The sequence below is a fragment of the Myotis yumanensis genome, unplaced genomic scaffold (genome assembly GCF_028538775.1).
Source record: "Myotis yumanensis isolate MYYU_CA2020_CCGP unplaced genomic scaffold, mMyoYum1.0.hap1 SCAF_10, whole genome shotgun sequence".
Lineage (NCBI taxonomy): Eukaryota > Metazoa > Chordata > Mammalia > Chiroptera > Vespertilionidae > Myotis > Myotis yumanensis.
In genome coordinates this window covers 68,453,085-68,597,263 of record NW_027223761.1, presented here as the reverse complement: position 1 = coordinate 68,597,263, position 144,179 = coordinate 68,453,085, and the positions used below count along the sequence as shown (strand labels likewise).

Below are 144,179 nucleotides of genomic sequence, written 5' to 3'. Positions count from 1 at the left end.
CCAGTTGTGGCAAGCAAGCCTTCGCCTCCAGCCCCTCCCACTCTGCAGACATCACCAGAGGATCCCTTCTCTACTGAACCCACAATGCTCTAAGCTAAATCCTGCAGGGTGGAGGCTAAACAGCATAAAGGCATCGATTTGTTTTCCACCTCCATCTCCACTGAGACCAAGAGTCAAATGACAACAAAGCAGAGGTAGTCAAACTCAACCCCAGGGATGAGGGTGTCCAGACATTACTGGAGGCTGCTGGGTCACGCCTGCTGCTGGGAGTGTGCTGTCCCATCTGCTCTGCACACCAGTCACAGGGTGGTCCCAGACACAGGGCAGTCCCAGACACAGGGCAGTCTGAAAATGCCCTTCTCTGACTGTGAATCTTCTGATGTTGTATAAGTTGCTTTTGCCTTGTCCATGCACAAGGAGCAGGCAAAGTAGGAGGTGGTGGAGACAGGGGTAAGAAGACACCAAAAGGGAGTTTAGAACCCTCTGTGGCCACATCTTTCCTCTCAAAGGTCCCTGCAAACTTTTTCTGTAAATAGTCAGAGAGCAAATATTTTTGGCTTTGTGAGCTATACAGTTGCTATCACAACTATTCCTCTCTGCTCTTGAGGCCTGAATGCAGCCAGAGACAAGATGTCAATGACGGTGAGGCCAAGTTCCAATAAAACTTTATTGACCAAAACAGGCAGTGGGTCAAATTTGGCTGACAGGAGTTTGCTAATTTCTGATTTAGGCTCCTCTCCTAGACAGATTTCATACCTCTCACAGATGGAAAGCATAAGCAAAAGATGGTTTGTGGTTAACCCTGTGTGGCTCCAGCCCAGGAGAAAAGTTACCCAAGGATGGGGTTTCCATTTCCACGGAGGCTGATTGTGACCTTGAGGACGAAGGGAGAAAATCCAGAATGCCCTCTTCTCACCAAATAATCTGCTTGGTGTGGTGGTAAGAGGCACATTCTCTGGAGCCAGTCTATCTGGGTTCCAACCTCAACCATGCCAAGGATCAGCTGTGCAAACTTGGACCCATTTCTTAACCTTCCTGGGCCTCAGTTTCCTCCTCTGAACAATGGGGATGGTGATGGCACTGGCACCAGTCTAGGATAGCTGTGGTGAGGATTAAACTAATTAGCACAGAGAGAGCATAGGAGTGGGCGTGACACACCAAGGCACTCAATACACGATACCTACTATTGGGCATGGAGCACTTGTCACATTCGATGGTTAGTGTATCTTCACATGAGTCCTCAGAGCATGATCCTGGGTGGGGTGCTGTTAACCCCATACTACCGACAAGGAAGTGAGCCTGGAGAGAACAGGTTGCTTGGCCCCATGGCGGCGGCAGAGCTGAATGCAGTGATGTGAGCTTTTCTCTGAACCGGTGGTTCTCAGCCTTGGACAGTTGTGCCTCCAGAGGACGTTTGGTGACATCTAGAGACATTGCTGGTTGCCACAATTTGGCGGATTTTCTGCCTGGACTCTAGTAGGTGGAGACCAGGGATGCTGCTCAGTATCTTACAATGGACAGGACAGCCCCCGTCACAATGAGCTGTTGCATCTGAGAAGCCCTGTAATAAAGAAACAGGCTTAGCTGGGGTTTTCTCAGAGGCAGACAAGGATTCCACGGCATGGAGGCCATCTGGGAGGTGTTCCCAAGGAGCACAGGGAGGGGAGAGCTGAAGTGAGACTCGAAGGGGAGGCCAAGTAACGGCTTAGTTATCACTCCTGTTACCACTATGGGCACCAGGGCCTGGATCTCCTGGGGGACCTCTGGGAGACGAGCAGATCTACATTTCAGAGATTTCTCAACTGAGGGTGAGGAGCTTGGTGCCTGTTCCCCACCTCCTGCCAGTCACCGGTGAGGCCTGCTCCAGGGAGCACTGATTCCCTGACGTTTCTCTTGTGCCCCACCCCTGGGCAGAGAGATCCTAGAGGCCAGATAAATCCCTCAGGAAAGAGACCCTGAATCTGGGAGCTGGCACTGGGGTGTTGTGCACAGAGAGGGGAAGGTAGGCACAGTCAGCAAGTGTTCCACTGGTACATGCTGGACCCCCAGAGGCTAATGTTGACATCCCACAAATAAGGGATGTCAGCACCCAGCCTGGCTTCCAGCAAGAGCCCACAGTAAAGTGTTGGGGGATGAGCCGTTGTGGAGAGAGCTGTCAGGGAAGGTGGCACAGGGCATCTGCTCCTCGCTAATGAATCAGCTCTCTGGCGGGGCTGTATGCCATGGACAGGCTGGGTGGCCCAGACCCTGATCCAGGGCAGGAATGGGCATGGCCATGAACACCTCAGGACAGTCTGAAGCTCTTAATGACACAGGAACATGAGACTTGTCTCCCAACTGGCCATGAAGGACTGTATGGGAGAAAACACACTAACCCCAGCCATGTCAGTCCTTACCACATAGCCTTCCCCACACAATGGTCCAACTCAGCGATGGACGAGAGATGGAGCACTATGTGGCCGGGCATGGTTAGCTCAACCTCACCAGGAAGGACATCTACTTCCAAAAGGGCCTCTCTCTGCCCAGCCGAGGTCCTTTAGCAGAGGGAGGCTCAGAGCAATTATCCCTCTCATGGTATCAATGGGGCCACTGAGGGTGAAAGAAAAGGCGGTTAACAGAATGAACCTGTAACTTAATACCGATCTGTTTCACAGACATTCATACTGTGCCTAAAAAATTCCAGGCATCCTTCTAAGAACTTTTGAAATATTAATCCACTTAATCCTAACAATAGACCAGGGGAATGATGATCTTAACAGCAACAGCCTCCATTCTCTAGCATCTGTCTCAGGGCAATCAGCAAGCAAATTACTGAACATATTATCACATCCTGTGTTAATGCCAAGTGCTTCCTTCCTCTCTACTGCTTTGCTGACCACTGATTGAGTGTCGACCTGGTGCAAGGCCATATTCTATGGGCTTTATATTGAACACGTCATTATCCCATTGAATCCTTATAACAATATCTTGAAGTCTAATAACAGCATAATACCAGCTAACAGTCGAGTGTTCTCTCTGTGCCAAGTACCTTATCTCATTTAATCCTCACAAAAGCTCTATTAAATGAGTGCTGTCAACATCCCCACTTTACAGATAATGAAACCAGGTCACCGAGGTGAAAAGGGCCAAGTTCAATCAAGATTCCAGAGCCCATGTCACTGCCACTTCCCCATGCCAGCTGCAGGCCAGCCAAGAAGAGAGGGGGTACTTATTAGCTCAGAAAAGAGTGGTTGTTTCTCATTGGAGGGAAACTGAGGCCACTAAGATACAAACTTCCTGATTCCAGGTCCCCCTGCTGACCCCAGAATCCAGACCTCTTGTCCTCTAGTTCCAAATGGCTGGGTCATTTTGGGGATCAGGTGCACCAACAGGGCAGCTTACCAAATTCGGACTGCAGCCTGGGGGAGAGGAACCTGAACAGGTCATCCACAGCCTGGTCCTCTTCCTCATCTGAAGATGTGGACTCGGTGTGCAATTTGGGACCTACTTTGACCTGAAAGAATGTGGCTCAATGCAGGCCCCCTGAGACCCACCTGTTCCCCATCCTGCACAGCCTGAGGTTCTCGATGGGGTGTGCTTGAGCTCACAGAGCCACACAAGGGCCTGTTGGCAACAATGACCCCTCCCCATGGCTGACACCATTCTTAGCCTCCTGCACCCCCTCAATCACTCACCTTCTCTAGAGGAGCAGCCTGTCCTGCAGAGAGGAGAGGAACTGCAGGAGGTGCCCTCCCCTGGCCAAGTGGAAGGGTGGCCTCTGGATCCAATCCTGCTGACCAGCACCACTGTCCCACTGCTGTCCATTGCACTGTGACCCGGCCACAAAACACCCAACAAGAAGTCATTATAAAGCATAGTAATAGGCACCCCTCCGCCACCCCCCCCCCCCCCCCCCCCCGGCACAGCACATCCCCCAGGCATGCCGAGCCAGACCCGTGGGCCTTCTCTGAAAGTTTGGGAAAGGCCTGGGCAGAAGGTCAGGGGCAGGTTTTACCTCTCCTGGTCCCTCTCATCCCACCTGCCATGGTTGTTGACTGGAAACTGTAGGACAGGGGCAAAAGGAATGTGATTGGTCTCCCAACAAAGGAAATTAATGCTCTCAAACACCCCATGCCCCTCAACCACTGAAGCAGGGGGTCCCGCGGGGGTGAGGCCGACGGAGTACTAATGAAGCATACCCGACTCAGGAGACCGGTTCAGTGACACAGATCCAAGTTTATTGTGTGAGTGCAGCAACATATATAACATTCCAGACCAATCAGAAGTTTACAACATCCATAGGGCAACCAATAGTAGGAAAGATCAGGGTACTATGTAGGGGCTCTAGGGGGTCTGCTCAGGGGGGCGATGCCACTTCCTGGTGTGCCGAGGAAGCCTGTATAGGTGGAGTGTGCTCACGCCATTGCATCTGCCACAGCACTGAGATAAATCTCCTGAGCTCCTCCTACATCTCCCCCTTCTTTTCTTATTAGCGCCTGCTGGACGTGTATGATCATGGCCTGCTGAGCACTTAGCTTATTGAACATGTTGTATAAACAGCGAAATAATACTATTCCTATGACGAATCCTACTATCATGACTCCCCAAATGAGGAGGTTGGCTGGGTTTAACCAGGAGGTTAGACGGCTGAGGGCATCACTTAAGAAACTAAACTCAATGGGTTTCACTCGGGTATTATTGCATAAGGTGCTAGGTATATCCACCCTTTTCCCGGGGCAGTCCCATTATCTAGAGTCCACTTAAGGAAGTTAGGGCTACTGCTATGAGCCCATACCTTCCCATTCTATGGCAATGAGACAGGTTCTGCTCCATCACAGGGTAAGCCCACAGAGCAGTTAGACACTTGGACAGAGGGGAATTATAGGCTGTCGGCGCTGACAGGCATGAGCACCCCTGGATGAGGTATGGCCGCCCATACATGTTGTGCTCACGCCTGAGAGTTCACTGTTATGATGGCACACATTAATAGGAATAATGTCCCTTCTGACGGATTGCCTTCTGGTGCCATGTGTGCAGCTTGGTCCTGTAGGTTCAGTGCCTTTGTTGCCTCCGCCGTCGGGGCTGGTTGTCCTCTATGGTCAGGTCTTCCATTTCCTCTACCGGGGGTGATGGTGGTGGTGGTCTACGGCTCATCGCTGGTGGTGCAGGGTTTGATGTTACGGGCAGGAATCCACGCGGGATTTTTCTCACCTTCTGGAAAAACACAAGCAAACCCTCTCCCTTGGGTTAAGAGTGGGTCAGGGCCCTTCCAAGCCCCAGTTAGTGGATCTCTCCACCGGACCAGAGGGGAGAGGTGTTGGTACGTCCCTGAGACCTTCCAAATGATTGAAAATGGGAGGAAGACCGTCGGGGGCAAAATGAAAATAATTGAGAATTAATAAGGCCTGTTGTAATAGTTGTTGGTGCTTGCCTGTATTTCCCCTTCTTTTTCTTTTTGAATCTGGGTTTTTAATTCTTTGTTCTGTCCATAAGGCATTGGGTTGGAGCCTCCAGGAGTTGACCCCTTCTGGCTGGAGGCGGCCTAAAGGAAATAGGGGGCCACAGGTTGTGCATGCCCATATGAGATGCTTACAGCTAGAGAGGGTTAAATGAGGAAATAGCTTGTGCAAGCCAGCTGCCTCTATCTCTGGATTGTTTTTCTTCTTGTCTTCATGGCTGGAGCGTTCCTGATAATTCCTCTCTGTTTTAGGAATCCACATGGTCTTGGAGTTGTTTTCTGAAAATATACAAATGTATTCTCGACCAAAGGTTAATAAAGGAAACTTTACTTGGGGTTCTATTTATTTTTGCTTAAATGAATTTCCTTTGACTTATTTGGACACCATGTAGGTTTTTCATGGGTGTCTTGCTGTTAGCATTACAAATGAAAAATTTTTCTAGATGTAAATTAGTTACAGGATATTTTTCCTTAAATGCTATTTTTCCACTATCCTTCCTTTTTTGATTTAATTATTAGAAGAATTTTTGGAAAATTTATAATGCAGTCTAGATAACTTTAAATTTTAATTTTTTGCATAAAAATATGACTGCTTTAGGTTTATTGTATGTTAAGCAATTTTTTCATGAAATAAAAATTTTGGTTAATACCTTTTGAGTAATTACTTATTTCAAATTAGCCAAATTCAATTTGAAAACTTGACAATTATTTTACTGTCAAATTTAATACTCTAACAATAATCTTAGTTTACACTGTAAATATTAATGGAAAGGATTATTTTACGTCCTTGAGGAAGCTTAAGCATTCCTCTTAGGCTAGATTTAAATTTAGGGTCTGTTAACTAAGTGTTCATTTTTCTGGGTACCATTTTCAGCTGGACCAAGTCTCTTCTGTTATTTGGTTCCTGATCTGGGCTGGGCATGGGAAGCAAGAAGCAGCCATGGGGACAGGAGACTTTCCTCAGAAGGGGCGAGTGTTCAAGCCCCTGCACCATTGGGGGGTGAGGATCTGTGCCCCACCTCTGTTGAACCCCAAGTTTTCTCCTACTGGCTCCCTGACTGTGCCTGTCTTAGGTCACCCCACCCTGTGGAGTCTTACCCGTCTTTGACTACCAGCCATCTCTGGGCCAAGTAGGGTGATGTGAGGTTCAGTTCTGTCTCCTTGGTAGTCTATGTCCCTTTGGCCTCCATGCCCAGCAACTGCCTTTGGATCCCCTCGCCTGCTGGCGGGGCCCTGGCATTGATCATAGGGAACCCAGGTTTCTTAGGGCCCAGCTTACGCCATTGGGCAAGAGACAGATCCATGGTACCAGCTTTTCATGATCTCAGTTTGAATGAAGAGCTCAGATAACAGCTGTGGGCAATTGGAAGAGGGACCCCCTTGGCAAAAAGGGCAAGAGAGGTCAATATAGAATGCTTAAGTGCCTTCCCAGGGGATCTTCCACACAGTGGAAGGGATTAAATCCTTTCATGTTCTTAAATTATATCGCTGCCAAACATTTCAAGAATTAGTTTGTAAGCTTGTTTGGAATAAATGTATATATAATATGCTGTTATAAAATATTAAAAATTATTAATGAGCTTCTGTTATTTTAAATTATATCTTAAAATTCTATTGCTGTATTTTAAGAAATATTATATAAAATAACTTGCTTTGCCCTTTCTTAGAGGCAAAAACTCAAGATATATATTTATTAATTTTTATTTGATAAAGATTTTCATGTGATTTCAAGCACATTAAATTGGCTTTATTAAAAAATCCTTTAAGAAGAGAGAATAAACTTTTGAAAACATTTCAGGGCCCATGAACTATCTTAAAGTCATTCCTTGGTTATAGTATTTTTTATAATTATTAAGAGATATCAATTAAATTAAAACTGACAAGATTTTCTTTTTATACTTTAGGCATTGAGTTACCACAATTATAATTTTTCCCAATTTAATTTAACTAGAACTTTAAACTTTTAGTTGGCAAGTTAAACATTCAGCATTTCTTTAGATTAATAAAAGTAGGTGCTTCCTGCCGAAACCGGTTTGGCTCAGTGGATAGAGCATTGGCCTGCGGACCGAAGGGTCCCAGGTTCGATTCTGGTCAAGGGCATGTACCTTGGTTGCGGGCACATCCCCAGTGGGGGGTGTGCAGGAGGCAGCTGATTGATGTTTCACTCTCATCGATGTTTCTAACTCTCTATCTCTCTCCCTTCCTCTCCGTAAAAAATCAATAAAATATATTAAAAAAAAAAAGTAGGTGCTTCCTTTCTTGTGTAATCTTAAGTATATTGTATTAGTCTAATTTAGTGTTGGAAGGGTTAAAGAGAAGAAAACTGGACAGAGATAAGTTTGTCTCCTAGCAGCTAAGGTCCTCGCATACCTTAGATAAGCAAAAATCAGCAAAGAACTCTCTCTCCCAGCTCTCCATGGCAATGGCCCCCCCCCCCCCTTTTTTTGTTTGTTTTCTTTGCATTAACCATTTGGATATCAGGAATATTGTTGCAGATTTGGTGGCATTTGCTGCAGCTGTGGGGTTAACATTCACAGGAAAGAGTCCAGGGGTCTCTAGCCCTAAGGACTTCTTTGTTCTATCTCTCTGGCTACACAAGGATTGATATATCCCCGTCCATGGATTATCATTGGTGTCTCCCAGGAAAGGGTTACTTGGGGCCACTGGGCAGTTAAACTTTTTGTTTGCTCTGCTAGGGGAGCAGGGGGGTGACTCCCGCAGGAAGCCTCCTGGTGAGACTTCCCTGCTTTCTCCTTGCTAGGGGTTTTTTCTCTCTCAGTTTCAGCCTTTCTTGAGCTTTGAAAAACTACTTTTGGCTTGTTGAAAACAGCCCAGGAATCTGCATGGGCGGAAGGCTCTGGAGGGGAATAGGGAGTTAAAGGGTCTTCTGTTACCCGGTCCGCACCACAGGTGGCGGAGAGCCAGGGGTTAAATGCTATTAGGATAGCCCAGAGCTTTTGTAGCTCCCTTTCTGTTACCTTTACCTGCCTGCTCTGTAACTATGCATGGAGCACAGGAGCCTGAGGGGCTCGGGCTGAGGGGGGAAGGTTTCCCAGAGTTTCAGAGGGGCACTCACCCGACCTGAGGCTTGCCTGCCGACTTTCTTGCCTTTTTTTCCTCCGGGGTCCCTGTCCCTGTTCCTGGTGCCAGAATGAAGAAGGGGGTCCTGCGGGGGTCCCGACAGAGTCCTAAGGAAGCATGCCGGACTCCGGAGACCGGTTCAGTGACACAGATCCAAGTTTATTGTGTGAGTGCAGCAACATATATAACATTCCAGACCAATCAGAAGTTTACAACATCCATAGGGCAACCAATAGTAGGAAAGATCAGGGTACTATGTAGGGGCTCTAGGGGGTCTGCTCAGGCAGGCGATGCCACTTCCTGGTGTACCGAGGAAGCCTGTATAGGCAGAGTGTGCTCACGCCATTGCATCTGCCACAGCACTGAGATAAATCTCCTGAGCTCTTCCTACAACCACCTTCTAGAAATCAACCTCACCTATTTCTGCATGGAGGCTGTTAGACCTGCCCTTTCTCAAGGCCATAATTGATTCTCACTAGCACATGTTGAGCACTTGCTGTATACTAGCATGGCACATTAAAGGCACCATCTAATTGTAGTACTCAAAAATAGTACAGGTCTGTTTTACAAATGATAAAACTGAGGCTCAGAGATGTTATGTACCTTATCACGGTTCACACAACTGATTAGTTGCAGGGCCTAGTCCTGAACGCTGGTCTGTCTCATTAAATAAGCTCAATGTGTTGTGCCTTAGTGGGCCACGGGTCCCTTACTTTTCACAGCAGGATGGCTCTCTGCTTGTGAATAGACCGTCTTGGAGCTTTAAAGGAGAACTCTAATCATTAATCCCAGATCTGCAGAGCACTGACTTGGGAATGACAAAGACCTGGGTTCATGTCCATGCTCCGGAGATCACAGGGTATGTGTCTTTGTGCCAAGCTGCTTCCTCACTTCTAAACTGAGATTGACAGTGCCCGTACCACTGGGTCATTGTGATGATTAAATAAAAGACAAGTAGCCCCTGGCTGGGTAGCTCAGTTTGTTAGAACATTTCCCTGATATGACCAGGTTGCAGGTACAATTCCCCTGGTCAGGACACATACAAGAATCAGCCAATGAATCAATCTCTCTCTCTTTCTCTCTCCTCTCTCTCTCTCTCCCCACCACCCATTCCTCTCTCTCTATCTAAAATTAACTTTAAAAAGATGTAAATATTTAGAACCATGCTTGGCACATCATGAACACTCAGTAAGCAGTGGCACCTAACACCATGTATTTGATGTTGAGCCATTAACATAGGTCATTTGATCCTCACAATAACCTGATGAATAATAGGTGCTATGATGGTCCCCATTGTGCAGATGGCAAAACTGAGGCACAAAGAGATGAAGTAACTTGTATGAGTTTGCACAGGTAAAAAGGTAAGGTAGACAGGCAAGGAATCACGGAGGAACACACCAGCCCGGTGCTACCCCACAATCCTTACATTGCTCATGGCAGTGCAGGTAAGCAATCTCATCCGGGCAGATGGACATGGCATTGACGCAGTAGATGCTGGAAGGGAGGGAAGATTAGATCTGCAGGATGTCTGCCCACCTCATTGTGGGAAGGGACCCAGCAGGCCAGAGGAGCACACACCCATGGGCTCCTACAAACTTCTCACCAGGCCCCACCTACTTCAACATTTGTATCACAGTCTTTCCGGACTGTATCTCCCTTTCTTTGGTACCAGCACCCAATGTTATAATCCCTTGTTGTCCCCACTCCATGTGTCTGAGGCTGACCACACCACCCTGTACCCCAGTATTCCAGGAATGGCCACCTGACTCAGGCCTGGCAAATAAGCATCTTCCACGGTTCCAGCCAGAGAGACTGGTTCAGGGACGGCCCTATACAGTGGGATGGCCCTATAAACCAATAGAATTCCATTATTGCATTGATGTTAGAAATACTTGGAAAGATGCTAGGAGAGTAGTGGTAAGGACGCTAGAAGTCTGGAAATCAGGGGGGCTTGGCTAGAAAATGCCTGCCTGAGAACAGGGTCAACAGTCACGGAAGCAGAGCCAGGCAATGATAGCAAGTGTTCAGGGCTTCCTCATGTGATCCAGTCCTGCCTGAAACCACTGCCACAGCATGTTTCCAGTTCATGTGCACAAATGCTTAGGTCAGCTTGTGTTTGGTTTTCTGTCACTGGTATCTGAGTCTTAACAAACTCTGACCCAAATTTCAGGCCACCATGTATCCAGGAACACGAGTTCGAATAAATACTCAAGGGCCTGACTTGACAAGTCCCCGCAGTGAGACTTGAAAGCTTCTATGAGCCCCCATTTCCTCCTCTGAAATTGGGGATGATAATAATACCCACTGAGTATGCTTGCTGTGAAGATGAAAAGGAATCACATATTTCAAAGGCTGAACACAACCTGACACATTTAAAAATACCTGGTTAATGGTCTCTGTGACTATTTACTTAAGACTTGCCATTTTCAGCTCAAAGCCTACCACTCTCTTGAAATAGATTGCTTTTGCTCTCAGAACACAAAGAGAACGTGAGCCAACAGGAACTGGGGCTTGGTGGCACCACAGGAATACAATGATTAGGTCTCCTTCATCGGGCCTAGCTGTGGGAGAAGAGTTGAACATCAGCCCCTGAGGCCACCCCCTGTATGCACCACCATGTTTGTGCCGGGAAGCGCACAGGGGTGCTAGTGCCAGCCTCTTCCTGTGGGACAGGAGACTCCTGGAAAGGTCACCTTTAGCCTGGGGACTTGCAATTGATCTGGACAAACACTCTTAAACCTGCACTGTCTGAGACCCTCCTGCCCAGCCTCGCTGGTCTCGGGGCTCTCACTGCCTCCTCCTGGTCCTCACCTTCCTCCCGCACATCAAATCCTGACTTCTTGTCTGCTTCTTGGAAGACCCAAACTAACACAGGCTTCGAAGTCAGAAAGGGTTCAAATTCTACTTCTGACACCTACACTGAACCAGTTCCTCCTCCTCTTGAGCCTCAGTTTCTCCAGCTGGGAAATGAGTAAGTTGGAACACAAGCTCTCTCCAGGTCTCCTGTACTGGTCTCATCAGAGTAAATGGAGTGACTGTCCTTGGAGGACAATCAAGTCCACAAGCATTTTTAGAATCATAGCCTCTGCTGAGACCTTCCCATGCCGAGTCGTGGCCAAGCCCTCCCCTTTGCTCCAACTCCGTGCCCATCACACAGGGTTGCAATTGCCTGTTTTCTCTTCTGCCATCCAGGGGTGCTGAATGCCAGGAGAGGGACTGGGTTTGTTCACTTTTGCAAGATGCTCAGGCAATATTCATGTTCAGTGTGAGTGATGAATGCTAGGCCCTGGGAAATTTGTAAACAAAGCAACTTAATAACTACCACAAGCACCAGCAAGAAAGAGCGCTGCAGCCACAGTCCCTATGGATCCATGTAAATCAACACCAATAGTCCCCATGTCAGACAGGCATTTCCAGGTGCCAGGCTTCCTGCTAAGGGCTTTGCAGGCATGTTCCCACTGACTCCTCCCACGTGTCTTTCCAAAGGTTCCATTGCCACATCCACTTAATAGATGAACAACCTGAAGCTCAAGTTCATTTTCCAAAATCACTCAACACAGGTTAAGGAGGAAGGGCAAAGTTTCCTCCTTTTTGTTTTATAATTTTTAACAGCTTTGTAGAGAGGAACTGCTGTGTTATATGTCAGTGGTATGTAATAAGAAAGCAGTTTCCCATCAGCAGTGTATGAGGGTTGCATCTGCTCCACATGACGGGGCTCAGATTTGAGTCTGACCCAGGAACCCAAATAGCCACCTCTTAGGTGATTATGTTCTTTCAAACATTAGGAAACCCAGAAGGGAAGTTACCCTCCTGGTTGTGCAAGAGGGAGTGTTGGGAAAAGAGAGAAGAGGTCCTGAACTGCTTCATGCAAGGACCATACCTCTTACTTTCATTCTCCCCAAGGAGATGCTGGAAAGTCTGGGCACCTCTTTTCCACATGCTAACACCCACATTGCTGACCCCTGGCTGTTTCTCTTCTCTGAGCCCCAAGTGCAAGTAACAGGTAACAAGGAGAGATGGGGGCTCAGAACCCAGGACTGGGGGTGTCCCAGCATTGACAGTGACTTTCAAAGTGCAGATTCTGTTGGAAGTGAATATGGAGGTGCCCACAATGTGTTTGTTCACAGAGAAAACGGTGATGCAGACACATGAAGTCCCTGTTGATTTGAGCTGGGAAGGGGGAGGTTGCTTGGAAATCATTAGTTCCAAAGTCTCTCCCAAAACATGACCATCAACATTTCCATCTCACACACCCCTGGGCTTAAGTTCAACCAACAAACAGGGGCCTCAGGCTTTAATGAATTGATAGATGGCTGGCTTAATAGGTAGATGGTCAGATGGACTAGAAAATAAAAGGAGAGATGGATGGAAGGATGGATGAATGGATATAAATACAGAAATGTGGATGAAGGAATGGTGGGAAATGCAGGAACAGGTGGATATAGAAACAGGAAGAGAAGTGACTGGCTGGCTGACTGCAGATATAGACAGATGATTTCCATAGGAGGAAACATGGACATGTGGATGAAGGAGTGGATGGAAGGAAATACTGGCATATGGATGAATGAATGGATTGTGGAAATACTGGCAGATGAATGAATAAGTGAGTGAGTAGGTGGATGGATGATTGAGCAGCATGGATTCAAAGACAATTTCTCTCTGAGATGGAGCCTGACCCCCAATGTAAGATCTGGGCCCAAGATGAACTCTCACCAGCTGAATGAGAATGTCATTCTTACCATACAGCAGGGACCATACGTTCTTACCATAAGTTCTGGTGCAGGGACTCCACATAGTTGTGGGCACAGAGGGACGGGTGGACACCCATGCTGCCACTGCAATGCCTCTTCTGGAACTGAGAGTATGAGGAGAGGTAGAGGATGAGGCCTGGGGTCACCTTCAAGGCCCCACTCCATTCCGTTCCCCAACTTCAAGGCAGGAACAAAGTCTAAGTCCCCTACAGGTCCCACTGCCAACCCCACTCACACAGAGCGCTGAATGCTTGGTGAGTGAGTCCTGGGGCAGGTGATGTGAATTCAGTGCCTCTGGATGAGCTCATCGGCAGAGAGATGAGTCCAGAAGGGGTCCTCTTTCTCCATCGTGGTGTATTCCAGTACACAGGGCTCACTGCAGAGCAGATGGGGGCTGGCAATCCTTAACCCTGGAGAGTCCACTCTCCCATCTACCACCAGATGGGCCACCCGTTTCACTGCCCTTCCCCTCCAGCCAGCAGGATGTCCAGGGCCCTGCCAAGGAGAGGCCCACACAAGACCCTGGGTGCAAGTGACAGGGAACAGCGACTTTTGGATGGTGAAGAATGGAGGGATGTGAGAGAGAATGTGCCCCATGAGCCAAGAACAAAAGAATTTCAGGTGAAGCTCAGAGCACAAGACCACTTACTTTACAAAGACACAAGCATGAGGCCATCCCCAGGATCTATCAGAAGAGCTTCCTTTCCCAGGATTCACTAGCAAGAGGAAACATGTGCAAGTTGGGGTGGTGACCAGCAGAGGGCACACAGTCCCCAGTGGCCTGGTGCTTAAAAACAGACAGACTGGTTTCAAGACCCTCTTGTCACCTGGCTACCTCTGTAAGCCTCAGCTGCCCCATCTGTAAACAGAGGATAATAATATATCTCAGAGAATTGCTGAAAGGACTTTTGAGGGAGACAACAGATGTAATGCTGGAGACCAATTCCTGCATGACAGCAGGGCTGCATCTGGGAATGGCTGAGGGCATTTCCCCAAACCTGAAAAGGGATTATTGCTTGGCTGCCAGACAGCTAAAAGGCATCTTAATCTACATGTTATTGCCTCCTACTGGCCAAATACCTAATCAGCCAAAGGCTAATATCCCGATTCTGACAATGGCCTCTGTACTGAAACCCTGGCCCTTTGAAGTGTATATCTCTGCCTGGCCTCAGGACAAACTGTGTTAATAAAAAGCATGAGGTCCTGGGACAAGCAGACCTGAGAATTTAGATCTTGGATCTTAGATCCTTTAGCTAAACTCCTCTGACCCCCAAATGCCTTTCAAAATTTTATTTTGTCTCTGGACTCTTATTTAAAATCTACACACAGCCTTCTCCAGGTTCCTGAACCCTTCTTGATGCTGCGACAGGAACCCCAGCACTGTAAGGTGCTTAATTTAGCAGGGTGAAAGTTATAGGATTTAGAACCAGACAGACTGAATGGGAGTCCACATTCTCTTGGAGGCCTGAATCTGGTTTTGCCTTTGAGAACAGTTAAGAAGGAGAAAAGATAGTCACAAAAAGGAAAATCCAATGGGACCAATATGCAAATAGGAAGAAGTTCAGCTTCCCTAGGAAAAAGAAGTAGCAACTAAAACAAACTTTATTGCTCCTGGAAAATGCATAAGAGTTAAAATAAAAGACACACAAAAATACCAGTGAGTGTGAAGATGTGGTAAAACACAATTATATATATATATTGTTGATGGGTAAGTCAAAATCTCATCTCATATTGATAGTATTCTATCACTCATTCTATCTATCTATCTATCTATCTATCTATCTATCTATCTATCTATCTCTATTGGGAAGAAGTGTTGTCCAAGAAGAATCTTGGTTTATAGACTTCTGACAAACTTTCAGAAGCGAGCTTAACAAGTCAGGCAAGGCGTTCATGACCTTTCTCCCAATCACCACTCCATCCATCCCCTTATCACTGACCTTTCTGAACCCATGGTCTAGTCACACAGAGAAATCTGCAGATCCCTATGGCTGCTTGTCTCTCATCTCAGGAGTCTCCCTGAGCTGCTGCTCATTCCTGCTTTTCCTCCCAACCCATTCCAAGTCTCACCCTGTTATGCCCAGATTTCAAGATTCCCAAGAAACCACATCAAGGAGCCATCCAATCCGATGCAAAAGCATAAGAATCTGTATTTCAAGCTAGCTTGAGCTCTCCATCCACCAGACTCACCCGACACATCGGCTAGCCAAGTGGCCAAGAGAGATCGAACCCCGCCTAGAGATGGGTTTTAAAGGGGGGGTTGGAGTAAGGGGAGGAGAAAGGACTATGCTCTGCCGATTGGCCAGGCGCAAGTCGATGTCTTGTTCCTGGGTGTGGCTAGGAGAGTCTTGGCCAAGGTCGTAGCCCTTACCCTGGGGCAAGGTGGAGGGTGTAGCCCTCGCCCTTTCACACCCCTTTTAACATATTAGGTCTGAGCAAGGACACCCCCTCCTAAGGAAGGCCTCTCAGACCAACCAGAGGAGGTGGAGGGGGCCCTCCTCTGTGCCCCCTCAGACTCTGCAGTATAACATCCTGCTCACTTTTCTGACTTCCCCTCCACACTGTAACCTTAGAGACATGCACTAAGCAATTAAATGATTGTTTAAAAATATAATATTCCCTGAGAGTCCACCACAGAGCAAGAATGGTTCCTCTTCATGTCCGTATCTCCAGGGCTTAGCACAGTTCCCGGCATAAAGGACGATGATAAATGAGGGGTTGCATGAATGAATGAATGGCTCTCATTTACAACTTGGCATGGGTATCTCTAAATTCTCCATTAACAAGGCACTCCCAGGATTATGGAAGGCCTATTAAAACCCATTCCTTTTAGAAGTTATCAGCAATGCCTGGAAATTGAGCAGAGGGGGTTGAAGATCAGGTGCCTGAGAATTCAGATACCAAATGCCAAATCCCTATCACTTCCCATCATGCAGTTCTGGCCAGCAGATCTAGGAAGGCAGGGCATGAAGGTCAAGGAAAGGCCATTTTTCCTCCAGGAAAGGGGAATCATCACCCATGGCAGAGATGGCAAACCCATGGCAGGCATGTCTCTCTCCCTTCCCTTGCCTGGTGCAGACATGGCTAATTAATCCATGCACTCTTTCCCAAGAAGCCCAATCACAGCTGCAGAATCCTTCCCAAAAAGGTCCTCTTGGCAGCAGCTGCACCAACTGGAGTTGCAACCTGTTTCCATCCCTGACCAGCCTTCGGGTTGGGGTTTTGGCTGTGCAGTCAGAACTCTAGGGGTGACGCTGGTGGGAGGCTCTTCTGTACAAACCCTCAGGCCATGAGCCTACCCCCCAACACACACACTCAGCCACCAAGAGCAGCTTGTGAAACCACTTCTCCCTGTTAGTGGTTGCCTGTATGTGAGTTGTAACTGGGTGCGCATATGGGGTCTATGAAATGTTGGTCTTGCTGCATTTAGAAGAGGTCTTGGCTCACAGAAGGCACTGACTCACTCAACACTTGTTTTGTGGGCATTTACCTGATGCTGGGCTCTTCCAGACCCTGGGTCCATAATGGGGAATAACCCAGATGTCCTTGCCTGTCCTCATGGAGTTCAGTCAAAAAGGGGAGACCGACAACAGTCAGTAAATGTTAAAGTAACAAATACATGAATAATTGCAGCTGGTGATAACAATTGTGAAGAAAATCAACAAGGTGATATGAAAGAGAATGTGGCCGAGGGTTGGAATTTACAATTAGAGAGGGGGAGACCTGAATATGACAAAGAACAAGACATGGAAGATGAGGGATAAAACCAAGAGTAGGATGTGCACAGGCCCTGGGGTAGAAAAGAGTCTGCAGGTCTGAGGAGCAGGAAGGAGAGCAGAGAGAGATTGCTGGGAGGCACGTGCTCTCACAGAGGACAGGGAGGAGCATGGACTGTCTGGGGGACTACCTCAGCCTGTACCCCGTGCTCTGAACTCAGGTGTTCTACTTCAGCTGCTCCAGGTCCTGGACCTTCAGGCGTGGACCCACAACAGGGGGGAAGCTCTTGCCCACCTTCAGGAAGAGCAACGATCTTGTTGCCAGGCAGGAAGCCAGCCAAATCTATGCAGAATGCAACCCTCTACAGCCACTGTAGGGACAGAAGGGTCAGCAGGCCCTGTCCTGCCCATGCTCCCCAGCACCCCATTCAGTTAGAGTTTCACTCACACTGGCATCTGGGAGTCCCAGGGGGGCCCAGAATCACACATTTGTGACAACATCATAGGAATAACAAAGGGAAGCACCCGGAGCCTCTTGTCTATCGTCTTGAGACTTTGGAACACAGGGATTGGACAACAGCCTCATCCCAAGCATCTTTGGGGGAAACTGCAGGTCAGGGCTAGGAATGGGCTGTTGTATCAATGGGCACCCAGTTTGCTTCCAGGTGGCAGAGGTCAGGGCTAGAGTTCTACTGTCTGTGTAGGAGGATGAAACAGGGTCCCAACTGGGAAGAAGGTTGTCACAGGCTGCTTCTGGTGGAGGCTGAGTTTTAGGCCAGCATTTGCCTGTTAGACTGAGGGGAGTTGAAGGCGAAAGGGAGGAAAAGGACCCAGTTGATGGGCGATGGTTTTCTGTCCAACCAAGTCCTGGACAGTCCATGAGGGGGCCCTAATGGCAAGGCTCTTCTCACTGTGCCCACCACAGAGGTGGAGTCGCTGGGGGTGGAGCCAGGACAAACACCCCACTAAAGGCAGCCCTTCCTGGCAGTGGTGCTGGGCCCTTGAATGGACATAAGGGAGCTCTGCTTGGGTGCAGCCTCAAAGGTGAGACTTGGGGGAGGGGGCAACAGTGCCTCCAAACACCTGGGCGCTCTTAGTGCAGGATCTCTACTCACCTTTGGGGTGTTCTGGTGTGGGGGATGCAGGCATGCAGACTTCAGCTTCTCTCATAGTGGCTGGTGCAGGGAAACCCACTTGTTTCCACTGTAGTGCTGAGGTCTCCAAATGTGCAGCAAACGTCTGGGGTAGGGGCTCAGCTCCAAAGCCCACAGGTGCTGCTCAAACCCCAAACTGCAGGGCCAGAGCCAGTGTTGTCTGACCTTGAGCAGTGATGCCGCCCGAGGGCTCAGTACTGGTCACAGCACTGTGTTTCTCAGCAGCTGCAAGGCACCCTGCACAGCAGAGCTGTTTGTCTCTTAGGCAGGAAGTAGCCTGTGGTGGGTGAGCCATAAAGACCAGCTTCAACCTGTTTCAGCCCAGATGGCAGGGAGCTGACCCCCAAAGGATCTCACCCCTCATTATAATCCAATCTCTGTGCTCCATGACACACCCAGCGGCTCCAGGACCATTGTCAGTCAGCATGACAACGACCAAAGGGATCCATGAATGCAAAGAAAAGATGTGGATCCCTGATTCAGGGGGGAAACTGCCACCCCCTCCCCAGAAAGACCAGGAAGTGACCTCTTTCTAATTTGCATGGACCAGGGCTTCATTTCTAGCCTCCTCTTGAATATACAACAGGATATCAGAGTTCCAACACCCTCTTCTCCACTCTCTGGCCAGTGAACGAAGCCTGTTCCCTGACCCTCTCAGGTTTCAGAATTGTCTCCAAGACACCTCTCAGCCCAAAGGCCCTACTGTGGGGCTCAAACAAAGGGCTTAGTGCTTCAGTAAGAACTCCCCTGATGGCCCAACCATTTTCTGGCCAAACCACAGTTGCCCCTAACAGCAAGGCTGTTCCTTGCTGTGCCCACAGCAGAGGAGGGTGCTGCTGGGGTGGAGGCTGACGGTCACCCCACTAGAGGCTGCCCAGCTGGCCCTGGTGCTGGGCCCTGGGCTGGAAGACAGATGGCCCTGCTTGGGTGTATCTCTGAGGACAAGACTTCATGGGTTTCTTAGTGCTGGGGCCCTCGGTGTGGGTCATCATGGCAGCATTCTGGGGATAGGGCTTTCAGGTATTCCTGCCCAAAGCCCCCCCAGAGCTGAGAGTGGCAGGGACAGAGGGAGTGCTGGGGCCCTTGGTGCTGGTCACTATGGCAGCATTCCTGTGAGAGCGCTTTCGCTTTCGGGTGTTCCTGCCCAAACTTCCCCCAGAGCTGACAGTGGCTGAGCCAGAGGGGCCTACACCTGGAGTGGAAGCAAAGGCTGGCCTGGTGCTGGCATGGGTACTCAAGGTGAAAGTTGTGGATACTGAGGCCCCAAAAGGGGCCTGCATGGTGCTGCCCAAGGCTGGCTGGCCTGTAGCAGAGTTTGGGGCCTGGGCTGGAGCTGGAGCTGCCTGATTTCCACCATTAGAGCCAGGGGGCACCCTGGACACCTGAGCACAGATAGGTGGGGTGGTGTCCATGGGGGTGAACTCTATGTCCGAGGCAGGCTGGGGAGCCAAGCCTGTGGATGTGCTGGTTGAGGGGCAGGCACTGCCTGCAGAAGGCACTGGCAGGCTGGGGGAGGGAGGGGGAATGGCAATGGTGACAGGAGCAGTGCTGGCAGCAGGGAGAAGGGAAGGACACCCAGGCTCTGGAGCACAGCAGCCTGAGATGGCCTCAGTCTCTCCCCAAAGAGCACAGTGGATGCTCTGGAGCGTGGCTTTCTCCTCCACATCCAGGTCCTGGGCTGTGACCCGGACGCTCAGGTGAGGAGGTGATGGCAGCCTCAGAGGCTCCCCCGCCTGTGTGGCAGCAGAGCCACCTTGCATCGGGGAGGCCTGGAACTGTCACTGGGCCGGTGAGCTGTTCCTCGGGGATCCTTTCTGCCCGCTGGTGCCATGTTGGTGCTTTCCCTGCTGCCTCTCCAGCTGGGGAAGCAGGGGAGCTGAGGAGGGAGCCTGTGGGCCCTGCTGGCTCCCTGCCTTTAAGGACGCCGGGGGCCTCCTGGCGGGGCAAGTGGGCTTGTGGAAAGCGGAACTGCGCTGTCTGCATGCGCAGGTGGACACCCTCCTGCTCTGCACCGGAGGGAAACCTCGGGTGGAGCTGTAGGAGCTGGTGATGGCATTTCTAGTGTTGCAGGAGCTCATCGCAAAAGCCTGGGGTTTTCTGTGGCTGGCGCCTGCTGGCACCTGAGAGAAGAAGATTCTCCGCAGAGGCCCAGGCCTGGGTACCAGGGAAGGGACGCCCTGCTGAGCCCCCAGGGGCCTAAAGGCAGACCTAGCCTCCCCAGAGCCATCAGGGCCCCAGAGCCAGGGAGGCACTTGCACAGCTGGCCTGGGCATAGCTAAGGGCACTGGGAGGGCAGGCCCAGGCGCCCTAAGCTCGGGGCAGCGCCAGAGCCTGGCCAGGAAACCGCCCATTGGGCACTTGGGACAGGTCTGGCCTCTAACTGAGAATCAGTGAGCAGCTTCAGCAGCCAAAACTGACTAAAGCCAAGAGCTAACAGTTAAGCCTGTTGCTGGGGAACACTTGGAATATGTGACAAGGGCTCGAGGAAGGAGCGCGCAAAACAATTCTGGGTGAGGGGCACCCGTAAGGGAGAGGGAGGACCCAGGGCCAGCAAAGGTGCAGGTCCTCCAGGTCTCTCCTGTGATTCTGATTGGCTGCGGGTGGGGGTGTGGGCTTGATGGCCATGAGCACAGTGACAGGCAGAGGCCCCTGCTTCCCTGGCGGCCCTGCAGGCCCAGGGGAAGCGCCTGTGCAGAGCTAAAGAGGGGAAGGGATCTGTCAGGGGAGCAGGACCCAGCTGTCCACACACAGGTGGCAGTTTTCCGGGGTCCGCCTGGGGCTGCTCTCTACAGCGCAGGTGCCAAAGGAAGCGCTTTGGTTTCTGAAATCTCTGCTAGCGCAGGGCAGCTGTCAGGAGAGCAGCGCATGCGCAGAGCCGAGCTCTGCTTTCCCAAAACACTTTGCGTTCCTGGGCAGGTGTCCCCCAGAGCATGGTGGACAAGCCAAGCATATCTTTCTGAGTGGCTGACTATTATGGATCAGTTCTGGAAAGTAGTTATATGTACAGCTGACCCTTGAAGAACATCCGGGAGGGGACAAAAATACAAGTATAACTTTGATTCCCCCAAAGCTTAACTAGGAGTACCTACTGTTGACCAGAAGCCTCAGTGACTACATAAATAGATGATTAAATTATTTTGTGCATTATGTACTGTATTCTTAAAATAAGGTAAGCTAGAGGAGATAAATATTATTGAGAAAATCGTAAAAGAAAATAAATACACTTAAAATACTGTACATATTTATTGAAAAAAATCCATGTATAACTGGGCCTACACAGTTCAAACCCATATTGTTCTACAATTAACAACACATCAACTACTAAGGAAAGGTCTCCAGATTACATCTCAAAAGATTATTCGTGGTCTTTGTGACATTTCGCCATAACCCCTCAAGGACAGACCATATAAGACTATGTCATATGAAGTGTTTTATTTTCTTGTGTGGTTATGTCACCAACCTCACTTACTGTTAGTTTCAAATATTTCTGTTTATTTTTGGTTTCTATGTTAAAAAATTGCTTTAAAGTATGTAAAATATACCTAATTCCACAGTCAAAACTAGCAAAAAAGTTACATTCAGGGAAAGGTAGCATCTTTCTTTTTCCCACCTCTGTACATATTAATATTTATTCTTTTAACACAAAAGGGACATGATATGCACACTTTTTGCACTTTGTGTTTTTACTATATTGGGTAAGACTGAGTTAACCTCCTTTTAACTGAATGAAATAGGAAAATAGGATGTTGTTGCACAATACATATTTCTGTAGGAATGTTAAGATTGGCTAACTTTGCAATGTATTTTCTGCATCCTGTCTTTATACTTCTGTGCATGTGAGGCATACAGAGGGGTCTGGATGGATACATGGCAAACTGATGATGGCAGTGCTATTTCTAGGGAGGAAAGTGGGGATAAAGGATGGCCAACGCCTAATTTAACTTTCTCTGCAATATTTTAATATTGTTTTACAGGGAAAGTTGGTTCATATATGATACCCACGTAACTAAAATCTCATTTTTTTATGCTGGTATAAAAGCTAAACCATAAGTGACCTGTAGATGGTGGACATCCAAGTTCACTGTTACTCCAGGTAGCAGGGAGGGGCAAAGGCCTCAGGCAGGTCACCTGTGAGCTGCTGCTGGAGTCCTTGTGCAGGAGGATGTTCTGGAGGCCAGAAGGCAGCTCTGGGAGGACTGAGAGACAAAGAGGCAGGAGGGAGCCGGGGGAGGCTGCATCATCCAGGCTCAGGGCCCTGCACTGAGCTCAGAAGGGCTCGAGGGATGGGAGTCAGGAAGGTCAGTTTTATCTCTGTTCCTGAAATCAGCAAGTCCCCTCTCAAGTCCTCTGGCTCCTATCTGTCAAATGACAGGGAGCAGGTGTCACTTTTTACTCCCTGGAGCCTCTTCAGAGGCTATCCTAGCTTCTGGGCCTCCACTTTCCACGCCTATAACCAGAAACCCCTTCTTTAACTGCTCTGTACTTGAAACTCTGACTGACATCTTAGTTAGACTCAGGGTCACTGACTGTATGAATGGCCCAATTTTTTACTCCCTTCTCCGCATATGAGCTTTTTGTCCTATAACTTCTAGTAGTTCCTGCTTACTCTGATGCTAGGTTTGGTCATGGTGCCTGCCTTATCCAATGGAATGTTATCAAAGTCCCCAGGGCAAAGACTTTAAAAGAGCTTGTGTATGTCTCTCTTAGGATCTGAGTTCACTATGATAACATACACAGGTTAGCCTGCAGGAGGATGAGACATGGAGCTGAGGCAAGTCACCCCAGGCATGTGAGAGAGCCCTATGAAGGTCAACAGATGTTTTAGCTGACCTTCAGAGCAGAACTCCCCTCTGACCAGGACTCAGGAGTAAAAGGAAAAGTGTAATGTTGGAAAGCACTGCCCTTTGGGAGTGGCTTGTTATGCAGGATTAGTGTGGCAATTGATGGCTGACACATCACCAGTGAAGACAACTGGAGATTTGTGAGAACAGATATGTCTGACTTGGTCACTGAACTATTCCTGACCTTCTAGGACATTGCTGACAGCATGGGGCACATGGTAAGCAGTCAATAAGCATTTGTTTAATAAATGAAAGTCGAACAATGTGCTAAGTGTTTTGTTTGTTTGTTTTGTATTGATTAAGGTATTACATATGTCCCCTTGTACTCCCATTGCCCCCCTCCCCAGCACATGCCTCACCCCGCTTGTGTCTGTGCCCATTGGTTATGCTATATGCATGCATACAAGCCCTTTGGTTGCTCTCAATCAATCCCCACCCCAACCCTCCCCTACCTTCCCTCTGAGGTTTGATGGCCTGGTCCATGCTTCTCTACCATTCTGAACAGCATGGATGCACCTGGAGAGCATTATGCTAAGCGAAATAAGCTAAGCGAGCATAATACTAAAAAAATAGTTGGAGAAAAGTAAGTATCACATGATCTCACTCATTTGTGGAATATAATGGACAACATAAACTGATGAACAAAAATAGATACAGAGACAGAGAAGTGCTAAGTGTTTTATACAGTCCATGCTGTTTAAGCAGCACACAAACCTCCCCTCTAAATGATTATTCCCATTTTATAGATGAAGAAACTGAAGCCCACAAGTATGGGTCCTTGCCTGAGGTCCCAGAGCTAGGATATGGTGGGGCTGGAGTTCAAACTCAGGTCTGTCCGACTACAGTAACGTTCCACCCAAAAACTAGGGATGAGACTCTGTCCCAAGGTCCCAGCCACCTAGTCATCACCATTCCTACCACAGTCTGATGGAGGGGATCCCAATCCCTGTGTAATTTGCTCATCACCTGGTGGCTCATGGTAGACTCCCAGTGCATCATCCAGTGCAAGTGACATCCAGGCAGGCCCCTGATGAGCATTTGGCCAGGACAGCCAAGTGGGTGTAGCGTGGAGGGGCCTCACGCTGGTACCAAGATGATTTAGACAGTTTATTGGCATGGAGTTCATTACATGGATCCACAGTGTGAGAAAGTTCCCATTTTTAACGCCCCTTCAACCTCTCATTAGCAGGACGCCAGTCTTGTGCCACCGTGTCTTTAATGTCTCCTTAACACTTTCTAACCTCCCATTTTAACATAGAGAGAGTAGGTCTTAGAATACCACACTTAGATAGAATGGAATTAATCATGTTTTCATTACTACTTACTTTTATAGTTTTGTCTTATTTATGGCAAGTCATATTGGTTTTCCATTGATGGCAAGAATATAAAATAACTTCTTAAGTAATTTATATGTGAGTTTTTAAGTGATTCAAATTTTAAAGACAAGTATGTAGTAAATAATAGTTTAGATAGTACACAGATCTGAAGTGCAAAATACCACCAGGTTTTGTAAACTTAGTACAAATAAAAGAATATAAAATATCTCATTAATAACTTTTATATTGATATATGCTGAAATGGTAACATATTTGGATATATAGGGTCAAATACTGTACATTACTAAAATAAATGTCACATTGATGACATAACACACACACATGTGCACACACGAATGAGCAGATGCAAAAACTAGTGAAATGCCCAATACAGTCTGTAATCTAAATAGTCCTGGTTTCATAATGCACTACAGTCCTACACTTCCACTGGGGAAGGTCAGGTTATGGAGACAAAGGTCCTCTCTATTGTTTTTGCAACTCCTTGTGAACTTAAAATTATTTCAAAATAATAAGTATAAAAATACTTTGAAAGAATGTCTGTTTCCATTTACTTTTATAAATTTAACGAATAAAACATTTAAAATTGCAAGGTGGCAGTAGCAGAACATTACTAATTACACTATAGTATATCTCAATGGAACAGAATAGAGAATCCAGAAATAGACCCACCCTCACAGGCCCCAGTGATTTTTGACAAGGATGCACAAGCGATTCACTGGAGGAAGGAGAGCCTTTTCAACAAATGGTGCTGGAGAAACAGGACAACAGTAGGCAAAAATGAACCTCAAACCTGGACCTAAACAACACATCGTATACAAAAAAGAACTCAAATGGATCACAGATTTGAATGGAGAAAGTAAATCTATGAACATTATAGGAAAAAAAAAAAAACAGGAGAAAATCTTCTGGATCTAGGGGAAAAAATTCTTAGATTTGATACCAAAGCACAATCCATAGATGAAAAGATGAGAAATGAACCTCATCAAAAATTTTTAAATTTGTTCCACAAAAGGCCCTGTTTATAAGATTAAAAGATAAAGTCCAGTCTTGGAGAAAAGATTTGCAAAACACAAATTCTACAAAGTATTAATATGTAGAATATATAAAGAACTCTTAAACTCAACAATTAAAAAATCTGTATGAGAAAATAGAGAGATTAGCTGACACGTTACTGAAGATACACAGATTACAAAAATGTACAAAGATGTTCAATGTCACTAGCCATTGGGGAAATTCACATTAAAACTACAATGAAATGCCATTTACACATGAGTCTGAGTGGATAAGTATAGTGACAACACCAAGCCCTGGCGAGGAGGCAGGTATGGATCACTGTACGTCGTGGTGGGAATATAAAATGGTACAGCAACTGCAATAGTTTGGCAGTTTCTTATAAATCTAAGCATTCATAAGTTTCTTATAAAACTAACCATAGGACCAAGCAAGTACACTCTTGAGCATTAATCCCAAAGAAATCACAATTTATGCTCACATAAATACCCGTACAGGAATGTTCATTGCACCTTTATTTGTAAGAGCCAAAAACCTGGAAACAAACCCCTATCCATCAACAGGAGGAGATATAAGCACTCTGCGGGGCACCCATACCATGGAACACCACTCAGCCATAAAAAGAATCCACTGCTAATGCCCACTACAATTTGGGTGGGTTGCCAGAGAATTATGCTGCGTGAAAAAAGTCATTCCCTAAAGGTTACATACTGCCTGATTCCATTGATACAATGCTCTTGAAATGACAAAATGATAGAAATGGGGAATACATTAGTGATTTCCAGGAGTTGGGGACAGGGGTGAGTGGGAAGCACGAAACCCTCATAGCACCATATGTTCACTATAATGACTGTGCTGGTGACACACCAACCTACATGTGTGATAAAATTGTAATCAACTAAACACACACACACACACACACACACACACACACACACACACACACCAGTTCAAAACAGGCTTCACTCTAGCCCAGGGATTTCCCTGTTTTATTTTTCTTCTTTCCTATTATTTCCTAGTTTCAGCAGCCATTCCTTGGTAATTCTCGATCTTGGAAAAATTGGAGGTGTGACATTAGACAAAACCGTGAAACAGGTATCTCCTGGGACCATCACTGTAACAGGACAAACCAAGATTCAAAATCTCCATTTCAATGCTTAGATACCCGAGCCTCTCTTCCCTATCAACAGCCACAGGTCTCTGTGCTATGCCTTGCTTTCTTGCAATTGCATCCATTGATGCTTCTCCCTATGCAAATACCTAATTAGCCCAATCATGAAGCCTAGAGAGTCTCATCAGGTAACCAAAGTGCACTTTGATAGTGGTTCTTGGAAAGCTGTCAAGTTTCTTTATTTAATCCAAAGAATTAAGGCTTTGTAGAAAAGAAGTAAGAGGCTGTGGGAAGAAACATTTTAGAGAAATAAAAGCTTTCAAATTTCAAATGTCACTGTATAGAATCAAACATCCATATAATACTATAATTCGTCTTAATGCTTACGAGCTAACAACAACAGTTGTAAGTCAACTTTGCCGTTTCAAGTCTAATGAGATAAAATGCACTTCATGATTTAGTACATAGAATACAGTCCTAGTATATTACCCCTTTAGCCATCTTGTACCTCCGTTGTTACTGTTCAGTTGGAACATTTTCAGCTTCTTCCCACCTCAAGATATTAAAAAGCTTTTTACTTTCACTGGTAAGGCTCTCCCCACATCTCATCCCCTGGCTTATTCCCATGGACTTATCAGCTCTCACCTTATATGTTACTTCCTTGGGAAAATATCTTACTCCCCACCGTCCAGACTAGATCAGGACCCCATGTTCTACAACCTCAAAGCACACTGTACTTTTCTTTTAGAACACTTACCATAATTATGATTAACTAATGAAATATATTGGGAAGAGAGGAAGGGTGTAATATACTAGCAAGCAGAAAACAAAGCTTTTTATTTCTTTTTGGAACAAACATCGATTGAATATATTTGAAAGCTTACCATGTTCCAGGCATTGTGGTCAGTAGCAATATATTAGGAGAAGAGGCCCAACACTCCTCTTCACCTTAACCATCCATTCTTGAGGACATGTCATCATCTAACACAATATCTAACTCAAATAGACCAGCATAGCCATGACTCCTTCTCACGATCTTTCATGCCCTTGCTCTCATCTCATCTATTCTCCAGACTCTTGAGCCCCATTTTCCCATGGGTCTCTAACCCCGTCGTATTTTTACCTCTTTCTCTATCCAGAGGACATGTACTTGTTTTCAGTAACTTTCTTGCCAAATCCTCAAATCCCTTGCCCCTTTGACATTCTGTAGGATCCATCCAGCAAACTCCAATCCTGTATCAGTGTGATATCTAGCCTAACAAGCATTATAGAAAAAAGTCCATGACCATGTCAAATGGGATTTCTACCAATTCATAGATTTCCTGTCTCAGTTGAACCTTCTCAGTTGGAGCTTCTTATTGTCCAGCAAGGTTTCTATGTGTCCTAACCAAGTTCCTATCCCAATCTCCCAGCCGATTTTCAAACCTTCACAACTCATTAAAGCCTCCTATTCCTCTACCCTCACATTCTTCAGACAACCTGTTCCCCACTTCGGAGTAAACTGATGCCTAAGGTGAGCTTCCGGTACTGCAGACTCCCTGCTTACCTGCAGCAAAAGCTGCCCTTGCTTCCTTCCCCCACCCAAAGCAGAGTAAAGGAGGCATCTCACCGCCTGACTATAGAGTCCCTTGTGGTCTAGATTCATTGCCTCTATAGATGTGCTTGTGTGTGTGTGTGTATGTGTGTGTGTATGTGTGTATGTGTGTGTGTGTATGTGTGTATGTGTGTGTGTGTGTGTGTGTATGTGTGTATGTGTGTGTGTGTGTCTAGGGAGACAGGAAGAGGAAAGTAGGGAGAAAGAGCAAAGGAAAGCAGGAGTTGGACAATATTGAGAATTGTTAAAATGTATTTAGCTAACATGTAATTAAAGCAAAAACATATAAGAGACATACAGGGTTGAAATTGGAGCGGGAGAAATAGATCTTTAGCATTTCATCATGAATTCCAAGGATGCAATGCTCTAACAGTCCACATATATTCCTTCAGAGTCACATTTACCACCTACTGTAATGCTCAGTAGCTCATCCACTGCATTTCCAAGTAGGCAAGGTTTGTTTATGGTACAGTAGTAGGGACTGTACCTCTCCCCAAACTGGCCTCTCAGGCATGTCAAACTCACAGCCAGCTGTCCTCGAGTTTGACATGCCTGTAAACTCTGACTAGGAACTCTGGCTTGCCAAAAGCATGTTGGTCTTCCCTGCCATTCCCTTCATTCCAGCCCCAAATCAAATCTTACTTCCAGCTTGTACAAGCCGGTAGTTGGCCTGGTTACCTGATAAAAATAATCAGATGAAAAGAAGTCGTAATTTCTGTTCAAAAGACATACTTTAAGGAAGGGTTGTTAGCTCTAGTGGCTCTCTAAGTGAATTTTCTGGTTCTTGAGTAAGTAAGTAGCTTTTTCAGAGTTTCAAAGGATCGCTCAGAGCAGTTAACACACATTATTGTAACAGGCAAAATGTATATGGGACCAATTTTTTAACTGGACTATATATGTGAGTTCTTCCTGGTCTAGTTAGATGAGCCCTCATAGGCTAACCCATCAAGCCAGAAATATCATCAGTCTTAATTAAAGACTCCCCCTCTTTCCTCCTCACTTTTGCAAACAAAATAACTCACAGTAGAATAACTTATTTCTTGGGGGAGTGAAGGGCAGAAGCACAGTGATCATGTAGGGCTCAAGAGCCATGGTTCTTACACAAAGAATATAAATAAAACAAAATAATAAAAATAAAGTAAAATGTTTACATATATATTACTTTGTTAATAAGTTAAAACTATAGAAAAGTTGCAAGAACAATAAATGAACAATCATATACCCTTTTCCTAGATTTTTCAACTTAACATTCTGCCACATTTGCTAAACCAATTGAAAGTAAGTTGCATACAGCAAAACTTTTATCCCTATTTCAGTCTGTATCTCTTAATAACTACAGCACAATTATGAAATTTAAAAAGCTTAACCTATAAATAACACTATTATCTATACTATATAACATCTGTATGTAAATTTCTACAATTCTCCTGAAAATAGTCATTTACTGCACCCCTTTTCCCAAGCCAGGATCACATATCATCTTTAGTGGCAAGACTGTTTAATTTCTTAAATCTAGAATAGTTCCTAGGCCTTTCTTTGTTTTTTTTTATGAGACTGACTTTTTAAAAAAAAATATATATATTTTTTCTTTATTTACTTTTTAATTTTATTGTTTAAGGTATTACAAATAGTAGTACATGTCTCCTTTTTTTATTCCCATTAACCTCCCCCAGCCTCCCCTAAGCCCTAGCACTTGCCCTCACCCGCCCCCCAGTGGTGTCTTGCATCTGTTGGTTGTGCTTTTATCATGCATTCAAGTCTTTCAGTTGATCTCTTACTCCCACAACCCTCCCCAACCTTCCCGCTGTAGTTTGACTGTCTATTTGATGCTTCTTTGCCTCTATTTTAGTCCAACAGTTTATAATGTTCTTTCTTTTTTTATTGTATTGCTTAAAGTATTGAAAGAGTGTTACATATGTCTCCTTTTTTTTCCCCCGCCCTTAACAATCCCCGGGCCTCCCCTACCCCCGAGTGTCTTGTGTCCATTGGCTATGCTTATATGCATGCATATAAGTCCTACTGTTGATCTCTTTCCCTGCCTCCCGACCCCCAACCCTCCCCGGCCTTTCTGCTGTAGTTTGACAGTCTGTTCGATGCTACTCTGCCTCTGTATCTATTTTTGTTCATCAGTTTATAATGCTCTTTATTATCCATAAATGAATGAGATCATGTGGTATTTTTCTTTCATTGACTGGCTTATTTCACTTAGCATAATGCTCTCCAGTTCCATCCATGCTGTTGCAAATGGCAAGAATTCCAACTTTTTTTTACAGCAGCATAGTATTCCATTGTGTAGATGTACCAGGGCTTTCTAATCCATTCATCTGCTGATGGCCACTTAGGCTGTTTCCAAATTTTAGCTATTATAAATTGTGTTGCTCTGAACATAGGAGGGCATATGTCCTTTCTGATTGGTGTTTCTGATTTCTTGAGATATATTCCTAGCAGTGGGATTACTGAGTCACATGGGAGTGCCATTTTTAATTTTTTGAGGAAACTATACAAATTTTCCACAGTGGCTGCACCAGTCTGCATTCCCACAGAAGTGCACCAGGGTTCCTTTTTCTCCACTTGTCGTTTGTTGATTTGTTGATGATAGCCATTCTGACATGTGTGAGATGGTACCTCATTGTCATTTTGATTTGCATCTCTCATATCATTAGTGACTTTGAGCATGTTTTCATATGTCTCTTGGCCTTCTGTATGTCCACTTTTAAAAAGTGTCTATTTAGGTCCTTTGCCCATTTTTTGATTGGGTTATCTTTCTTTTGTTAATTTATATGAGTTCCCTATAAATTTTAGAGACTTAACCCTTATCGGATATAACATTGGCAAATATGTTCTCCCATGCAGTGGGCTCTCTTGTTGTTTTGTTGATGGTTTCTTTTGCTGTGCAAAAGCTTTTTATTTTGATATAGTCCCATTTGTTTATTTTCTTTTTAGTTCCCATTGTCCTAGGAGCTATATCAGTAAAAGATATTGCTATGACATATGTCTGCTATTTTGCTGCTTATAGACTGACTCTTTTAAGATTTTTTTTATGGTGTCCTATCTTATGTTTAAGTCCTTTATCAATTTTGAGTTTATTTTTGTGTACGGTGTAAGTTGGTGGTCTAGTTTCATTTTGTGTGTGCATGTATCTGTCCAATTTTCCCAACACCATTTATTGAAGAGACTGTGTTGGTTCCATTGTATACTGTTGCCTCCTTTGTCAAATATTAATTGAGTATAATGGCTTGGGTCAATTTCTGGGTTCTCTGTTCTGTTCCATTGGTCTATAAGTCTGTTTTTGTGCCATTACCAGGCAGTTTTCAGAATAGAGGTTTGGTAATATAGCTTGATATCTGGTGTTGTGATCCCTCCAACTTCATTCTTCTTTTTCAGGATTGCTGCAGCTATTCAGGATCTTTGAACTAGAGAACCTTAACATAGATTAATAGTAATACTTTCATTCAGCCAGCAACTATTGAGAACAGGCAATGAGTAGAAGTCATAGAGCAAGGAAAAATATGAGACTAAAATACTGTTGGTTTAAGATATATACACCGCATATGATTCCCTGAAATCACATTAGAGATCATCTAAATTCATATCCACTAGAGAATTATATATATTTTTACAAAATATACTTTTATTGATTTCAGAGCAGAAGGGAGAGGGAGAGAGAGATAGATACATCAGTTATGGGGAGAGAATCCATGGATCAGCTATTTCCCACATGCCTTCCACTGGGGATCAAGCTGACAATCGGTGCATGTGCCCAGCATCAAACCGTGACTTCCTGGTTCATAGATCAAAACTCAACTACTGAGCCATGAAGGCAGGGAGAGAATGACAGTTTGATTTGAGATTATTGTCACTGTAATTTAAAACATATCATTTAATCTGTAAACATTATTCAATACTGTGAATGATACATTTGAAAGCATTCTTACATTACAGTGGAACTTTGTTTCTCAAACTTTATTCATTCTGGAAGGCTGTTTGAGAAGCAATTTGTTCAAAAACCGAATCGCTTTTTTCCCATTAGAAAGAATTTTTCCCAGTGAGCCAAAATTGAATTAATCTGTTCCAGACCCCAAATGATTCTGTTTTAACCTTTCTTACATGCAGTCCATGTCTAATGTACTGTGTACAAATAAGCAATTGTTTTCTTAAATTTATCAAAGCACCCTGGACCAGCCTTAAAGGAATTTTTCCTAAATCACTGCCTAGAAATGCTATCAGCAGCTAAGTGGTTTTTGTTTATCCAATCAACAATAGCTGTTATATCTATTTGGTTGCCTGTGATTGTTTGGTGAGCATTTTCACACCCTTAGCAACATTAACACTCTTTCCTTTTTTCTTTCTTTTTTTAAAAATATATTTTTATTTATTTCAGAGAGGGAGAGATGGAAACATCAATGATAAGAGAGAATCATTGATTAGCTGCCTCCTACATGCCCCTTCCAGAGATTTAGCCCCAAACCCTGGCATTTGGCCTTAACTGGTATGGAACCCAGACCCTTCAATCACAAGGCTGATGCTCTATCCACTGAGCCAAACCAGCCAGGGCAACATTAGTACTCTGGAGGGTCTCTTTATGTTTTAAGATTGTGCTAATTATAAATTTGGGCCAGCAACAAAAGCATTCTCTCCTTTGTGGCCTGAGAGACACTTTGTCATGCTGGGGTATCAGCATAAAGATTTGTCTGGTTGAAAACAGAAGTTTTGGTTCCACAACCAAGACATTTTTTCTATGAACAGTTTAGTTGAGAAACAAACTATGTGAGATGGGAGATGAGGTTTGACTGTATTTCATTGCTTGTTTATTTACAGCTTGTACTAGGTACCAAGGAGCAGCCATGATCCAGACAGACATCATTCCTATCCTCATGAAGGCTATAGTCAGGGAGCAAAGCATTGCATAAATAGCTTCAGGAATTTTAGTTACAATATGGGTTAATGCTATGAAGGAAAAAAGCGAAGGGGTATAGTGAAATGTAAACTTGGGCTAGGATAAGGAAGTGGCCTTTGAAGACAGCTTGGAAAAAAATTACGGTGTCTTTAGGTGTGGATCCTGAAGTGGGAAGAAGTGTAATAAGTTCAAGTGACTGAAAAAAGCCATTGAATCTGGAAGAAAGAAGAAACAAAAGTGGAATGTGATATACAGGTGCCAGAATACTCAGGATTTTGCAGCCTTCCAAAAGTCTTTTTTGTTTTAAACCCTCACCTGAAGACAATTTCTTCCATTGTTTTCTGAGAGAGTAGAAGGGAGAGCAGGAGAAAGGGGGAGAGAGAAATATTGATGTGAGAGGGACACATTGACTGGTTGTCTCATGCTTCCTGCTCAAGGATGGGGAGATAACCAAAACTCAGTTATTAGTCCTTGAGTGGGAATCAAACTTGAGACCCTTGGTGGGTGGGCTGATGCTCTAACCACTGAAAACACCAGGCAGGGCTTTCTAAAAAGCCTTTTAATCTTAAATACATTTTTAGATCTCTTTCCTGTTTTTTATCCAAAGATTTGTTGGTATATAGTTTTTTTTCTATAATATAGTCACCCTTTATGGATATTCTAAGATGAACAGTATGATATTTTTATTTCCAATCATTCATTTGTTTTCTTTTCTCATCCCCCTACCCATCATTTTTATAAATTGTGACAGCTAAGTCTATTGTGCAGAAGCAGTGGTAATGACTGTCCTTATTCTTATCTCTAAGTTTAAAGAGAATCCTAAGAATTCTCCATTTATAATGGCATTGGTTATATTTCTTTTAAGTTAAAGAAAGGTCCTTATGATTTCTTTTTGGCATATATGAATTGCCAGCATTGCTAGGTTTGGGCTTTAGGACTACTAAGAAAAATAAGGGTGACCTAGCTGGTTTGGCTCAGTGAATAGATGGTTAGCCTGATAAATGAAGGGTCTCAGGTTCAATTCCGGTCAAGGGCACATGCCCAGGTTACAAGATCAATCCTCAGTAGGGGCCATGCAGGAGGCAGCCAATCAATGATTCTCTCCCATCATTGATGTTTCTCTCTCTCTTTCTCTCTCTCTCTTTTCTCTCTCTCTCTCTTCCTCTAAGAAATCAATAAAAACATATTTAAAAAATAAAAGAAAACTAAGGGTTACTTCAACACAAACACTGTTATGCCAGGACAATTTATCTGATAACATAGCCCAGATATCTAAGTGACTAATGGGTGTGTAGGTTACACAGGTGAATTTTGGCCATTCTAATATATGTGTAGTCTATTTCAGGCTATTGTGGACAAAAATTAAACAATTGTTGTTTTAAAGTCCTTTCCATTTTAAGCATTTTTCTTTCATTTTAATATGTTTAACTCCCCCATCCTTTCTTTTATCTTATGCTTGTTGAATGAGTTGCTTCCAGCAAACAAAAGCCCAGGACCAGAGAATTTTTACCAAACATTCAAAGAAGAACTAAAACATATCCTCCTCAGGCTACTTCAAAAAATTCAAGAGGAAGGAACACTTCCAAGCTCATTCTTTTTTTTTTCTTTTTTTTTTTTTTTTAATATATTTTATTGATTTTTTACAGAGAGAAGGGAGAGAGATAGAGAGTTAGAAACATCAATGAGAGAGAAACATCGATCAGCTGCCTCCTGCACATCTCCTACCGGGGATGTGCCCGCAACCCAGGTACATGCCCTTGACCAGAATCGAACCTGGGACCCTTCAGTCCGCAGGCCGACGCTCTATCCATTGAGCCAAACCGGTTTCGGCACCAAGCTCATTCTTGAAGCCAGCATCACCCTAATACCAAAACCAGGTAAAGACAACACAATGAAAGAGAATTACAGGCCAATATTCCTCATGAACATACATGCCAAAATCCTCAACAAAATCTTAGCAAATTGGATCCAGCAGTACATCAGAAAGATCATACACCATGACCAAGTAGGATTTATCCCAGGGATGCAAGGATGGTACAATATCCACAAATCAATAAACGTGATACATCACATAAACAAATAGAAAGAAACAAACCACATGGTCATATCAATTGATGCAGAAAAAGCATTTGACAAAATCCAACACCCATTTTTGATAAAAACTCTCAGCAAGGTGGGAGTAGAAGGATCATAACTCAACATAATGAAAGCCATATATGACAAACCCACAGACAACATCATACTCAATGGACAAAAACTAACACCATTTCCCCTAAGAACAGGAACAAGACAGGGATGCCCACTCTCACCACTCCTGTTCAACATAGTACTGGAAGTATTAGCCATTGCAATCAGACAAGAAGAAAAAATAAATGGCATCCAAATGGGAAAATAGGAGGTAAAACTGTCCTTATTTGCAGACGACATGATATTATACATACAAAACCCTAGAGACTCCATCAAAAAACTACTAGACTTAATACATGAATTTGGCAATGTAGCAGGATACAAAATTAACCCCAAGAAATCTGAGGCATTTCTATACACCAATAGTGAACTTACAGAAAGTGAGACTAAAAAAACAATCCAATTTACCATCGCACCAACAAAATTAAGCTACCTAGGAATAAACTTAACTAAAGAGGTAAAAGACCTCTACTCAGAAAACTAAAGAACATTGAAAAAAGAGATAGAGGAAGACATAAACAGATGGAAGAACATACCGTGTTCATGGATTGGTAGAATCAACATCATTAAAATGTCCGTACTACCCAAAGCAATCTATAAATTCAACGCACTTCCCATTAAAATACCAACGGCATACTTCACAGATCTAGGACGAACTCTCCAAAAATTCATCTGGAATAAAAAAGACCCTGAATAGCTGCAGCAATCCTGGGAAAGAACAAAGTAGGTGGGATCACAATACCAGATATCAAGCTGTATTACAAAGCCACTGTTCTCAAAACTGCCTGGTACTGGCACAAGAGCAGACATATAGATCAATGGAATAGAATAGAGAGCCCAGAAATCGGCCCGAAACAATATGCTCAATTAATATTTGACAAAGGAGGCAAGAACATACAATGGAGCCAAGATAGTCTCTTCAATAAAAGGTGTTGGGAAAATTGGACAGATATATGCAAGAAAATGAAACTAGATCACCAACTTACACCATACACAAAAATAAACTCAAAATGGATAAAGGACTTAAATGTACAACAGGAAACCATAAAAATTCTAGAAGAATCCAAAGGCAACAAAATCTCAGACTATGCCCAAGCAATTTCTTCACTGATACAGCTCCTAGGGCACTTGAAACTAAAGAGAAAATGAACAAATGGAACTACATCAAAATAAAAAGCCTCTGCACAAAGAAACCATCAACAAAACAACAAGACAGCCCACTGTGTGGGAAAACATATTTGCCAATGTCATATCTGATAAGAGCCTAATCTCCAAAATTTATAGGGCACTCATACAACTTAACAAAAAGAAGATAAACAATCCAATCAAAAAATGGGCAAAGGATCTACATAGACACCTTTCAAAAGAGGACAATCAGAAAGCCAAGAGACATATGAAAACATGCTCAAAGTCACTAATCATCTGAGAGATGCAATTCAAAACAACAATGAGGTACCATCTCACACCTGTCAGAATGGCTATGATCAACAAATCCACAAATGACAAGTGCTGGAGAGGATGTGGAGAAAAAGGAACACTCGTGCACTGCTGGTGGGAATGCAGACTGATGCAGCCACTATGGAAGACAGTATGGAGTTTCCTCAAAAAACTAAAAATGGAACTCCCATTTGACCCTGTGATCCCACTTCTAGGAATTTATCCCAAGAAACCAGAAACACCAATCAGAAAGGATATATGCACCCCTATGTTCATAGCAGCACAATTCACCATAGCTAAGATCTGGAAACAGCCTAAGTGCCCATCAGTAGATGAATGGATTGGAAAACTGTGTTACATCTACAGGATGGAATACTACGCTGTTGTAAAAAAGAAGGAACTCTTACCATTTGCAATGGCATGGATGGAACTGGAGAGCATTATGCTAAGTGAAATAAGCCAGTCAATGAAGGAAAAATACCACATGATCTCACTCATTCATGGATAATAAAGACCATTATAAACTTATGAACAGTAACAGATACAGAGGCAGAGCTGCCTCAAACAGATTGTCAAACTGCAGCGGGAAGGCCGGGGAGGGTTGGGGGGCAAGAGGGAGGGGGGTAAGAGATCAACTGAAGGACTTGTATGCATGCATATAAGCGTAACCAATGGACATAAGACATTGGGGGGTAGAAGAGGCCAGCGGATTCTCAAGGGCGGAGAAAAAGAGAAGGACACATATGTAATACCCTTTGTAATTCTTTAAGCAATAAATAAAGAATAAAAATAAATTAAAATAAAATAAAAAATAAAGCCCATTTGCTCCTCCTTTAAAACGGGAGAGATTGGTTAATTCACTTCTATAATTCATCAGATACCTGATATTGTACTAGACTCTGAGAATAGCAGTCATAATGGTGTTGGGCAATTCACTGGGGTTTGTTCTGTGCCAGGCACTGTTCCAGACACTTTGTAGATCCACCAGTGCATTTAACCTGCGACAACCTCCCATCATTCTCTCTGATATTGGGGATAAGGAGAGGAGGGGTAGAAGAGGTAGAGTTTCCCAGGGGACAAAGCTATTGGATGTTAACCCACAACCCCTAGCACCTGAGTCTATGTATACTCTTAAAAAAAGGATGAATATTTAAAAAATTAATTTATAATCTGTCTCCCCCATTTCTGTGAGCTTACTAAGTCTAGAAACTAGATGCTATTTAATTGTGTATTTCCACAGTATAGCACAGAACCTGTTGGTTGACTACCTGAATTAAGTCATGGATGAATGAATGGGAGAAATTTGTGGCGTGTCCTGTCTGCCTCCTAGAGAACTTGTCCCAAGACTCCCCACAACTGTGTACTGTCCACGGAACACTGCACATGATGGTAAAAAATGGAAAAATGTCTTTCTCTTAAATCTCCTTAATCATCCCCTTCACCCCAGCAGCCCACTAACTTAAACACCATCTCACTGAAGTCTGTGGTCTTGCGTAGTTAGGACTCAGGCAGATGTGGGTTCGCACCTTTCTTCTGCTAAGGATCAGCTAAGTGAGTAGCTATGGCCAAGTTAGTTATTTCCTCATCTGGAAATGGGTATATATAAGAACTCAAACTTACAAGAGTTGTGATGAGGATTCAATGGGATACGTTATTTGGAGCCCTCGGCAAAGATCCTGGAACATAACTTGCTCAATGGAAGTTAGCAATGTTTATGCTAGGGAAGCGTGGTCCATGTGCCTCAGGAGCTCTGTGGGACTCCCTGACTGACCGTGTTTTCATGCTACAAAGGTCTCTCTTGGCCAAACCAATACGGACCATCTCTTGGTCAAACTACAGCAGAGGAACAAAACAACAAAACTACAGCATAGGATGTAGACAACAATTCTACTTTCATTGGAATAAATGCTTTAAAAAAATTAAAGTTATTGGGGTGACATTGGTTAATAAGACTATGTAGATTTCACACACGTGTACATTTCTACGATACACGATCTGTACATTGCATTGTGTTTCCACCACCCAAAGTCAAATTGAATAATTCTGAGAAGTAACGGGATGTAGGACCTGGCAGGCCCTTTTAAGCATCTTTAAGAACCTTGCAGAGAGTTGGAACAAGAGGTTGTTTGCCATTTATATTTGTAAATTGAACCTCCTGCCAGGATCCTTCCCTCTATCTCCTGCTGCTATCCTGTTCCAGTGTGTGTGTGTGTGTGTGTGTGTGTGTGTGTGTGTGTGTTGCTTCCTTAACAGCCTGAGCAGCTACCAGGTGTCCAGAGTAGAATAAAGCATCACTCTCAGGTGCTGGTCAAACACATTTAGCACATGTGTAGATCCACCTCCTGGGGCACGGAGCCAGAGAAACAGAGCTAACAGCACATGGATGCGCTTATCACCAAGCACAGGGCTTTGGATGTAGAGGAGAGGGGCTGCATCGCCATTCACATGATCTCAGCTTTAGGAGTCCTCTGGGGAAGAAACAGTAGCTGCTTCCTACCTCACAAAGTACTGTTGGCCAGTCCATTTACTTGGTGGGCAAACTGAGGTTCAATAAGGTCAAATTATGCACAAGCCTAGTTTAAACAGGCTCCCCTTGGAGGAAGCCTAGAGGAGGTTGTGGCCAATGTGTTGGGTTCATGTCAAATTGGAAAGAGAACGTTCTTTGGCACCAAAAAGAAAGATTTATGTTCAAATCCACTGGTGTGTGAACTTTGGCAAATTGTTTATTTTCCCCAAGCCTTGGCTTTCTCTTCTGTATGATGAGGATTGTGATACCTCTCAGGGTAATCCAAATATTCATGCCTTTTATTTACGCTTACTGAGGATGTATTATGCAGCAGGCTCTGATACTATAGGAATTATGTGATATTACAGATGTAAGTTTCTTTCTAAATGCTGGACATATGTTGGCTACTCAAAAAAAGTTCTCTCACCTCTTCTCTTTCTCCAGGGACGAATGCATCACCTACATCGGGAATGAGTCAGATCTGGAGTATTTGCAGACTGACTTCATCCCTGTCTCCTCCACAGCCCACAGAACCCAGAACTTTTCCCTCAGGCCTCTTGAGACTAGAATACCCTGCTAACTCTGACAGATGATCTTTGAGGGGAGAGAAATCTCTGACACTCCAGGCCTAAGTGACAGCACAAGGACTTTAAAAATGGTCCTGCTCATACTAGATAAAGGCGACATGTCACAAGAGGACAGGTTGTCTTAGCACCAGCTCATGGGAAGTAAGACAAGTGAATGGTTCTATCCATTCTAGGGCTAAGCTTGGGGCCCTCCTCAAGGGTGAGGAAGGTGCCAGGGTCACAGGGAGACAGAGGCCTTGGCAACAGGTCAAGTAACAGGCAGGATTGCCTCGGAGGGGTAATTACTTGGGCAGTGGAATCCAATATCTTGATCCTCTTGAGTGCTCTCTCCCACCTCATCTTTGCATTGACCTTGCACTTTGCTCTGTGTGCTTTCTCCACCAAGCCTTGGGCTACCCTTCTGCTCTCTCCTCCACCTCCACCACAGCAGCATCCACATGTGACTCTTGTTAGTGCCCTGTCTCTCTTTCTATTGTGGCCTCAGCCATGGTGATGAGTGCAGGGAAATAGAACAACATAATCCTCCTCACACCAGTCAGTCCCCAAAGGTCCTTACTCAGAATTCTCCATTGATCAGGTCATTAGGTCTAACTAAATCTCTCCATCTTAGAGCACTTAGTGGCACCACTTTCTCTCTCCAATTAGAAGACAGGAGATTAAAGAATGCCCTGGACACTTTTTCCTTGTGAGGGAGGTGGCGGCAGGAGGGAGGGAGGGCAGGAAAGCAGAGATTGTCCTGTATCTGAAGATGGTGTTGCTGTACTGTGGGTTCTGGCCCCCAAAATGCAGCCTTTGTTGGCTTCTCCAGCTGTTCCCATGAAAGTGCCTTTGGTAGCCTGTGTCCCTTATTGAAATTTCTACTTCTAAAGACGGGTTTGGGCAATTTAAACAAAGGACATTTATAATAAGCTCGTTAAATAGAAATCAAAAAGGGAAACCGGGATTGGGATTGAAGAAGAAGGGAGTAAACAAACACATTAATCCAAAAGGTTAATTAACATATTTATTGCAGTTAACACAAAATCTGATTGGAGCTTCCTGGTAGTTAAAGTGAAAATGAAACATAGCACATTGCCATAGTGAGCATCATTTAAGAGAGGGAAGTGTACTTTCCCACTATCCTCTATTCTTAGGGGATTAAAAATATCCTGGTTCTAAATTCCGAAAAAGTTCTAGTGCGGGCCAGCATTTAGGAGACTCTGGGAGAGAGAACGGCTTCATCAATACTTCGTACTCATTGTCTTGCATTTGACAGGCAAGGCTCTTAGTGCCCAGGGCTTGGGAATTGAGTTTTCTACTTTGAAGGGTTACGTTGGCCACAGAGAGCTCAAACACTGACCTCAGCTCTATGGGCACTGTGCTCAGGTCACCTCGGCTCCCAGGTCAGCAGGGAGAGGACGGCTACTGACCTTTACCATGTCTGACTCAACAAGGTCCTTCTGAAAAACTACCTTTACACTTGGGCCCCTACATAAACAGACCTGCCTCTGCTACCCTGCCTCAGGGATGTGTTTTCTCATTAAGGCAGCCATCACTCACAACGAGGGGTTTGACACTGTGGGGGGAGGGAGAAGTGGGGGAGCGGACACAGCCTCAGCCCTGCGATGACCTCTGCATAATCTTCTGTCTTCCTTCATCATGGCATTACGGAATCAGAGCTTGCTTCTCTCCCTCTTCTCCAGACACCCCAAGGTGCTATTTGGGAGGACACACACGGACACCTCTTCGGAGCCCTCCCTAATATTCAAAGCGGAATTGGTTCTGGGACGGTCAACCAGAAGCCAGACCAAGGATCAGAAGGCAGCGTAGCATGGAGGAGGAGGGACTGGTGTGGTCGTCTCAGGCTCAGGAATTCTGAGATATGATTCCTGCCAAGAAGTAATAGGGAAGTCAGGCTCCACTCACGCACAGACCCACCGGGAAGGGCATTGCTGCTAAAGAGATTCCTTATGCAAAAGTTCCCCCATTGTCACCCCAGAGTCCTTCCTTCAAAAGACACAGAACCTTGGGTTCCAGGTCAAGCTCCTGCCCTGCAGACCCCCGCCCCCCTCCGCCCCTCCTTGAATCTTTGTTAGTGAATTGGGGCTAGAGGCTTCTTTTCCGTGTGAGCGTTTAATGAGATTATGTGTGTCCAGTGTGTGGCACAGTGCTTGTCTGGGGAGCGTGTGCCCACGTGGTGCTCCCTCTACCAGGTTTGCCTGCCTACCTCTCCATTTCCCCTTTCCATCCCAGGCTCACCAGTGGGCAGGAAGCATGTGTAGCCAGGGCAGGAGGAGAGTCCTTTCCACAGGGGGCGCTCTAAGACCAGGTAACATGCCGTGGAAGACCTTGACAGTGTGCCTGAGAGGACTGGGCGCTGGTCCCTATGGCTGGACATTTAAAAAATGACTTTTTTGAAATCTTTGCCTTGATATGCTATTATTTTTCCAGATGTCTATTCCATACCTGTCTACAGATCTGTATGAAATCATAGGAGGTCCCGCAGCTGGGGGATGACGTTATGGCAGCTGGTGATAGACACCGCTGGCACCGAGGAACAAGGTAGCCACCTTCTCTTGGCAGCAGGTCCATGGAGGGACGGAGGGTTACCAGGCTGCAAGCCACCGGACGCAGAGGTTGGCCATCAGCTGGGCGCTGCCTGCAGCTGAAGCCCCTCTCCCTTCCCGGCCTTCCTTCCAGGCCTGTGCCTCCCGGGCGGACCCAGGTCCAGGCTCAGGGGCTCGGGCAGTGCAGGGGGCGAAGCTGGCTGGGTGGCCCTCCTTGGGTTAGACCCGGGCCTAGAAGACATGGAGAGGAGAAAACGAAGCTCTGAGCAGCTTTGTGCAGGCCCCCGGGGCTGGAGGAGGGACGGCGTGGGCAGAGGAGGCTGAGAGAACACCTTCCTGTGAGGCGGTGACCTGGACCCCTGGTGTTGGCGTGGAGGACAGACCAGCATTCTGTTTACTACCTGCCCAGGTGCGATGCGGGGCCCCAGGAAACTCCTGTGATGCTGAAGGCAGAACATGAGAACCTGTACTGAGTGCCACCGAGTCCTGAGAAAACATCTAAGAAAGGAGAAGTGCCTGCCCCGCTGGCCCCTGATGGGCACGTGGGGAGAGGCGTGCATCTGCATCTGCCCCAAAACGCCCCCTCCTACAGGTCCACTCCCTACAGAGACCCACCAGGCAACAAGCCCCCCTGATGGGCCTTTCTGTTCCCTGTCCCCCTCCCCCCACCTCCATACCCTCCAACCCACCCCCTTAAAGCAGGCTTAAAGCCCCACACCTACCCACCTCCCAAAGCTCCAGCAATAGGGAGGAGCCTGCCATCAGGGCCACCTTCAGGAGGAGATACTAGCCAATAGACTGCTCCTTGTAGAGAGAGTGGGCTGGAAAGACATTAAACATGGCACCTTCAAAATAACACAAAAAAGTAACAAAATAAAACAAACAATAAATAAAAAGAAAAGAGTAACTAATAAGATAAATAAAACAACAAGATAAATAAAAAGAAAAATGGAAAAAAATTAACAAAATGAAAGAAAAGAAAAGGCCAAAGCAAGTTGAGTCCAAGACCAACAGGTCTCCACAAATCATCTTCCTGGGCTATAACGGACAAAAACCTCAGCCTGGTCAGGGTCTTATATAGGAGTGGTTTGCAATTTCATCACAGTGGCGCCTTATGAGGTCAGATCAAGAAATGGACCAATTACAGCTGGGGTGTGGATTGCAATTCCCTCACAATGGCTCTTTATGAGGTCAGAGCAAGAAATGGACCAATCACAGCTGGGCTGTGGTTTGCAATTCCATCACAATGGCCCCTTATGAGGTCAGAGCAAGAAGTGGACCAATCATGGTTGTTGATAAACCACAGTGGTTTTCTAAGTTTTTGGTCTCATGACCCTTATACTTTGGGAAAAACAAAAAAGACAACCCCCAAAGAGCTTTCTGTTTACATGGGATTTAAATATTGATATGTACTTTATTAGAAATGAAAATCTGTAAGATGCAAGCATACAAACACATGCAAAAGAAAAGTCTGACTGATTGTTATGCTCCAGGCCTCAGCTCAGATATCACCTGCTTAGAGCCCCTGAGAGGACGCCCCTGACCCATCCATTCCTACCTTCCTCACCCAGCTGATCAGGTTTGTGGTCTTCATAGCACTGATGACAGTGCTTCCCATGAAGGGAGGAGCATGACTGTAGTGTTCCCTGTGTCTAGCACAGTGAGTGGCAACAAAACAAGTATTTCATAAATATTGTGTCACTGGGTTAACAGAGGAGTTGGGAGAACAAAAGAAAATATGGCCAACTAGTTATTTAATCAAAGTGACTCTGTGGACCAATGGGTGTGCCGCATGCAGGAGAGGCCCCGCCGGGAGCTGGTCCAGCCCCCTGCTTCTTCCCTTTCCCCGTCTACTCTCTACAAGTGGTCCAGGGGACTCCCCCAGTGTCCTGTCTGAGGTGGTCCTGTTTAAGGGGGGCTGTTCCTTTTCCCGCTGCCTATTAGTCTGACAATCCCAGAACCCATGCCAGAGGGCCCCAGGCTTCCTTGACTCAACGCATCTTCATCTCAGCAGCTCTTTGCAGTGCCCATAGGTCAAAAGAACGACAGTTCCATCTTTAATTAGCCAGTGTCAGCCAGCCTTCTAAGGAGTAACACCCTCATGATTTGATAGCTGATTGGAAAAAAAATAAGCTGAAAGGGAAAAATGTTTATTTCATTCTTAAATAATCATAAGAACTTACTAATGGCTGTGGTACCTGTTGGTGTTCACAAACCTTGCACACAACCACCTTCGCTTTTGGATCCACGTCGACTTTTGTGTTGGACTTGCCTCCATCACAGCAACCACAGAATATTCACCTTCATTACGAAATGACCCGTCGAAGGACAGCGAGAACTCTCCTGTCAAGTCTGTAAGCCTCCTGGAGTTCGTAGCGGTTTGCTCGGTGTCCGGCAGTAGTTGTATCTCCATCCCCCTCCCCAGACGAAATGGCCTGCAGGGCGGTGTGAGTGCTCTGTGTCCCAGGACTCGCTGGGGCATGGTTTGTGGCCCTACTCCATGCATTGATCGCATCTCCTCATGTTGAGGGAAGTGGGATGGGGTGAAGAATGGGGACAGAGAGATTGCCCAGACAAGCCCGCATCGTAACTTGCTCAGGACTCATTTGCAGATGATGCTCATTCCTTAAAGAGGCATTTCTCGGGACAATAGCGATGCGAGTGTCCTCCCTGGGCATGTTAAAGGCATGCCGTGCTGAGAAGGAATGGTACCTCCCTGAGTGGGCTGTGAGTCCATAGGGTTATGCCTGGTACAATATGGTCACTTCACTATTTGTAGGCCAATCATTTCTTTCTCTTTCTCTCCCTCCCTCCCTCCCTCCCTCCCTCCCCTCCTCCCATAAATGAACATTGTGCTCCTCCTGTGTGAAAGGTAATGAAAAGCACAGTGATGAAGAGCAAGATTCAGGAGCCATACTACCCACCATCTATTACTGGTGCTTGCCAGTGGAGTGGAGGCGGAGGGACAGGTGAGGTGGTCACCCTATTACCGTGTGACTTCGGGTCATACCCAATCTCTGTGCTTCATGCTCTACTCCTGTAAAATGGGTTTAATAAAATGGTGTTTCCTATGGCGTTTGTTATCTCAAAATAAGCTGATGGAGATTAGATCGATGTCTGCCCTGACAACGTGCAGGCAGCTCAGCAAACAGCCGTGACAAGACAGACTTGGTCTCTACTTCTACCCACTTACTGTCAAGAAAGGATAAATATCAAACCACTGTTGGAGCAAATATTTAACTGATTGCAATTTTGATGTTGTGTTACAAAGAAGTGTAATATTCTATGTGAGTTTCACTTAGATTTGGGGGTGAGTGCCACAGAATCCTTCCAAGAGTAAATAACCCTTGAGATGTATTGGGGTGAGTTAGGTTGAGGTCCCGTGGGTGGAGGAGTGTTCCAAGCAGAAGGAGCACCATGAGCTCTGGCGCGGGTGAGGAGCTCATGTGAGAGGGTTAGGCAGAGCAAGATCATGCAGTGCCTGCGTGAGGTCCTCGTGAGGAAGCTCTAGTTTTTTCTAAGAATGATGGGAAGCCGGCAAAGCGTGTTGAGCCGAGGAATGATGTGCCTTTATGTCTCATAAAAGAACACTGGCTGCTGGTTGGAGAATGGGCTCTCGTGGACAAGAGAAAAGAGAAAACACCAATTAGGAGCCTCCTTGAAAACTCATTTAGGGGAGATAGCAGGAGGCCCTGCCTGGGGTGGTGGTAGGAAGAGGACAGACTTGAGAGGGAACTAGGAGGCAGGATGGAGATGGTGGGTTGATTGTATAAAGAGAGGAGAGACCAGAGAAATGCCTGGGAGTCCTCCCAGAACACTTGGGGGCTGGGGCGGGGCGGTGAGTAAGGTGAGATGTGGTGACAAGGACAGGCAGCCCTGAGGAGGGACAGTGTCCATAACAGGCTGTGAGAGAATCTGGAGCCACGTGGCCCAGCTCTCCAAAACCACTCTCTGCAAATCCTTCTTAGAAATTGAATTAAAACCTGATTTCTGTGTTTCTCTCTGAAATATCCAGATAACGATCTCAGGCCTTTGCTTTACTTTGTACGAAAGGCAGAGTGCTGGGGGTGGAGGATGAAAACCTCCTCTGTGGCAAAGTACTCCCTGTGGCTTTAGAGTTCTTCACAGAACCTAAGGTGCACGCGGGGCCATTGAAAACACAGCTCCTCCTCCTGGTGTCTGTGCACAGCCTCCCAGCTTCTCCGGGAGTGCCTCTCTTCCTTTCTCCGCAGCCACCCTTCTTTCTGGTGAATAAGGAGGTGTTTTTGATATTAATTAAGTTAGATGGCAATTTCCTCCCCCTAATTAAAGTGGAATGTTGTCCCAGGACACTTTGAAGTGGGACTCTGTGGATATAAGGAAGTTTTCATCCTGCGCCAGCGCTCTGTAGTCTCTTCATATTGTTCACTTCAATCAGAATGAAACTCTTTCTGGTAATGGAGGGGAAAGCATTCAACGTTTCCCAGCCATCACACAGCGAAGGCGGCCTGGGTGTGATATGGGGGAGCCAGGCACAGGCGGTGTGGGCACTTGAGGTGCACCTTCCCGAGTGCACCTGGGAAGGGGTCCACGCTGTGGCCAGACTGGGAGGCAGGTGAGGGTGACAGAGGCTGGAATGCAAGGTGCTGAGCCGCTACTTGGGACTCTGGGCGACTGGCAGCACCTGCCTGGGATCACTCAACTCCAGGGAGGCTCTGGCCCGGAGCTTGGATTTGCTCCATGAAAGGGCGCTGGTGGGACCGTGGTCTTCTGTTCTGAGTTTCAGGGGACAGCTCCATGCCCTGTTTGGCCCAAACAAGCCCCTGCCCCAGAGATGCACAGTGAGCAGTGAGGGAAGGAGACCAGGGAGAGAAGACAGAGAGAGAACTGAGGGCAGGCAGCAGCAGAGAGAATCAGGAAGGGAAGGGAATCAGCCTCACCCTAAAAGCTCACTTGGCCCCAATGATGTTTTTTACTCTTTGAAAAATACCTGGTTCCTCTGACTTACCCTTTGCCTCCCTCCAAACTTTCCTCTTTCGAGCCCCTCTGAATGCCCCGAGCCAGGAAGGTAGGGAGGGAGTCTTGTCCCCTCCCTGCCCAGAAACAATTTCTCATGAAAACGCCCTGGGAGGAAACCGAGGCCACTGGGTTTATCTGTGAATCTTCCCGCTAGTGTTTCCCCTGTTGGTGTCCACAGCCGGTATCACACACTCCCAGAGCAAACCAGAAACAGCGTGCCCACCTCCTCTGCCCAGTGCCACCTGCCCCGAGCGTCAGGCGCTTTAACTGGGTTATTGCTGTTTCCCAGGCTGTCTCCAGGCATCTCCCAACAGTCCCACAGCCACAGACAAAGGCAAAAGGAAGAGGCAGTGGGAGGCGGAGAACGAGCGCAGGTTCCACCCCACGGTCCTCCTTCAGTGGCCGCCTGTCTCCGGGCTGAGGCCAAGGAGCAGTGTGAGTCCCCCCAGCCTCAGCTTCCTGAGCCGCCTACAGGCTCATGAGGGTGTGGGGTGCTGCCTGTGGGAACGGGTGCCAGACCCCTGAGCAGAGAGGGACAGGCAGGGTGGGGTAGGGAGCAGAGAGGGACAGGCAGGGTGGGGTAAGGAGCAGAGAGGGACAGGCAGGGTGGGGTAGGGAGCAGAGGGGGACAGGCAGGGTGGGGTAGGGAGCAGAGAGGGACAGGCAGGGTGGGGTAGGGAGCAGAGAGGGACAGGCAGGGTGGGGTAGGGAGCAGAGGGGGACAGGCAGGGTGGGGTAGGGAGCAGAGGGGGACAGGCAGGGTGGGGTAGGGAGCAGAGAGGGACAGGCAGGGTGGGGTAGGGAGCAGAGAGGGACAGGCAGGGTGGGGTAGGGAGCAGAGTTGGGAAGGCAGAGCGATGAGAGGAGACCCCAACTGGAGGGTCCGGAGCCTCACTGCCTCCCCTGAGGCTAACAAGGGCCGGAAGGGTGCTGCGACCAGGGTGAGAGGCACCCAGCGGCTGGTGGAGGTTGTACATGCATGTCGATTCTGCAAGGCAGTTGGGACCCAGAGCAGGGCTAACCTGTGCTTGCTACAGTGTTCTGGCAGTAAACCTGTGCTGGCCAGCGTGGAGCCAGGATTAGGTTCTCACTGTGCTCTGAGTACCTGGGAACTGCGCTCCTTGATCTGACTCTATGGGAAAACACTTTCTGGGTGTAGGCAGCAGATTCCACCTGGATGAATGACTAGGTAAGAAAGCGAGCTGAACAACTATTTTGTGTTTCACTATTTTTTTTTTAAAAAGCCATCCATGTACCATTTAACATTCACAGAACCCCTAGGTAGTAGATATTATACCCATTTTACAGAAAACTGAAGGGCAGAGAGGTTAGATCATTTTCCCCAAATCCCACAGCTTCTAATTGCAGAGAAAAGCGTCTATCCCTGGTCTTCTTCAAACAAATGTGTTTGTTTTTTGTTTGTTTGTTTTGTTTAGTTTTGTTTTGCCACAGACAGAGTTCTAATAAATACCAATTTCTCTCCATTAGGATAAGGGAGAGTGGTGAATACTAGGACCCAACCCCTGATTCTTATCGCCTGGCTGCCGAGGGCTGGGTCTTTAGCACTGATGAAAGCCAGCCTCCAGCAGCCAGCCATAGGAGACACCTGCAGGCGTCCAGCCAACCCAGAGACCTAGAAAGAAAACCCAAGCATTCCTAACCTTTAAAAAGATTTTAACCTGTGGACAGAGAAATTAACTCCGGGACTCTGGGGAGATTAAACCTTATTTTATGGTTTGCTTGTTAAAAACGCATAACTCCAAATCTCACCAGAGATTGCAATTAAGATAGCACAGGGCTAAAGCTATGAGAAGGATTATTTACTCTCGGATCCCTGCAAAGTCCAAAACGACAATAGGCTTTTCCATTTCCTGGCCTGCAGTTGATCTGAGGCCACCTGCCTTTGTACCTGAAATGCTCTAAGACACATGTTTCTCCTCTCCCAGCATAGCTGCCACCACAGTTCTGTGATCCTTTGTGGATGCCCAAAATAACCATAAAAACCCAAGTTAAAATGAAATTTCCAGGGCGTTCATGTTCAAGAGACACCAAAACCCCTTTTTACCATCTGCTTCTCCCCTGTTCCCACCTGAGGGGCCCTTTTCCCGTGTTCCTCTTTGAATGCCTGATTGGTACACACCCCAAATAGCTCCCTGATTCCTAGAGAAGTCCACGGAAAAGCCGGGGCATCCTGAAGCCGGCTCATCTCTCTGAAATGTGCCCAGGAGAGAACACGGAGCCTTCTCGGCAATCGCTGGAAGGGACCCCACTCACATACAAGGCACACAGATGCTTCCTCTTGAAGTTCTGCCAGAAGTTGCTTTGTTTATGCAAAGACATCACCAATAACTGTTTAGATTACTCTTTCTGGGGTCCTTCTTACCTCTTGAGATTAATATTTTCTGTTTTTCCCATCTTCTGTACATGGAGAATAGATACACAAGGAATGAGAGCCTTTCGCTGAGAAATTCCATCTTAGGTACTGAAGTGCAGTGTGGGGGGTCTTTCTTGAATTTGTCCTTTTCATCTTAAGACTCACCTGGCACATTTGATTAATGTTCAGAATTCAGAATCTGAATTACTCAAATTTGGACTCACTGATATAGAGGAAAGACCACTGAATAGGGAGTGAGGAGAACTGGATTTCAGATTAATCTTTACTGCCTAGTAGCTATTTGATCTTCATCTAGTCACCGTGTCCTGCTTGTTGTGAAGTTTCTCCTTGTAAAAGAAAGGGCCACTCCCTGGCTGGTGTTCTCGGTAGTTAGAGCATCAGCCTGTGCACTGAATGGTCACGAGTTCTATTCGCAGTCAAGGGCATGTACCTGGGTTGCAGGTTTGATCACTGGTCCTGGTTGGGGAGTGTGCAGGAGACAACCAATCAATGAGTCTCTCTTATCTCTCTCTCTCTCTCTCTCTCTCTCTCTCTCTCTCTCTCCTCCTCCTCCTCCTCCTCTTCCTCCTCCTCCTCCTCTCCCTGTCTTCCTCCCTCCCTCAGTCCCTCCCTTCCACTCTCTCTAAAAATCAATGGAAAAAATACCCTGAGGTGCGGATTTTAAAAAAAGAAAAAGAGGCCACTCTGATTAAATGTGTCAAACATATTCAGTTGCTTTGGGAGCATCAACCCCAGAAACTAGCTTCAAGGTCACAGAGCTACTCAGAGGCAGGGCCAAGACTCAAACTGAGGTGTGCTGGACTTAGAATCCCTGGCTTCTAACCATCGTGCATACCCCCTCTCCAGAGGGTACTCCCAGCTCTTCTCTCCTAGGAATTTCTTACAGGTAAAGAAAAGACCTCACACATTACATGAGAAGTCAACCTTACATCCCACCTTGCTCCCTCTGTCCATGGGGTGAATCCCCCAGCCCCCGAATTACAACAAAAGCTCTGAATCAGCCCTGCACGCCCCCACCCCTCACTCCTGGTGATTATCTGGGGTCTGATTTGGCCAAACTTCTAAGTCTGTTGCCTAGCAAGTCACAGCCCATCTGGAGTCCTGCTGCTGTCTCAATTGTACAGCTGTCTGCAGCAAAGATGCAGTCATCGGAAAGCTGCTGCCCAATGGAATCCAGAGCAATCTTTAGATGGATCAGCTCTTTATACCTTTGTGTGGCTTTCACGTCTCACTCACAAAGACAACAGGCGAGTTAGCAGAGTTCACCCTGAGATGTGAGTGGCTTTCTAACCAGCATGAGGAAGATTTCCACAGAAAAACCTCTTTTCTCCTGGTGACAACCCTGAATTTTTGCTAAAGGGTGGGGGGGTGGGGGAGGGGGGTGTGGGAGTTCTCTCTCCATGAGCATTTGTGTGGATCCAAGGGCTTTGAAATGGGAAAAAGCTAGAAGAGTCCTCTGAGGTACAGACACCACCAAATAGCACAGGCCCCAGATTTTGGTTCTGGAGACCCGCACTGTGGAGTTTCCAAAATCTTAAGGAGGCAGAGCCAATTTGAAGCTTTTTCTTTTTCTTTTTTTAATGCAACAGTGTAGAGAGATTGTTTGGGGGGCTGGGGAAGATTGAAACCCACAGTGAAGGTAAATGAAAACTGAAAATCTCTGCTGGGGGTGTGGATAAAAACCAGAAAATTTAAAAGGCAAGCAACACTGACCAGTCTCATTTAGCTCCCCAATGAGCGAAGCGCTGTAGAGAAGAAGAAAGTGACCACGGCAGCCCTGCTCGCTCCCATTCTATGAGTCAGGCCTCCACCAGCCGACACTCTCAAACAAAGGCCACTCACGTTCAAGATGGTGACACAGGCACGTAGGACCCAAGGGGCCACTGTACCAACAAAGACCAATGAAATTATACTCAAAGCTGGATGAGACCTTAGGAGCCTTCTAATCCAAGCCTCTCATTTTGCAGTTGAGGAAACTGAGCCCCAGAGGCCATGGGGCTGGTTAATGCAAAACTGAGGCCAAGACCCCAGACCTCCGCATTCCCATTGCTGTTTCCTGTTCCGCCCGTAGACAACCCACACTCTACTGTGTTACATCTGAACATGGGTGGCTCTGGATGATAATGCAATTACTCCATTTTAACCATATGATTCGATTAGGAGCTCATCGATGCCCTTTCAATGTATTAATTGCATTAGCAATTTCCTCCCTGCGTGTTTGGTGTGTGTGTTTAGTTACATGTGCTTCCGTGCTTCCAAAATGTCGTTCTCTTTATGCGAAGGCCAAGAAGGTGAGCCGGTGAGCTGGGATGCCGGTTCCCCTCTCCCTGGCTGTTGTCAATGGCCTAATTGATTAATTTAACCTCCCTCCCGGCTTATAAGCCTGGACACAGCTAGAGCTCCTCATATTAGCTGTCAGTGTTGTTATTCACAAGTGTATCAATAATCCTGAACTCCAACAGTTTTCTTTACTTTTAGCCCTAGACCTTATATTATAATACAAATATCACACTCAGGCAGGGCACCATAGAACAATTATTGCACTTCCCAAGTGAGGTGAATTTCTTGGCCTCGGCTCCTCAAGGCAGCACCTGAGATGTGTTCTAGTCACTCGGAGACACTGGCAGAAGCGTATTGCACTTTGTTAAAGACACAGGAAAAAGAGGACACCTGTTCTTTGGCAGCTCGCCAGGGCCTTCCCGCTGGAGAGAAACATGAAGGTGGGGTGGGTTGTAAGTTACAAATGTCTCCCATTTGCACTGTTGCACGGATCTCCATGACAGCACTTGGGATTTCTATCTGGAAGTTAGGATATTGGATGCTGTCCTTGGTAATGAATTTTCAGATCTCCCATCATACAGATGAGGAAACATGATTGGAGAGAAGAGGTAATTTGGGTAGAGCAGATATTCAAACTCAACTCTTTCTGAGTTTATTTGAGTCAAACTGACAATTGCCAGGAAGCAAAATCTCAATGGATTGAGAAAATGCTCTGGAGAATGGCAGCTTTGCAGCTAATTTTAGTCATTAGAGCAGCGGTTCTCAACCTGTGGGTCGAGACCCTTTGGCAGTCGAACGACCCTTTCACAAGGGTGGCCTAAGACCATCCTGCATATCAGATATTTACATTACGATTCATAACAGTAGCAACATTACAATTATGAAGTAGCAACGAAAATAATTTTATGGTTGGGTCACAATATGAGGAACTGTATTTAAAGGGCCAGAGGTTGAGAACCACTGCATTAGAGTCAAAGGAGAAGATGGAAGGAGAATTCAAAAATCTATTGGTGGTAGACCTAGTCTGTCAGAGAAAGCAAAGTGGGCAATCGCTGGGACTGGGTAAAAAGTAAAATGGGAGACAGGGCTTCTTTTACACTGGGGGGTACAAGTTAATAATTAACATTTACAGCAGAGGGTATAGGCTGAAGATAACAATGAGGGGTTCTGTGGCCTGTGCTCTGGTGCACAGAGTGTGCCCTGAGGGGTCTGGAAAGATTTCCCCTGACCTTTCAAAGGTATGTTATCTGAGATGTAAAAAGACAATAGACAGGCTCACTTAAGGTAAAGATTGACCTTTGTCAAGAAAACTACAGGCTGACTGCCATGGCCCACATTTAGAAATGTTTATGTTCAGGCCATCCAATGTGGTCACTTTCAGCCTCTGAGTGTGTAGGACCTGCCATGCTGGCTTCCTCTGAGCTTGTCAGGCTTAGTATGTGAGCCCTTTTGCATCCACACTCATTTAACCTGGGTCCCCTCATCCCCCAGCACATGAGGTCAGGCAAAAGTTCTGTTTGTTTTTTTTTTCATTGACTCAACATTTGTTTGATTAGTAGCAATAGAATGCCAGTGACATAAAGCATTGTGTCAGACTCAGGACTGCAGTGATTGCTGCTTCCTTACCCTCTATGTTCAAGGGAACATTTAGTGTAAATTTTCATGATTATGGATAATTACACATTCCAGGTAGATAGCTGAGATCTTTCAGGTGCTACTGGTAGGAGAGATCAGCAGCAACAGCAACCCCAAGTCATGGTTTGCATTTTGCTTTTCCAAGAAGGCTCTAATGCTCTTTGCTTTCCACCCTCCATCCCACCTTCACACCCAGCAATCCCCACATAGCCTCACATGGCCTGTCTCATGCATGCTCACACACATTACACACAGTGTCATACCTAGATGCACACACACACAGCCTCGCACACTCCTTGCTGGCACTGTCCATTCATGTCTCCCCTAGTTCCCATCCCATTCTGGTCCCTGAAGCTCTCCTTCCCTGCTTCCAGGTCCTGGTCTGCCAAGGTGCCTGATGGGGTGGTGCTATTGCCAGTGAGCCAGGAACACCCCAGAACAGCTGCCCGCCCCCAGGCTAATGTCCCAGTCCCTCTCACAACTCCCAGCCCCTTCTCCCTGGATACTCAGCAATCACTCCAACCTCCGTGTGTCATGCTTCCCCAGAGCTCCCTCTGACAAGTTTATCAAGTTGAGAAATGACACTGTCAACAGGCATATAAGAGAAAAAAGAAAGGAGAGAGGGGGGAAACCTGGAGCCTCCATTGGCTCTGCAAGGAGACATATCCACACTCCCAAGGTCATAGTGAGGCATCCTCCCACTTCACCATCAGTGAGCCTCCCCCAGTGGGTGCCCGGTGCGGCTCTCTCACATTGCCTTGGTGTGGGGTGGCAGTGTGTGTGTGTGTGTGTGTGTGTGTGTGTATGTGTGTGTGTGGGGGGGAGGGGGATTGTGCTTTAATAAGCGAGTGTTTGGAGAGATAATGGCTGGCCTAACATTGCCAGCAAAGTCATGTCACCAGGGACCTCTTACAGTCTTAAGATCCAATCAACTTGAAGCTATTACCATCTAAGGTGGATATGAATAGGGGCTATAGCAAACAATCAATCCTGGCATATCTACTGAGAGTAGGACACCTGTTAGATATTAATTTGGGATGGGGGTGGTAGGGAAGGGGAGGGACTGGGGAGCATCAGACTGCCTGAGCTTTTCCTAAAAATCTGTTGACAAAATAAGTTTAATTAGAAAATACAGGAGCTATTTTGTATACATGTAGTTATTCTATTCTTTACAAAAATTCCAAGAGTCAGCCACATAGGAGGAACTTATAGGAGACGGGCTTTCTTTCTTGGTGCTGAGTATTCTTCAGGAGCTTCCTGGGACCTGTCTCCCTGGGACTAGGCCCCTCCCACTTTCCACATCCCCCAACCAGGGCCTCTCAGTGCCTCCCCTGGGGCTTCTGCAACCTGAGGTGATGAAGACCTTGAAGGTGGAAGGTGCAACTCAGGGAGGACAGCAACCAGTACCAGGGGAGCGATTTATCCAGCACACATGTCTGACAGAGAGCCAGCCCCTGCCCAGTCCCTGGCAGCATCAATAACATCGATGGAGCTGCTACCCTCAGCATGGGCTTACAATGTGGCCATGAGGAGAAGGACAAAGAAACAACCTCTTTCTTGGCAGAGCAGAGTTTAGGGAGGGTGGCGGGGAGGCCAGCCCTGTGGAAGGCTGAGAAACCCACTCCCTGACTGGCTGGCCGTGGTCAGAGGAGAAGGGGGAACAGAGGCTGGTGGGCCGGGCTGCGGCTGCACAGACACTGCTGGAGGGAGGCAGGAGCGGGGCCAAGGCAGCCAGACACCCACTCCTTCTCAGGGGAAGGGCCTCAGGAGGAAATCCTGTTCATCTTCCTAGCAAACACAGGTACAGTACCCGTATCTCTGGTTTCCTTTTAAAGGTCTATCTGAGAGCACTCGCATTCAGGATTTCATATTTGTTTTTGGAGACTCGTCTCTGGCTCCGCTGCCCGGAATGCTGGTGTGCTAGGTCCAAACTCACCCCTTCCCTGTGGTCATTCTCAGCTCTGCCCAGACCAAGCTCCTTATTCCCCTCATTGCCTTCACATAGCATGTTGTTTGGACTTTAGTATTATAATTACTTTTATTTTTATTGATTTCAGAGAGGAAGGGAAAGGGGGATAGAAGCATTAATGATGAGAGAGAATCATTGATTGGCTGCCTCCTGCATGCCCCCTACTGGGGATGGAGCCCATAACCTGGGGATGGAGCCCATAACCCAGGCATATGCCCTGACCAGATTCCAACTGTGACCTCCTGGTTCATAGGTCCATGCTCAACCACTGGGCCACATAGGCTGGGCAGACTTTTGCTAACTAATCTGCATATTGAATTATAACTTTTCTTGCCTCTCTCTTTCTGGGGCTGCCAGCCCCTCAAGGGCAGGGGCCTCCTACATCTATACCCCCAGTTCCTTGTGTGGTGGCCCATGTAGCTGGTATTTGAAACCCGCAGGATATGCAGGACAAGGCTGCTCACCACCCGCAGCCATCGCCCGGAGAAGTCTTCTTCTAAGCTGAATCACCATCCTCTCACTGAGTGAAATACGGACCTGCACCACATGAAATGACTAACATGCAACCATCTGAGACCTGCCCAAAGGCCATTTCTTATGGTCCAACCTACTCTGACAGACACCGCCTCAGGGAGGGAAGGAGGAAAAGGAAGTAGCATTTGTCACATCAATCAACTGTGTGCCCAGCACTTCACAGAGTGTAACCCGAGTTTAATTCTGGTTCAGGAGAAGAAAGTAAACATAAAAGAAACAAAATGTTTGAGTGCTGAGAGGGCCAGTACTGTGGGACAGGATGGGAAAGAGACCAATTTGGCTGGTGAAGGCGCATGACAAAGGCAGGCTTCAGCACCCCAAGGTCAGGCTTCCCTGAGCAGCTGGGCTGTGTCACGGGGCCCTTTTCTTTCTGGTAACCCTTTCCTTTCTCATGGCTCACTCACTCTGCTTGTGCTCCTCACAGGGCTTCCTTGCTGTTCATTTAGTTCTCTGTTCACATCTCGCTTATCCCTGTCCCTCTGTCTAGGGCAGTGGTTCTCAACCTGTGGGTCGTGACCCCTTTGGCGGTCGAACGACCCTTTCATAGCAGTCGCCTAAGACCATCCTGCATATCAGATATTTACATTACGATTCATAACACTGGCAACATTGCAGATATGAAGTAGCAACGAAAATAATTTTATGGTTGGGTCACATGAGGAATTTTATTTAAAGGGCCAGGAGGTTGAGAACCACTTAAAGAAAGAGGAACGGAGGTGCTGGTGTGTGTCCATACACAGCACATGCAGAGAGAGAATGCGATGTGGCAAAATGTTGACAATTGGTGAGCCTCGGAGGAGGGCCTGTGGGTGGGCATTATTAGACTGGTTCCTGAACTTTTCCATAGGTTTGAAATTTTGAGAACACATGTTGGGAAAGCATACCTTTTTGAATCACTTAGGCATTCCTGCTATTATTTCATACCTTTTCTGTCCTTAAAACCCCAGTTCCTCCCTGCTGTCCCAATCTCAGGAGGCAGCTCTCTCCTTGTATTCATTTGGAAAGGGATGGATGATGCTGCAATAACAATCTGAAAATCTCAGTAGCTCAAACCATCAAAGCTTTCTTTCTCACTCATGCTACATGGCATTTCAGAGCAGCGGGAGAGTGAAGCCACCTTGGTGACCATCTCAGGTACCCTCATTTCACCACAGGAAGGCTCTGTCTCTGAAGTAGATGTTCCCTTCCTTCTCAAAGGAAGTGTTTCTTTCCTCTTATTTAGAGACCACTGCTTCCTGTGAACTCTGGACCCGTGTCTCTGCTGTGATTGTGCTTCCACAAGGGGCTTGTGGGTACTCCACTCTCACGGCTTCAGTCTCTGTCTCTCTGTTGCTGCAATGTCCAGCTCTAGAAAGCCCTGTGCTCGATGCTTCACACCGCTAATCCCCCCTCTTCTTTTTTCCTGGCAAATCCTAAAGCTGATGGTCTTTGCAGATGCCTTCACTTTCTGATACCCCACTCTTGGTTGAAATACAGGCTGGCATTCGCTCCCAGATGATATTGACATATCTGTCTTTTTGCAAAACAAACAGCCTTTTCTGCCCCCTGCTCCATTATTCCTGACCTTGGCAGTGTGGCACTATGGACAGTTCCCTTCTTTGTGATATTTTCTCCTACTTGGATCTTTGTACACCAGATTTTGGGGGTTCTGCTCCCATTTCTGGGGTTGTTCCTTGTCTGGATGCGATGTTTCATTTTTTATCCTGCCTTCCTCAATGTGAGGCTTCTGTGAGGACCCTTCTTTGGTCCTTTCATCTTTGTCCCTCCCGGGGCTTGTGGATGTCACTGCCAGTACATCCCTCCTGTGTGCTGTCCAGCCCTGATCTCGCCTCCACCATTTCAATCTCATCTCAGCTGCTCCTGGGATTTTCCCACTTCAGTGACTTGCCCATCACCTCAAACTGCACACATTCCCACTTGAAGTCACCACACTTCTTCTTTCCAAACACTTTACTTTTCCCCAGAGGAGTCACTTTCATCAAGTGTCTCAGTTGAGCAGAATCTTAGCAGGATTCTTTGACTTTTTCTTCGTCTTCATTCCTCAGTTTTATTTCTAGTATTCCAAGACCTGTTATGTCCCCTCCGATCTGCCTTTTCCTCATTGTTCTTGCAGATGCAGGCCCTCATGAATGTACTGTAGACTCCTCTGCTGAGAGTCTCTGATTTTGGGCGTTCTACTTTGTGCTCTTGATTCCCCCTCCAGCCACCCTTCAGAACGTCTTCACCTGATAGTGCTGGTCATGAATGGGGAAGAGTCCATCTGATGGGGCATCAAATCCGGGCTCCTCAGAATATAATTTGGCTCCCTTCAACCCACCTTGCTGTCACGGACTCGGCTTCTTCGGCCTCTGGCCAAGCCTTCCAGACTCTTTGAGAATGATCTCATCCTCCTATTCAGGCTTTTCTCTCTCTTTAACTTTCTCCTCCCTTTGTCCCCACATTTCATTATGTGTCTCCAATTTTCCTAGCCACCCCACGCACCCCTTCATTTATTCTCATCCTCTTTTACCACCTTTTTGCTTTTCCAACCTTTGACTTTCTTTAAGATATAATTCAGCTCCCACCTCTCCATGAAAGCGTCTTTCACTGCTTGGGCTTAAACTGAATTTTCCCTTTTCCCATTGTGACCAGAGGTAGTTGCAGTTTGGTAGTTAATTATTTAAAATATCTTATTCCTTTCTTTCTAACTACCTCATTAGTTCTTTGAAGTTTTACACAGAAATCACCACAGCACTGGGTACATGGCTGTGATCAATAAATACTTACGATTTGATGAATTGATTTCTCTGAGATCTAATGAAAAGTATTGGTTATATTTTTTATCCTACTGTAGGAAGAATTATACCTGCTAATTTCTGAACATAGCTTTTCTCCTCAATCCCACATGGAGAGTTGGCTCCCTGAAGGGTGGCTGGTTATTTTAAATTCCCAGAACAACCCATTTCCTTGGAGTATCAGCATCAATTTCATTGCACAGATTGATGCCTAATCCTGTATTATGGAAATATTTACATTGCTTTCATGCCTTTTCAAACTCAGCATTTTCCATCTTTGCCATTATTATGATGAATAATAATTTTTCATGTACACGAACTCATTTAATCATCTCCACAACCCTTTTAAGGTTACTAATATAATTAGTTTGGTACTTTTGTAATCCAGAAAAAAAATGACAGTGTATAGTTCAAAGGGTTTGAACTGGCTTAAGATCACACAAACAGGACTCAAATCCAGTTGTTTCTATAGTTTAAATTAATTCAAAGGCCTTTGTCTCCTTCCATCACTGTAAATTCATCTAATCTGGATACCCCTACCATGGGCTTGCATAGCTCCAAACCACCAAAGCATCCATTGACAGTATAAAACTTAATTTATAATCTGTCTCCCCCATTGCTGTGAGCTTACTAAGTGTAGAAACTAGATGCTATTTAATTGTGTATTTCCACAGAATGGCACAGAACCTGTTGGTTGACTACCTGAATTAAGTCATGGATGAATGAATGGGAGAAATTTGTGGCGTGTCCTGTCTGCCTCCTAGAGAACTTGCCCCAAGACTCCCCACAACTGTGTACTGTCCACAGCACACTGCACATGATGGTAAACAATGGAAAAATTTCTTTCTCTTAAATCTCCTTAATCATCCCCTTCACCCCAGCAGCCCACAATCCTTAAACACCATCTCACTGAAGTCTGTGGTCTTGTGTAGTTAGGACTCAGGCAGACGTGGGTTCCCACCTTTCTTCTGCTAAAGATCAGCTAAGTGAGTAGCTATGGCCAAGTTAGTTATTTCCTCATCTGGGAATGGGTATATATAAGAACTCAAACTTCCAAGAGTTGTTGTGAGGATTCAATGGGATACGTTATTTGGAGCCCTCGGCAAAGATCCTGGAACATAACTTGCTCAATGGAAGTTAGCAATGTTTATGCCAGGGAAGCGTGGTCCATGTGCCTCAGGAGCTCTGTGGGACTCACTGACTGATGGTGTCTTCATGCTACAAAGGTCTCTCTTGGCCAAACCTATACAGACCTTCTCTTGGTCAAACTACAGCAGAGGAAAAAAACAAAACAAAACTATAGCAGAGGATGTAGACAACAATTCGAATAAACTCTACTTTCATTGGAATAAAAACTTTTAACAAACTTAAAGTTATTGGGGTGACATTGGTTAATAAGACTATGTAGATTTCACGCACCTGTACATTTCTACGATACATGATCTGTCTATTGCATTGTGTTTCCACCACCCAAAGTCAAATTGAATAATTCTGAGATGTAAGGGGATGTAGGACCTGGAAGGCCCCCTTAAGCATCTTTAAGAACCTTGAAGAGAGTTGGAACAAGAGGTTGTTTGCCATTTATATTTGTAAATTGAACCTCCTGCCAGGATCCTTCCCTCTATCTCCTGCTCCTATCCTGTTCCAGTGGTGTGTGTGTGTGTGTGTGTGTGTGTGTGTGTGTGTTTCTTCCCTAACAGCCTTTGCAGCTACCAGGTGTCCAGAGTAGAATAAAGCATCACTCTCAGGTGCTGGTGAAACACATTTAGCACATGTGTAGATCCACCTCCTGGGGCACGGAGCCAGAGAAATAGAGCAAACAGCACGTGGATGTGCTTATCACCAAGCACTGAGCTTTGGATGTAGAGGAGAGGGGGCTGCATCACCATTCACATGATCTCAGCTTCAGGAGTCCTCTAGGGAAGAAAGAGTAGCTGCTTCCTACATCACAAAGTGCTGTGGGCCAATGTATGTACTTGGTGAGCAAACTGAGGTTCAATAAGGTCAAATTATGCACAAGCCTAGTTTAAACAGGCTCCCGTTGGAAGAAGCCTAGAGGGGGTTGTGGCCAATGTGTTGGGTTCATGTCAAATTGGAAAGAGAATGATCTTTGGCACCAAAAAGAAAGTTTTATGTTCAAATCCACTGGTGTGTTAACTTTGAAAAATTGTTTATTTTCCCCAAGTCTTGGCTTTCTCTTCTGTATGATGAGGATTGTGATACCTCTCAGGGTAATCCAAATATTCATGCATTTTATTTACGCTTACTGAGGATGTATTATGCAGCAGGCTCTGATACTATAGGAATTATGTGATATTACAGGTGTAAGTTTCTGTCTAAATGCTGGACATGTGTTGGCTACTCAAAAAAAGTTCTCTCTCCTCTTCTCTTTCTCCAGGGAGGAATGCATCACCTCCATTGGGAATGAGTCAGATCTGGAGTATTTGCAGACTGACTTTGTAATGGGTTGACTCAGCGAGATAGACCACCGACTCAGAATTTAAATTTAGGAACCTTTATTAAGCTGGCCAGCTGTCTGCAGTTCAGCCTTTGCTTCGAACTGCAGCACCTGACTGCAAGAGTTTTGGCTATTTATTTGCAAAAACTACAAAGTTACAAAGCCATGCTTACTCAATTTGTTCCCGACACAGTATAGCATTATCACCTTCCTATCTATGTTTTCCAGGAACAGAGAGCACAGTATATTGAGGAGGGACCATGAGACCATATCTCAAGGCCTGACCTGATGTTAGTACCTTCCTATCTGTCTGTTCCAGGAACAGACAGCACAGCGTGCCCCCATATGCAGCCCAGTACATTCCCTACTGGTCTTATTCCCGAATCAAATCTTTGATTCAGCGTCCTCCTCTACGATATGAAATTGAGGAGGCATTTGGCAATGCAGGGGCCAAATATGAGCCCTAGGAGGAGCAGAACGACTGGTCCTGCCAAGGAGGAGAGCAGGGTAGTTAGCCAGGGGGACCAGGAAGTTTTAGCTGGGGCTGGGTGCTGTGGCTGGCTCGGCCTCTCTGGCTTGTCTAGGGGATGCAAGGGGCCAATCGGGTTGAACCACCGGGGAAGAGTCCGGCGTTGAATGATGAAGAGCTGGCCAGGGTCTCGGCCGCTTACATAGAGTCTTAGTCCCCAGGTCTTTCCCCCTTCCCATTGGTCAGTCTACCAGGCAAGAGGCATGAGGAGGACGGGGTTACAATTTCCTATCGTGCAGTTCTTCTTCGGGGCCCCAGGCAGAACCTCTCTTCAACGGGTCTCCGGTCTTCTGGACCCGCCATCCCTCGACGCTGTCGTTCATTTTCTTAACCTGCGTACGATGGATCCAGTGCCTCTTTCCTGCGACTTTGATGGTTGTTGGAGTGCTCAGCACCACCTGGTAGGGTCCATCCCATCTAGGTTCCAGGCTGCCAGTCGTGAGGCTTCACCCAAACGAGATCTCCCGGAGAGAAGGCAGGCTGTGTTGGACTGGATCTCAGCATGTCCTCCTCCCGTAGGGCTCTCACCACCCGTCGTGCTGATGTGGCGCTGCTCTGCAAAGCCTGTAAGGACTTAAGCAAATTTTGGGTAGAGAGATGGGCGACTTCCTCCTCCCTCAACCTGGGCACCAATGGCAGCAGTTGCCCAAACATTATTTCAAAAAGGAGTTAGCCCTTGGATGCATGGGGTGCACCTGGCTCTGAAGAGAGCAAAAGGAAGGAGACTTACCCAGTTTTCGCCAGTCTCTAATTTTAACTTAGTTAATGTTTCCTTTAAGATCCAATTTATCCTCTCTACCTGTCCAGAGCTCTGTGGTCTATAAACACAATGCAATTTTCAAGTAACTCTTGGGGCCTTAACTATGGATTGTAACTTTGGCGATAAACGCCAGGCCATCGTCGGACCCATGTATAGTGGCAGGCTAAACCGGGGACAATTTCGGTGAGGAGTTTCCTAACTACTACCTGTGCTGTCTCTGCCTTGGTTGGGTATGCCTCAGGCCAGCCAGAGAAGGTATCAATGAAAACCAGCAAGTATTTATACCCTCCTTGTCCTCCTGGTATCTCGGTGAAGTCCACTTCCCAGTGTTCTCCGGGGTTCTGACCGGCGCGGTCACAACAGGGGGCCCTTGATTCACCCGGGCACACACTTGGCACCTTCTAGCCAACTCTTGAGATATTTTCTGGAGCCCTGGGATGTAAAATTCTCTTCCCAGTAGTTCTGATAGCTTCATTCCCCCAGGTGGGTGCTCTGGTGGGTCTGGGAAGCGATGGTCTGCCCCAGGGCTTCTGGCATTATAGGCCTCCCATCTGGCAGAATTAGCCATCCAGCCTCTCCTTCCCGGGCCCTTAGTTTCTCAGCTAGCTTCTGCTCCTCTGGCAGATGAGTAGGCTTCTCTGGGAGCCTCCGTGCTGGCAGGGCTACGAGAACTTCTAGGGGCCCTACTGGTCTTTTAGTCAATTCCTTGGCCCCTAGATGGCTGCCAGGTGGTTAAGTATCTCAGGAGCTTTTTCCTTTCCTCCTGAGGTCAGGAGACTTCTGTAAGGTGGCTCCCGTGTCCTCCTGTAAGGGCAGTGTGAGGAGATATATCCCTGTAGTCCCTGGGTAGGTCTGGCAGGGCCAGTGCCGGGGCGCTTACCAGGGCTTCTTAGATCTCCCCTGGCTCCTCCTCATGTGCCCCCCGCTACCGGGTACCTTCCTCTGCGAAGCTGCTCCCATCGTCCGTGTAGAGGGTCTCATCCGGATCCTGCAGGGCTGGTCCACAAGGTCCTCAGGGAGGGAAGTGAGGGTAGTCAGTGTCTCCTCGCAGTCAGGCAAAGGGGCCTCTGCCTTCTTGTCAGGGAGGAGTGTGGCAGGGTTCAAGGTAGCTGTTTTCAGGAAGCTGAAATGTTTACTCTTTTTCCCTTTCCCTACCAGAGGGCCTGAGTGAGTGCTATGAGTTCCACAAGGAAGTCCACCTTTTGGCCCCCCACTGTCAGGGTTATTCTGGGCTCCTGGGGACCAGCTGAGCTCCGACAACCCCAATCCACCTCCTTCACCAGCATGGGAGGGAGTCGGTTCCCCCGCACATTCAGGGCACTCCCTTTTCCAATGTCCTTCCTTTCTGCAAAATGCACATTGATTTTTCCCAAGCCTGGGTTGGACTCCTTTTCTTCCGCGAGGCTTTTCTTTGCCCTTGTTGTCTCTCCGGCCCCTTGGGCCTTTTTCCTCGTTTAGGGCCAGGAGGACCTTGGCCATCTGGGTGTTTAAACCTGCTGTCGGGTCCTCCCAATTGTCAGAAACCTTCTGGGCCACCTCAACCAACTCAGAGATTGATTTCCTCTCAAAGCCTTCTAACTTCTGTCATTTTTTCCTAATATTTGGGGCCGACTGGGAAACAAATGCAATAATGACAGCCCTCCGACTTTCCAGGGCATCAGGGTTAGGCCCCTGGACTGTCTCTGTCACCTTAGAGAGGTTTGTGGGTCTCCAAGCAGCAGCTCGGATGCCCCCTAATAGAGTCTGGCGATACCGATCGAGAGCCTCCTTTCCCCTGTCACTATAGGGGTTCCAGTTGGGTTGCCTGGAGGGAAACACAGCCTCTAATCTGTCTTTTATTTGTTCTTTCAGAATGGACTAAAGGAGCTTTATTTCCTTACAGGGTCTTATATGTCACAGGACCTCACAGGGTGTGTAATTCCTGTAACAGAGGGCTAGTATTCACCACTTTATTAACCCCTCTGTTCTAGACAGGCCTTTCCCAGTTTCCTACAGTTGAGGTTTTGTGCCACCCCTGACATGGGCATGGTCACACAGGCCTGTAAGACAGTATACAGGTTGCGAACTGTCAACTGTCTCTCAATAGGGACCAAAATTTAATGGGTATTCTTCTTTGCCCACCTGGGCACCTGCCCTCTCGGCAGCTAGACACCATTTACTTTTTGGGTTCATTCTACATAGCCTTTTTCCAGGACAGTTTACACATAGGCCAGTTCTTCTTTCTAGCCACAAATACAGTTTGTCCAATTTCCTTAAAATGTATTCTGGCACAGGAGGAAGTTGTTTTGCTGTATACAGGTAGCTTAACCCCTATACAACTGGGCTTGGACCTCTGCCTAGCAAATTGCAGTTTATAAGTTCAATATGCAGCCTCTGGTCCTCCTAACCCAATGAGGTTTCGGCTAGTCTCTGAGTCAGACTTCTCCTCTCTTGGAGAATTTCAAAGTCCTGATGGCTTCCAGGTCCAGGGAGAGTGCCCTTTTCTTAACTCTGTTTATAGTTACAGGGCCCTGCTTTCCTTGTCATCCCACCAGTCCCCTTTATGGCAGAGCAGCGACCAGGCCTCTTTGAAGGGAGTGCACTAGAAGGGGATATCAGCCCCTCCTCTTCCAGCAGCAACAGGTACTGAACCGTTTCAGTACATTTGCAAACAGGGAGCTTTTGCTGGCTCTATCCGCAGCTTTTATAGATCCCAGGCTTGCTACTCTATTCCTGGGGCTATAGGAAGGCTAGTACCAGTCACTGGCTTTGGTTTTAACTGCTGTAGCCAGTAAGCTAAAGGCCCAAGTCTTGTATTGCTTGTTGTAAGTACTCCTTACTCTCTGGGCAACAGAGGGGCAACTTTAGTGGTAGGTAAATTTCTGCTTTCCCCACTTCTCTCACTGCTGCTTCTTCCTTCAGAGCCGCATCGGGCAGCTCAGGCATCCAGCCCCCCCTCTTTCAGCCCAGGCCCGATTGATTCAGCACTGGAGGGGTTAAAAAGAATAAACCAGGGCAGAGAAAGACTGTGCTTAGTTACTTTTTGTGACCTTGAAGTTCATTGATAAGACCTGTTAGGTCTGCAGCCAGTAACTTAACTGCCAACACCCCCGCCCCCCTTCTCTCATTCACTCCCTAATCTGGTCTGGAGCTGGGAATAGCGCCTCGGTCTGCCTTGCTTCCCCAGAGGGATGCCTGTCTAGCCCCAGATCTAGAGGGCCGGCCTGCCGTAGTGGCAACATAGGAACTGCAGGACTGGCAGATGTCGCAAGGTCCTGCAGGTTCTCCCCCTCTCTCCCTCTGTCTCCATACTCTGTCCCTGTCTAGTATGGGGCGGACTGAAGGGGTTAAAGGACGACAAAGCCCCTCCCGTCGGTGGGTATGGAGGGAAGACAATTGGCATCAGGGGAGGCAGGGGCTCCGGGTCAAGAGCTGCTGGCGTGGCCTGGGCCTGAGGCCCGGGCTCACCCGAATCCTGTGCCAGGGGACCATAGGGGGCGGCCGGCTAATGGGTTCTTCCTGCTCTCCCTGAAGGACCGGGGGAGCCTTTCTCTTCTGGGGCCCGGCCAAAAGAATTGTCTGTCTCTGTCCCAATTTTCCCTCGGGAGGCAGGCCCTCATTTACCGGGATTTCTTGGACAATATGTCAACCTAAACTTGAATATAAGGAATTTGATTAGGATGCCCTGGGCGGCCATGTATGACGTAATGGACCCGGTAGGCAGTGGTCAGATCAAAGGACCCTGCATCCGGCCACCCCTCCTGGAAAGTGGGCCACTCTCATTCACAGAATTGTTGTAAATCAAAAGCATTAACATTATAACCTTTAAATCTACCCTAGAACTTCAGTTTAATACAGTAAATTACAACCTAGGTAAGAGCAGCTGATAGACAGAAATCTTTATTAACTAAGTGGGCTAATTCTCCTTAACAGTGAGCAAAAGACTCAGAAAAATAATTGTTGCAGCTGCCGAGAGACTATTTGCAGACTGCTAAGGGGCCAGCCCAAACGTTCAGCCAAGCATATCAACAGAAAGCAGAATAAATCAAAGTAGCTCTTACTTCACACAGACCAGTAATGATTTACACTTTTTCCTCCTTCTCAGTAGTAAATTGACTAGTCCCACACAAACTTTGTCCCGACCCCATGATGATTGGTGGCGAGAGACAGACAAGGGAGGGGGTGACCTGTTTTCACAGATCCTCACTCAGATGCCTGCCTGGCCGCGTCCCTTGGGAGCTTAGATTCGTCATAGCTAAGGTGCACCCGTATAAACCCCGGGCCTGGTCACCTCCACATGGGGGTGAGTCACCGTTATGCCATATGACGAATCGTGGAACCGCAGGTTGGGGCCCACTTGGACTCCGTAACCAAAGTCGTGGAGCCACACAAAGGAGAGGAGAGGGCAGGCCCCCTTCCTCCACACTCACACACATTCACCAGACATTCACTCAGAGTTTAAACAATCCACCCAATTCCTAACAATTTCCTAATTCCTGAGGGAGCTCTATAGCTTCCCGGGAGGTGATCAAGCTCCCCTTCCACTCACCCGGAGTGGGCCTGACTGATAGGGGGTCGACAAAGATGACTGACCCTATCCCATTTGACAAAGACAAAGACAACAAAGAACAAAGACGAAATAAATCAGCCAAATGCAACCTAAGGTTGCCCGGAACCTGCAGCTTGCTCCTTGAAGTCCTGAAAATGTTCAAAAAACACTGCAGCAGAGTGTACACAGAAGCAGACAACTTTTTAACAATAAACAGCAAGACAAACAAATACCAGACAGACAAACCCAGTGCAGCCTACAGCCGCACGAACCAGGGACCCCGGCCACCGTCGTGGCCGCGGGTCAGGACCAGGAGTACCGCTGCGTCCAGCCCTCCGTATAGGTCCTTCCATGGGACGTCCCAATTCCTGTTTAACGACCGGTCCCTTACCTCTCTCGAGAGTCCAGGTGGTTCGGTTTCCGAATTGAAAGTTTTGGGTGGACTGGAGGCCTCCTTGGTAGTTGTTCTCCACAGGTGTGGGGTATCTCTCTGAGTGCCCAGCGACCAGTGGGGGAGAGCCTCCTGCCTTGAATAGGGGGTCCCTCTCCTCCCTTCCGGGGGAGAGCCTCCTGCCCTAAACAAGGGGTCCCTCTCCTCCCTGCCGGGAATCTCGCTGCGGGCCTCCAAATATAATGGGTTGACTCAGCGAGATAGACCACCGACTCAGAATTTAAATTTAGGAACCTTTATTAAGCTGGCCAGCTGTCTGCAGTTCAGCCTTTGCTTCGAACTGCAGCACCTGACTGCAAGAGTTTTGGCTATTTATTTGCAAAAACTACAAAGTTACAAAGCCATGCTTACTCAATTTGTTCCCGACACAGTATAGCATTATCACCTTCCTATCTATGTTTTCCGGGAACAGAGAGCACAGTATATTGAGGAGGGACCATGAGACCATATCTCAAGGCCTGACCTGATGTCAGTACCTTCCTATCTGTCTGTTCCAGGAACAGACAGCACAGCGTGCCCCCATATGCAGCCCAGTATATTTTCATCCCTGTCTCCTCCATACCCCACAGACCCCGGAACTTTTCTCTCAGGGCTCTTGAGACTAGAATACCCTGCAAACTCTGACAGATGATCTTTGAGGGGAGAGAAATCTCTGATACTCCAGGCCTAAGTGACAGCACAAGGACTTTAAAAATGATCCTGTTCATACTAGATAAAGGCGACTTGTCACAAGAGGACAGGTTGTCTTAGCACCAGCTCATGGGAAGTAAGACAAGTGAATGGTTCTATCCATTCTAGGGCTAAGCTCGGGGCCCTCCTCAAGGGTGAGGAAGGTGCCGGGTCACAGGGAGACAGAGGCCTTGGCAACAGGTCAAGTAACAGGCAGGATTGCCTCGGAGGGGTAATTACTTGGGCAGTGGAATCCAATATATTGATCCTCTTGAGTGCTCTCTCCCACCTCATCTTTGCATTGACCTTGCACTTTGCTCTGTGTGCTTTCTCCACCAAGCCCTGGGCTACCCTTCTGCTCTCTCCTCCACCTCCACCACAACAGCATCCACATGTGACTCTTGTTAGTGCCCTGTCTCTCTTTCTATTGTGGCCTCAGCCATGGTGATGAGTGCAGGGAAATATAACAACATAATCCTCCTCACACCAGTCAATCCCCAAAGGCCTTTACTCAGAATTCTCCGTTTATCTGGTCATTAGGTCTAATTAAATCTCTCCATCTTAGAGCACTGATGAGTGGCACCACTTTCTCTCACCAATTAGGAGACAGGAGATTAAAGAATGCCCTCAACACTTATTCCTTGTGAGGGTGGTGGCAGGGGAGAGGGAGAGCAGGAAAGCAGAGATTGTCCTGTATCTGAAGACGGTGTGGCTGTACTGTGGGTTCTGGCCCCCAAAAGTGCAGCCTTTGTTGGCTTCTCCAGCTGTTCCCATGAAAGTGCCTTTGGAAGCCTGTGTCTCTTAGTGAAATTTCTACTTCTTTCTAAAGATGGGTTTGGGCAATTTAAACAAAGGACATTCACAATAAGCTTCTTAAATAGAAATCAAAAAAGGAAACAGGGATTGAAGAAGAAGGGAGTAAACAAACACATTAATCCAAAAGGTTAATTAACATATTTATTGCAGTTAACACAAAATCTGACTGGAGCTTCCTGGTAGTTAAAGTGAAAATGAAACATAGCACATTGCCATAGTGAGCATCATTTAAGAGAGGGAAGTGTACTTTCCCACTATCCTCTATTCTTAGGGGATTAAAAATATCCTGGTTCTAAATTCAGAAAAATTTCTAGTGCGGGCCAGCATTTTGGAGACTCTGGGAGATAAGAGAATGGTTTCATCAATACTCCGTACTCATTGTCTTGCATTTGACAGGCAAGGCTCTGAGTGCCCAGGGCTTGGGAATTGAGTTTTCTTCTTTGAAGGGTTACGTTGGCCACAGAGAGCTCAAACACTGACCTCAGCTCTATGGGCACTGTGCTCAGGTCACCTCCGCTCCCAGGTCAGCAGGGAGAGGAAGACTACTGACTCCTACCATGTCCGACTCAACAAGATCCTTCGGAAAAAGTCCCTTTACTCTTGGGCCCCTACATAAACAGACCTGCCTCTGCTACCCTGCCTCAAGGACGTGTTTTCTCATGAAGGCAGTCATCACTCACAAAGAGGGTTTTGGCCCTGTGAGGTGTTGGGGGGGTGGCGGGTATAGGGGGCGCACAGCCTCAGCCCTGCGATGACCTCTGCATAATCTTCTGTCTTCCTTCATCATGGCATTACGGAATCAGAGCTTGCTTCTCTCCCTCTTCTCCAGACACCCCAAGGTGTTATTTGGGAGGACACGCAGGGACACCTCTTCTGAGCCCTCCCTAATATTCAAAGCGGAATTGGTTCTGGGACGGTCAACCAGAAGCCAGACCAAGGACCTGAAGGCAGCGCAGCATGGAGGCAGAGGGACAGGTGAGGTGGTCTCAGGCTCAGGAACGCTGAGAAAGGCTCCCTGCCAAGAAGAAGTAGGGAAGTCAGGCTCCACTCACACACAGACCCACGGGGAAGGGCATTGCTGCTAAAGAGATTCATTATGCACAAGTTCCCCCATTCTCACCCCAGACTCCTTCCTTCAAAAGACACAGAACCTTGGGTTCCAGGTCAAGCTCCTGCCCTGCAGACCCCGCCCCCCTCCCCCCCCTCCCCGGGTCTTTGTTAGTGAATTGGGGCTGGAGTCTTCCTTTTTGTGTGAGCGTTTAATGAGATTATGCATGTCCAGTGTGTGGCACAGTGCTTGCCCGGGGAGCATGTGCCCACGTGGTGCTCCCTGGGGTCAGTTCCTCCTCCCTCTGCCTGGTTTGCCTGCTTCCCTCTCCTTTTCCCCTTTCCTTCCCAGGCTCACCAGTGGGCAGGAAGCTTGTGCAGCCAGGGCAGTAGGAGCGTCCTTTCCACGGGGGACGCTCTAAGACAAGGTAACATGCGTGGGAGACCTTGACAGTGTGCCTGTGAGGACTGGGCGCTGGTACCTATGGCTGGACATTTAAAAAATGACCTTTTATGAAATCTTTGCCTTGATATGCTATCATTTTTCCAGATGTCTTTTCCATACCTGTCTACAGATCTGTATGAAATCATAGCAGGTCCCGCAGCTGGGTGATGACGCTATGGCAGCTGGGGACAGACACCGCTGGCACTGAGGAACAAGGTAGCCACCTTCTCTTGGCAGCAGGTCCATGGGGGTTGGGGGCTGCCAGGCTACAAGCTTCAGATGCAGAGCTCGGCCATCAGCTGGGCGCTGCCTGCAGCTGAAGCCCCTCTCCCTTCTGGGCCTTCCCTCCAGGCCTGCGCCTCCTGGGCGGACCCAGGTCCAGGCTCAGGCTCTGGGGCTTGCAGGGGGAGAAGCTGGCTGGGTGGCCCTCCTTGGTTTAGACCCTGGCCTTGAAGACGTGGAGAGTTGAGAACGAAGCTCTGAGCAGCTTTGTGCAGGCCCTCGGGGCTTGAGGAGGGATGGCGTGGACAGAGGAGGCTGAGAGAACACCTTCCCCTGAGGAGGTGACCTGGAGCCCTGGGCCTTGGCGTGGAGGGCGGACCAGCATTCTCTTTACTACCAGACCGGGTGCGATGCAGGGGCCCAGGAAACGCCTGCGATGCTGAAGGCTCAGCATGAGCACCTGTACAGGGAGCCACCGAGTCCTGAGAAAACATCTAAGAAAGGAGAAGTGCCTGCCCCACTGGCCCCTGATGGGCACATGGGGAGAGGTGCGCATCTGCAGCCACCCCAAAGCGCCCCCTCCTGCAGGTCAGCTCCCTACCGAGATCCACCAGGAAACAAGAGCCCCTCATGGGCAGTTCTGTTCCCCTGTTCTCCTACCCTTCCCTTCCCCACCCCCATATAGCAGGCTGCCAGCCCTACACATACCCACCTCCCAAAGCTCCAGCAATGGGGAGGAGCCTGCCATTAGGGCCACCTTCAGGAGGAGAGACTAGCCAATAGAGTGCTCCTTGTAGAGAGAGTGGTCTGGAAAGACATTAAACATGGCACCTTCAAAATAACACAAATAAGTAACAAAATAAAACAAACAATAAATAAAAAGAAAAGAGTAACAAATAAGATAAATAAAACAACAAGATAAATACAAAGAAAAATGGAAAAAAATTAACAAAATTAAAGAAAAAGAAAGGCCAAAGCAAGTTAAGTCCAAGACCAACAGGTCACCACAAATCATCTTCCTCGGCTATAACGGACAAAAACCTCAGCCTGGTCAGGGTCTTATATAGGAGTGGTTTGCAATTTCATCACAGTGGCACCTTATGAGGTCAGATCAAGAAATGGACCAATTACAGCTGGGGTGTGGTTTGTAATTACCTCACAATGGCTCTTTATGAGGTCAGAGCAAGAAATGGACCAATCACAGCTGGGCTGTGGTTTGCAATTCCAACACAATGGCCCCTTATGAGGTCAGAGCAAGAAGTGGACCAATCACGGCTGGTGATAAACCACAGTGGTTTTCTAAGTTTTTGGTCTCATGACCCTTATGCTTTGGGAAAAACAAAAAAGACAACCCCCAAAGAGCTTTTTGTTTATATGGGATTTAAATATTGATATTTCCTTTATTAGAAATGAAAATCTGTAAGATGCAAGCATACAAACACGTGCAAAAGAAAAGTCTGACTGATTCTTATGCTCCAGGCCTCAGCTCAGATATCACCTGCTTAGAGCCCCTGAGAGGACGCCCCTGATCCATCCATGCCTACCTTCCTCACCAAGCTGATCAGGTTTGTGGTCTTCATAGCACTGATGACAGTGCTTCCCATGAAGGGAGGAGCATGACTGTAGTGTTCCCTGTGTCTAGCACAGTGAGTGGCAACAAAACAAGTATTTCATAAATATTGTGTCACTGGGTTAACAGAGGAGTTGGGAAAACAAAAGAAAAGATGGCCCAACTACTTATTTAATCAAAGTGGCTCTGTGGGCCAATGGGTGTGCCGCGTGCAGGAGAGGCCCCGCGGGGAGCTGGTCCGGCCCCCTGCTTCTTCCCTTTCCCATCTACTCCCTGCAACTGGTCCAGGGGACTCCCCCAGTGTCCTGTCTGAGGTGGTCCTGTTTAAGGGGGGCTGTCCCTTCTCCCGCTGAATATTAGTCTAACAATCCCAGAACCCATGCCAGCTATTTTATTAAAGGCTAAAATCAGCTACGTAGGATTAAGGCTGAGGAACTGCCAGAAGCTCCCCACTCCCTGCCACCATGTAGCAGACCTCTTCACTATTTCACCCCCAGCCCTACCCCACAAGGCAGTGAGTAAAAGTCTTCAATAACTTGAGCTGGAATAGGCAGCACTGCAAGTTTCCATACTTGTCAGGTGACTTTGAGTCTCTTTCTCAGACTCAAAGAAGAAACTGGGCCCCACTGGCTGCCCTGGAGGGCTGTTTGCAGTTTGGGGACGGACAGGGCATGGAGCTGCCTCTTGGGTGCATGACAGAGAGAACATAGGAGGGGCTATTACCTTGAGAGTGGCCCTAAATGCCCCACACCCTGGTCATTGCCAATCCCACAACCAGGGCAGACAATGCCCTTAGGTCAGACTGGATTTTAACTAAAAGGAATTATAGGTGTGGGGACACTTTGCTTGATGATATGAACAAACCAACCAAAAAAGACATTTTGAGGTAATTGTGAAAATGTGAACATGGACAGAGCATTAGAGAAACTTAAAGCTTTCTTTGTCTTTATTAAAAGGGATCATGGCACAGTGGTTTTTGTCAAAGATAAAAGGTCTTCTTCATGGAAGAGGTCCACAGTAAAATATCCTGGTTTCTGGGATGAAGTTTGTTTTTTTCATATTTCTTCAAGGAACTCTGCTGCTTGGCTGGCTGGCTGCGGACCCCACTGTTTTCTTCTTTGAGTAGGTGAGTCTTCATACTGTTTCCTGCCATTTCCCCTCATACTTTGATAATTTGCTTTTAAAATTGAAGACAGCTCAGAATCGTTCTGATGTGGCTTTTGCTGCAGTGGTTGCCTGTGCTTTACCCACTGGTCCCCAGAACTTCGGGAAATCACTGCCCAGTTTCTTAAAAGACCACTCTAGCAGGACAATCATGAGGAGCTGCTTTATTTCCATTTCCTGTGTGAAATGCCCAGCCTGATTGGCTAGGTACCCTTGAATCAGGAGAACATTTTCCAGTGTCTTTTCAAGTATAATTGCATCATATGTGGATACTCCCATTTTTATTTCCTCTAGTCACCCAAAACTTTTTCCACTTCCTCACCATGAAGCAGCAAAAATAGACAATAACTGAAGACAACTTTAGCAAAACCCCTTATCCCACATGCAGTTAATTCCAGTGTGTTCTGCATGTAGAAATCCAAGTAAAAACAACAGACAAGTTCAATCTGAAAGCACAATGAAATAGGATTGTGTGCTGGGAATGTGCAAAGTAAATTGGCTTCTTAGAGTTTGTTTGGAGGTCCTAGATGGGTAGCGCAGCAACTCTTACACCCGTGAGAATTTCTTGACAGCTGGAAGGAAGAGAATAATCATTAATGACCAGAGTCACCCATGTAGAGGGTCTCAGGACAAAAGCAGATTTCCCACGGCCCTCCAGCAGCGTATGCTCTTAGCTTTGGATAGTGATAGATGGTAATTAGACTTATTGTGATGATCCCATTGTATGGTTTATAAATGCCAAAGCATTATGCTGAACAACTGAAGTTAATATAATATTGAATGCCAATTATACTTTAATTAAAAATTCTTTAAGAATAGATGAACTGATAAATAAGTGAATGGATGGATGAATGGGTGAGGGGATGGGTGGGCAGGTGGACAGGAGGTGGAGGAGTGAGTGAGTCCTGGGATGGAAGGCTAGCCCAGAGCCCTCTGACCAACACACTGACGTTCCTTCTTGCTGTCAGCAGCCACCACCAGGGTTGTGGGCCTGCTGCTTTCCCTACCAGCCTGGCCTCCCCATTTGCCCAGGAAGCCCATGGAGCCACCTCTGTGTACGACAGGGGACAGTGTCATCTGGGCTGAGGCCTGTGACCACCATCCTCAACACAGTCCTCACCAGCTTCCTGTCTGTGACCAGGTGGCCCCACATGACCAATGTCCCGGGAAACACTATCTTCTTCTCTTCATGCTGATGATCTTCTGATTTCCTTGGTGGATTTAGGTTTTTAATAAGCCTGGGTTACTTTCCTGTTTTAAGAAATAAAAATAATAATGAATTTTAATGAAAAGTCATAAGTAGCCCCAGATCTTGGCTTAATGTCATAAAGCACAGATTCTAGAGTCTGAGAGATGGGGGATGAGTTCCCACCCAGCCACTGCCTAGCTAGGAGCATTTCTCAGTGAGGTACCCCTCTGACACTCCATTTCCTCTAGAAAGAGATAATACTACCTCCTGGCCTGTTGTGAAGGTCAAATGAGATGACATTATTTACTGAAGGGCTCAGAATAGAGACTGGAATAAAGTAACTGCTTAGCAAATGTCCTCTATTGTTATCATTACTATGATTGCTATATGATGGCCAGTGTGAGCTGGAATAAGATCCCAGGTGTGCTGATGTCAGCTGCAGAGGCTGCAGTTCCAGCTGGACTCCCTGGAGCCTACACTCTGCCATTCCCATAATGCCCTACAGATCCAGCCCTGCCCAAGCGCCAGCCACCTGTACGAGATGCTGCTCAGCTCCTCCAGGTTGGTGGGCATAAGGTACCAGTTCATATGGTCGCACCACTGCACGTACATCTCCATGCAGTGCAGGTTCATTGTGTATACCTCCAGTGGCTCCACTGCTCAGTGCAGGGGGGGAAGAAAAGAACAATTACACCCCAACTCCTCACAGCAGATTCTAACTTTATGGATTCTCCCTCCTCCTCCTGGTCCTCTCCTGTCCTCACTGATAAGAACATCCTCTACCTGGACCAGTCAATGTGTGATTGGTTTTTGTTGTTGTTTTCTAAGAAACCCTCTTTCACTTTGTAGGATGAATATTTTTTAAATATTTTTCTTTGCTAAAACAATCCTATGGGGTGGGCTACATAACTGTAGCTGGAAATGCGTCCCATTTGTGTTGGCCTACTGTGTGCATGAAAATGCATAGGTGCCTGGAGCCGGTCCATCCTCGCTGCTTGACACAGTCGCTGCAGGAAAGAAACATCTGCACAGCATATGTTTCAATGAACCTGGCATATATGGCATATTGTTCTTAATATGTTTGCTCCCTTTAAGCGCCATGTGTTTTAACCAAGGTCACCTCTCTGAGAAAGGTTGTTTCCCCAGGTGGGGATCTTTCCCTGAGGTTAGGGAGGGGATACAACCCCTTAATTAAGTGCCAGGCGGGTAGTTAAGCTACATAATCTTTACTCCCTGGAATGGAGATAAGAAACGCCCTAATCTTTGTAATAGAAATTGACAGGATTAAAATCGGCTGGTATAAATACGAATGTAACAAGACAATAAACATCAGAACCTCATCAGTTCCTAACCAGAGCTCTGACCAGAACTTTGGCTGGAGAGCCTGGCTATAGGTCCTGACTAGGCTGCTGATCAACTGAAGGCTGTCTTCATGTCATTCCTTCTTTGCCGACTCCGTCCACACCTTTGGGGACCCCTGGACCTGCTGGGATTGGACCCCTGCACATAGGGCAATCCAGAGAGCAACTAGGAAGAGTGGCAGTTGACGCTGCAGAGGGAGAACTAAGAAATTTAAAGGGGAGAAGAATAGCTTTCATCATCTAAAATTATGTGCACATGCTTTTATTAAGTTAAGTATTAGTTAAAAACATAAGAAACAGGCCAAATAAAATAAAGTATTTTATTTCCAAGTGGTTGACTATTATGGTTCAATTTTCAAAACTAGTTAGATGTACAGCTGATGCTTGAACAATGTGGGGGAGCACTGAAGAATCCAAGTATAATGATTCCCCGAAAAACAGCAATGAATACCTACTGTTGACTGGAAGTCTTAATGGTAACATAAACACATGATTAGATCATTTTGTACATTATATACTGTATTCTTACAATAAAGTAAGCTATGGGAAAGAGTTAGTGAGAAAACCACACAAGAATATATATAAAGCCCTGACTGGTTTGGTTCAGTGGATAGAGGGTTGACCTGCTGACTGAATGGTCCCAGGTTCAATTCTGGTCAAGAGCATGTACCTTGGATGTGGGCACTTTCCCCGTAGGGAGTAGTGTGCAGTAGGCAGCTGATCAATGTTTCTCTCTTATCGATGTTTCTAATTTTATCCCTCCCTTCCTCTCTGTAAAAAAATCAATAAAATATATATTTTTAAAAAGATAATATATACACTTATAGGATTGTACATATTTATTGAAAAAACTCTATGTGTAAATGGACCTGTGTAGTTCAAACCCATGTTGCTCAAGGATTAACTACACATCAAGTACTAAGGAAAAGTCTCCAGATTACATATCAAAAGGTTTATTCATGATTCTTTGCATCCTTAGGCCATTACCCATCAAGGACAGACAGCATAAGTCTATGTCAGTTGAAGTTATTTTTACTTTGTGTGGTTATGTCATGAACTTCACTTACTGTTAGTGTCAAATGTTTCTGATTTTAATTTTGTTTTAAACATGCATTTTTATTGATTTCAGAGAAAGAAGAGAGAGGGAGAGATAGAAACATCAATGATGAGAGAGAATCATTGATCACCTGCCTCCTGCATGCCCCATACTGGCTATCGAGCCCACAACCCAGACATGTGCCCCAACCTGGAATTGAACCCTGACTTTCTGATTCATAGGTCAATGCTGAACCACTGAGCCATGTTTAATAAAAAAAAATTCTTATTAAATTATTTTATAGGATGTAAAAGACTTACCTAAACCCAAAGTCAAAACTAGCAAACAAAGTACATTCAGGGAAACGTACCTCCTTTCCCTCCCACACCTCTGTAAGTAACCATGTGATTAGCTTCTGACTTATCCTTCCATTGCTCCTGAAACAGAGACAAATAATGTACATATTAATATTTCTTCTTTTTACATAAAAGATGACACAATATGCACATTCTTTGCACTTTGCTTTTTTAAAAAAAATGTTGATTAAGACCGAATTAGCCTCCCGTTTAACTGAATGAAATGGAAAGTTGTTGAACAATACATATTTCTGTAGGAATTTTTATTTTTTTATTTATTTATTTATTTTTTTTTTTTATTTTTTTTTTATTTTTCGCTTAAAATATTACAAAGGGTATTACATAAGTGTCCTTTCCCCCCCCCCCCGCCCTTGACAAACCCCTACCTTCCCTTACCCCCCAGTGTCTTATGTCCATTAGTTATGCTTATATGCATACATACAAGTCCTTCGGTTGATCTCTTACTCCCCTCCCTCCTGCCCCCCAACTCTCTCTGGCCTTCCCACTGCAGTTTGACAATCAGTTTGAGGCAGCTCTGCCTCTGTATCTATTATTGTTCAAAAGTTTGTAATGGTCTTTATTATCCATGAATGAGTGAGATCATGTGGTATTTTTCCTTCATTGACTGGCTTGTTTCACTTAGCATTATGCTCTCCAGTTCCATCCATGATGTTGCAAATGGTAGGAGTTCCTTCTTTTTAACAGCAGCATAGTATTCCATCGTGTAGATGTACCACAGTTTTCTAATCCATTCATCTACTGATGGGCACTTAGGCTGTTTCCAGATCCTAGCTATGGTGAATTGTGCTGCTATGAACATCTGGTTACATATATCCTTTCTGATAGGTGTTTCTGGTTTCTTGGGATATATTCCTAGTAGTGGGATCACAGGGTCAAATGGGAGTTCCATTTCCAATTTTTTGAGGAACCTCCATACTGCCTTCCATAGTGGCTGCACCAGTCTGCATTCCCACCAGCAGTGCACAAGTGTTCCTTTTTCTCCACATCCTCTCCAGCACTTGTCGTTTGTTGATTTGTTGATGATGGCCATTCTGACAGGTGTGAGATGGTACCTCATTGTTGTTTTGATTTGCATCTCTCGGATGATTAGTGACTTTGAGCATGTTTTCATATGCCTCTTGGCTTTCTGAATGTCCTCTTTTGAAAGGTGTCTATTTAGATCCTTTGCCCATTTTTTGATTGGATTGTTTATCTTCTTTTTGTTAAGTTGTATGAGTTCCCTATAAATTTTGGAGATTAAGCCCTTATCAGATATGACGTTGGCAAATATGTTTTCCCAAGAGGTGGGTTTTCTTGTTGTTTTGTTGATGGTTTCTTTTGCTGTGCAGAAGCTTTTTATTTTGATGTAGTCCCATTTGTTCAGTTTCTCTTTAGTTTCAACTGCCCTAGGAGCTGTGTCAGTGAAGAAATTGTTTTGGCATAAGTCTGAGATTTTGTTGCCTTTGTATTCTTCTAGAATTTTTATGGTTTCCTGTCGTACATTTAAGTCCTTTATCCATTTTGAGTTTATTCTTGTATATGGTGTAAGTTGGTGGTCTAGTTTCATTTTCTTGCATATATCTATCCAATTTTCCCAACACCATTTATTGAAGAGACTATCTTGGCTCCATTGTATGTTCATGCCTCCTTTGTCAAAAATTAATTGAGCATATTGGTTCGGGCTAATTTCTGGACTCTCTATTCTATTCCACTGGTCTATATGTCTGTTCTTGTGCCAGTACCAGGCAGTTTTGAGAACAGTGGCTTTGTAATACAGTTTGATATCTGGCATTGAGATCCCACCTACTTTGTTCTTTCTCAGGATCGCTGCAGCTATTCGGGGTCTTTTTTTATTCCAGATGAATTTTTGGAGAGTTCGTTCTAGATCTTTGAAGAAGGCCATTGGTATTTTAATGGGAAGTGCGTTGAATGTATAGATTGCTTTGGGTAGTATGGACATTTTAATGATGTTGATTCTACCAATCCAAGAACATGGTATGTTCTTCCATCTGTTTATGTCTTCCTCTATCTCTTTTTTCAACGTCCTGTAGTTTTCTGAGTAGAGGTCTTTAACCTCTTTAGTTAAGTTTATTCCTAGGTATCTTAATTTTTTTGGTGCGATGGTAAATGGGATTGTTTTTCTAATCTCTCTTTCTGAAAGTTCACTATTGGTGTATAGAAATGCCTCAGATTTCTTGGGGTTAATTTTGTATCCTGCTACATTGCCAAATTCATGTATTAAGTCTAGTAGCTTTTTGATGGAGTCTCTAGGGTTTTGTATGTATAATATCATGTCATCTGCAAATAAGGACAGTTTTACTTCCTCTTTTCCAATTTGGATGCCTTTTATTTCTTCTTCTTGCCTAATTGCAATGGCTAATACTTCCAGTACTATGTTGAACAGGAGTGGTGAGAGTGGGCATCCCTGTCTTGTTCCTGTTCTTAGGGGAAATGGTGTTAGTTTTTGTCCATTGAGTATGATGTTGGCTGTGGGCTTGTCATATATGGCTTTTATTATGTTGAGGTATGATCCTTCTATTCCCACCTTTCTGAGAGTTTTTATCAAAAATGGGTGTTGGATTTTGTCGAATGCTTTTTCTGCATCAATTGATATGACCATGTGGTTTTTTTCTTTCAATTTGTTTATGTGATGTATCACATTTATTGATTTACGGATGTTGTACCATCCTTGCATCTCTGGGATAAATCCTACTTGGTCATGGTGTATGATCCTTCTGATGTACTGCTGGATCCGATTTGCTAAGATTTTGTTGAGGATTTTGGCATCTATGTTCATGAGGGATATTGGCCTGTAATTCTCTTTCATTGTGATGTCTTTACCTGGTTTTGGTATTAGGGTGATGCTGGCTTCATAGAATGAGCTTGGAAGTGTTCCTTCCTCTTGAATTTTTTGTAGTAGTCTGAGGAGGGTAGGTTTTAGTTCTTCCTTGAATGTTTGGTAGAACTCCCCTGTGAAGCCGTCTGGCCCTGGGCTTTTGTTTGCTGGAAGCTTTCTGATGACTGCTTCAATTTCTTCCATAGTTATTGGCCTATTGAGGTTTTTAGATTCTTCCTGATTGAGTTTTGGAATGTTGTATTTTTCTAGGAATTTGTCCATTTCCTCCAGGTTGTCTAGTTTGTTGGAGTAGAGTTGCCCGTAGTATTGTTTAACAATCATTTGTATTTCTGTGGGGTCTGTTGTTATTTCGCCTCTACCATTTCTGATTTGGTTTATTTGGGACCTTTCTCTTTGCTTCTTGGTGAGCCTGGCGAGGGGTTTGTCAATCTTGTTTATCCTTTCAAAGAACCAGCTCTTGGTTTCATTGATTTTCTGTATTGTTTTTTTGGTCTCTATGTCATTGATTTCTGCTCTAATCTTTATTATCTCCTTCCTTCTGCTCACTCTGGGGTTTTCTTGTTGCTCTCTTTCTAATTCTTTGAGTTGTAGAGTTAGATGATTAACTACCATTTTTTCTTGTTTTTTGAGATAGGCCTGTAGAGCTATAAACTTCCCTCTCAGGACTGCTTTCATTGTGTCCCAGAGGTTTTGGATTGTTGTGTTTTCATTGTCATTAGTGTCCAGGATGTTTTTAATTTCTTCTTTGATGTCATCGGTAACCCAATCAATATTTAATAACATGCTATTCAGCTTCCAAGTGTTTGAGTATTTTGGGTTGTTTTTATTGTAGTTTATTTCTAACATTATGCCATCGTGGTCTGAGAAGATGCTTTTTATGATCTCAATCTTCTTGAATTTGTGGAGACTTTGCTTGTGACCCAATATGTGGTCTATTTTTGAATATGTCCCATGAGCACCTGAGAGGAATGTATATTCCGCAGCTGTGGGGTGTAGAGTTCTGAAGATGTCAATTAAGTCCATCTGATCTAGTGAGTCATTTAGGATTGCTGTTTCTTTGCTGATTGTTTGTCTAGCGGATTTATCCAGTGATGTCAGTGGTGTATTAAAGTCCCCTACTATGATTGTGTTATTGTCGATATCTCCCCTGATATCTTCCAGAAGTTTTCTTATGTATGTGGGTGCTCCTGCATTGGGTGCATATATGTTTACCAGGGTTATATCTTCTTGTTGTATTGATCCCTTTAGTATTATGAAGTGGCCTTCCTTATCTCTGGTTATGGCCTTCACTTTGAGATGTATTTTGTCAGATATAAGTATTGCTACCCCAGCTTTCTTTTCCTTTCCATTTGCGTGAAAGATATTTTTCCATCCCTTCACTTTCAGTCTGTGTGAGTCCTTTCCAATGAGGTGGGTCTCTTGTAGACAGCAGATGTATGGGTCATGTTTTTTTATCCATTCAGCCACTCGATGTCTTTTATTTGGAGCATTTAGTCCATTTACATTTAAAGTTATTATTGAAAGGTACTTGTTTGTAGCCATTTCTTTTTTTGTGTGTGTGTGTGGCTGATTTCTTTCTGAGCTTGATATTTCTTCTTTTACACCAGTCCCTTTAGCATTTCTTGCATGGCTGGCTTGGTGGTGATAAACTCCCTTAGCCCTTTTTTGTCTGTGAAGCTTCTTATTTCCCCTTCAATTTTGAATGATAGCCTTGCTGGATAGAGTATTCTTGGATTCAGTCCTTTGCTTTGCATCACTTTGTAGATTTCCATCCATTCTTTTCTGGCCTGATGTGTTTCTGTTGAGAAATCATTTGATAATCGAATGGGAGATCCCTTGTATGTTACTTTCCGCCTCTCTCTTGCAGCCTGTAAGATTCTCTCTTTATCCTGAACATTTGCCATGGTAATTATGATGTGTCTTGGTGTGGGTCTTTTCGGGTTCACCTTGTTTGGGACTCTCTGGGCTTGTGTGACTTTTTTCTTCCCCACCTCAGGGAAGTTTTCTGATATTATTTCTTCGAATAGGTTTTCTAATCCATGTTCATCTTTCTGTTGTTCTGGCACCCCTATTATTCGTATGTTGCTTCGTTTCATGTTGTCCCAAAGTTCCCTTAGGCTCTCCTCCTGTCTTTTAATTTTTTTCTCCATTTGCAGTACAGTTTGAGTGTGTTTTGCTTCCTTGTCTTCTAATTCACTGATTCGGTCCTCCGCTTCTCCCAGTCTACTGTTGATACTTTCAATGGTGTTTTTTATTGCAGCTAAGTCGCTCTTCATTTCTTCTTGGGACTTACTTAAGTTGTTGATTTTTTCATCTGTTTCTTCTAGCTTCTTGCATACGTAGTTGAGTTTTTCATCTGTTTCTTCTTGCTTCTTGAACATGTGGTGCATGTACTCTAGGAACCTTATTCTGAATTCTTTTTCCGTCATGTTGCATATCTCTGTCTCACTTAGCTGCTTTTCTGGCGAGTCCTCCTTTTCTTTCCTTTGGGGGTTTCTTTGTCTACCCATGTTTGATCTCACTGACATTACTTGTTGTTGAATCGTTCAGTGGCTGGACCCTGGGTGGCAGTGGCTGCTCCCTGGGTGGCAGTGGCTCCTCGGTCTGTGGTTGCTCCTTGGGCGGTTGTGGTAGCAGCGGCTCCTCTGTTGATAGCAGAGCCTCTGATGGGTGCTGTTCACAGTTGTGGTGGCTCTTCTGGCTGGTGGAGGGTGGCTTCAGACTCAGTAACTGTTCCCCAGGCAGAGCGTGTGGTGATCAGGAAGCCGCTGTTGCTTGAATCTTTCCGTGGAGGGGTGCAGGTCTCCCCTTGGCTCTTGCAGTCGCGCTGTTTGCGAATCGTTGCCTCCGGGTCAGTAGCCGATCTCTAGATGCCGGTGAACGCTGCCTGAGATGGCGCGGTCTCGCCGCTGCGCTGGCGCCCAGGGGGAGGTTTCAGCCTCAATCTCTAACCATCCGCATTTTTTAGGAGTTTTCTGTCTTTCCTGGCTGCAGACTGTCTCTCAGCTGAACCTCCCCAGCTTGATCGGGCCGATTGTTACCCGTTTCAGCTGCTCGCCCCTATCTGGTCCGGGACAAAGCACCAACACGTCTGTCTAAGCCTCCGCCATTTTCTCTCCCCTGTAGGAATTTTTAGATTTTCTAACCTTGCAATGTATTTTCTGCATCCTGTCTTCATACTTCTGTGCATGTGAGGCATACAGAGGTGTCTGGAAGGATACACGGCAAACTGATGATGGCAATGCTATTTCCAGGGAGCAAAGTGGGGATTAAGGATGGCCAAAGCCTAATTTAACTTTCTCTGTAACATTTTACTATTTTACTATTGTTTTACAGGGAAAGTTAATTCATATGATACTTGTGCAACTAAAATCTCAATTTTAATACTAGTATAAAAGCTAAACCATAGGTGACCTGTAGATAATGGACATTCAAGTTCACTGTTACTCCAGGTAGCAGGGAGGGGCAAGGGCCTCAGGCAGGTCACCTGTGAGCTGCTGCTGGAGTCCCTCTGCAGGAGGATGTTCTGGAGGCCAGAAGGCAGCTCTGGGAGGACTGAGAGACAAAGAGGCAGGAGGGAGTCCGGGGGAGGCTGCATCATCCTGGCTCAGGGTCCTGCACTGAACTCAGGAGGGCAGTTGTGTTGGGAGTCAGGAAGCCCAGTTTTATCGCTGTTCCTGAAATCAGCAAGATCCCCTCTCAAGGCCTCTGGTTCCTATCTGTCAAATAAAAGGGTAGGAGTCTCATTTTCTGTTCCCTGGAGCCTCTTCAGAGACCATCCCAGCTTCTGGGCCTCAACTCCCACCCCTATAAGCAGAAACCCCCATATTTAACTGTTCTGTACTTGAGATTCTAGCTGACATCTTTGTTAGATTCAGACTAACTGACTGTATGAATGGCCTGATTTTTTACTCCCTTCTCTGCATATGAGCCTTTTGCCCTGTAACTTCTAGCAGTTCCTGCCTACTCTGATGCTAGGCTTGGTCATGTGACCTCCCTTGGCCAATAGAATGTTAGCAAAGTGCCCAGGGCGAAGACTTTAAAAGAGCTTATGTATGTCTCTCTTTAGGATCTGACTTCACTATGAGAACACACACAGGTTAGCCTGCTGGAGGATGAGACATGGAGTTGAGCCAAGTCACCCCAGGCATGTGAGAGAGCCCCATGAAGGTCAATAGATGTTTTAGCTGACCTTTAGAGCAGAACTCCCCTCTGACCCAGAGACTCAGGAGAAGAAGGAAAAGAATGAAGTTGGAAGTCACTGCCCTTTGGGAGTGGCTTGTTAGGCAGGATTAGTGTGGCAATTGATGGCTGACACATCACTTGGGAAGAGAACCAACTCCTGGTTTGGGCCCCTAAACTGAATGCTCTGTGAGAACAGAGATGTCTGAGTGGGTCACTGAAGTATTCCTGGCCTTCCAGGACACTACGGACAGCACCTGACATAGGATGGGCACTTCATCAGCATTTGCTGAAAAAATGAAAGTCTAGCACTGTGCTAGGTGCTTTATACACACTCTCTTGTTTAACTTGCACACAAACGTCTCCTCTAAACCATTACTCCCATATGATAGATGGGGAAACTGAGGCCCACAAGTATGAGAGCTTGCCTGTGGCCACAGAGCTAGGAAATGGTGGGTCTGGAGTTCAAATGCAGGTCTGTCAGATTCCAGAGTCACTTTCTACCCTAAACCTAAGGGTGAGACACTGTCCAATGCCCCAGACCCCTAGTCCTCACCATTCCTACCACAGCCTGATGGAGGGAACCCAAATCCCTGAGATAATCTTCTCATCACCTGGTGGCTGATGGTGGACTCCCAGTGCATCATGCAGTGCAGGTGACCATCCAGGCTGGCCCCTGATGAGCAATGAGCTAGGGCAGCTGCGTGGGACTGCGTTAGGCCACAGTCTGTGCATAGCAGGCATGGATCTGCTCATCGACCTGGGAGGGAAGATGCAAGGTCACCCACAATGCTGGGATCCATGGGAAGCATCAGGCAGACAGAAAAGAGGTCCATCTGGGACACTGAGCCCTCAAAACAGCTCTTTTCTATTCAGCATACATGAACTGAGCACTTACTCTGTGCATGGCACTGGCTAGGCCCTGGAAATACACAAAAGTAAGCAGGCTACTTTTTTCTTTCAATCAATCCTTCCTTCCCTGCCTCTCTTCCTCCTACTTTGCCTCCTCAATCCTTCCCTTCATCATTCCCTCCCTGTTCCCTTCTTTCCTTCCTTCCTTCCTCCCTTCCTTCCTTCCTTCCTTCCTTCCTTCCTTCCTTCCTTCCTTCCCTCCCTACAGCACAAATTCAAATATTGTTGATCGACTATTCTATTCCAGGCAGTGTACAAAGCCTTGGGATATTGAAGTGAGAAGACAGATGCTTCTTTCTTTATTACCTTCCTTCTCTCCTTTCTCATTCATTCATTCATTCATTCAGGTATTCGTTTAATTTGATAAGCACCTACTATGTGCTAGGCATCAAGCCAGGCATATGGGGTATAAGATGAGTAAGATGTTTCATTGATCCCTCCATCCATTCACCCATTGTAATTACTGAGGGCCTCCACATGCCCAGCATGGGGCTGCGTGGAGGATGTAAAGATGAAGGAAACTGACCGCTTCCTTTACTTACAGCAGTGACCTGGGGGAAGGGCCACAGATTTCAACCATTTTCCCTGTGGGATTTCACCATAGGGGAGGGGAATTTGAGTGTTTTCTGAATCTGACAGACCTCTGGGCACAGATGGAGCAGATAAGCTGATAGAAGCATGTGAAGGGGAAGGAAGGGGAAGAGACAGTCAAAGAGACTGTCCTGTGCCAGAGTTGTGAGTGGGGGCAGGGGGGAGACATCATTTACCTCTTCAAGTCTTTAGGAAAAAGGTTCTCATCTCTCCTGAGTGGCTCCCTCTCATCAACCTCCTGAAGACTCATCCAAACCCACCTCCCCATTTGCACCACCATCCTCGGCTAGGTTTCCATGACCCTGTACCTGGAGGGCCCCAGCAGCCTCCTTCCAGGGCCCGCTTGTCCCAGCCTGGCCCCTCCTACCATCTGCCATCAGCAGCTTTAATCCTTGTTTCCTCTCCAGCCCCACCTCTCCCTGCTGCCCCCACTTCCCTTGTCCCTTATTTGTCTCCCCTCATCCTTCTACCTCTCCCCACTAAACACACATGGACTCACATACCCCGTTTCATGGAAGAGCCCCCTCTAGTGCTTTGCATTTGCTGACCCCTCTTTCTAGAGGTCCTTCCTCACCCTCCTTGCCTGGAAACAACTATTTCAAAGAATTTGGGTAGCCTTCTGCCTAGCATAGGTGCCTCCTCTGTGACCTCACAGCCCCCAGGTCTGTCTCCACCTGACTTTTCACAACCCCACTCACCTGGTAGGACTTCCCCTAGTGCAGCTTTGGGTCTCCAGTTCTGGAACAAGGCCCAGCAGAGTGGACTTCTCAGTTACTGTCTGCACAGGAACCCACCAGCATGGAGTGAAGCACGGAGGGACCTCAGGCTGGTACCAAAATGGTTTAGACAGTTTACTGGCACAGGAACATCATATGGATCAGCAGTGTGAGAAAGTTCCCACTTTCAACTCTCCTTCAAATTCTCTCATTAGCAGGGTACCAATCCAGTGGTTCTATGTCTTTAATGTCTCCTTAACAATTTATAATCGCCCATTTTAACAAAGACAGTAGGCCTTAGACAGAATACTACACCTGGATAGAATAGAATTATATCATGTTTTCATATGTTAGTTACTTTTATAGTTTCCTCTTACTTAAGGTTCCTCTTATTTAGTATGGTATTAGCTGAAGATTTCTCATTGATGGCAAAGATATAAAATAACTTCCTAAAAATAACAGAGTAAAAAGGCTGAGAGATGCATCTACCAAAACCTAAACCAAATTATGCTCAATGTGTATTTTTCACTTGGAAAAAAACATGTAGATCATGTCTAGATGAAAACATATTGTTTTCAAAAGGGAGCCAGTATATATGGAACTTATTTTTTACTTAATTTTCAGCCAATTATGTATACTAAGTTTATTTGAGAATATTATCTTGGAGTTTTTAATCTTGAGTAAACTCTAAGAAAGTTGTTTTAAAGCAAACTAATGGACAGTGAACATTTGCATTATGGGGGCCCCAGAAGGAGAAGTGAGAGATCAAGATATTGATAACCTATTTGAAGAAATAATAACAGAAAACGTCCCCTATCTGGTGATAGAAATAGACTTACAAGTCCATGAAGCACTGAGAGTCCCAAACAAGAGGAACCCAAATAGGCCCACACTAACACTCATAATTAAAATGCCAATGGTTAAAGACAAAGAGAGAATCATAGAAGCAGAAAGAGAAATGATATCTTTAAAATTTGAATTGTAAAATCCTCTGTCATTGAGAGTCAAACTTTAGACAGGCTCCTCTGAGTCATGCTTTGGCAAGGCCTCATCCATTGGTGCTGTCCTCCATCTGTTTGCCCAATTGTGGCAAGAATCTCACTGCAAGTTTAGTGAAAATCTCTACCTCGATATCTGATCACGTTCCTCATCACCAACCTTTGATGTATAAAACTTTGGCCTGTCTTTACCAAGAACCCTCTACCCTTGGGAATTCCTTTGAGTAACTGTCCATCCATTGACCCCCTCACTCTGTGCATTGGACATAAATCAACAGCTATCTTTACTGTGTTTGGAATTCAGCTAAGTTCTGTTTTAAGCCTTCTTCCCCTTTGTAATAGTACTGAATAACATCACTTTAAAGAGCAAAATGCTAAAAATAAAAATAGAATAAGATTTTTATTCTTTACACCTGCATTCTTCATTTTTTGAAATGTTACAGTAAGTACTTATTCCCCCATGTAAATTAGGTAAACAATTATCTTTTGGCCAAAAAAATAAAAAAAAGAAACAAGCTCTCTACTTGTCCAGATGGAGAACCAGTTTGTTTCTCTCACCAAGTCCCCTGATGATCCCAGATCAACACACAGACACAGCGCTGTCCCCAATGTGCAGGAGCCCGCCTCACACAGATGCTCACCAGCTCGGTCTCCCCAGGGCCTTGTTGTAAAGGCGCCCAGCTGCCCGAATCACTAGGTTCCTCCACCTCCTTCAAATGCTGGCTCTTCGCAGCAGTTAAGTCAGTATTTCTCTAAGTGAATTCCACCTTCCACAAGTCATGGCAGGTACTTTTCCAACAATGGTTTCTGTGGGCAAATACATTTGAGGGAGTGATTCATTTGCCTCACACATGTGCCCTCAATTTCCCGAGAGTGACAAGCATATTACATAGTCAAGGTTTTAAGATCTACAGGACACAGAAAGCTGTTTAATTGTGTTTCCCAAATTATTTGACTATGAAACTTTTTTTAAAACATAAACATTTTCCTTCCAGGGAATGCGTATTCCAATAAGATAACCTCAGAAATCTTTTTACTTGAACCAGTGTGAAGTCTGTTTCTGACACTTTCCAAAAGAGTTAAGACTTCTGAAGAGATGCAGCTGCAACCAAACTGAGCCAAACTGGGATTCAGAGTCTGGCTGATTTCAAAGTACAGGTGATGCCTCAGAGACAATCCTCCCACGGGAATCTCCTGGGCTTTTTTGCTGAAAGAGGAAGGGGAATAAAGCCACAGCATTGTTGGAATAAACAAAAATTGCTGAAGGAAGTGTTCTTGCAAAGAAGAAAATAGGGCAATATCTGCATATTCATCAGCAGGACATACAGGGGCCATCCAGAAAAAGGCAGGGAAACTGAAGAGGAGGCATGGCTGAGGTCCTCCAGGTAAACATGGAGGCATTAAACTTTAAAGTCAGCCTCTTCGTACCCTCAGGTTAGTGAGGCTCAGGCTTGCTCAGATGACATCAGTGACAGCTTCCTGATAAAGTATTGAGCTATCTGCAAGGTGGTGAGCTCACTGTCACTAGAGGGATGTGAGCAGATAGCATGAGCGGGGTAGTAGGTTTGAACATCATTCTTCAGTCGTCCCAGGACCACCAGCCCATGAATTTCTCCACCATGTGGCAGCCTGGGCCCCACACAAACCTACCCATTTAGGACTCTAGGAAGCAGTCCAGGAAGCAGTCTGTTTTGCTACTTTAATGACGCCCATTAACATGTGGGACTTGTCAGTTGTATCAGTGCTTCTCAACGGTAAAAGTATACACATGGTCTTGGGATCTTGTTCAAAGCAGACTCTGCTTCGGTGAGTCTGGGATGAGGGACTGATAATCTCCTCGGGTTTTAATGTTTCTGGTCCACAGGGCTTAGAGGACTTCAAAAATTTCAATCCAGCCCCCACCTTTTATGATGCTTTGGCTGAAGACGGGACCATCCATTGGAACAGAAGCCTAACAAGGAAAATAGGATTACATTCTGACAGGCAGGCCAGGTCAGCAGGAAACAAGACCCTTCTCATGAATGGGCTGAGTACTCTCAAAGGGACCAAGGCCTATGTGCAAGGAAAGAGTTTAAATATTATAAAATAAAGGTGCCATATGCTAGACACTTTAAAGTATCATTAGATTTGCTGTTATAATAGCTCTATAAAGTAAGCATTAGTGTCCCATGTGGTGGAGGAGCAAACAGAGGCATGTGTGGTTATCATTAAGTAATATTCCTGCTGTCTTCCTTCTAGGAGCATGGGTGGGGCTGGGGAGGTGGGGTCTGCACTTCTTGGCACCTTGTGTTTGGGGCAATGAATTGTGAGTGGAAATGACAGGTGGAACAATTAATTGTTGGTGTGAGTCCCTCCAGGCTACCTTTTCCTCTATCACTGTGATTGACAATATTCAAGATGGGGCGGCTCCATCTGTGGGGCCCTTTAATGTGGAGAAAGCAGAGTCCCCAGGTGACCCTAAATAGACACACAGCATGCATGATAAATACTCCTTTGTTGTATATGCTACTGAGATTTTAGGACTGTTTGTTACTGTGACCTGCCTTGTTTATCGTAACTGATTCATGCAAGGAAGCTGCAACAACTAGGACTTCACAGGGGTAAGATTTCATGTAGACTTGGGTAATTTCAGAGCCTCTGAAGTCAGTGCAAGGCAAGGGATGGGTATCTCCAAATCTGTGGTAAATCTTCCATTCCCTGTATCCACAGCTCAAGCCCCTCATACCTCTCAGATATGCAGCCATTGGTTGAGACACCATCAGCGGAGCCTCTCTGTGGACAAGATGAGCAAGTGAATTTGCTGGGACTGAGGTGCCATAGGGATGGCAGCTGGATCACAAAGACATCCATCGGGTCCTAGGGCACTGTGGTGGGTACAAGGGGCAGAGGAAGATGGTATGTGGGTCACAGAAACCACACTCCATACGAAGCCACTCACCACTAGGTCAGCATAGATATAGGAAAAGGCCCTGAATCTCACAGTAGGAAACAGCGATCCCAATCACTGTCAGACTCAAATCCTTGAGCCCATCTGAGCCAATAAAAGCCACCACCACTAAATGGAGCCCCTAGGAAATAGGAAGAGCTGATGACCATGAAGAGAGAACAGAACTGAGAGAGAAAGATCAGAGCCAAGAGACAGGCCCAATCCCAGACCAAGGGGCCAAGCGTCGCCACTTTGCCATTCTTCTGTCCTCACAGGAGGCTGACACGAAGTAAAGGAAGCTTACTGGGAGCTTCTTGGGAAGGCTTAGGGTCTCAAGTCGCAGGAGATTGACTCTCAGGGTGAGAGAGTCTCTGGGGGTAAGACAGAGGGGGCCTGATTCATCTGATGAGGCAGGACACACAAGGCCAGGTCCCAGTGGAGTTCCCCAGTGATGATGGCACCTGCTCTGTCCTGGTCCTTAGTCACCAAGAGGGTCTCAAACTGGCTGGCCACATTCTGGAATAATGAGGGAGACTTATTAGGAAGCCCAAAGCCTGTATCCCACCCCTAACCTACTGAATTCAAACCTCCTGATGATAAAGCCCTGGACTCACTCTATATTTCAAAATAAGTTTGATGTAGCAGCTACATTTGAAAACCAAGAATGCACGACTTACCTAACTCCTGGACACTGGTGACTCCTGTCCAACTGCTCCTGGGGTTCAGCACTTACAGTTTCCGTTAAGTTGCCTTGCTCAACTCCATTGAGACCGCAGCCTCTGCAGTGCTGCAGGACACACACAATAACATGTGCATCACAATTTCCATAGCTAACTTCCTGGCCTTTTGGCAATTCCAGACAGGTGCAAAACATTATTTTCTCTAGAAGCCTCAGTAATTATTTTCTGTAAAGCGTCAGACAAAAAATGTTTTTGGTTTTGTGAGCTATTGTAACCACTCCACTCTGCTGTCATGGTGCAAACATAGCCACAAACAAAACGTAAACAGAAGAGCACGGGGGTGTTCCAATTAACCTTTATGGGAACTGAAAAGTGAGTGTCATATCACGTTCACCTGTCACAAAATATTCTTTTTTAAATTTTTTTTCAGTTACTTACAAATATAAAAACCATTCTCAGCTCATGGGCCCTACAGAATGATGCTGGATTTTGTCTGCAGACCATAGTTTGACAATCCTTGTTCTAACAGGGGTACATATTTAAGAGGGGTACATACTTTCTCCTTGTGCCATGTCTCTTCAAGGATGATTGGTAATACCTAGCCTCACCATGGGCTCCAGGGAGAGATGGAGTTGTGTACTCACCCCACTTGCCATCACAGCTCAGTAGCTGACAAGGTCTGCCCCCATCCAATGACAGAATAGGAAGATGCCTTTAGGATGAGATTTTGGAGGTCACCAAAAGTGTTACACTTCTCCTCCCACAGAAGACTCACCAAGAATCTGGCCAAGAAAGACCCAAAAACTTCTGTAAACTGCACTAGAAAAATGGCTGCAGAACTTAGCCAATCTCAGGGAAGGGTTGCACCCAGTTGTGGCAAGCAAGCCTTTGCCCCCAGCCCCTCCCACTCTGCAGACATCACCAGAGGATCCCTTCTCTACTGAACCCACAATGCTCTCAGCTAAATCCTGCAGGGTGGAGGCTGAACAGCATAAAGGCATTGATTTGTTTTCCACCTGCATCTCTACTGAGACCAAGTCTCAAATGACAACAAAGCAGAGGTAGCCCCACCCAGCCCCAGGATTGAGGGCATCCAGACATTATGAGGGCTGCTGTGTCACACCTGCTGCCAGGAATGTGGTGTCCCATCTGCTTTGCACACCAGACACAGGGCAGTCTGAAAATGCCCTTCTCTGACTGTGAATCTTCTGAGGTTGTAGAAGTTGCCTTTGCCTCCTCTGTGCACAAGGGGCAGGCAAAGAATGAGGTGGTGGAGACAGGGGTAAGAAGACACTGAAAGGGAGTTTAGAACCCTCTGTGGCCACATCTTCCATCCCACAGGTTCCTGCAAACTTTTTCTGTAGCCAGAGACTAAATATTTTTGGCTTGGGGGTCAAACATTTGCTGTCACAACCATTCCTCTCTGCTCTTGAGGCCTGAATGCAGCCAGAGATAAGATGTCAATGACTGGGTGTGGCCATGTTCCAATAAAACTTTACTGACAAAAACAGTCAGTGTGTCAAATTTGGCTGACAAGGAGTTTGCTGATTTCTGATTTAGGTTCTTCTCCAAAACAGATTTCATACCTCTCACCGATGGAAAGCATAAGCAAAAGATTGTTTGCTGTTAACCCTGTGTGGCTCCAGCCCAGGAGAAAAATTATCCAAGGATGGGGTTACCATTTCCATGGAGGCTGAATGTGACCTTGAGGACGAAGGGAATAAAACCAGAATGCCCTCCCTCACCAAATAATCTGCTCGGTGTGGTGGAAAGAGGCACATTCTCTGGAACCAGACTACCTGGGTTCCAACCCCACCATGCCAAGGATCTCTTGTGCAACCCTGGACCCATTTCTTAACCTTCCCGGGCCTCAGTTTCCTCCTCTGAACAATGGGGATGGTGACGGCAGTGGCACCTGTCTGGGATAGTTGTGGTGAGGATTAAATGACTCTGGACACAGAGAGCATAGGAGTGGGCGTGACACACTGAGGCACTCAATACACGATACCTACTATTGGGCATGGAGCACTTGTCACATTAGACGGTTGGTGTATCTTCACATGAGTCCTCAAAGCATGATCCTGTCTGGGGTGCTGTTAACCCCATTCTACTGACAAGGAAGTGAGCCTGGAGAGGACAGGTTGCTTGGCCCCATGGCAGCGGCAGAGCTGAATGCAGTGATGTGAGCTTTTCTCTGAACCAGTGGTTCTCAGCCTGGGATAATCGTGCCTCCAGAGGACGTTTGGTGACATCTAGAGACACTGCTGGTTGCCACAATTTGGCGGATTTTCTGCCTGGGCTCTAGTAAGTGGAGACCAGGGATGCTGCTCAATATCCTACAATGGACAGGACAGCCCCCGTCACAATGAGCTGTTGCATCTGAGAAGCCCTGTAATAAAGAAATAGGCTTAGCTGGGGTTTCCTCTAAGGCAGACAAGGATTCCAGGGCATGGAGTTTATCTGGGAGGTGTTCCCAAGGAGCCTGGGGAGGGGAGAGCTGAAGTGGGACGGGAAGGGGAGGCTGAGTAAAGGCTTAGTTATCACTCCTGTTACCACTATGGGCACCGAGGGCTGGATCTCCTGGGGGACCTCTGGGAGACGAGCAGATCCACATTTCAGAGATTTCTCAACTGAGGATGAGGGAGCTTGGTGCCTGTTCCCCACCTCCTGCCAGTCACTGGTGAGGGTGCTCCAGGGAGCACTGATTCCCTGACACTTCTTTTGTGCCAAACCGCTGGGAAGAGAGATCCTAGAGGCCAGATAAATCTCTCAGGAAAAGACCCAGCATCTGGGACCTGGCATTGGGGGGTTGGGCACAGAACTGGGGAGGTAGGCACAGTCAGCAAGTGTTCCATTGGTACATGCTGGAACCCCAGAGTCTAACGTTGACATCCCACAAATAAGGGATGTCTGCACCCAGCTTTGCTTACAGTAATGTGTTGGGGGATGAGCCCCTGTGGAGATATCTGTCAGGGAAGGTGGCACAGGGTATCTGGTCCTCGCTAATGATTCAGCTCTCTGGTGGGGCTGTATGCCATGGACAGGCTGGGTGGCCCCAGACCCTGATTCAGGGCAGGAATGGGCATGGCCATGAACACTTCAGGACAGTCTGAGGCTCTTAGTGACACAGGAACATGAGATTTGTCTCCCAACTGGCCATGAAGGACTGTATGGGTGAAAACACACTAACCCCAGACATGTAAGTCCTTACCACATAGCCTTCCCCACACAGTGGTCCAACTCAGCGATGGACGAGAGATGGAGCACTATGCAGCCGGGCATGGTTAGCTCAACCTCGCCAGGAAGGAATTCTACTTCCAAAAGGGCCTCTCTCTGCCCAGCCAAGGTCACTTTAGCAGAGGGAGGCTCAGAGCAATTATCCCTCTGATGGTATCAATGGGGCCACTGAGGGTGAAAGAAAAGGAGGTTAACAGAATGAACCTGTAACTAATACTGGTCTGTTTAACAGACATTCATACTGTGCCTAAAAAAATGCCAGGCCTCCTTCTAAGAACTTTTCAAACATTAATCCACTTTATCCTAACAATAGACCAGGGGAATGATGATTTTAACAGCAATAGCCTCCATTCACTAGCATCTGTCTCAGGGCAGTCAGCAGGCAAATTACTGAATATATTATCACATCCTGTGTTAATGCCAAGTGCTTCCTTCCTCTCTGCTGCTTTGCCAACCACTGATTGAGTGTCGACCTGGTGCAAGGCCGTATTCTATGGGCTTTATATTAAACATGTCATTATCTCATTGAGTCCTTTCAACAATATCTTGAAGTCTAGTAACAGCTTAATATCAGCTAAGAGTCGAGTGTTCTCTCTGCGCTAAATACCTTATCTCATTTAATCCTCACAAAAGCTCTATTAAATGGGTGCTATCGACATCCCCACTTTACAGATAATGAAACCAAGTCACCGAGGTAAAAAGGTAGTTGGCCAAGTTCAATCAGGATTCCAGAGACCATGTCACTACCACTTCCCCATGCCAGATGCAGGCCAGCCAAGAAGAGAGGGGTTACTTATTAGCTCAGAAAAGAGTGGTTGTTTCTCATTGCAGTAAAACTGAGGCCATTAAAATACATACTTCTTGATTCTAGGTCTCCCTGCTGACCCCAGAATCCAGACCTCTTGACCTCTAGTTCCAAACTGCTGAGTCATTTTGGGGATCATGTGCACCAACAGGGCAGCTTACCAAATTCGGACTGCAGCCTGGGGGAGAGGAAGCTGAACAGGTCATCCGCAGCCTGGTCCTCTTCCTTGTCTGAAGGTGTGGACTCGGTGAAACCCCAATGGCTTCACGTGTGCAATGTGGGACGTACTTTGACCTGAAAAACATGTCTCAGTGCCGGCTCCCTGGGACCCACCTGTTCCCCAACCTGCAGAGCCTGAAGCTCTCCATGGGGTGTCCATGAGCTCACAGAGTCATGCAAGAGCCGGTCGGTAAGAATGAGCCCTCCCCATGGCTGACACCACCGTTAGACTCCTGGATCCCCTCGTTCACTCACCTTCCCCCACTGATACCAGAATGGTGGGTCCAGCTGCCCTAGAGGAGCAGTCTGTCCTCCAGAGAGGAGAGGAACTGCAGGAGGTGCCCGCCCCTGGGCAAGTGGAAGTGTGGCCTCTGGATCCAATCCTGCTGACCAGCACCACTGTCCCACTGCTGTCCATTGCACTGTGACCCAGCCACAAAACACCCAACAGGAAGTCATTATAAAGCAAGGTGATGGGGACCCTCCTGGGCAACACATCCCCCAGGCATGCCAAGCCAGACCCATGGACCTGCTCTGAAAGTCTGGGAAAGGCCTGGGCACAAGGACAGGGGCAGGTTTTACCTCTCCTGGTCCCTCTCATCCCACCTGGCATGATTGTTGACTGGAAACTGTAGGACAGGGGCAAAAGGAATGTGATTGGTCTCCCATCAAAGGAAAAGAAGGCTCCCAAACACCCTATGCCCCTCAAGCACCCTCTACAAATCAACCTCACCTATTTCTGCATGAAGGCTGTTAGACCTGCCCCTTCTCAAGGCAGTAGTTGACTCTCATTAGCATGTGTTGAGCACTTGCTGTATATAAGCATGGCACATTAAAGGCACCATCTAATTGTAGTACTCAAAAATAGGACATGTCTATTTTACAAATGATAAAACTGAGGCTCGGAGATGTTATGTAACTTATCCAGGGTCACACAACTGATTAGTTGCAGGGCCTAGACTTGAACACAGGTCTGTCTCATTAAATAAGCTCAATATGTTGTGCCTTAGTGGGCCACGCGTCCCTTGCTTTCCACAGCAGGATGTCTCTCTGCTTGTGAATAGACCTTCTTGGAGCTTTAAAGGAGAACTCTAAGCATTAATCCCAGATCTGCAGAGCACTGACTTGGGAACGACAAAGACCTGGATTCCAGTCCAGGCTCTGGACATCATAGGTTGTGTGTCTTTGTGCCAAGCTGCTTCCTCACCTTTAAACTGGGATTGACAGTGCCCCTATCACTGGGTCATTGTGATGATTAAATAAAAGAAATGTAGACACTGGCTGGGTAGCTCAGTCGGTTAGAGCATTGTCCTGATATTGATATGCCCAGGTTGCAGTTACAATCCCCCTTTTCAGGGCACATACAGGAATCAGTCAATGAATGCTTCTCTCTGTCTTTCTTTCTCCCTCTCTTTCTTTCTCTCTCTCTCTCTTTCCCCACCACCCATTCCTCTCTATCTATCTATAATTAAATTTAAAAATAAGTAAATATTTAGAACCATGCTTGACACATTATGAACACTCAGTAAGTGGCAGCATCTAACACCATGAGTTTGATGTTGAGCCATTAACATAAGTCATTTGATCCTCACAATAACCTGATGAATTGGTGCTGTGATGGTCCCCATTGTGCAGATGGCAAAACCTAGGCTCAGAGAGATGAAGTCACTTGTTTGAGTTTGCACAGGTAATAAGGGTGTGGAGACAGGCAGGGGATCAAGGAGGAACACCCCAGCCCAGTGCTACCCCCACAATCCTTACATTGCTCGTGGCAGTGCAGGTGAACAATCTCATCTAGGTAGATGGACATGGCATAGTGACAGTAGTTGCTGGAAGGGGAGGGAAGGCTAGACCTGCAGGATATCTGCCCATCTCATTGTGGGAAAGGACCCAGCAGGCCAGAGGAGCACACACCCATGGGCTCCTACAACCTTCTCACCAAGCCCCACCTATTTCAACATTTGTACCAAAGTCTTTCCGGACTCTATCTCCTATTCTTTGGTACCAGCACCCAATTTTATAATCTCTTGTAGCCCCCACTCCATGTGTCTGAGGCTGACCACACTAACCTGTGCCCCAGTATTCCAGGAATGGCCACCTGACTCAGGCCTGCCAAATAACCACCTTCCATGGTTCCAGCCCCAGAGACTGGTTCAGGGATGGTCCTATAAACCAATAAAATTCCATTATTGCATTTATGTTCGAAATACTGGGAAAGAAGCTTAGGAGAGTAGTGGTAAGGATGCTAGAAGTCTGGAAAAGAGGAGGGCATGGCAAAAAAATGCCTGCCCTAGAACAGAGTCAACAGTCACGGAAGCAGAGCCAGGCGATGATAGCAACTGTTCACATCTTCCCCATTTGATCCAGCCCTGCCTGAAACCACTGTCTGAGCATGTTTTCAATTCAAGGGCACAAATGCTTAACTCAGCTTGAGTTTGGTTTTCTGTCACTGCTATCTGAGTCTTAACTAACTCTGACCCAAATTTCAGGGGACCATGTATCCAGGGACAGGAGTTTGAATAAGCACTCAAGGGCCTTGACTTCACAAATCCCAGCAGTGAGACTTCAAGGCTTCTATGAACCCCCGTTTCCTCCTCAGAAATTGGGGAGGATAATAATACCCACTGCGTAGTGTTGCTGAGAAGATGAAATGGAATCACATATTTCAAAGGCTGAACACAACCTGACACATTTAAAAACTACCTGGTTAACGGTCCCTGTAATTATTTATTTAAGACTTGCTATGTTTAGCTCAAAGGCTACAGCTCTCTTGAAATAGATTGCTTTTGCCCTCAAAACACAATGAGGATGTGAGGAAACAGGAACTGGGGCTTGGTGGCACCACAGGAATGCACTGATCAGGACTCCTTCATGGGGCCTAGCTGTGGGGAGAAGAATTGAACCTCAGCCTCTGAGGCCATCCCTGCTGTATGCACCACCATGTTTGTGCCAGGACTGAGCACACAGGGGTGATACTGCCACCCTCTTCCTGTGGGACAGGGGACTCCTGGAATGGTCACCTTTAGCCTGGGGACTTGCAATTGATCAGGACAAACAGTCTTAGACCTGCACTGTCTGAGACTCTCCTGCCCAGCGTCGCTGGTCCAGGGGCTCTCACTGCCTCCTCCTGGTCCTCACCTTCCTCCTGCACATCAAATTCTAGCTTCTTATCTGCTTCCTGGAAGACCCAAACTAACACAGGCTTTGAAGTCAGAAAGCGTTCAAATCCTACTTCTGACACGTACACTGAACCAGTCCCTCCTCCTCTCTGAGCCTCAGTTTCTCCAGCTGGGAAATGAGTAAGTTGGAACATAAGCTCTCTCAAGGTCTCCTGTACTGATCTCATCAGAGTCCATGGAGTGAATGTCCTTGGAGGACAATCAAGTCCACAAACATTTTTAGAGTCATAGCCTCTGCTGAGACCTTCCTATGCCGAGTCGTGGCCAAGCCGTCCCCTTTGCTCCAACTCCGTGCCCATCACACAGGATTGCAATTGCCTGTTTTCTCTTCTGCTCCTCCAAGGGGTGCTGATGCCTGGAGAGGGACTGGGTTTGTTCACTTCTGCAAGATGCTCAGGCAATGTTTATGTTCAGAGTGAGTGATGAATGCTAGGCCCTGGGAAGCTTGTAAACAAAGCAACTTAATAACTACCACAAGCACCAGCAAGAAAAAGCGCTGCAGCCACAGTCCCTTTGGATCCATGTAAATCAACACCAATAGTCCCCATGTCAGACAGGCATTTCCAGGTGCCAGGCTTCCTGCTAAGGGCTTTGCAGGCATGTTCCCACTGACTCCCCACACGTGCCTTTTCAAAGGTTCCACTGCCACATCCCACTTAAGAGATGAACAACATGAAGCTCAACTTCATTTCCCAAAGTCACTCAACACAGATTAAGGAGCAAGAGCAATGTTTTCTGGGTTTTGTTTTATAGTTTTTAACAGCATTGTAGGGTGGAACTGCTATGTTATATGTCAGTGGTATGTAATAAGAAAGCAGTTTTCCCTTCAACAGTGTATGAGAGTTGCAGCTGCTCCACATGACAGGGCTGAGATTTGAGCCTGACTCCAGAACCCAAATAGCCACCTCTTTGGTGATTATGTTCTTTCAAACATTAGGAAACATAGAAGTCAAGTTACTCTCCTGGTTGTGGGAGAGGGAGTGTTGGGAAAAGAGAGAAGAGGTCCTGAACCGCTTCATGGAAGGACCATACTCCTTCACTTCATTCACCCCAAGGAGATGAAGGAAAGTCTGGGCACCTCTTTTCCACATGCAAACACCCACATTGCTGACCCCTGGCTCTTTCTCTTCTCTGAGCCCCAAGTGCAAGTAACAGGTAAGAAGGAGAGATGGGCGTTCAGAACCCAGGGCTGTGAATGTCCCAGCATTGACAATGACCTTGAAAATGCAGATTCCATTGGAAGTAAATATTTAGGTGCCCACAACATGTTTGTTCACAGAGAAAAAGGTGGAGCTGACACATGGAGCCCTCATGATTTGAGCTGGGAAGGGGGAGGCTGCTTGGAAATCATTTGGTAAAAGTATCTCCCAAAACTAGATCATGAAAATTTCCATCTCACACAATCCTGGGCTTAAGTTCAACGAACACCAGGGGCCTCGGGCTTTAATGAAAGGATAGATGGCTGGCTTAATAGGTATGTGGAGAGATGTACTGGACAATAAAAGGAGAGATGGATGGAAGGATGGATGAATGGATATAAATACAGAAATGTGGATGAAGGAATGGTGGGAAATGCAGGAACAGGTGGATATAGAAACAGGAAGAGAAGTAACTGGCTGGCTGACTGCAGATATGGACAGATGAATTCCATGGAAGGAAACATGGACATGTGGATGAAGGAGTGGATGGAAGGAAATACTGGCATATAGATGAATGAATTGAATGTGGAAATATGGCAGATGAATGAATAGATGAGTGAGTAGGTGGGTGGATGGATGGATGGATGGATGGATGGAGGAGCATGGATTCAAAGACCACTTCTCTATGAGATGGAGCCAGACCCCCAATGAAAGATCTGGGCCAAAGATGAACTCTTATGAGCTGAACGAGAATGTCTTACTTACCACACAGCAGGGTATCTCAGAATTTCAGGTGCAGGGACTCCACATAGTGGTGGGCAGAAAGGGACGGGTGGACACCCATGCTGCCACTGCAATGCCTCTTCTGGAACTGACAGTGTGAGGACAGGTAGAGGATGGTCCCTGGTGTCACCTTCAAGGCCCCACTCCATTCCATTCCCCAACTTCAAGGCAGGAACAAAGTCAAACTCCCCCACAGCTCCCACTGCCCACCCCCGGCACACAGAGGGCTGAATCCTTGGGGAGTGAGTCCTGGGCAGGTGCAAACTTGGGGTGCTGTGCCTCTGGATGAGCTCATCAGCAGAGAGATTAGTCCAGAAGGGACCCTCTTTCTCCATCGTGGTGTATTTCTGTGCACAGGGCTCACTGCAGAGCAGATGGGGGCTGGCAATCCTTAGCCCTGGAGGGTCCACCCTCCCAGCTACCACCAGATGGGCCACCCATTTCACTGCCCCTCCCCTACAGCCAGCAGGATGCCCAGGGCCCTGCCAAGGAGAGGCCCACACAAGACCTTGGGTGCAAGAGACAAAGAACAGGTGCTTTTGAATGGTGGAGAATGGAGGGATGTGAGAGAAAAGGTGCCCCATGAGCCAAGAACAAAAGAATTTCAGATGAAGCTCACCACACCAGACCACTTACTTTACAAAGACACAAGCCTGAGGCCATGCCCAGGATCCAACAGGAGAGCTTCCTTAGCAAGAGGAAACACCTGCAGGTTGGGATGGTGACCAGCAGAGGGCACACAGCCCTCAGTGACCTGGTGCTTAAAAGCAGACAGACTGGTTTCAAGACCCTCTTGTCACCTGGCTACCTCTGTAAGCCTCAGCTGCCCCATCTGTAAACAGAGGATAATAATATATCTCAGAGAATTGCTGAAAGGAGACAACAGATGTAATGCCAGACCAATTCCTGCATGACAGCAGGGCTGCATGTGGGAATGACTGAGGGCATTTCCCCAAACCTGAAAAGGGATTATTGCTTGGCTGCCAGACAGCTAAAAGGCATCTTAATCTAAATGATATTGCCTCCTACTGGCCAAACACCTGAACAGCCCTAGGCTAATTCCCCCATTCTGACAATGGCCTCTGTACTGAAACCCTGACCCTTTGAAGTGTATATCTCTGCCTGGCCTCAGGACAAACTATGTTAATAAAAAGCATGGGGTCCTGGGACAAGCAGACCTGAGAATTTAGATCTTGGATCTTAGATCCTTAAGCTAAGCTCCTCTGACCCCCAAATGCCTTTCAAAATTATATTTTGTCTCTGGACTCTTATTTAAAATTTATGCACAGCCTTCTCCAGATTCCTGAACCCTCCTTGAGTCTGGGACAAGAAGCCCAGTACTGTAAGGCGCCTAAGTTAGCAGGTGGAAGTTATAGGATTTAGAACCAGACAGACTGAATGGGAGCCCACATTCTGTTGGAGGCCTGGATCCGGTTTTGCCTTTGAGACCAGAAGTAGAATAGATAGTCACAAAAAGGGAAATCTAATGGGACCAATATGCAAATTGGAAGTTCAGCTTCTCTAGGAAAAAGAAATACCAACCAAAACCAACTTTATTGATCCTGGAAAATGCATAAGAGTTAAAACAGAAAACACACAGTATTGCCAGTGAGCAGGAAGATGTGGTAAAGCACAATTTTATATATTGTTCATGGGTAAGCCAGAATCTCATCTCATACCAATATTATTCTATCACCCTCTCTCTCCATATCTATCTATCTATCTATCTATCTATCTATCTATCTATGTATCTATCTATCTATCGATCTATGTATCTATCTCTGTTGGAAAGAGGTACTGTCCAAGAAGAGTCTTGGTTATAGAATCCTGATTAACTTTGAGAAGCAAGCTTAACATGACACGCAAGGCGTTCATGACCACCTGATCACAACTCCATCCATCCCCTTATCACTGATCTTTCTGACCCATGATCTAGTCACAGAGAAATCTGCAGATCCCTGTGGCCACTGATCTCTCATCTCAGGACTTTCCCTGAGCTGCTGCTCATTCCTGTTTTCCTCCCACCCCATTCCAAGGCTCACCCCTTTTAACATTTTAGGTCTCAGCAAGCACACCCCCTCCTGCAGGAAGGCCTCTCAGACCAGCCAGAGGTGGTGGAGAGGCCCCTCCTCTTTGCCCCCTCAGACTCTGCAGTATAACATCCTGTTCACATTTCTAACTTCCCCTCCACACTGTGACCTTAGAGACATGGACTAAGCAATTAAATGATTATTTAGCAATATAATACTCCCTGAGAGTCCAGCACAGGGCAAGAATGGTTCCTCTTCATGTCCGTATCTCCAGGGCTTACACAGTGCCCAGCATAAAGGAGGGCTCAGTATATAGGTTCATATATGAGGGGTTGCATGAATGAATGAATGGCTCTCATTTATCACCTGGCATGGGCATCTCTAAATTCTCCATTAACAAGGCACTCCCAGGATTATGGAAGGCCTATGGAAACGCATCCCTTTTAGAAGTTATCAGCAATACCTGGAAATTGAGCAGAGGGGTGTGAAGATCACGTGGCTGAGGATTCAGATACCAAATGCCAAATCCAGAGCCCTGCCCATCATGTTCTGGCCAGCAGCCTCGGCAGACAGTGGAGAAGGTCAAGGAAAGGCCTTTTTTCCTCCAGGAAAGGGGAATCATCACCCATGGCAGAGATGGCAAACCCATGGCAGGCATGTCTCTCTCCCTTCCCTTGCCTGGTGCAGACATGGCTAATCAATCCATGCACTCTTTCCCAAGAAGGCCAATCACAGCAGCAGAATCTTTCTCAACATGGTCCTCCTGGCAGCAGCTGCACCAACTGGAGTTGCAACCTGTTTCCATTCCTGACCAGCCTCCGGGTTGGGGGTTTGGCTGTGCAGTCAGAACTCTAGGGGTGACGCTGGCAGGAGGTTCTTCTGTACAAACACTCAGGCCATGAGCCTCCCCCCAGCACACACACTCAACCACCAAGAGCAGCTTGTGAAGCCACTTCTCCCCGTTAGTCATTGCCTGTATGTGAGTTGTAACTGGGTGCCCATATGGGGTCTATGAAATGTTGGTCTTGCTGCATTTAGAAGAGGGCTTGGCTCACAGAAGGCACTGACTCACTCAACACTTGTTTTGCGGGCATTTACCTGATGCTGGGCTCTTCCAGACCCTGGGTCCATAATAGGGAATAACCCAGATGTCCTTGCCTGTCCTCATGGAGTTCAGTCAAAAATTGGAGACAGACAAAAGTCAGTAAATATTAAAATAACCAATACATGAATAATTACAGATGGTGATAACAGTTGTGAAGAGAATAAACAAGGTGATATGAAAGATAAATCGGGTGAGGGTTGGAATTTAAACTGGCGAGTGGAAGACCTGAATATGACAAGGAACCAGACATGGAAGAAGAGGGATAGAACCAGGGGTAGGATGTGCAGAGGCCCTGGGGTGGAAAAGAGGCTGTGGGTATGAGAAGCAGGAAGGAGAGCAGAGAGAGATTGCGGGGAGGCACGTGCTCTCACAGAGCACAGGGAGGAGCTGGGATTGTCTGGGGGATTACCCCAGCCTGTACCCCGTGCTCTTAACTCAGGTGTTCAACATCAGCTGCTCCAGGTCCTGGACCTTCAGGCTTGGACCCACAACAGGGGGGAAGCTCTTGCCCACCTTCATGAAGAGCCATGATCTTATTTCTGAGCAGGAAGGCAGCCAAATCCAATGCAGGACGCAGCCTCCACAGCCGCTGCAGGGACACAATGGTCAGCAGGCTCTGTCTGGCCCATACTCCCCAGCACCACACTCAGTTAAAGTTTCACTCACACAGGCATCTGGGAGTCCCAGGGGTGCCCAGAATCACACATTTGTGACAGCATCACAGGAATAACGAAGGGAAGCACCCTGGCACGGGCATCTCTAAATTTTCCTTAAGAGCCTCTTGTCTATTGTCTTGAGGCCTCTGAACACAGGGATTGGACAACAGTCTCATCCCACCCATCTTTGGGGAAAACTGCAGGGCAGGGCTAGGAATGGGCTGTTGTATCAATGGGCACCCAGTTTGCTTCCAGGTGGCAGAGGTCAGGGCTAGAGTTCTACTGCCAATGTAGGAGGACCAAACACGGTCCCGACTGGGAAGAAGGTGGTCACAGGTTGCTGCTGGAGGAGGCTGAGTTTTAAGACAGGATTTGACTGTTAGACCTAAGGGGAGTGGAAGCCAAAAGGGAGGAAAAGGACCCAGTTGATGGGCGGTGGTTTTCTGTCCAACCAAGTCCTGGAGTCGATGAGGGGGCCCTAATGGCAAGGCTCTTCTCACTGTGCCCACCACAGTGGTGGAGCGGCTGGGGGTGGATCCAGGACAAACACCCCACTAAAGGCAGCCCTTCCTGGCAGTGGTGCTGGGCCCTTGAATGGACATAAGGGAGCTCTGCTTGGGTGCAGCCTCGAAGGTGAGACTGGGGGAGGGGGCAATAGTGCCTCCAAGCATGTGGGCGTTCTTAGTGCAGGGCCTCTGCTCACCTTTGGGGTGTTCTGGTGTGGGGACTGCAGGCATGCAGACTTCAGCTTCTCTCACAGTGGCTGGTGCAGGGAAACCCTATTGTTTCCACTGTTTTGCTGAGGTCTCCAAATGTGCAGCAAACATCTGGGGTAGGGGCTCATCTCCAAAGCCCACAGGTGCTGCTCAAACCCCAAACTGCAGGGCCAGAGCCAGTGTTGTCTGACCTTGAGCAGTGATGCCGCCCGAGGGCTCAGTACTGGTCACAGCACTGTGTTTCTCAGCAGCTGCAAGGCACCCTGCACAGCAGAGCTGTTTGTCTCAGGCAGGAAGTAGCCTGTGGTGGGTGAGCCATAAAGACCAGCTTCAAGCTGTTTCAGCCCAGATGGCAGGGAGCTCACCCCCAAAGGATCTCACCCCTTCATTATAATCCAACCTCTGTGCTCCATGACACACCCAGCGGCTCCAGGACCATTGGCAGTCAGCATGACAACGACCAAAAGGATCCATGAATGGAAAGAAAAGATGTGGATCCCTGATTCGGGGGGGAAACTGCCACCCCCTCCCCAGAAAGACCAGGAAGTGTCCTCTTTCTAATTTGCCTGGACCACAGCTTCATTTCTAGCCTCCTCTTGAATATACAACAGGATTTCAGAGTTCCAACCCCCTCTTCTCCATTCTCTGGCCAGTGAACAAAGCTTGTGCCATGAACCTCTCAGGTTTCAGGATTGTCTCCAAGACACCTCTCAGCCCAAAGGCCCTGCTGTGGGGCTCAAACAAAGGGCTTAGTGCTTCAGTAAGAACTCCCTTGATGGCCCAACCATTTTGGGGCCAAGCCACAGCTGGCCCCAAACAGCAAGGCTGTTCCTTGCTGTGCCCACAGCAGAGGGGGGTGCTGCTGGGGTGGGGGCCGAAGGACGTCCCACTAGAGGCCGCCCAGCTGGAACTGGTGCTGGGCCCTGAGCTGGAGGAAAGATGGCCCTGCTTGGGTGTATCTCTCAGGACAGGACTTCATGGGTTTCTTAGTGCTGGGGCCCTCGGTGTGGGTCATCATGGCAGCATCCTGGGGATAGCGCTTTCGGGTGTTCCTGCCCAAAGCCCCCCCCAGAGCTGAGATGGCTGGGCCAGAGGGGGTGCTGGGGACCTTGGTGCTGGTCACTATGGCAGCATTCCTGTGAGAGCGCTTTCGCTTTCTGGTGTTCCTGCCCAAACTCCCCCCAGAGCTGAGAGTGGCTGGGCCAGAGGGGGTGCTGGGGACCTTGGTGCTGGTCACTATGGCAGCATTCCTGTGAGAGCGCTTTCGCTTTCGGGTGTTCTTGCTCAAACTTCCCCCAGAGCTGACAATGGCTGAGCCAGAGGGGCCTACACCTGGAGTGGAAGCAAAGGCTGGCCTGGTGCTGGCATGGGTACTCAAGGTGAAAATTGTGGATACTGAGGCCCCAAAAGGGGCCTGGGGGGTGTTGCCCAAGGCTGGCTGGACTGGAGCAGAGGTTGGGGCCCGGGTTGGGGCTAGAGCTGCCTGATTTCCAACAGTAGAGCCAGGGGTCGCCCTGGACACCTGAGCACAGATAGGTGGGGTGGTGTCCATGGGGGTGACCTCTGTGACAGATGCAGGCTGCTGATCCAAGCCTGTGGATGTGCTGGTTGAGGGCCAGGCACTGCCTGCAGAAGGCACTGGCAGGCTGGTTGAGGGAGGGGGACTGGCAATGGTGACAGGCGCAGTGCTGGCAGGAGGGAGGAGGGAGGGACACCCAGGCTCTGGAGCACAGCAGCCTGAGATGGCCTCAGTCTCACCCCACAGAGCTGCGTGGATTCTCTGGAGCGAAGCTTTCTTCTCCGCCTCCAGGTCCTTGGCTGTGACCCGGAAGTTCAGGTGAGGAGGTGATGGCAGCCTCAGAGGCTCCCCCCGCCTGTGTGGCAGCAGAGCCACCTTGCGTAGGGGGGGCCTGGAACTGTCACGGGCCGGTGAGCAGTTCCTCGGGGATCCTTTCTGCCCGCTGGTGCCATCTTGGTCCTTTCCCTGCTGTCTCTCCAGCTGGGGAAGCAGGGGAGCTGAGGAGGGAGCCTGTGGGCCCTGCTGGCTCCCTGCCTTTAAGGACCCCGGGCGCCGCCTGGCGGGGCAAGTGGGCTTGTGGAAAGCGGAACTGCGCTGTCTGCATGCGCAGGTGGACACCCTCCTGCTCTGCACCGGAGGGAAACCTCGGGTGGAGCTGTAGGAGCTGGTGATGGCATTTCTAGTGCTGCAGGAGCTCATCGTGAAGGCCTGGGGTTTCCTGCGGCTGTCGCCTGCTGGCACCTGAGAGATGACGATTGTCCGCAGAGGCCCAGGTCTGGGTACCAGGGAGGGGACGCCCCGCTGAGCCCCCATGACCCTAAAGGCAGACCTCGCCTCCCCAGAGCCATCAGGGCCCCAGAGCCAGGGAGGCACTTGCACAGCTGGCCTGGGCACAGCTAAGGGCACGGGGAGGGCAGGCCCAGGCGCCCTGGGCGGGGGGCGGCGCCAGACCCTGGCCTGGAAACCGCCCATTGGGCACTTGGGACAGTTCTGGCCTCTAACATAGAGTCAGTGAGCAGCTTCAGCAGCCAAAACTGTCTAAAGCCAAGAGCTAACAGTTAAGCCTGTTGCTGGGGAACACTTGGAACATGTGACAGGGGCTCGAGGAAGGAGCGCGCACTACAATTCTGGGGGAGGGGCACGCGCAAGGGACAGGGAGGACCCAGGGACAGCAAAGGTGCAGGTCCTCCAGGTCTCTCCTGTGGTTCTGATAGGCTGCTGGTGGGGGTGTGGGCTTGATGGCCATGAGCACAGTGACAGGCAGAGGCCCCTGCTTCCCTGGCGGCCCTGCAGGCCCAGGGGAAGCGACTGTGCAGCGCTGAAAAGAGGAAGGGATCTGTCATGGGTGCAGGACCCAGCTGTCCACACACAGGTGGCAGTTTTCCAGGATCTGCCCTGGGCTGCTCTCTACAGAGCAGGTGCCAGTGGAAGCGCTTTGGTTTTTGAAATCTTTGCTGTCGCTGGACCGCTGTCAGGAGAGCAGCGCATGCGCAGAGCCCAGCTCTGCTTTCCATGACCCTTGGAGAACCTGGGAAGGGGTGGACCCCTGCAAGTGCAGAGTGGAGCCCTGCATTCCACAAACCCTCTGCGTTCTGGACTGGTGTCCCCAGGGCATGCAGAGAGGGGGCCTCTGCTTCCCCAAAACACTTTGCGTTCCTGGGCAGGTGTCCACCAGAGCATGGGCAAACAAAGCATATTTTTCTGAGTGGCTGACTATTATGGTTCAATTTTCAAAAGTAGTTATATGTACAGCTGACCCTTGAAGAACATGGTGAGGCGTCAAAAATACAAGTATAACTTTGATTCCCCCGAAGCTTTACTAGGAGTAGCCTATTGTTGACCAGAAGCCTTACTGATAACAAAAACAGATGATTAAATTATTTTGTGCATTGTATACTGTATTCTTAAAATAAGGTAAGCTAGAGGAGATAAATGTTACTGAGAAAATCATAAAATAAATACACTTGCAATACTGTACATATTTATTGAAAAAATCCATGTATAACTAGACCTACACACTTCAAACTCATGTTGGTCAAAGATTAACTACACATCAACTACTGAGGAAAAGTCTCCTGATTACATCTCAAAAGATTATTTGTGGTCTTTGTGCCCTTGGCCACAACCCATCAAGGACAGACCATATAAGATTATGTCATTTGAAATATTGTTTTTCTCTGTGTGGCTATGTCACCAACTTCACTTACTGTTAGTTTCAAATGTTTCTGTTTATTTTTTATTTCTTTTTAAATAAATTGCTTTGAAGTATGTAAAAAAATTACCTCATTCCAGAGTCAAAACTATCAAAAAGTTACATTCGTGGATAGGTAGCATCCTTCTCTCTCCCACCTCTGTATATATTAATATTTCTTCTTTTAACACAAAAAGGGACACAAAAAGGGACATGATATGCACACTTTTTGCACTTTCTAATCTCCCGTTTTAACAAAGAGAAAGATGGCCTTAGAGAGAATACCACACTTAGATAGAATGGAGTTAATCATGTTTCCATATTCTATTATTTGTATAGTTTTGTCTTATTTATGACAAGTCATATTGATTTTCCACTGATGGCAGGGATATACAATAACTTCTGAAGTAATTTATATAAGTGAGTTTATAAGTGATTCAAATTTTAACGACCAATATTTAATAAATAATAGCAGAATCGTACACAGAACTGAAGTGCAAAATACCACCAGGTTTGGGAAATTTAGTACAAATAAAAAAATATAAAATATCTCATTAATAATTTTTATATTGATATATGCTGAAATGGTTATGTATTTGGATATATTGGGTTAAATACTGTACATTATTAAAATTGATGTCTCATTGATGAAATGATCTCACATGAGTAGATGCAAAAACTGGTGAAAAGTGTAATAAAGTCTGTAATCTAGTTAGTCCTGGTTTCATAATGCACTGGTCCTACTCTTCCACTGGAGAAGGTCGGGTTATGGAGACACAGGATCTCTCTATTGTTTTTGCAACTTCTTGTGAACTTAAAATTATTTAAAAATAGTAACTATAAACATAGTAAGTGTCTGTTTCCATTCTCTTTTATAAATTTAACTACAAAACATTTAAAATTTCAATGTGGTCGTAGCAGAAGCTTACTAATTACAGTGTAATATATATCAATGGAACAGAATAGAGAATCCAGAAGTAGACCCACCCTCACAGGCCCCAGTGATTTTTGACAAGGATGCACAAGCGATTCACTGGCAGAAGGAGAGTCTTTTCAACAAATGGTGCGGGAGCAACTGGACTTCCATAGGCAAAAAGTGAACCTCTAACCTGGACCTAAATAACACATCGTATACAAAAATGAACTCAAATGGATCACAGATTTGAATGGAGAAAGTAAAACTATAAACATTTTAGGGAAAAATATAGGAGAAAATCTTCAGGATCTAGGATTTATTGAAAAAAATCCATGTATAACTGGACCTACACACTTCAAACCCATGTTGGTCAACGATTAGCTAACATCAACTACTGAGGAAAAGTCTCCAGATTACATAGGGCAAAACATTGATGCTAAAACACAATCCATAGATGAAAAGATGAGGAATTGAACCTTATCAAAATTATCTAAATTTGTTCTGCAAAAGACCCTGTTTAGAAGATTGAAGGACAAGGTACAATCTGGAGAAAAGATTTGCAAAACACAAATTCTACAAAGAATTAATATGTATAAAGAACTCTCAAACTCAACTATAAAAAAAACTGTATTAGAAAATAGAGACAGTAGCTGACATTTTCCTGAAGATACACAGATTACAAGTAAATGTGCAAAGATGTTCAATGTCACTAACCTTCGGGAAATTCACATTAAAACCACAATGAAATGCCATTTACACACGAGTCTGAGTTGATAAGTGTAGTGACAACACCAAACCCTGGTGAGGATGCAGGTGTGGGTCACAGTACATTGTGGTGGGAATATAAAATGGTACAGCGACTGCAATAGTTTGGCAGTTTCTTATAAAGCTAAGCACTCATAAGTTTCTTATAAAACTAACCAGAGGACCCAGCAAGTACACTCTTGAGCATTTAACCCAAAGAAATGACAATTTATGCTCACATAAATACCTCTAAAGGAATGTTCATTGCACCTTTATTTGTAAGAGCCAAAAAACCTGGAAACAAACCCCTTTCCATCAACAGGAAGAGACATAAGCACACTGTGGGGCACCCATACCATGGAACACCACTCAGCCATAAAAAGAATCCACTGCTCATACCCACAGCAACTTGGGTGGATTGTCAGAGAATTATGCTGAGTGAAAAGAGTCATTCCCTGAAGGTTATATACTGTCTGATTCCATTGATACAACATTCTTGAAATGACAAAATGATAGAAATGGGGAATACATTAGCGGTTTCCAGGAGTTGAGGGCAGGGGTGAGTGGGAAGCACGAGGACCCTCATAGCACCATATGTTCACTATATTGACTGTGCTGGTGACACACAAACCTACATGTGTGATGAAACAGTCATGAACTAAATACACACACACACACACACACACACACACACACACACACACACACGCAGGAATACAGAATGAAAACCAGGCTGCAGCCAGGCTCCGCTGCCACCTGCTGGCTGACATCTATACCACCCCTCTCTGCTGGGGCCTCTGCAGCATGGCCACCACCAGGCAGTTCAGATGCTCCTGCAAGTGGAGCAGAGGAAAGGGACACCCTTCCAGGTGCTCAGACACATCACCCAGCGCTTCTCCTGGGTCCACACTGAGTGGATGATAGAAATTGTGTGTTAAAAAATACACATTATGCAATGAAAACAGTAATATAAACCCATAGGCATTTTCTGACTAGGTTATATAGTTTATTTTAACTGTAATATTAATCAGCATAATTTCAATAGTTGAAAGTCCTTTAAACATGAGTTTGAAAGTCTGAAGCAAGACAAGCACATATCACTGCTATTACTTAACATTGTTCGGAATATTCCAACCAACACTTTTAGAAAGAGAAAGGATTAGAGGTATAAAACATGTCAATGCTGCCTTTACTTTGTAAAATGAACTTTATCTAGAAAAACACTTAATAATTCACTAAGATATCTAGTCATCTAAATGCTGAAAATTTAATGGTTTTCATATAAAAATGACACAATTATTTTATTTTGCTTACATTCATGAGAACACAATATGGAAATAGCCAGGAATATACAGGGGGGAAGGATTTAATTTAATTCCACCTTAAATAGATTTTCAAATATATCTGCAAACCAAATAATCAAAGCAATGTGGTCCTGCCACAGTAATTCACAGACAGACCAGTAGAACAGAATAGTGTCTTTCTATGTATCTATGTATGTATCTATCCACATACCTTATTTTTTTTGTTAATCCTCACCTGAGGATATTTTTTCCATTGCTTGTAAGAGAGAGAGAAACCTAAGTGAGAGACAAATTTTTTTTTTTAAATATATTTTATTGATTTTTTTACAGAGAGGAAGGGAGAGAGATAGAGAGTTAGAAACATCGACGAGAGAGAAACATCGATCAGCTGCCTCCTGCACATCTCCCACTGGGGATGTGCCCGCAACCCAGGTACATGCCCTTGACCGGAATCGAACCTGGGACCTTTCAGTCTGCAGGCCGACGCTCTATCCACCGAGCCAAACCGGTTTTAGCAAGTGAGAGACAAATTAGTTGGTTGCCTCCCAAACACACCCCAACTGGGGGCAGGGATCAAACCTGCTACCCAGGTAGGTGCTCGTGATCAGGAATTGAACTCAAGACCCTTTGGAGTGTAGGCCAATGCTCTAAACACTGAGGACAGCAGCCAGGGCTATCCAGGTATCGTTATATTTCTATCTATCTATCTATCTATCTATCTATCTACCTACCTATCTATCTATCTCTTCATTCATACATACACTCATACATCCATCAACCCTGAAAGCTAAATAGGAGATTCACTTAAACCTGGAGCAAAAGGAAGGAATTTAGGTTTTTCCAAGAACAAATGCAGACACTACTTGGAGAAGCAGTGCTCCAAATTATAAAACATTTATTCCATAGAGGCCCTCATTCAAATGAAACAGTTAAACTTAGAAAATACAATTTTATTTAAAATTAGTAAGAAAGTCTCATAGAGATGTCAGAGTTAAATATACATGTATAAATATTGCCTGCTACATGATGCTGCCCACTCTCACATAAAGAATGGCAACTCCTTTCTCACACCAGATATAATATAAGATTCCAGAGGTAGAGTTCTTACAGAGAATATAGGAATCACAGGCTCATGGTGGCCCCCGACCACCTCTGGCAGACAGAAAATAAAGAAAGCAAAACTTATTTCTTCACAAATACGCAGTCCAGTGCAGTGTGCTCCACACAGCTGCCCAATCATCTGCTTGTTTCAAGATCCTTCATTGCTTGGGGCTCCTAGAGGGAGTGGTACTGATGGTGTAGGGCAGTGATGGCGAACCTATGATGTGTGTCAGAGGTGACACGCGAACCCATTTTTTTGGTTGATTTTTCTTTGTTAAATGGCATTTAAATATATAAAATAAATATCAAAACTATAAGTCTTTGTTTTACTATGGTTGCAAATATCAAAAATTTTCTACATGGGATATGGCACCAGAGTTAAGTTAGGGTTTTTCGAAATGCTGACACGCCGAGCTCAAAAGGTTCGCCATCACTGGTGTAGGGGGACCCAATAAAGGCTCAGATATATTTCTTCTCCCAGCAGGAACCTCTCTTCCCAGGTGTGTGGACCTGATATTAAGAGTTCTGTCCCAATTCCCCGCTTGCCAACCTGTCCTACTCTGTATCGACGAGGAGGAGGGGAAAGGAAGGAAGAAGTAAAGCAATAAACAGGGACAGGGAGAAGAGCCCTGCAGTGTACATAGATGCCAAAGACTTCTGTTGGGAAATTCTCTGTCCCGCCACCTAGGAATGAACAAAGCTCAGTTGGAGTCTGAGTCAGAGGTGCCAATCTACCCCTCCCCCACCCCCCCAGGAAGATGAGCTGGAGCTGCTGGCATCTTCACCGCTACTGCTGGAGTCTGAGGAGCTGCTTTCTGCCTTTCCCCCATGTTCCTTCTTTTCTTCAGAGCCCCGTGAGGAATGAGAACAGTCCCCATTTGTCTCTGAAGACGCCATCCCAGGAGCCTGTGGCCCTGCTGTTTAAAATAGCCCGAAGCCTTAGTGCCAAAGCACTAGCTATGCATTATGGAGATAGTGTCAGATAAGCTTCCTTAAGGAATGAGCTCTATTGCTATTGGCCATGAGTGTAATGTTAATAAATAAACAATATATATTAACTAAGATGTCTTTATTTCTTTTGTGATTTATCACTATGCTTTAATTATGTTCAATTTGTAACAATGAAATTGGGGGTCACCACAACATGAGGAACTCTATTAAAGGGTCGCAGCATTAGAAAGGTTGAGACCACTGGTCTAAGGTTTATTTCTACCTCAATTGCTGGCCCCTACCCAGCCTGGCCCTGGTCCGGGCTTGGGCAGGAGGCAACCAACTGATGTGTTTCTCTCACATCGATTATTTCTGTCTTTCCCTCTCTCCCCCACTCTCTCTAAACATCAATGGGAAAATATCCTAGGGGGTGAGGATTAAAAAAACAAACAAAGGTGGGTAACCTGTTCAGAAGGTCAAATCTTCAAAGTGCATGCAAGCTGCTCCTCCTACCGGGTCGGGACTGAATGTTCTTGAGCATCTCCAGGAAGGCCCGCGGGGATGGTGCCTCCACATTCTGGAAGGTGTTCTGGACTCTGCCGAACAGGATGAAGTATTTCGTCTCCAGAGAGATGAACCCGAAGTGGTTCTCATCGAACAGGATGAAGACTCCAGGGAAGCGCCAGGGGCAGCCTGAGCCACATGTGGTAACAGTGTCCACGCCATAGCAACACATCCTGCAGGTTCGGGGGTAGTTCTGGAGTCTAGAGCTCACGCCCACAGGCAGAACAAACGGGACAGGCTGCTCCTCCGAAGCTGAAGCCCCGGACTCCCCGACGCTGGGCTGGGCAGGGCTCTGCCAGCCATGGCCCCCGCTTTCCTCAGTCCCATTTTCTTGCTCCCGGATCACCTCCTCGTCAATCTCGAGGACCACGCGGTAGAGCGTGTTGAAGTTGCGGAAGATCTTGCCATCTCCCAGCTGGATGCGGCGCCTGAGGTGGATCTCTAACGTCTGGGTGAAGTCTCCCGTGATCTTCGTGACCCTGGCATACTTCCCATGGAAGCTGAGCATGGCAATCATTAGGCCGAAGCGATGGTATTTGCCTTGGAAGAGGCCTGGCCTGATGAGGTCGTCCGGGTGGCTGGGCGGGAGGTAGAGGCGGCGGTAGGTCAAGCAGTCATACAGCAGTCTGTCCTTCTCCACCAGCACCCGCCCCCAGTCCTCCCTAAGAGGCGCTGGTAAATCCTTAAGGTGGTCTGTCTTGTTGCACTGGGTGCTGAACCTGTTCTTCCCAATCTGAATGTGGCGGCTGTGGGGCCTGCTGTGGCGGCCTTCCATGCACTCCACCGTGGCTGATTTCCTCTCCGTCAGGCGAACTCTGAACGAGGGCTTGAATTGCATTGGGCCATCCACATGGAGGTTAAGGCAAGGCCCATACGTCCAACCAGTAATGAGTAAGCCATCCACCACGACATTCAGCAGTGTTTTATAGCCCTCAGTATCTAGCTGCCACAATCCCAAAATGCCTCTGTATGGGTGGAAGAGCTTCGCATAGACTTCTCGATAAGACATACCCATCATGTCCAGGTTCTGCAAGTTTTCACGAAGGCCAAACTCCTCCCGGCAGCGCCGTCTCCAGATGCTGTCGGTGTGCAGGATGTGGTGGAATTTGGTGCAGGCCAGGGCCAGGCTGGGCAGATCGGTGCCGGGGAGCGAGCCGAAGATCTCCACCAGCACCTCCACCGGCAGGTCCTGCAGAGAGCAGTGCCGGGGCGGCGGGGGCGGCCTGGGGCTCGCGATTCCTCCACTCCCCGCACAGCAAGGCGCTGCCGCGTCCGTCTCCAGGTGCTTTTCTGCCTGGGCCGGCTTGCCCTGGGGCGCTGCCTTCTCAGCTGGGCCCTGGCACTCCTGACGACACTGACATGCCCGCGAAGAGCCCAAGCCACAGAGGCAAGCGCACTCCTCCATGGCTCCAGGAGTAACAACCGCCACAGCGTGGGCCAGGGCGCCTCAGCAGGGTTTTAAGTTGGGTCAGTCAACCCTAGAGTCAAGCCATGGCCCCCAGGGCCTAGCCACGCCCCCTCAGAGAGGAGCCAATTGTAGGACTTTAAACCCATACTATTAACAGTCGCCTCCCTTTCCCAGTGCCCCCTCCCTGTCCTCCTGCCCTAGCCCCAGGCAGTCACTAATCTGCTTTCTGTAGGGATAGGCCTCTAGGGATACTATGAGGAGGGGTGGGAGGGGGCATGGACATTTCACAGAAATGCAGTAAAAAAAAAACACACTTTGGTATATCTACACAATGGAATACTGTACTACACTGCGGTAAAAAAGAAGGAACTCTTGCCATTTGCAACAGCATGGATGGAACTGGAGAGCATTATGCTAAGTGAAATTAGCCAGTCAGAGAAAGATAAATACCACATGATCTCACTCATTTGTGGAATATAGAGAACAACATAGACTGATGAACAGGGACAGATCCAAAGACAGAGAAACAGCAATCAGACTATCAATCCCCAGAGGGAAAGTAGGGGAGCTAGGGGGTAAGGGGAAGAGATCAATCAAAGGACTTGTATGCATGCATATAAGCCAAACCAATGGACATGGACAACAGGGAGATGAGAACATGAGTAGGGGGTGCGGGGGGAGGTTGGGGATTAATGGGGGGATGAGGACACATTTGTAATGCCTTAAACAATAAAGAAATTAAAGATTAAAAAAATAATAAAATAAAAAACATCCATGAGAATGTTTAAAAATCGGACCCCTCGTACATTGCTGGTGGAAATGTAAAATAGCAGGGCCACGTTGGAAAACGAGAGTCACCAGAAGGCCCAGAAGTTCCACTTGTAGGTACATACCCAAAAGAAATGGAAACATGTTCACACAAAATAAGTGTACACAATGTTCATAGCGGCGTTATTCATAAGAGCCTCAAACCAGAAACAACCAAAATACTCCTCAACTGGTGAATGGGTAAACAAAATGTGGTATACCCATACACTAGAATATAGCATACATAAAACTTTAAAATGTTATGCTAAGTGAAAGAAGTCAGTCAGAACTAAGATGTCTTTAAATAGAAACACACATAAAACAAGATGATGTACTAACTGATGGATGGGCAAGCTAGGACCAGAGGCTGGAAGGAGACTAGCTCTGCCTTTTGGCCAACAATAATGTTTTAGTACTTGCTAGAACGTAGAATGTTTCTGCTATATTATAGAACATGAAGGGAATTTACTATAAGCATGTAATATCTGTCATTTTGGTCAGAAAGTAATTTGTTTTTAGAATGCAATGAACAATCTATACTTGCAGATAATAAAATGAATGGATTATGCAATAGAAATATGAACAATTTTGTGAAGAGCTTATTTATGGCAAAGAAAATTAAAGAGCAAAGAAACAGGAAAAGATGCTACTCTAATTACCGATGGGAAGAAAGCAATTGTGTTCACAAGAATCATTTTTTAAACATGAGATTGACGACATTTTTGTAATTTGATCAATGTACCCAAGTATCGGATAATTTGTGATTTCTTTTAAGTGGTGGAAAGGGGAAGTAATTGGATTTTTAGGGAGTGTTCCCTGTGTGTCTACTCCCGGGACTATATTGAAGTGTAAATACATTACATTACAGGAGTGAGGAACCTTTTTTCTGCCAAGGGCCATTTGGATATTTGTAACATCATTTGAGGGCCATACAAAATGAAATGAAATTATTGACAATTAGGCTGCTACAATTTGGTCAAACCTTTAAATTACCCCTATGCCTTGGGAGGGCCAGACCAAATGATTTGGGGGGCCTTATGGACCTCAGGCAGGACGTTCCCCACCTGTGGATCAGAGGATCACTTTAAGAAATGGCTGGCACTCACCAAAAACTCAATAAATATTATTAAATGAATCTTAGATATTGTTGGGCTCGGGGTGGAGATGGAAGCCCAGATAAGAACAGCTGTCAGTCACACGGTCAGCCTCCTGACCCCCTCAGCCTGGCAGGGAAATACAGCAGCCCTGAGAAATACACAACACATCATAAGTACTAAAATACTAGCTATTATTAGCTCTGTACACTTTTTATCTAATTGTACTAAGGCAACAAGACTCTTTCTACTGAAAATAAAGTGCAACAGAAGGCAAAACTCCCAACAGAGAGAGGGTGTTGATGAAATGCAAGGGGATGTGTGCAAACAATGAGAATCCTAAGGTCTTCCCTGAAGAGGGCTACACAGAGGCCACATGAACCATAGAGGGAGTAGGATTTGGAGCCCCAGGATGTGGATTTGAGTCACTTGAGCACTTGCTTGTATAGGTGTTAGTTCCCATTCAAAGAAGGGCTCCTGCCCTGGCCAGTGAGGCTCATTTGCAGCAAAAGCAGGTTCCATTCTGGTCAGGGCACACGCTGGGGTGGAAGGTTCCATACCCCATCAGGGCGTGGCTGGGAGGCAACTGATCAGTGTTTCTCTCTCTCTCTCTCTCATATGCATGTTTCTCGCCACTCCTCTCTCTCCCTTCCTCTCTCTAGTAAAAAAATTGAATCACTTTATTTTGAAAGCAAAGAGGGGCTCCTGCTGGTTGGAAGCCTGGATTGAATATCCTGTACCATCTTTCTGAAACTCGGTGGCATACATTTCAGCCATTTGCCTTTGACCCTACAGAAGCTGGAAAAGGACAGGAGACAGAGAAGCTTGGTGGGAATTGGTTTCTTTTTCTTTGCTAGGATCTAGAATCTCCAACAGCTAATGTTATTAAAGGCTAAGATCAGGTAGGTAGGATTAAGGCTGAGGAACTGCTCCAAGCCCCTCTGCCCCCATGCCAGAGACCTCTTCACCACTTTACCCCCAGCTCTACCCCACAAGGCAGTGAGTAAAGTCTTAAATAACTTGAGCTGGAATAGGCAGCACTACAGGTTTCCATACTTGGGAGGTGACCTTGAGTCTTTCTCAGGCTCAAAGGAGAAAATCAACCCCACTGGGTGCCCTGGAGGGCTGTGTGCAGTTTGGAGGGCTGGAGGGCATGGAGCTGCCTCTTGGGTGCAGGATAGAACAAAGGAGGGGCTATTACCTTGAGAGTGGTCCTAAATGCCCCACACCCAGGTCACTGCCACATCCCACAACCAGGGCAGATAATGCCCTTAGGTCAGACTGGATTTTAACTAAAAAGCCTTATAGGTGTGGGATCCCTTTGCTTGCTGATGTGAACAAACCTGTTAGGTCAGAGAGAGCCCAGAATTGGATACATGCAGATGTGTGATGAGATAATCGACCCTCCCTGGAATTTCTTACAGATCAGCATGCCAGACACAGATACGGGCTCCTCCCTGAATCCACAACGACCCCCACACAGATACTGACTCCTTCCTGAATGCCCTGCCAATCCCCTGTGGCAGGAACTTCCTCAACTCAGGCCTCAGGCCCCTCACTAAACCTGTATTAAAGAAGTGCCGCCTCTCCCTGTTGGCGCAAACTCACTGGCCCTGTCTCTGGGGCTTCTGGGTTTCGCCCAAGAACATGGATTAAAACCTCTTTTTCCCTTTCTGATCGGCTCAATTCCCTTTTCCTGCAACACGAACCTAACAAAACCAACCAAAAAAGACATTTTAAGGCAATTGGGAAAATGTGAACATGGACTGAGCATTAGACAAACTTAAAGCACTCTGTGTCTTTATTAAAAGGGATCATGGCACACTGGTTTTTGTCAAAGATCAAAGGTCTTCTTCATGAAAGAGGTCCACAGTAAAATATCCTGGTTTCTGGGATGAAGTTTGTTTTTTCTCATGTTTCTTCAAGGGACTCTGCTGCTTGGCTGGCTGGCTGGGGACCCCACTCTTTTCTTCTTTTCAGTAGGTGAGTCTTCATACTGTTTTCTGCCATTTCCCCTCATACTTTGATTTCTCGCTTTTAAAATTTAAGACAGTTCAGAATCATTCTTATGTGGCTTTTGCTGCAGTGGTTGTCTGTGTTTTACCCACTGGTCCCCAACACTTCAGGATATCGCTGCCCAGTTTCTTAAAAAACCACTCTAGCAGGACAAACGTGAGCACCTGCTTTATTTCCTTTCCTGTGTGAAATGCCCAGCCTGATTGGCTAGGTACCCTTGAACCAGTAGTACATTTTCCAGTGTCTTTTCAAGTATAATTGCATCATATATGGATACTCCCATTTTTATTTCCTCTAGTCACCCAAAACTTTTTCCACATCCTCACCATGAAGCAGCAAAAATGGAAAATAACTGCAAAAACCCTTATCCCACATGCAGTTAATTCCAGTATGTTCTGCATGTAGAAATTGTTAGGTCGGAGAGAGCCCAGGGTCGGATACATGCAGACTTGTGACGAGATAATGGACTCCCCCTGGCATTTCTAACAGATCAGCATGCCAGACACAGATACTGGCTTCTCTACCACCCCACACAGGTACTGACTCCTTCCTGAATACCTTGCTGACCCCCTGCAGCTGAAACTTCCTCAACTGAATACCTCAGCTCATGTCCCCGCCCCTCACCCAACCTCAGTATAAAAAAAGCGCCCCCCTCCCTGTTGGTGTGAATCCACATGCCTGTCTTTGGGGATACATGGGTCTCCCCGGGACACAGAAATAAACCTTTTCCTTTCCTTTCTTTTCTGATTCATTGGACTCTCTATTTCTTGCGCCGCCTCCTGAGTCACCTAATCTAACAGAAATCCAAGTAAAAACAACGGGCAAGTTCAATCTGAAAACACAATGAAACAGCATTGTGTGCCAGGAATGTGCAAAGTAAATTGGCTTCAGAGAGCTTGTTTGGAGGTCCTAGCAGGGCAGCGCAGCAACTCTGATACCCATGAGAATTTCTTGACAACTGGAAGGAAGAGAATAATCCTTAATGACCAGAGTCAACCATGTGTGTGTGTGGCGGGGGCGGGGGGGGGGGGGGTGGGGGGCAGTATCTCATAGCACAAGCAGATTTTGCAGGCCCCTCCAGCAGAGTATGCTATTAACTTTGCATGGTAATAGATGGTAACTAGACTTATTATGATGATCCCATGTACTGTTTATAAATGTCAAATCACTATGCTGTACAGCTGAAGTTAATATAATATTGAATGCCAACTATACTTTAATAACAAATTCCTTAAAGGATAGATGAACTGATAAATAAGTGAATGGATGGATGAATGGGTGAGTGGATGGGTGGGCAGGTGGACAGGAGGTGGAGGAGTGAGTGAGTCCCGGGATGGAAGGTTAGCCCAGAGCCCTCTGACCAACACACTGACATTCCTTCTTGCTGTCTGCAGCCACCACCAGTGTTGTGGGCCTGCTGCCTCCCCATTTGCCCAGGAATCCCATGGAGCCACGTCTGTGTATGATAGGGGACAGTGTCACCTGAGCTGGGGCCTGTGAAAACCATTCTCAACACAGTCCTCACCAGCTTCCTGCCAGTGATCAGGTGGCCCCACATGACCAACATCCAGGGAAACACTATCTTCTTCTCTTCATGCGTATGAGCTTCTGATTTCCTTGGTGGATTTAGGTTTTTAATAAGCATGGGTTACTTTCCTGTTTTAAGAAATAAAAACAATTATGAATTTTAATGAAAAGTCATAAGTAGCCCCAGATCTTGGCTTAATGTCATAAAGCACAGATACTAGAGTCTGAGAGATGTGGGAATGAGTTCCCACCCAGCCACTGCCCAGCTGGGGGCTTTTAGCAGTGAGGTACCCCTCTGACTCTGCATTTCCTCTAGAAAGAGATAATACTACCTCCTGGCCTGTTGTGAAGGACAAGTGAGATGACATTATTTAGTGAAGGGCTCAGGAAAGAGCCTGGAATACAGTAAGTGCTTAGCAAATGTCCTCTATTGTTATCATTACTATGATTGCTATATGATGGTCAGTGTGAGCTGGAATAAGATCCCAGGTGGGCATGGTGCCAGCTGCAGAGCCTGCAGTTCCAGCTGGGCTCCCTGGAGCCTACACTCTGCCATTGCCATGATGCCCTACAGACCCAGCCCTGCCCAAGTGCCAGCCACCTGTACGAGATGCTGCTCAGCTCCTCCAGGTTGGTGGGCATAAGGTACCAGTACACGTGTTCACACCTCTGCACGTACATCTCCATGCAGTGCAGGTTCATTGTGTACACCTCCAGTGACTCCACTGCTCACTGCAGGGGGTGGGGGAAAGAAAAAAACAATTACACCCCAACTCCTCACAGCGGATTCTAACTTTATGGATTCTCCCTCCTCCTCCTGGTCCTCTCGTGTCTTCACTGAAAAGAACATCCTCTACTTGGACCAGTCAATGTGCGATTGGGTTTTGTTGTCATTTTTGAAGAAACTCTCTTTCACTTTGTAGGATGAATATTTTATCAATTTGTTTCTTTGCTAAAACAATCCTATGAGGTACATAACTGTAGCTGTAGCTGGAAATGCATCCCATTTGTGATTGGCCTATGTGCATGAAATGCATAGGGCAATCCAGAGAGCAACAAGGAAGAATGGCAGTTAACGCTGCAGAGGGAGAACTAAGAAATTTAAATGGGAGAAGACTACCTTTCATCATCTAAAATTATGTGCACATATATATATACTAGAGGCCCGGTGCACAAAAATTTGTGCACTCGGGGGTGGGGGGTCCCCCAGCCCGGCCTGTGCCCTCTCGCAGTCTGGGACTCCTCGGGAGATAACAACCTGCTGGCTTAGGCCTGCTCCCGGGTGGCAGAGGGCAGGCCCAATGCCTAAGTGCAGCCCCTGGTCAGGCTCAGAGCAGGGCCGATTGGGGAGTTGGGGCGCCGCCCCATCATGCACAGAGCAGGGCGGATCGGGAGGTTGCAATGCCACCCTCAGTCACACTCAGGGTAGACTGATTGGGGGGTTGGGGCACCGCCCCCTGTTACACTTAAGGCAGGGTCGATGGGGAGGTTGCAGTGCCACCCCCGTCACACACAGTGCAGGGCCGATCAGGGGGTTGGGGTGCTGCCCCCTGTCACTCACAGAGCAGGGCCCATCAGGGGGTTAAGGAGCTCCCCCCTGTCACTCACAGAGTAGGGCCGATAGGGGAGTTGGGGCACCGTCCCCTGTCACACACAGAGGAGGGCGGATCAGGGGGTTGGGGCGCTGCACCCTGTCACACTCAGGGCAGGGCCAATGGGGAGGTTATGGCTCTACCCTCTCACACACAGAGCAGGGCCCGTGGGGGGGGGAGTTGGGGCGCCGCACCCTGTCACACACAGAGCAGGGCCGATCAGGGGGTTGGTCGGCTGCACCCTGTCACACACAGAGCTACAGGGCAATCGGGGGATTGGGGAGCTCCCCCCGTATCAGGCACAGAGCAGGGCTGATCAAGGGGTTTGGGTGCTGCTCCCTGGCACACTGATCCCGGTGCCGGGAGGCATATTACCCTTTTACTATATAGGATAGAGGCCTGGTGAATGGGTGGGGGCTGGCTGGTTTGCCCTGAAGGGTGTCCTGGATCAGGGTGGGGGTCCCCACTGGGGTGCTTGGCCAGGCTGGCTGAGGGGCTGAGGGTTGCTTTCCTGCTGGCAGTTGACTAAAAGCTTCCAACAGCTCCTTGTTTTCTTTTTTTTTTTTTTCTGGGCCAGCTTTAGCTCTGAGGCCTCGCTGCTGAAAACATGGATACAATGTTGCGGTCCGGGGCTGACTGAAAGCCGGTTTTGTTTAGCTTCTTATTTGCAACATAGTAATAGTTGCTTAGAGTTGCAGTTGAGAGTCTGACAAGTGAGGCGGGGAACGTTGGAGTCTGCAGTTCCTGGAGGAAGCAAGCCTCCCTGCTCTCTTCAGTGCATGGCTGCCAGCCGCCATCTTGGCTGACAGTTAATTCGCATAAGGATACGCTGATTAGCCAATGGGAAGGGTAGCGGTCGTACGCCAATTACCATGTTTCTCTTTTATTAGTGTAGATATATATATATATATATATATATATATATATATATATATATATTTGCTTTTTACAGAGATGAAGGGAGAGAGACAGAGAGTTAGAAACATCGGTGAAAGAGAAGCATTGATCAGCTGCCTCCTGCACATCTACTGGGGATATGCCCACAACCAAGGTACATGCCCTTGACCTGAATCCAACCTGGGACCTTTCAGTCTGCAGGCCGACACTCTATCCACTGAGCCAAACCAGTTTCAGCTATACTTTTTTTTTTAAGCTCAGTATTAGTTAACAACATAAGGAACAGGCCAAACAAAGCATTTTATTTCCAAGTGGTTGACTCTTATGGATCAATTTTCAAAAGTAGTTAGATGTACAGCTGATGCTTGAACAATATGGAGGAGCACTGAAGAATCCAAGTATAACGTTGATTCCCCCAAAAACTTAGCTCTGAATAGGCTACTATTGACTGGAAGCCTTACTTGTAACATAAACAGATGATTAGATCATTTTGTACATTATATACTGTATTCTTACAATAAAGTAAGCTAGAGAAAAGAGTTAGTGAGAAAACCACAAAAGAATATATGTACGGCCCTGACTTCTTTGACTCAGTGGATAGAGCGTCGACCTGCTGACTGAAGGGTCCCAGGTGCGATTCTGGTCAAGAGCATGTAACTTGGGTGGGGCACATCTCCAGTAGGGAGTAGTGTGCAGGAGGCAGCTGATTGATGTTTGTAACTCTCTATTCCTCCCTTCCTCTCTGTAAAATATCAATAAAATATATTTTTTAAAAAAGAATATATATACACTTATAGGATTGTATATGTTTATTGAAAAAAGATCCATGTGTAAGGGGACCTGTGTAGTTCAAACCCATGTTGCTTCAAGGATTAACTACACATCAAGTACTAAGGAAAAGTCTCCAGATTAGATATCGAAAGGTTGATTCATGATTCTTTGTATCCTTAGGCCATTACCCATCAAAAACAGACAGTATAAGTCTATGTCACTTGAAATAATTTTTACTTTGTGTGGTTATGTCACCAACTTCACTTACTGTTAGTGTCAAATGTTTCTGCTTTTTAATTTTGTTTTAAAAATGTATTCTTATTGCTTTCAGAGAGGAAGGGAGAGGGAGAGATAGAAATATCAGTGATGAGGGAAAATCATTGATCACCTGCCTCCTGCATGCCCTGTACTGGGTATCGTGCCCACATCCCAGACATGTGTCCCAACCTGGAATTGAACCCTGACTTTCTGATTCATAGGTCAATGATGAACCACTGAGCCATGTTTAATAAAAAAAAATTCTTATTGCCGAAACCGGTTTGGCTCAGTGGATAGAGCGTCGGCCTGCGGACTGAAGGGTCCCAGGTTCGATTCCGGTCAAGGGCATGTACCTGGGTTGCGGGCACATCCCCAGTGGGGGGTGTGCAGGAGGCAGCTGATCGATGTTTCTCTCTCATCGATGTTTCTAACTCTCTATCTCTCTCCCTTCCTCTCTGTAAAAAAAATCAATAAAATATTTAAAAAAAAAAAAATTCTTATTAAATTATTTTTAGGATGTAAAAAACTTACCTAAACCCAAAGTCAAAACTAGCAAACAAAGTACATTCAGGGAAATGTACCTCCTTTCCCCCCCACAACTCTGTAGGTAACCATGTGATTAGCTTCTGACTTATCCTTCCATTGTTCCTGAAACAGACAAATAATGTACATATCAATATTTCTTCTTTTTTTTAAAATATATTTTATTGATTTTTTACAGAGAAGAAGGAAGAGGGACAGAAAGTTAGAAACATCAATGAGAGAGATCGATCAGCTGCCTCCTGCACGCCCCCTACTGGGGATGTGCCTGCAACCACGGTACATGCCCTTGACCGGAATCGAACCTGGGACCCTTGAGTCCGCAGGCCGATGCTCTATCCACTGAGCCAAACCGGTACGGCAATATTTCTTCTTTTTACACAAAAAGTGACATAATATGCACACTTTCTGCAGTTTGCTTTTTAAAATAATGTTGATTAAGAGTGAATTAGCCTCTAGTGCAACTGAATGAAATGGAAAGTTGCTGAACAATACATATTTCTGCAGGAATATTAAGATTGGCTAACCTTGCAATGTATTTTCTGCATCCTGTCTTCATACTTGTGTGTATGTAAGGCATACAGAGGGGTCTGCAAGGATTCATGGCAAACTGATGATCACAGTGCTATTTCTAGGGCGGAAAGTGGGGTTTGAGGATGGCCAAAGCCTAATTTAACTTTCTCTGCAATATTTTAATATTTTTTACAGGGAAAGTTGATTCATATGATACTTGTGTAACTAAAATCTCAATTTAAATCCAATCTAATCAAAAAGAAACATGGTAATTAGCCATAACCGTGCTACCCTTCCCATTGGCTAATCAGGGCGATATGCAAATTAACTGCCAGCCAAGATGGCGGCCGGCAGCCAGGCACTGAAGGGAACAGGAGGTTTGCTTGCTCCAGTGATGGAGGAAGCCAACGTTCCCCGCCTGCTGCTGCTGGCCTCGGAGCTTGCAGTTTGAAACATTGTTACAAATATAGAACCTAAACAAAACCCCAGAAACCTGCTTTCAGCCAGCCAGGATCTCAGAGCTGGAGTTGAAATAGAGTTTTGATTATAGAACCCAAACAAACCAGATACCTGCTTTCAGCAGCCAAGGCCTCAGAGCTAGAGCCGAGCCTCAGAGCTAAAGCTGGCCCAGAATAGAAAAGAAAAAGAAAAAAAGGAGCGGTGGGGAGCTTCAATCACCCACCAGCCTGAAAACGGCCCTCAGCCCCTCATCCAGACTGGCCAGGAAACCCAGTGGGGACCCCACCCTGAAGGGGGTGTGACCAGCTGCAAACAGCCATCATCCCCTCATTCAGGCTGGCCAGGCACCCAAGCGGGACCCCCACCCTGATCCAGGATACCCTTCAGGGCAAACCAGCCAGCTCCCACCTGTGCACCAGGCCTCTATCCTATATAGTAAAAGGGTAATATGCCTCCCAGATCCGGGATCAGCGGAACCGTGAGGCCTCCCAGCACTGGGATCAGTGTGATGGGGCAGCGTCCAAACCCCCTGATAGCCCTGCGGCTCTGTGTGTGACAGGGGGCAGGGCTACAACCTCCCTATCCGCCCTGCTCTGTTTGTGACAGAGGAAGGTGCCCCAACCCCCTGATCAGTCCTGCTCTGTGCCTGATGGGGGAGCTCCTCAACCCCCTGATCACCCTGTGGCTCTGTGTGTGAAAGGGTGTGGTGCCCCAACCCCTCCCCCCCCCCCCCCCACGGGCCCTGCTCTGTGTGTGATGGGGTAGAGCCATAACCTCCCCATCATCGCCTCATTCTGTGTGTGACAGGGGGCGGTGCCCCAACACCCATATCGGCCCTACTCTGTGAGTGACAGGGGGGAGCTCCTCAATTCCCTGATTGGCCCTGCTCTGTGTGTGACGAGGGGAGCTCCCCAACCCCCTGATCAACCCTGCTCTGTGCATGACAGTGTATGGAGCCCCAACCCCCCTGATGGGCCCTGCTCTGTGAGTTATAGGGTGCGGCGCCCCAACCCCCTGATCGGCCCTGCTCTGTGTGTGACGGGGTGGCGCCCCAACCCCTTCCTCCCACGGGCCCTGCTCTGTGTGTGATGGGGTAGAGTCATAACCTCCCCATCGTCCCTGCCCTGAGTGTGACAGGGTGCGGCGCCACAACCCCCTGATCTGCCCTGCTCTGTGGGTGATAGAGGGCAGCGTCCCAACCCCCCCGCCATGGGCCCTGCTCTGTGTGTGATGGGGTAGAGCCATAACCTCCCCATCGGCCCTCCCCTGAGTGTGACAGGGTGCGGCGCTCCAACCCCCTCATCTGCCCTGCTCTGTGTGTGACAGGGGGCTGTGCCCCAACTCCCCTATCGGCCCTACTCTGTGAGTGACAGGGGGTGGTGCCGCAACCTCCCCATCTACCCTGCCTTGAGTGTGACAGGGGGCGGTGCCCCAACCCCCCAATCGGCTCTACCCTGAGCGTGACTAGGGGTGGCATCACAACCTCCCGATCCACCCTCCTCTGTGTATGACAGGGAGCTGCGCCCCAACTCCCCAATCGGCTCTGCTCTGAGCCTGACCAGGGGCTGCACCTAGGGATAGGACCTGCCCTCTGCCACTCGGGAGCAGGCCTAAGGCAGCAGGTTGTTATCTCCCGAGGGGTCCCAGACTGGGAGAGGACACAGTCTGGGCTGAGGGACCCCTCCCCCCCCCCAGTGCACAAATTTTTGTGCACCGGGCCTCTAGTACTAGTATAAAAGCTAAAGCATAGGTGACCTGTAGATGATGGACGCTGAAGCTTTCCCATTGATTGCAAAGATATAAAATAACTTCACAAAAATAACAGAGTAAAAAGCTGATAGATGCATCTACCGGAACTTAAACAAAATGATGCTCAATGTGTATTGTTCAGTTTGGGAAAAAGAACATATAGATCATGTCTAGTTGAACACATTTTGCTTTAAAAAGGCAGCCAGTATATATTGAACTTATATTTCTTTTTTTTTTTTTTTTTCCTCTTAAAGTATTACAAAGGGTATTACATAAGTATCCTTTCCCCCCCCCGCCCTTGACAAACCACTACCCTCCCTTACCCCCCAGTGTCTTATGTCCATTAGTTATGCTTATATGCATGCATACAAGTCCTTCGGTTGATCTCTTACTCCCCTCCCTCCTGCCCCCCAACTCTCTCTGGCCTTCCCACTGCAGTTTGACAATCAGTTTGAGGCAGCTCTGCCTCTGTATCTATTATTGTTCAAAAGTTTGTAATGGTCTTTATTATCCATGAATGAGTGAGATCATGTGGTATTTTTCCTTCATTGACTGGCTTGTTTCACTTAGCATAATGCTCTCCAGTTCCATCCATGATGTTGCAAATGGTAGGAGTTCCTTCTTTTTAACAGCAGCATAGTATTCCATCGTGTAGATGTACCACAGTTTTCTAATCCATTCATCTACTGATGGGCACTTAGGCTGTTTCCAGATCTTAGCTATGGTGAATTGTGCTGCTATGAACATCTGGGTGCATATATCCTTTCTGATAGGTGTTTCTGGTTTCTTGGGATATATTCCTAGTAGTGGGATCACAGGGTCAAATGGGAGTTCCATTTCCAATTTTTTGAGGAACCTCCATACTGCCTTCCATAGTGGCTGCACCAGTCTGCATTCCCACCAGCAGTGCACAAGTGTTCCTTTTTCTCCACATCCTCTCCAGCACTTGTCGTTTGTTGATTTGTTGATGATGGCCATTCTGACAGGTGTGAGATGGTACCTCATTGTTGTTTTGATTTGCATCTCTCGGATGATTAGTGACTTTGAGCATGTTTTCATATGTCTCTTGGCTTTCTGAATGTCCTCTTTTGAAAGGTGTCTATTTAGATCCTTTGCCCATTTTTTGATTGGATTGTTTATCTTCTTTTTGTTAAGTTGTATGAGTTCCCTATAAATTTTGGAGATTAAGCCCTTATCAGATATGACGTTGGCAAATATGTTTTCCCACGAGGTGGGTTTTCTTGTTGTTTTGTTGATGGTTTCTTTTGCTGTGCAGAAGCTTTTTATTTTGATGTAGTCCCATTTGTTCAGTTTCTCTTTAGTTTCAACTGCCCTAGGAGCTGTATCAGTGAAGAAATTGTTTTGGCATATGTCTGAGATTTTGTTGCCTTTGTATTCTTCTAGAATTTTTATGGTTTCCTGTCGTACATTTAAGTCCTTTATCCATTTTGAGTTTATTCTTGTGTATGGTGTAAGTTGGTGGTCTAGTTTCATTTTCTTGCATATGTCTGTCCAATTTTCCCAACACCATTTATTGAAGAGACTATCTTGGCTCCATTGTATGTTCATGCCTCCTTTGTCAAAAATTAATTGAGCATATTGGTTCGGGCTAATTTCTGGACTCTCTATTCTATTCCACTGATCTATATGTCTGTTCTTGTGCCAGTACCAGGCAGTTTTGAGAACAGTGGCTTTGTAATACAGCTTGATATCTGGCATTGAGATCCCACCTACTTTGTTCTTTCTCAGGATCGTTGCAGCTATTCGGGGTCTTTTTTTATTCCAGATGAATTTTTGGAGAGTTCGTTCTAGATCTTTGAAGAAGGCCATTGGTATTTTAATGGGAAGTGCGTTGAATGTATAGATTGCTTTGGGTAGTATGGACATTTTAATGATGTTGATTCTACCAATCCAAGAACATGGTATGTTCTTCCATCTGTTTATGTCTTCCTCTATCTCTTTTTTCAACGTCCTGTAGTTTTCTGAGTAGAGGTCTTTAACCTCTTTAGTTAAGTTTATTCCTAGGTATCTTAATTTTTTTGGTGCGATGGTAAATGGGATTGTTTTTCTGATCTCCCTTTCTGAAAGTTCACTGTTGGTGTATAGAAATGCCTCAGATTTCTTGGGGTTAATTTTGTATCCTGCTACATTGCCAAATTCATGTATTAAGTCTAGTAGCTTTTTGATGGAGTCTCTAGGGTTTTGTATGTATAATATCATGTCATCTGCAAATAAGGACAGTTTTACTTCCTCTTTTCCAATTTGGATGCCTTTTATTCCTTCTTCTTGCCTAATTGCAATGGCTAATACTTCCAGTACTATGTTGAACAGGAGTGGTGAGAGTGGGCATCCCTGTCTTGTTCCTGTTCTTAGGGGAAATGGTGTTAGTTTTTGTCCATTGAGTATGATGTTGGCTGTGGGCCTGTCATATATGGCTTTTATTATGTTGAGGTATGATCCTTCTATTCCCACCTTTCTGAGAGTTTTTATCAAAAATGGGTGTTGGATTTTGTCGAATGCTTTTTCTGCATCAATTGATATGACCATGTGGTTTTTTTCTTTCAATTTGTTTATGTGATGTATCACATTTATTGATTTACGGATGTTGTACCATCCTTGCATCTCTGGGATGAATCCTACTTGGTCATGGTGTATGATCCTTCTGATGTACTGCTGGATCCGATTTGCTAAGATTTTGTTGAGGATTTTGGCATCTATGTTCATGAGGGATATTGGCCTGTAATTCTCTTTCATTGTGATGTCTTTACCTGGTTTTGGTATTAGGGTGATGCTGGCTTCATAGAATGAGCTTGGAAGCGTTCCTTCCTCTTGAATTTTTTGTAGTAGTCTGAGGAGGGTAGGTTTTAGTTCTTCCTTGAATGTTTGGTAGAACTCCCCTGTGAAGCCGTCTGGCCCTGGGCTTTTGTTTGCTGGAAGCTTTCTGATGACTGCTTCAATTTCTTCCATAGTTATTGGCCTATTGAGGTTTTTAGATTCTTCCTGATTGAGTTTTGGAATGTTGTATTTTTCTAGGAATTTGTCCATTTCCTCCAGGTTGTCCAGTTTGTTGGAGTAGAGTTGCTCGTAGTATTGTTTAACAATCATTTGTATTTCTGCGGGGTCTGTTGTTATTTCGCCTCTATCATTTCTGATTTGGTTTATTTGGGACCTCTCTCTTTGCTTCTTGGTGAGCCTGGCGAGGGGTTTGTCAATCTTGTTTATCCTTTCAAAGAACCAGCTCTTGGTTTCATTGATTTTCTGTATTGTTTTTTTGGTCTCTATGTCATTGATTTCTGCTCTAATCTTTATTATCTCCTTCCTTCTGCTCACTCTGGGGTTTTCTTGTTGCTCTCTTTCTAATTCTTTGAGTTGTAGAGTTAGATGATTGACTACCATTTTTTCTTGTTTTTTGAGATAGGCCTGTAGAGCTATAAACTTCCCTCTCAGGACTGCTTTCATTGTGTCCCAGAGGTTTTGGATTGTTGTGTTTTCATTGTCATTAGTGTCCAGGATGTTTTTAATTTCTTCTTTGATGTCATCGGTAACCCAATCAATATTTAATAACATGCTATTCAGCTTCCAAGTGTTTGAGTATTTTGGGTTGTTTTTATTGTAGTTTATTTCTAACATTATGCCATCGTGGTCTGTGAAGAAGCTTTTTATGATTTCAATCTTCTTGAATTTGTGGAGACTTTGCTTGTGACCCAATATGTGGTCTATTTTTGAATATGTCCCATGAGCACCTGAGAGGAATGTATATTCCGCAGCTGTGGGGTGAAGTGTTCTGAAGATGTCAATTAAGTCCATCTGATCTAGTGAGTCATTTAGGATTGCTGTTTCTTTGCTGAGTTTTTGTCTAGCGGATTTATCCAGTGATGTCAGTGGTGTATTAAAGTCCCCTACTATGATTGTATTGTTGTCGATCTCTCCCCTGATATCTTCCAGAAGTTTTCTTATGTATGTGGGTGCTCCTGCATTGGGTGCATATATGTTTACCAGGGTTATATCTTCTTGTTGTATTGATCCCTTTAGTATTATGAAGTGGCCTTCCTTATCTCTGGTTATGGCCTTCACTTTGAGATGTACTTTGTCAGATATAAGTATTGCTACCCCAGCTTTCTTTTCCTTTCCATTTGCGTGAAAGATATTTTTCCATCCCTTCACTTTCAGTCTGTGTGAGTCCCTTCTAATGAGGTGGGTCTCTTGTAGACAGCAGATGTATGGGTCATGTTTTTTTATCCATTCAGCCACTCGATGTCTTTTGGTTGGAGCATTTAGTCCATTTACATTTAAAGTTATTATTGAAAGGTATTTGTTTGTAGCCATTTCTTTTTGTGTGTGTGTGTGTGGCTGTTTTCTTTCTGAGCTTGATATTTCTTCTTTTTACACCAGTCCCTTTAGCATTTCTTGCATGGCTGGCTTGGTGGTGATAAACTCCCTTAGCCCTTTTTTGTCTGTGAAGCTTCTTATTTCCCCTTCAATTTTGAATGATAGCCTTGCTGGATAGAGTATTCTTGGATTCAGTCCTTTGCTTTGCATCACTTTGTAGATTTCCGTCCATTCTTTTCTGGCCTGATGTGTTTCTGTTGAGAAATCATTTGATAATCTAATGGGAGATCCCTTGTATGTTACTTTCCGTCTCTCTCTTGCAGCCTGTAAGATTCTCTCTTTATCCTGAACATTTGCCATGGCAATTATGATGTGTCTTGGTGTGGGTCTTTTCGGGTTCACCTTGTTTGGGACTCTCTGGGCTTGTGTGACTTTTTTCTTCCCCACCTCAGGGAAGTTTTCTGATATTATTTCTTCGAATAGGTTTTCTAATCCATGTTCATCTTTCTGTTGTTCTGGCACCCCTATTATTCGTATGTTGTTTCGTTTCATGTTGTCCCAAAGCTCCCTTAGGCTCTCCTCCTGTCTTTTAATTTTTTTCTCCATTTGCCGTACAGTTTGAGTGTGTTTTGCTTCCTTGTCTTCTAATTCACTAATTCGGTCCTCCGCTTCTCCCAGTCTACTGTTGATACTTTCAATGGAGTTTTTTATTGAAGCTATGTCACTCTTCATTTCTTCTTGGGACTTACTTAAGTTGTTGATTTTTTCATCTGTTTCTTCTAGCTTCTTGCATAAGTAGTTGAGTTTTTCATCTGTTTCTTCTTGCTTCTTGAACATGTGGTGCATGTACTCTAGGAACCTTATTCTGAATTCTTTTTCCGTCATGTTGCATATCTCTGTCTCACTTAGCTGCTTTTCTGGCGAGTCCTCCTTTTCTTTCCTTTGGGGGTTTCTTTGCCTACCCATGTTTGATCTCGCTGACATATGTAGATGTTGAGGTGTTCAGTGGCTGCTCCCTGGGTGGCAGGGGCTCCTTGGGTTGTGGTTGCTGCTCAGACGGTTGCAGTAGCAGCTGCTTTCCAGTTGGCAGCAGCTCCTCTGGTGGGTGTTGTTCACAGCTGTGTTGGCTCTTCTGGCTGGTGGGGGGAGGCTTCACGTACAGTTGCTGTTCCACAGACAGAGGTGTGGTGATCAGGAGGCTGTGGTGATCAGGAGGCTGCGGTGATCAGGGGGCTGCTGTTGCTTGATCTGTCCGTTTGCTCCGGGACAAGACCTGGGACGCGTCTGCCTATATCGCCGCCATCTTCCAACAATTGTTGTTTTAAAGTCCTTTCCATTTTAAGCATTTTTCTTTCATTTTAATATGTTTAACTCCCCCATCCTTTCTTTTATCTTATGCCTGTTAAATGCGTTGCTTCCAGCAAACAAAAGCCCAGGACCAGGGGATTTTACCAAACATTCAAAGAACTAAAACCTATCCTCCTCAGGCTACTACAAAAAATTCAAGAGGAAGGAACACTTCCAAGCTCATTCTTGAAGCCAGCATCACCCTAATACCAAAACCAGGTAAAGACAACACAATGAAAGAGAATTACAGGCCAATATTCCTCATGAACATACATGCCAAAATCCTCAACAAAATCTTAGCAAATTGGATCCAGCAGTACATCAGAAAGATCATACACCATGACCAAGTAGGATTTATCCCAGGGATGCAAGGATGGTACAATATCCACAAATCAATAAACGTGATACATCACATAAACAAATAGAAAGAAAAAAACCACATGGTCATATCAATTGATGCAGAAAAAGCATTTGATAAAATCCAACACCCATTTTTGATAAAAACTCTCAGCAAGGTGGGAGTAGAAGGATCATAAGTCAACATAATGAAAGCCATATATGACAAACCCACAGCCAACATCATACTTAATGGACAAAAACTAACATCATTTCCCCTAAGAACAGGAACAAGACAGGGATGCCCACTCTCACCACTCCTGTTCAACATAGTACTGGAAGTATTAGCCATTGCAATCAGACAAGAAGAAAAAATAAATGGCATCCAAATTGGAAAATAGGAGGTAAAACTGTCCTTATTTGCAGACGACATGATATTATACCTACAAAACCCTAGAGACTCCATCAAAAAACTACTACACTTAATACATGAGTTTGGCAATGTAGCAGGATACAAAATTAACCCCAAGAAATATGAGGCATTTCTATACACCAATAGTGAACTTACAGAAAGTGAGACTAAAAAAACAATCCCATTTACCATTGCACCAACAAAATTAAGCTACCTAGGAATAAACTTAACTAAAGAGGTAAAAGACCTCTACTCAGAAAACTAAAGAACATTGAAAAAAGAGATAGAGGAAGACATAAACAGATGGAAGAACATACCGTGTTCATGGATTGGTAGAATCAACATCATTAAAATGTCCGTACTACCCAAAGCAATCTATAAATTCAACGCACTTCCCATTAAAATACCAACGGCATACTTCACAGATCTAGGACGAACTCTCCAAAAATTCATCTGGAATAAAAAAGACCCTGAATAGCTGCAGCAATCCTGGGAAAGAACAAAGTAGGTGGGATCACAATACCAGATATCAAGCTGTATTACAAAGCCACTGTTCTCAAAACTGCCTGGTACTGGCACAAGAGCAGACATATAGATCAATGGAATAGAATAGAGAGCCCAGAAATCGGCCCGAACCAATATGCTCAATTAATATTTGACAAAGGAGGCAAGAACATACAATGGAGCCAAGATAGTCTCTTCAATAAATGGTGTTGGGAAAATTGGACAGATATATGCAAGAAAATGAAACCAGATCACCAACTTACACCATACACAAAAATAAACTCAAAATGGATAAAAGACTTAAATGTACGACAGGAAACCATAAAAATTCTAGAAGAATCCAAAGGCAACAAAATCTCAGACATATGCCCAAGCAATTTCTTCATTGATACAGCTCCTAGGGCACTTGAAACTAAAGAGAAAATGAACAAATGGGACTACATCAAAATAAAAAGCTTCTGCACAAAGAAATCATCAACAAAACAACAAGACAGCCCACTGTGTGGGAAAACATATTTGCCAATGTCATATCTGATAAGGGCCTAATCTCCAAAATTTATAGGGTACTCATACAACTTAACAAAAGGAAGATAAACAATCCAATCAAAAAATGGGCAAAGGATCTACATAGACATCTTTCAAAAGAGGACATTCAGAAAGCCAAGAGACATATGAAAACATGCTCAAAGTCACTAATCATCTGAGAGATGCAATTCAAAACAACAATGAGGTACCATCTCACACCTGTCAGAATGGCTATCATCAACAAATCCACAAATGACAAGTGCTGGAGAGAATGTGGAGAAAAAGGAACACTCGTGCACTGCTGGTGGGAATGCAGACTGATGCAGCCACTATGGAAGACAGTATGGAGTTTCCTCAAAAAACTAAAAATGGAACTCCCATTTGACCCTGTGATCCCACTTCTAGGAATATATCCCAAGAAACCAGAAACACCAATCAGAAAGGATATATGCACCCCTATGTTCATAGCAGCACAATTCACCATAGCTAAGATCTGGAAACAGCCTAAGTGCCCATCAGTAGATGAATGGATTGGAAAACTGTGTTACATCTACAGGATGGAATACTATGCTGCTGTAAAAAAGAAGGAACTCTTACCATTTGCAATGGCATGGATGGAACTGGAGAGCATTATGCTAAGTGAAATAAGCCAGTCAATGAAGGAAAAATACCACATGATCTCACTCATTCATGGATAATAAAGACCATTATAAACTTATGAACAGTAACAGATACAGAGGCAGAGCTGCCTCAAACAGATTGTCAAACTGCAGCGGGAAGGCTGGGGAGGATTGGGGTGCAGGAGGGAGGTGTGTAAAAGATCAACTGAAGGACTTGTATGCATGCATATAAGCGTAACCAATGGACATAAGACATTGGGGGGTAGAGGAGGCCAGCGAATTGTCAAGGGCGGGGAAAAAGAGAAGGACACATATGTAATACCCTTTGTAATACTTTAAGCAATAAATAAAGAATAAAAATAAATTAAAATAAAATAAAAAATAAAGCCCATTTGCTCCTCCTTTAAACCGGGAGAGATTGGTTAATTCACTTCTATAATTCATCAGATACCTGATATTGTACTAGACTCTGAGAATAGCAGTCATAATGGTGTTGGGCAATTCACTGGGGTTTGTTCTGTGCCAGGCACTGTTCTAGACACTTTGTAGATCCACCAATGCATTTAACCTGCGACAACCTCCCATCATTCTCTCTGATATTGGGGATGAGGAGAGGAGGGCTAGGAGAGGTAGAGTTTCCCAGGGGACAAGGCTATTGGATGTTAACGCACAACCCCTAGCACCTGAGTCTATGTATACTCTTAAAAAAAGGATGAATATGAAAAAAATTAATTTATAATCTGTCTCCCCCATTGCTGTGAGCTTACTAAGTGTAGAAACTAGATGCTATTTAATTGTGCATTTCCACAGAATAGCACAGAACCTGTTGGTTGACTACCTGAATTAAGTCATGGATGAATGAATGGGAGAAATTTGTGGCGTGTCCTGTCTGCCTCCTAGAGAACTTGCCCCAAGACTCCCCACAACTGTGTACTGTCCACGGCACACTGCACATGATGGTAAAAAATGGAAAAATGTCTTTCTCTTAAATCTCCTTAATCATCCCCTTCACCCCAGCAGCCCACAATCCTTAAACACCATCTCACTGAAGTCTGTGGTCTTGTGTAGTTAGGACTCAGGCAGACGTGGGTTCGCACCTTTCTTCTGCTAAGGATCAGCTAAGTGAGTAGCTATGGCCAAGTTAGTTATTTCCTCATCTGAAAATGGGTATATATAATAACTCAAACTTCCAAGAGTTGTGGTGAGGATTCAATGAAATACCTTACTGGGAGCCCTCGGCAAAGATCCTGGAACATAACTTGCTCAATGGAAGTTAGCAATGTTTATGCTAGGGAAGCGTGGTCCATGTGCCTCAGGAGCTCTGTGGGACTCACTGACTGACCATATTTTCATGCTACAAATATCTCTCTTGGCCAAACCAATACAGACCATCTCTTGGTCAAACTACAGCAGAGGAACAAAACAAAACAAAACTACAGCATAGGATGTAGACAACAATTCTACTTTCATTGGAATAAATGCTTTAAAAAAATTAAAGTTATTGGGGTGACATTGGTTAATAAGACTATGTAGATTTCACACACGTGTACATTTCTCCGATACACGATCTGTACACTGCATTGTGTTTCCACCACCCAAAGTCAAATTGAATAATTCTGAGAAGTAACGGGATGTAGGACCTGGCAGGCCCTTTCAAGCATCTTTAAGAACCTTGCAGAGAGTTGGAACAAGAGGTTGTTTGCCATTTATATTTGTAAATTGAACCTCCTGCCAGGATCCTTCCCTCTATCTCCTGCTCCTATCCTGTTCCAGTGTGTGTGTGTGCGTGTGTGTGTGTGTGTGTGTGTGTGTGTGTGTGTTGCTTCCTTAATAGCCTGAGCAGCTACCAGGTGTCCAGAGTAGAATAAAGCATCACTCTCAGGTGCTGGTGAAACACATTTAGCACATGCGTAGATCCACCTCCTGGGGCACGGAGCCAGAGAAACAGAGCTAACAGTACATGGATGCGCTTATCACCAAGCACAGGGCTTTGGATGTAGAGGAGAAGGGGCTGCATCGCCATTCTCATGATCTCAGCTTTAGGAGTCCTCTAGGGAAGAAACAGTAGCTGCTTCCTACATCACAAAGTACTGTCGGCCAGTCCATTTACTTGGTGAGCAAACTGAGGTTCAATAAGGTCAAATTATACACAAGCCTAGTTTAAACAGGCTCCCGTTGTAGGAAACCTAGAGGGGGTTGTGGCCAATGTGTTGGGTTCATGTCAAATTGGAAAGAGAACGTTCTTTGGCACCAAAAAGAAAGATTTATGTTCAAATCCACTGGTGTGTGAACTTTGGCAAATTGTTTATTTTCCCCAAGCCTTGGCTTTCTCTTCTGTATGATGAGGACTGTGATACCTCTCAGAGTAATCCAAATATTCATGCATTTTATTTACGCTTACTGAGGATGTATTAGGCAGCAGGCTCTGATACTATAGGAATTATGTGATATTACAGATGTAAGTATCTGTCTAAATGCTGGACATATGTTGGCTACTCAAAAAAAGTTCTCTCCTCTTCTCTTTCTCCAGGGACGAATGCATCACCTACATCGGGAATGAGTCAGATATGGACTATTTGCAGACTGACTTCATCCCTGTCTCCTCCATACCCCACAGACCACAGAACTTTTCCCTCAGGGATCTTGAGACTAGAATATCCTGCTAACTCTGACAGGTTATCTTTGAGGGGAGAGAAATCTCTGAAACTCCAGGCCTAAGTGATAGTACAAGGACTTTAATAATGATCCTGCTCATACTAGATAAAGGCTACTTGTCACAAGAGGACAGGTTGTCTTAGCACCAGCTTATGGGAAGTAAGACAAGTGAATGGTTCTATCCATTCTAGGGCTAAGCTTAGGGCCCTCCTCAAGGGTGAGGAAGGTGCCAGGTTCACAGTGAGACAGAGGCCTGGACAACAGGTCAAGTAACAGGCAGGATTGCCTAGGAGGGCTAATTACTTGGGCAGTGGAATCCAATATCTTGATCCTCTTGAGTGCCCTCTCCCACCTCATCTTTGCATTGACCTTGCACTTTGCTCTGTGTGCTTTCTCCACCAAGCCCTGGGCTACCCTTCTGCTCTCTCCTCCACCTCCACCATAACAGCATCCACATGTGACTCTTGTTAGTGCCCTGTCTCTCTTTCTATTGTGGTCTCAGCCATGGTGATGAGTGCAGCGAAATAGAACAACATAATCCTCCTCACACCAGTCAGTCCCCAAAGGTCCTTACTCAGAATTCTCCATTGATCAGGTCATTAGGTCTAACTAAATCTCTCCATCTTAGAGCACTGAGGAGTGGCACCACTTTCTCTCACCAATTAGAAGACAGGAGATTAAAGAATGCCCTGGACACTTTGTCCCTGTGAGGGAGGTGGCGGCAGGAGGGAGGGAGGGCAGGAAAGCAGAGACTGTCCTGTATCTGAAGACGATGTTGTTGTACTGTGGGTTCTGGCCCCCCAAAATGCAGCCTTTGTTGGCTTCTCCAGCTGTTCCCATGAAGGTGCCTTTGGTAACCTGTGTCCCTTATTGAAATTTCTACTTCTAAAGATGGGTTTGGGCAATTTAAACAAAGGACATTTACAATAAGCTCCTTAAATAGAAATCAAAAAGGGAAACCAGGATTGGGATTGAAGAAGAAGGGAGTAAACGAACACATTAATCCAAAAGGCTAATTAACATATTTATTGCAGTTAACACAAAATCTGATTGGAGCTTCCTGGTAGTTAAAGTGAAAATGAAACATAGCACATTGCCATAGTGAGCATCATTTAAGAGAAGGAAGTGTACTTTCCCACTATCCTCTATTCTTAGGGGATTAAAAATGTCCTGGTTCTTAATTCTGAGAGGAAGTTCTAGTGCGGGCCAGCATTTAGGAGACTCTGGGAGAGAGAATGGTTTCATCAATACTCCGTACTCATTGTCTTGCATTTGACAGGCAAGGCTCTGAGTGCCCAGGGCTTGGGAATTAACTTTTCTTCTTTGAAGGGTTATGTTGGCCACAGGGAGCTCAAACACTGACCTCAGCTCTATGGCACTGTGCTCAGGTCACCTCGGCTCCCAGGTCAGCAGGGAGAGGAAGGCTACTGACCTTTACCATGTCTGACTCAACAAGGTCCTTCGGAAAAAGTACCTTCACTCTTGGGCCCCTACATAAAGAGACCAGCTTCCGCTAACCTGCCTCAGGGATGTGTTTGTTCATGAAGGCAGTCATCACTAACAAAGAGGGCTTTGGCACTGTGGGGGAGGGGATATGGGGGAGGGGGCACAGCCTCAGCCCAGGGATGACCTCTGCGGAATTGGTTCTGGGATGGTCAACAGGAAGCCAGACCTAGGATGAGAAGGCATCGCAGTATTGAGGAGGAGGGACAGGGGAGGTGGTCTCAGGTTCCCTGCCGAGAAGAAGTAGGGAAGTCAGGCTCCACTCAGGCACAGACCCACCAGAAAGGGCATTGCTGCGAAAGAGATCCCTTATGTACAAGTTCCCCCATTGTCACCCCAGACTCCTTCCTTCAAAAGACACAGAATCTTAGGTTCTGGGTCAAGTTTTGCCCTGCAGAACCTCTCCCCCCCTCTCCACCTCCCGGAGTCTTTGTTAGTAAACTGGGGCTGGAGGCTTCTTTTCTGTGTGAGCGTTTAATGAGATTATGCATGTCCAGCGTGTGGCACAGTGCTTGCCCCGGGAGCATGTGCCCACGTGGTGCTCCCTGGGGTCAGTTCCTCCTCCCTCTGCCAGATTTGCCTGCTTCCCTCTCCTTTCCCCTTTCCATCCCAGGATCACCTGTGGGCAGGAAACCTGTGCAGCCAGGGCAGGAGGAGCTTTTTTTCCACAGGGGCGCTCTAAGATCAGGAACCATAGCGTGGGAGACCTTGACAGTGTGCCTGTGAGGACTGGGCGCTGGTACCTATGGCTGGACAATTAAAAAATGACTTTTTTGAAATGTATGCCTTGATATGCTATCATTTTTCCAGATGTCTTTTCCATACCTGTCTACAGATGTGTATGAAATCATAGCAGGTCCCGCAGCTGGGGGATCATGCTATGGCAGTTGGCGACAGACACCGCTGGCACCGAGGAACAAGGTAGCCACCTTCTCTTGGCAGCAGCTCCATGGGGGAGTGGGGGCTGCCAGGCTGCAAGCCCCTGGACGCAGAGCTTGGCCATCAGCTGGGCGCTGCCTGCAGCTGAAGCCCCTCTCCCTTCCCAGCCTTCCCTCCAGGCCTGCACCTCCTGGGCGGACCCAGGTCCAGGCTCAGGCTCTGGGGCTGTGCAGGGGGAGAAGCTGCCTGGGTGGCCCTCCTTGGGTTAGACCCTGGCCTAGAAGACATGGAGAGGAGAGAACGAAGCTCTGAGCAGCTTTGTGCAGGCCCCCGGGGCTGGAGGAGGGACAGCGTGGGCAGAGGAGGCTGAGAGAACACCTTCCTGTGAGTCGGTGACCTGGAGCCCTGGGCCTGGGCTTGGAGGGCAGACCAGCATTCTGTTTACTACCTGCCCAAGTGCGATGCGGGGGCCCAGGAAACTCCTGTGATGCTGAAGGCACAACATGAGAACCTGTATGGGGAGCCACCGAGTCCTGAGAAAACATCTAAGAAAGGAGAAGTGCCTGCCCCACTGGCCCCTGATGGGCAGTTGGGCAAAGGCGTGCATCTACAGCCACCCCAAAGTACCCCCTCCTGCAGGTCAGCTCCCTACAGAGACCCACCAGGCAACAAGAGCCCTTGATGGGCAGTTCTGTTCCCCTGTCCCACCCGCCCATTCCCCCAACCCCCGTAAAGCAGGCTGCCAGCCCCACACCTACCCACCTCCCAAAGGTCTGGCAATAGGGAGGATCCTGCCATCAGGGCCACCTTCAGGAGGAGATACTAGCCAATAGAGTGCTCCTTGTAGAGAGAGTGGGCTGAAAAGACATTAAACATGGCACCTTCAAAATGACACACAAAAAAGTAACAAAATAAAACGAACAAACAATATATAAAAGCGTAACAAATAAAATAAGTAAAACAACAACATAAATAAAAAGAAAAGAAGAAAAATGGAAAACAAATTAGGAAAATGGAAAAAAATGCCAAAACAAGTTGAGTCCAATACCAACAGGTCTCCACAAATCATCTTCCTGAGCTATATCGGACAAAAACCTCAGCCTGGTCAGGGTCTAAATAGGAGTGGTTTGCAATTTCATCACAGTGGCGCCTTATGAGGTCAGATTAAGAAATGGACCAATTATAGCTGGGCTGTGGTTTGCAATTCCCTCACAATGGCTCTTTATGAGGTCAGAGCAAGAAATAGACCAATCTCAGCTGGGCTGTGGTTTGCAATTCCCTCACAATGGCTCTTTATGAGGTCAGAGCAAGAAATGGACCAATCACAGCTGGGTTGTGGTTTGCAATTCCAACACAATGGCCCCTTATGAGGTCAGAGCAAGAAGTGGACCAATCATGGTTGTTGATAAACCACAGTGGTTTTCTAAGTTTTTGGTCTCATGACCCTTATGCTTTGGGAAAAACAAAAAGACAACCCCCAAAGAGCTTTTTGTTTACATGGGATTTAAATATTGATATTTCCTTTATTAGAAATAAAAATCTGTAAGATGCAAGCATACAAACACATGCAAAAAAAAAGTCTGACTGATTCTTATGCTCCAGGCCTTAGCTCAGATATCACCTGCTTAGAGCCCCTGAGAGGACGCCCCTGATCCATCCATGCCTACCTTCCTCGCCCAGCTGATCAGGCTTGTCGTCTTCATAGCACTGATGACAGTGCTTCCCATGAAGGGAGGAGCATGACTGTAGTGTTCCCTGTGTCCAGCACAGTGAGTGGCAACAAAACAAGTATTTCATAAATATTGTGTCACAGGGTTAACAGAGGAGCTGGGAGAACAAAAGAAAATATGGCCACTACTTATTTAATCGAAGTGGCTCTGTGGACCAATGGGTGTGCTGCGTGCAGGAGAGGTCCTGCGGGGAGCTGGTCTGGCCCCCTGCTTCTTCCCTTTCCCATCTACTCGCTGCAACTGGTCCAGGGGACTCCCCCAGTGTCCTGTCTGAGGTGGTCCTGCTTAAGGGGAGCTGTCCCTTCTCCCGCTGCCTATTAGTCTGACAATCCCAGAACCCATGCCAGCTATTTTATTAAAGGCTAAAATCAGCTAGGTAGGATTAAGGCTGAGGAACTGCCAGAAGCTCCCCACTCCCTGCCACCATGTAGCAGACCTCTTCACCATTTCACCCCCAGCCCTACCCCACAAGGCAGTGAGTAAAAGTCTTAAATAACTTGAGCTGGAATAGGCAGCACTGCAAGTTTCCACACTTGACAGGTGACTTTGAGTCTCTTTCTCAGACTCAAAGAAGAAACTGGGCCCCACTGGCTGCCCTGGAGGGCTGTGTGCAGTTTGGGGACGGGCAGGGCATGGAGCTGCCTCTTGGGTGCATGACAAAGAGAACATAGGAGGGGATGTTACCTTGAGAGTGGCCCTAAATGCCCCACACCCAGGTCATTGCCAATCCCACAACCAGGGCAGACAATGCCCTCAGGTCAGACTGGATTTTAACTAAAAGAAATTATCGATGTGGGGACCCTTTGCTTGATGATGTGAACAAACCAACCAAAATGACATTTTGAGGTAATTGTGAAAATGTGAACATGGACAGAGCATTAGAGAAACTTAAAGCTTTCTTTGTCTTTATTAAAAGGGATTATGGCACAGTTCTTTTTGTCAAAGATAAAAGGTCTTCTTCATGAAAGAGGTCCACAGTAAAATATCCTGGTTTCTGGGATGAAGTTTGTTTTTTTCATGTTTCTTCAAGGGACTCTGCCGCTTGGCTGGCTGGCTGGGGACCCCACTGTTTTCTTCTTTGAGTAGGTGAGTCTTCATACTGTTTTCTGCCATTTCCCCTCATTCTTTGATACTTTGCTTTTAAAATTGGAGACAGCTCAGAATCATTGTGATGTGGCTTTTGCTGCAGTGGTTGCCTGTGCTTTACCCACTGGTCCCCAAACTTAGGTAAATCACTGCCCAGTTTCTTAAAAGACCACTCTAGCAGGACAATCGTGAGCAGCTGCTTTATTTCCTTTTCTGTGGGAAATGCCCAGCCTGATTGGCTAG

The 144,179-nt window shown here is 46.3% G+C and overlaps 1 pseudogene; it reads right to left on the bottom strand.

Annotated features, from left to right (window-relative positions):
- Positions 1-114,299: 114,299 nt before the first annotated feature.
- LOC139018276 (F-box only protein 31 pseudogene) lies at positions 114,300-115,784 on the bottom strand (annotated as a pseudogene).
- Between the last annotated feature and the right edge of the window lie 28,395 nt (positions 115,785-144,179).